The 144179-nt window shown below is 43.7% G+C and overlaps 3 protein-coding genes and 1 pseudogene across 8 annotated transcripts; 2 read left to right on the forward strand and 2 right to left on the reverse strand.

Moving 5' to 3' along the window:
* Nucleotides 1–4283: 4283 nt before the first annotated feature.
* On the reverse strand, nt 4284–38666 carry ZNF605 (zinc finger protein 605). Of its 6 annotated transcripts, none has more exons than XM_030821755.1 (5): nt 38624–38666; nt 28332–28457; nt 27886–28062; nt 16066–16186; nt 4284–9960 (listed from the first exon to the last, which is right to left on the reverse strand). In XM_030821755.1, exons 3-5 carry the CDS (start codon nt 27898–27900, stop codon nt 8171–8173), a joined length of 1926 nt encoding a protein of 641 aa, XP_030677615.1. In that variant the 5' UTR covers nt 27901–28062; nt 28332–28457; nt 38624–38666; the 3' UTR covers nt 4284–8170. The 6 variants fall into 6 exon arrangements, 4 of the variants coding, with proteins under 4 accessions (XP_030677615.1, XP_030677614.1, XP_030677616.1 ...); XM_030821754.1 differs by having other exon boundaries at nt 38615–38652; XM_030821756.1 differs by lacking the exon at nt 38624–38666 and adding an exon at nt 38134–38339.
* A 9751-nt stretch (nt 38667–48417) lies between these two features.
* Nucleotides 48418–62823, reverse strand: LOC100581353 (annotated as a pseudogene).
* Nucleotides 62824–62859: 36 nt separating this feature from the next.
* Nucleotides 62860–87916, forward strand: ZNF26 (zinc finger protein 26). The gene is made up of 4 exons (XM_003281788.3): nt 62860–63360; nt 82365–82491; nt 82755–82850; nt 85485–87916. Exons 1-4 carry the CDS (start codon nt 63328–63330, stop codon nt 86828–86830), a joined length of 1602 nt encoding a protein of 533 aa, XP_003281836.1. The 5' UTR covers nt 62860–63327; the 3' UTR covers nt 86831–87916.
* Nucleotides 87917–112363: 24447 nt separating this feature from the next.
* On the forward strand, nt 112364–136852 carry ZNF84 (zinc finger protein 84). Its single transcript, XM_012510129.2, has 5 exons — nt 112364–112630; nt 116334–116538; nt 122843–122969; nt 123653–123748; nt 130532–136852. The coding sequence occupies exons 2-5, from the start codon at nt 116524–116526 to the stop codon at nt 132508–132510; spliced, it is 2217 nt and encodes a 738-aa protein (XP_012365583.2). The 5' UTR covers nt 112364–112630; nt 116334–116523; the 3' UTR covers nt 132511–136852.
* Nucleotides 136853–144179: the final 7327 nt, after the last annotated feature.

A 144179-nucleotide genomic window follows, 5' to 3' on the forward strand; every position in this document is an offset into this window, starting at 1 on the left:
TTTTTTTTTTTTTTTTTTTCTGAGACAGAGTCTTGCTCTGTCACCAGGCTGGAGTGCAGTGGTGCAATCTTGGCTCATTGCAACCTCTACCTCCCGGGTTCAAGTGATTCTCCTGCCTCAGCCTCCGGAGGAGCTGGGGTTACAGGAGCCCACAACTGCACCCAGCTAATTTTTGTATTTTTAGTAGAGATGGAGTTTCACCATATTGGCCAGGCTGGTCTTGAAATCCTGACCTCGTGATCTGCCGGCCTCGGCCTCCCAAAGTGCTGGGATTACAGGCTTGAGCCACCGGGTCCAGCCTAAAAAAAATTTTTTTTTAGAGATGGGGTCTTGGCTGCGTGTGGTGACTCACACCTGTAATCCCAGCACTTTGGGAGGCTGAGGCAGGTGGATTACCTGAGGTCAGGAGTTTGAGACTAGGCTGGCCAACATGGTGAAACCCTGTCTCTACTAAAAATACAAAAAATTAGTTGGGCGTGGTGGTGCACACCTGTAATCCCAGCAACTTGGGAGGCTGAGGCAGGATAATTCCTTGAACCTGGGAGGCAGAGGTTGTAGTGAGCTGAGATCACACCACTGCACTCTAGCCTGGGTGACAGAGCGAGACTCCATCTCAAAAAAAAAAAAAAAGAGATGGGGTCTTGCTATGTTGCCCACACTGGTCTGGAATTCCTGAGCTCAGTGATCCTTCCGCCTCTGGCACCCTAGTAGTTGGGATTACAGGAATGAGCCACTGCACCGGGCAAGTTGTGTATATTTTGACAAATGCATAATTGTGCCATAGAAAACACTAGTTTTTAATATTATTTGAACCATCTAATTATAGTTACCAGTGCTTTATAAAACAAACCCACATAATTGCCTATAGGATGGACCAAATGACAGCTAATTGTTCATTGTCCTAAAGCAGGAAAGTTAAAGAGGTGGAAAAAAATAACAGAAGTGGGTGGTCCTGCAAGGAAGGGGGTAAGTAGACAGGATCAGGCTGGAGACGTTTCAGCTCACACGCTCACTGAGGATAAAAGGAACAGACAAGAAAATGAAAGGGAACAGCTGCTTCTTTGGGTGTGGGGGTGTATCTGGATGCATATGGATTACAACAAATTGAAAACTGATCATAATTCAGATTTAATTTGGGGATACCTGGTTGGAATGGAAACCAGAGTTTATTTGCAAATTGCTCCCAATGATCACACTCACATATGAATTCATGAAACAGTTTACTCAGTTAACATTTGCGTACAGAGATTTTCTTTTCAAACAGAGCACAGAAGGAAGTGTCAGTAACAGGTCGGACCTCGCACAGCTGCCCATGCAATGATGAGTGGATCAAACGCTACGGCTTATACAAGATGCGCCTCACAGAATGAAAAACAGCTGCTCATTTTCAGTTAGCTATTAGCCTTTTAGCCCCACCCTTGTTTTCTCTTTTTTTGAGATGGAGTCTCACTCTGTTGCTCAGCCTGGAGTGCAGTGGCGGTGCCATCTTGGCTCACAGCAACCTCCACCTCCTGGGTTCATGCGATTTGCCCAACTCAGCCTCCCGAGCAGCTGGGTTTACAGGTGCTCCACCACACCCAGCTGATTTTATTTTTTTGTATGTTTAGTAGAGATAGGGTTTTGCCATGTTGGCCAGGCAGCTCTTGAGCTCCTGAACTCAAGTGATCCACCCACCTTGGCCTCCCAAAGTGCTGGGATGACAGGCGTGAACCATCGCACCTGGCCAGCCTTACCCTTGTAATGAAGCAGTGAAGTACAGCTGGCCCACATCTCAGCCAACATCATCTTCTGACAGAATCTGCTTCATACAAACACATTACACACAACAGCACACAATGCACATGCCTTGTTCATACCCTCAGAGCTGCCTGGCAATTACCATGGTTTGGGGATGAATCTACACTCGACCTGCGTGGCTGCAGTGGTAACACTCCATTGCCTAACTGCTCTTTTCACATGAGCACACTCTAATGAAAATAAGTTAATTCACTTCTCCCACTCTCTATTGTAAGTTTAAGCTTGATTTGTTTTTTCAAGTATTTTTAGTGATAGGAATGCTTACTTGCTTTATTTATTAATTATTTTTGTGGAGAACAAAGTCCCACTATGTTGCCCAGGCTGGCCTCAAACTCTTGGGCTCAAGCTCTCCTCCCAACTGGGCTTCCCAAAGTCCTGGGATTGCAGGTAGGAGCCACCACATCTGGCCAGTAATGCTTTTTTTTTTTTTGAGATGGAGTCTCTGTCACTCAGGCCAGAGTGAGTGCGGTGGCACGATCTCTGCTCACTGCAAGCTCCGCCTCCCGGGTTCATGCCATTCTCCTGCCTCAGCCTCCTGAGTAGCTGGGACTACAGGCACCCGCCACCACGTGTGGCTAATTTTTTGTATTTTTAGTAGAGACAGGGTTTCACCTTGTTAGCCAGGATGGTCTCGATCTCCTGACCTCATGATCCGCCCACCTTGGCCTCCCAAAGTGTTGGGATTACAGGCGTGAGCCACCGTGCCCGGCCCTGGCCAGTAATTCTTTAATGAGAACTTCAAGTTATAAATGTCCCTTCACTTACATTTCTTTTCATCTTAACAGTGAATGCTTCGATAGCTACATTCTTGTTGCTGTGCACATTTCGAGATTTAGGTATCACTAGATAAGTTTGGTGTTCCCCCTTTTTTTTTTTTTTTTGCGATGGAGTCTTGCTCTGTCACCCAGGCTGGAGTGCAGTGGTGTGATCTCAGCTCACCGCAACATCGGCTTCCTGGGTTCAAGCGATTCTCCTGCCTCAGCCTCTGGAGTAGCTGGGACTACATGCGTGCCACCAAGCCTGGCTAATTTTTGCATTTTTAGTAGAGATAGGGTTTCACCATATTGGTCAGGCTGGTCTCGAACTCCTGACCTTGTGATCTGCCTGCCTCAGCCTCCCAAAGTGTTAGGATTATAGGCGTGAGCCACCGCGCCCAGCGCCTGGTTTTTTATTTATTTTTTTGAGACAGAGTCTTGCTCTATCGCCCAGGCTGAAGTGCAGTGGCGCGATCTCAGCTCACTGCAAGCTCCGCCTCCCGGGTTCACGCCAATCTCCTGCCTCAGCCTCCTGAGTAGCTGGGACTACAGGCGCCCACCACCTTGCCCGGCTAATTTTTTGTATTTCTAGTAGAGATGGGGTTTCACTGTGTTAGCCAGGATGGTCTCGATCTCCTGACCTGGTGATCCACCCGCCTCGGCCTCCCAAAGTGCTGGGATTACAGGCTTGAGCCACCGCGCCCGGCCTGGTTTATTTAATGTTAGCATCCTGACAAGATGTTAAATGACCTGGATACAGTGAGTAATAATTGTGTTCTAAGTTGCAAAGATCCCATAAGGGAAATAAAGAATTATTAAATAGCATCACCAACTTCACAGATTTGGTCTCAAAGTAAATCTGCTACATACTAAATAATTTAAATTAATATGGTGATGGAGTGTGTGATGTTGGAAGAAAACTTGAAGAAAGCTTACTTTATTTTTATTCATTTAAGAGGCAAGGTTTCACTCTGTCACCCAGGCTGGAGTGCAGTGGCCCCATCATGGCTCACTGTAGCCTCGAACTCCTGGGCTCAAGTGACCCTTCTGCCTCAGCTTTCCAAGTGGCTGGGATTACAGACATGCACCATCATGGCTAATTTTTTTTTTTTTTTTTGAGATGGAGTTTTGCTCTTGTTGCCCAGACTGGAGTGCAATGGCGCAATCTCGGCTCACTGCAACCTCCTCCTCCCAGGTACAAGTGATTCTCTTGTCTCAGCCTCCCAAGTAGCTCGGATTACAGGCATGTGCCACCATGCCCGGCTAATTTTTTTGTATTTAGTAGAGACGGGGTTTCACCATGTTAGTCAGGCTGGTCACGAACTCCTGAACTCAGGTGATCCACCCACCTTGGCCTCCCAAAGTGCTGGGATTACAGGTGTGTGTCATTGCACCCAGGCCATCATGGCTAATTAAAAATTTTTTTTGTAGAGATGAGTCTTGCTATGTTGTCCAGCTGGTCTCAAACACCTGGGCTCAAGTGAGCCTCCCAATTTGGCCTCCCCAAGCACTGGGATTACAGGTGTGAGACACCACCCCCAGTCGAAAACTTACTTTGGATATAACTGATTTGAATTTTATTCTTGTGAAATAGTGATGAGATTTTATATTGTCTACTTCTAAGCTGCAGACAGTCATCATGAGGCAAATGCAATTTTCTAAGGTAAGGAGAATGAGAATGGCCTTTCCCCTTCAGTCTATGGCAAAATAAAGGGGGGCATGGGAGAATCCTTACAGTGGAAACCGTTTTATTCTCATACACAGGTTATTACAGTACAATTAGGAAGAGACAATCACAACTCACAATGCTATATTCAAATTATGCCAAAGTCCCGACATATTCATTTCATTTGTAAGTTAATTCCTAAAAGACCAGAGCAGAGTGATACACAAGTTTATTAACACAGACTACAATGTCAGTGAAGCCTCCTGGCGTTGTCGAAAACAGAAAACATGTATAAAGATCTTCAAGATGCAGGTTAAAATGCAAATCCAAGCGAAAGGAAAAAGCACTACTGTGAAGCCTAATGGCAATTATTTCCCTTCAAAGGAGGTTTGTGTCCAGCTGGAGAGAATGACTGGTGGACAGAAGACAAAGGAAGGCAAAATTCCTAAGGGAGAAATTCAAAAAATGACGGGCGTGCTGCCCTCTGCTGGGCCTCTTTGGCAGTTGACTTCAACTTAATGTATTAGCGCCATAAGGTTCTAAGAGAAGCAACTCTGGCTTGATCTTAGAAAAGCTGATTTTCTTTTTGGCAGCATATTTCTGGTGAGAACTGATGGGAAAGGTGGTGTGGATTCGTGGACGAAGTCTCTAACGTAATCTTGACTACTGAAGGGTAAAGACTTGCCCACAGGTTACAGATTACATGAATTATACACAATGAATGGTAGCAGATAGGACAGGGATATTTTAATTGTACAGCATAACACTTTAGAGAGCTGGGAAGTACGGGACATCATTCCCATCTTTCTTCACTCAGTAACTGATTATCTTGTTTCTTGTCCATGGATATTTAACCTAAATAACAATGCTTCTTGAAGGTTGTTTGGCTAACCCAGAGGTAGTAAAAGACTTCATAAGTCTTTCTATTACTGAAGAGGGGCTTAGTAATAACTGCAAGTCCATTTATATATGTAGCAGATGGTAACAATCTCCAGAGCCACTGACATATGCAGCAGAAAAGCACAAAGAACTTTGTATTTGTTATAATTTCTACTGCATTGTCCAGATACAGATAGAAAATACTGATATGTAGTGTGGGGAATCTTGAGACATTTCAGCCTAGGCACTATGAGGCACTTGTACTGATAACTGATTATCACAATTTTATTAAATGCTCATCATTTAACAGATGGCACAGAAAATAAATGGCACACTCAAAGTATTAACTCAAGAACAATTAATAAAGGCACTATTTACAAATATATGTTCACAATTAAAGACACCCAACCAGTGGGTTGGGGAAGCACCCAGTAGTAGTTAAGTCTGAAGATCATGGAGAGGGAATGGTGTCAACTGAAACCGAGAGATCTACAGCCATAGATGGGGCTTCCCAAAGGGAGCTGTATCCTTATGGGAACACAGAAGCTACCTAAACCATGGTCCAGGTAGGAGGAAGGGAAAGGTATTAACTTTTTCTCCTCCCACCTGATCTCTTTCTGGTATCTCCCACTGTTCAAACCTATGAAGAAACCCCAGTCTCTAGAAGACAGCCTCGGGGGGGAGCAGACCAGAAAATGGAAAAGGGATCGAAGAAATAGGGAATACTCAGCACACATGGAGATCCACAATACATATAATTTCTGTCATGTGCCTAGTACAAATTCAAGTTACCCCGAGCCCTGAAGGAATAGGCTTCTGACTCAGATGATGCAGTGTTAAAAATTCACACTTAAGTGTTATCGTCGTCACACTTTACTTCTAAATAAACTCCAAATATGTTATCATTACTTTGGCTTTAAGCAGCCAATTCCCTTTTAAAAAGATTTTAAAAAGAGAATATCTTTTATATTTACCCACATATTCACCATTTTCAGAACTTCATTCCTTTGTACAGACCCAAACTTAAGTTTTGTATTATTTTCCTGCTACCCTCAAACTTCCTTTAATGTTTCCCGAAGACAGGTCTACAGGTAATAAAATTATCTTTGATTTAGTTTGTCTGAAACAGTCTTTATTTTGCCTTCATTTTTGAAAACGTTTTTGATGGAAACAGAATTCTAGGTTGCAGGGTTTGTTGTTTATTTCATTCAGGAATTTAGAGATAATACTCCATTGTCTTATAGCTTGCATAGTTCTCACCAGAAATATGCTGCCATTCTTTGTCCATGTGTATGTATTATCGTTTTTTTCTCAAGGTGTTTTAAAATTATTGTTTATCAGTGCTTTTCATGAATGTGACTCTGAGGTGCACTGTTGTGATATAAATTATGTTTACTCTACTTCAGATCATTTGAGCTTCTTGAATATGTGGGGGTATTGTTTTCATCAGATTTGGAAAATCTTTAGCCATTATTTATTCAAATCCTTCTTCATTTCTCTTCATTTTCTCTCCTTCTGGGACTCCAGTTACACATATATTACACCACTGTAGTGGTTTTCCTATTCTCTTTCTCTTAAGTCTTTTTTTCTCTCTCTATCACTTTGGTAGTTTTTATTCTTACTCTTCAAGTTCATTGACCTTTTTTTTTCTTTTTCTGTATCTAATCTCTCCACCCAGGATTTTAACAAAATCAGAAGTTGTTTTCATCCCTAGAAGTTCCATTTTGGCCATTAAAAATATCTCTTATACCTCAGGTTTCATCAACCTTATGTTTTCCTCTACTTTATATTTACAATAGCTCTTTTAATATCCTTGTCTACTAATTCCATCACCTCTGTCTTTTCTGGGTCTCCATTGATTTTTCTCCTGGTTATAAGTCATACTTTATTGCTTCTTTGCATGCCAGATAAATTTTTTTGGATGCTGGACACTATAGGTCCAGAGTAGCTTTTAATCTAGAGCTAACTACTAAAACAAAACCTTTCTGAGAATTCTACCTGATGCTTTGTGTGTTAGAATCTGTTTCCACTCTGGCTGCTGAGAACATAAACTATTCCCAGCCCTGCATGAGTTCCAGGAATTGTTCAGCCTGCTGCTTTCCAGTGCTGCTTTTCCTGGCCTCAGTGCAAGTCAGTACTAAGTCAAAGGAGTCAGAGAACTCCCAGCAGACTTCTTGAGCCCTGTATCTAGGAGGATCCCATCTCTCCAGCACTTTCCCCTGCAAATTCTAGCTGCTGTGGCCTCCCCAACTGCCAATCCTGTCTCTTCAATTCAGCAAGATTTATTGTTTCCCTTCCCTGAACTGCAGCCTAGTAACGGCCATGCGGGTGCAGGCTGAGAAACCGTGGTGCTCACCTCACTCTGTCTGCAGTCTCCCGAGGATCACAAACCTGTGCTTGTCCTATGTCTGAAAACCATTAAATATTATATGTATTGTACAGCTTCTAGTTGTTTAAGGCAGGAGAGGAGATCTGACCCTTGTTATTCCATCACAGCAGAAAGCAGAACTCTTCACATCTAAGTAAACACACCTAACACTTTGACTGCTTTTTGTAATAATAATAATTTATGTATAAAGAACACCACTTCCTTACAGAACTATTTCAATAGCATCATGCTTGTCAAATTCTTTATGTTATTGAGACTACTCTTCAGTATGAACCTCTGTAGGTATTATTCTCAAGTGTATAGTGAGTTGTCCTTTCTTGAAGTCTTCCACTTTGTTGTAACAAACAATAGAATTTTCTTCCTGTTTAGGTCTTCTAAACATGTAATAAACTGACTTTTGACTAAAAGCTTCTGTACTATCACAACACTAATAAGGTTTTCGCCTCAACGAGTCACTTAATATGTAACGAGTAGTGTCTTCTGGGAGATGACTTTTTTTACACTGTTTACTTTTTAAAAACTTCTCTCCTTTCTAAATTCTGCTTAGTGACTCTTGACTCCTCAATTCAAGCTTTTTCAACAGTCACTGCCTCAATAGGGTTTCTCTCCCATATGCATCCTCAAAAGTGTCAGAAAGTATGACATTTGATAGCAACCTTTCTGCATTCGCCAAACTCATGATTTTTATATTATATGATTTCTCTGATGTAGCATAAGCTGCGATTTCCTGTTGAAGGTGGTCCCACACTCATTGCATCCATAGTATTTATCTCCTGTATGAATCCTCTGATGCCTCATAAGGTGTGACTTTCTCGTGAAAGACTTCCCACATTCACCACATTTATATGGTCTCTCTCCTGTATGAATTCTCTGATGTATAATGAGCTGTGCCTTCTCAAAGAAAGCTTTTGCACAATCACTGCATCCATAGGTTTTCTCTCCTGTGTGATTTCTTTGATGCTTAATGAGCTGCACTTTCTGAACAAATGCTTTCCCACATTCACTGCATTCATAGGGTTTCTCCCCTGTATGAATTCTCTGATGCCTAAGAAGCTGTGGCTTCCAGGCAAAAGCTTTCCTACATTCACTACATTCAAAGGGCTTTTCTCCAGTATGGGTTCTCTGATGATGAATGAGACTTGACTTCTCACTGAAGGTTTTCCTGCATTCACTGCATTCATAGGGTTTCTCACCTGTGTGTGTTCTCTGATGTGATATCAGGCTTGACTTCTGGGTGAAGGCCTTCCCACACTCAGTGCATTCATAAGGCTTCTCCCCAGTGTGTGTTCTGTGATGCGTTAGGAGCTGGGACTTCCCAAAGAAGGTTTTCCCACATTGAATGCATCCATATGGTTTCTCTCCTAAGTGAATTTTTTGATGTCTTAATAACTCTGACTTCTTAAAGAAGGCCTCTTCACAATCACTGCATCGATAGTTCTTCTCTCCTGTGTGAGTTACCTGATGTTTAATCAGCTGTGGTTTTCTGATGAAGGCTTCACCACATTCGTTGCATTTGTAGGGCTTCTCTCCTGTATGAATCCTCTGATGCCTAATGAGAAGCGAGTTCCTGCTGAAGGCTTTTTGACACTCACTACATGCATAAGGTTTCTTCCCTGTGTGGGTCCTCTGATGAGTAATAAGCTGCGACTTCCAAAAGAAGGCTTTTCCACAGTGACTACATGTATAGGGTTTCTCTCCTGTGTGCGTTCTCTGATGTGTGATGAGTTTTAATTTCTGGGAGAATGCTTTCCCACACTCACTGCAACTGTAGGGTTTCTCTATTGTGTGAGTTATCTGATGTCTTTTAAGCTGCGACTTCCTACTGAAGGCTTTTCCACATTCACTGCATCCATACGGCTTCTCTCCAGTATGAATTCTCTGATGTAAAATGAGGAGTGACTTCCTACTAAAAGCTTTCTGACATTGGCTGCACCCATATGGTTTTTCTCCTGAGTGAGTCCTTTGATGAACAGTGAGCAGCGACTTCTGTGAAAAGGCTTTTCCACACTCACTGCATTGATAGGGCTTCTCTCCTGTATGAGTTCTCTGGTGTATAATAAGTTGTGACTTCTTGTTAAAAAATCTGCCACATTCCATGCATAAATAGACTCCTGTGTGTGTTACATGATTAGCAGTGAGCCATGGCTCTTTGTTGCTGGGTTTTCTACATGTATTGCAATCACAGTACTTTATTCCACCATGGGTTCTGTCAGGTTTGACACAGAATAATAATTTCTTATTGAGTTCATCAATTTTCTTTCTTTCACAGTTATTTTTTGGAATAAGCAAATCAAAAGGACATTTTAAACTTTTTTCTCCTGTGCCACATTTATGGGATCTCATTCCTACATGAACAATGTTTATGCTTGAATTAAATATTTTTCCAAAAACATCATATTTATGGCCTCTCTCCATACTTTTAAGGTTGTCTTGATTATCTCGGAGCCACATTTTGGGATTATCTAGCCAGACTTCTAAAAAGAGAAAAAATGAACCATACTGTGTAATTCCTTCAATTATTATGCTTATCGCATAAGGCTTCTGAAATGGTGCCATAATCCCAGTTTTTAAAATTCCCTCAAATAATGTGTACTTCTTGGGCATTGACAATTTTGACAGAAATGAAAATGAATTTTTAAATTACAAATGTTTAAATACATGAACTTTTATTTTTACTGTTTATATATATATTTTTAAGATGGAGTCTTGTGCTGTCACCAGGCTGGAGTGCAGTGGCGTGATCTCGGATCACTGCAACCTCTGCCTCCCGGGTTCAAGCAATTCTCCTGCCTCAGCCTCCTGAGTAGCTGGGATTACAGGCATGTGCCACCACACCTGGCTATTTTTTGTACTTTTAGTAGAGATGGGGTTTCACCGTGTTAGCCAGGATGGTCACGATCTCTTGACCTCATGATCCATCCACCTCAGCCTCCCAAAGTGCTGGGATTACAGGTGTGAGCCACTGCGCCTGGCCTTATTTATTTATTTATTTTTTTGAGAGGGAGTCTCGCTCTGTCACTATGCTGGAGTGCAGTGGCGCGATCTTGGCTCACTGCAACCTCCACCTCCCAGGTTCAAGCGATTCTCCTGCCTTAGCCTCCTGAGTAGCTGAGACTACAGGTGTGTGCCATCACACTTGGCTAATTTTTCTATTTTTAGTAGAGATGGGGTTTCACCATGTTGGCCAGGATGGTCTCGATCTCCTGACCTCATGATCCGCCTGCCTCGGCCTCCCAAAGTGCTGGGATTACAGGCGTGAGCCACCACACCTGGCTAAATACATGAACTTTTAAATAAGGAAATATTAAATATACTCAAATAACAGCGATCATGAGATGAAAGAGCCTGGAGCAATTTCCAGTCAAATACGGAGGTGATTAGTTTACTTTTTTGACAATAATCTACGATTATCTACTATGTGTCCAGAACTTAGTATCAGAAGATAAGAGGAGAGGTAATAGAGTTAAGAATGTGAATAATAAAAACATAAAAATGCAACATTAGTATATATTGTTGAATGATATAATAGAAAAAGTAAGGGATATAATGCAGAATAAATGTACAATATCAACTTTACACCTGAAAGATAAGAAACTTTTTTTTGTACTATTATTGCATTTATAAAATATTCTTATTCAGGATCATTACTTAAATCACTGATATCAATAACTTCACCATCATCAGTAAAACCTCCTCTTGGAATTATCCAAGAGTTCTCCAGAGCTCAGTATCAACACCTGTATTTAACTTCTTCACATTCATCCTCCTTTAATTGGATCTATAAAGTATATATTGTATGTATATGTAATGCTATCATTGGAAATTACTCCTAACCACAATAATTTTTTGTATAATAGTAGAACAGATATTTTCATCTAATAAGTACAATTGTTTGTGATTTCTACAAGACCATTTACTGCATATTTTAAAGGTTTATTTACTTGACTTTTTGATGATATTATTTACTAGCAATTGTGGGGTAATATTCTCAGGAAGGACTTTGCGGGATGAAAAGATCTGGCATGGTCTCAAATATAAAACGAGGCTGGGCCTGGTGGCAGCTCACACCAACAATCCCAGCACTTTGGGAGGCTGAGGTGGGAGGACTGCTTGAGCCCAGGAGTTTGAGACTAGCCTGGGCAACATATGGAGAAACTGTCTCTACAAAATTTTTTTTCTAAAATTAGCCATGTGTGGTGGTGCACACGTGAAGTCCCAGCTACTTGTGAGGCAGAGGGGGTGGATCACTAGAGCCTGAGAGGTTGAGGTTGCAGTGAGCCATAACTGCATCACTGCACTCCAGCCTACGAGACAGAGTGAGACACAGGTTCAACAAAAACAAAAAAACCCCAAAAAACTACTCTTTTCTAGGGGGGAAAAAGCCTCATCTAATTCTCAGACATCAGAATTTCAGATGAAGCAGGCTGGCTGCGGTGACTGACGCCTGGAATCCCAGCACTTCAGGGGGCTGAGGTGGGTGGACCGCTTAAGCCCAGGAGTTCAATACCAGCCTGGCCAACAGGTGAAACCCCATCTCTACCCAAATACAAAAATTAGCCGGGTGTGGTGGTGCATGCCTGTAGTCCCAGCTACTTGGGAGGCTGAGGTAGGAGGATCACTTGAGCCCGGGAGGCGGAGGTTGTGTGAACCGAGAGTGAGCCACTGCACGTCAGCCTGGATGACTGAGTGAGACCCCATCTCAAAAAGAAAATAGAATTTCAGAGGAAGCACAACTGCTGATAATGGAAAATTAAAGACTCAGTGTTTCGGGCATAAACAAAGATGATAATACTATTCGTTGAGATGAAAAGGACTATGCAAAGAAGTTTGAAGATCAAAAGCAAGAGTCATATGTAGGCAAGTGTGAAATCTACTTGAAGAGTTTATAGAAAATTGTTTTATAAGATGTGGGAAAAAAGAAAAACAATAATTTTAAATTAAAATCAAATCAAGATGAGATTAAAAATATGTCTATCCAGGCCGGGTATGGCGGCTCACGTCTGTAATCCCAGCACTTTGGGAGGCCGAGGCAGGCGGATCACAAGGTCAGGAGATTGGGACCATCCTGGCGAACACGGTGAAACCTCATCTCTACTAAAAATACAAAAACAAATTAGCCAGGCGTGCTGGCGGGTACCTGTCGTCCCAGCTACTAGGGAGGCTGAGGCAGGAGAATGGCGTGAACCCAAGGGGGGTAGCTTGCAGTGAGTCGAGATCGCGCCACCGCACTCCAGCCTGGGCGACAGAGCGAGACTCTGTCTCAAAAAAAAAAAAAAAAACAGTCTATCCAAATTAATGAATTAAATGATAAACAATAATAAAGTAGTTTATGCACAGGCTTAAAAGTAGTATTTGGTGATTTTTTAGAGACAGGATATCACTGTGTTGCCCAAGGAGTGAAGAGGTAGGGTCATACCTCACTGCAGCTGCAAACTCCCAGGCTCAAGTGATCCTTTTGCCTCAGTCACACAAGTAGTTGAGACTGTACGTGTGTGCCAGCAAAGCTGGCTAATTTTTAATATTCTTTTTGTAGAGATGGGGTCTTGCTATGTTGCCCAGGTGGGCCTGCAACTCCTGGCCTCAAGCAATACTCCTGTCTTGGCCTCCCAAAGCACTGGGATTACAGGCATAAGCCACCATGTCACACCCACCAAAATGTCATTTTGATGGCACACCAACAAATACCCTCTTTATTTCTTTCCTTCATAGTACTTATCAAATAGGTAATCCTCTTACCCGTGTCTCCCCCAGTAGAATGTAAACTGTATGAGCATAGGGAACAGGTTTGTCTTTTTCACTAATGTATCCCCACTGTATAGCACATAACAAGCCCTCAGTAAAGGTAGGATAAATATTATTCACTTGTCATTGAGTTTCTAATGTAGTTCCTTTTGGTATCATTAATCTTGAGAATTAATTTTGCACTTTAACACAAATGCTTCATGTTCAAATACTGCATTGCTGAATATTTTATGGTTTTACATTGTCTTCTAAATTAAAATCCTACAAAATTATTTCATGATTCATTTCAATTCCTCTCATTCCACGTGAGAAGTGGTTCTAAATTAATAGGGGAACATAACATCTATCTTTACAGCTTTTCCAAACTGCACATACTCAGACCTAAACAACAATGGGAATGGTGCCCAGACATCTGTAACCTGAAATATTTCCCTGCTGTGCATTACGGCTCTTCCTGTAATCCCAGCACTTGGGGAGGCCAAGGCGGGAGGATCACTTGAGCCCAGAGTTTGAGACCAGCCTGGGCAACACAGTAAGATCCTGTCTCTCCAAAAAAGCCAATTTTTTAAAAATTAGCTGGGTGTGGTGGTAGTCTCAGCTACTGGGGAGGCTGAAGTGGGAGGAGCTCATGTCCAGACAGGTTGAGGCTGCAATGAGCTGTGACTGCACCACTGTACTCCAACCTAGGTGACAAAGTGAGACCTTGTCTCAAAAAAAATTTTAAATAAATATTTCCCAAGGTAGATGCTTAGATGGAAACTTTTCTACTGAAGAGACATCTGATAAACAAGACCTTTCCTCATCTGGCTCCATAATGACCAATTTTTAAAAATCAAATAAGTACATACCACAAATTCCACAGAAAACACAGACTACGTTACTGGCAATCTCTCTTTATGGGGAAAAAAATCTTAGGACTAGTTGTTTTAGGAATTTCAAATAATGTCTTATCAGGCCTGAGTTACTATACTATAGATGCTACATGGGTAGAGATTTCAGAGAAAACTGTGAGTCAAGGAACATTCACTGGGGTTGAAGAAAAGAGCTCAAAGTGAAGTCGACCTGGGGAAACTGTAGCATAATCAAAGGCACAGATGCAGAGAAAAATTTCAGAAGAGTAGTGAGGAAGAATCTAGCTCAAATGGAGTTAATAATGACTCTTGAGCATAGAAAAATAAATGGAGAGATAAGATGTTCCCATACCAGGAGGTTCTTCAACAAAAACGGAGATTAAATGTCACACAGCAGGTAACGGGGACTGTTTTTTTTTTTTTTTTGAGACGGAGTCTCACTCTGTCGCCCAGGCTGGAGTGCAGTGGCGCAATCTCAGCTCACTGCAAGCTCTGCCTCCCGGGTTCACGCCATTCTCCTGCCTCAGCCTCTCCGAGTAGCTGGGACTACAGGTGCCCGCCACCACGCCCGGCTAATTTTTTTCTATTTTTAGTAGAGACGGGGTTTCACCGTGGTCTTGATCTCCTGACCTCATGATCCGCCCGCCTCGGCCTCCCAAAGTGCTGGGATTACAAGCGTGAGCCACCGCGCCCAGCCAGTAATGGGGACTTAAACCCACCTGACTATGTGATGGGATGAGAGAGAAGCTTTAGAGAAGTTAAACATCAAAAAGTATACCAGAAAGATGCACTGGGAACTGACTTGAAAATCCTTAGTCTGTACAGAGGAAGGTAAGAAGCAAAATCTCCTTACTGTGTTTAAGGTATTAGGGTTTTTTTGTGTGTGTTTTTGTTTTTAGACACAGGGTCTCACTCTGTTGCCTAGCACACCCACGGCTCACTGCAGCTTCCAGCTCCTTGGCTCAAGCAATCCTCCCACCTCAGCCTCCCAAGTAGTTGGCACTAGAGGTGCACACCACCATATTTGGCTGAATTATTATTATTATTTTTAAGTATTATTAGTAGTAGTAGATGTGGGGTCTTGCTTTGTTGCCCAGGTTGGTCTCAAACCCCTGGCCTTAAGTGACTGTCGTGCCTTGCCCTCTCCCCAACCACCAAAGCATGAGGATTACAGTATGAGCTACTGCGCCCAGCCTAGATTTTCATTCTATATCAGTGGGTTCATCTTCTACTCTGTGTGGTTTTAAAATAGAAATATATCAAATCAGAGGAAGAGAAGAAAAATAATAAAAGTTTGAAGTTTAAATAAACTCAAAGGCAATCAGTGTTATCTAAAAGAAGAAAAAAGTTATGAATTCATAAAGAGAGCCTTAACCAAGAAAGTGGGGTTCTAAATGGCCACCAATCTGTGCCACTGAATAAGAGGGACACATTTAATCATAAACTCCATGGAGAAAAGACACATCCCGATGTGGAGACCTGGTTATGGGGCACATCCATTAAAAATCATGAAGAACTCATGTCATCAACCTTGAGTCAACTCTAAAGATTCAGGAACTTTAAACACAGTTTTATAGACAACACTTTAAAAGTGCCCACCTGTCATCAAAAACCTGAGATTAAATGTTCACTGTATCTCATAAACCTGATTATTCCTCACCTGAAAAGTTTTGATTTAGGATTTCTTGATCTATTATCCATGGATCTTGTTGTTCCAGTTTGAAAATTGCATCAGGTTTGAGAATTTGAAAACCTGTCGATTGGAAACACAGAGGACTTGGACCTAACTGCTTGGGCTAAGAGTCTTAAATATGAAGAATGTTTTATTACAAAAGCTGCAAAATAAAGCAAGTGAATGAAAATCTTTCAATTCAGTATAAAAGTCAAATAATCTTTGACATGTAAAACTTACGTCCAAAATCAACAAACACCTCACAGGCCAAATAGTTACTGGCCATACACTAAGTTACATAAGAATGTTCTTACCCAAGAAAACCAGATTGCTATAGTTCTCCAACATCACATCTCTGTACAAGTTCTTCTGAGTAGGATTAAGTAGCTGCCATTCCTCCAATGTGAAATCCACAGCCACATCCTCAAATGATATCTGGAAAAGCATAATCCCTGTTAAACCTGAAGTGGTTCTCATTTGGTCTTTTAAAATACTTTCTTCTGTATTTGTGGTAGGTGGCCTCTAAGATCGCCCCAGTGACCTCTGACTCTGGTATTCATGCTTTTGCATAATCCTCCCCTCTTGACTGTGGGCCGGACTCACTGACTCAATGTCCTGAACAGAATAGGGGAACATGATGAGATGCCACTTCCAAGACTAGGTTAGAAAGAAGTGCAACTTCTATCTGGGGCACTCTCTCAATCTCTGGAGGAGTCTGGCTGCTGTGTTATAAGGCCGCCATGTGGAAGCTCATGTGCCATGGAACTGAGGCTTCCCAACAGCCACTGAGTGAGCCTGGAGGAGCCAGCTCCTTCCTCGCTGCAGCCCTTCTCAACACCTTCATCACTGCATCATGTGAGACCCTCAACCAGAACCAAATGGGCAAGACCTGGCAGATTCCGAAACCCAGAAACTGAGATCAATGTTTGCTGTTTTCAGCCCCTGAGGTTTGGGGTAATTTGTGACACAATAATGAATAACCAATATAATAGAATAAATATAATAATCTTGCATTATGCCTTGAGGAAGGAATGTTTTAAAAATATTTATCATTGTGAATTCATTCATCCACGTACCTATCCACTGAACAAGAAACCAGAATAGGTTGTCTTTAAACAATACAGTGGTTCTCAAAGAAGGTGCCACTAGTATTTGAGAACCATTCTTAGGTAAGGAATACTGTCCCATGCAGTTGAGCCCTTCAGCACGCCTGGCCTCTGTCTGCTAATGACAGTAATATCTCTGTCACTGGCTGGGCACGGTGGCTTACACCTGTAATCCCAGCACTTTGGGAGGCTGAGGTGGGCGGATCACCTGAGGTCAGGAGTTGGAGACAAGCCTGGCCAACATGGCGAAACCCCACCTCTACTAAACACACACACACACACACACACACACACACACACACTAGCTGGGGGTGGTGGCGGGCACCTGCAATCCCAGCTACTAGGGAGGCTGAGGTAGGAGAATCACTTGAACCCGGGAGGTGGAGGTTGCAGTGAGCCAAGATCGTGCACCTGCATGCAGCCTAGGCAACAGAACAAGACTCTTTCTCAAATAAATAAATAAATAAACAACAACAACAAAAACACTCTCTTTCCTCTGGGAGTGGTTCTGCTCCCAAGTAAGAACAACTGGCCAGCTACTTTAGGTATCTTCCAAAACACACATATTGAGCAATTAAGATTCCAGGAATCGTCTGGGTGCGGTGGATCACATCTGAAACCTCAGCACTTTGGGAGGCCGAGGCGGGTGGATCAGCTGAGGTCAGGAGTTGGAGACAAGCCTGGCCAACACTGTAAAACCCCGTCTCTACTAAAAATACAAAAATTAGCCAAGTGTGGTGGTGTGTGCCTGTAATCCCAGCTACTCAAGAGGCTGAGACAGGAGAATAGCTTGAACCCAGAAGGTAGAGGTTGCAGTGAGCTGAGATTGTGCTGCTGCACTCCAGCCTGGTCACAGAACAAGATTCCATCTAAAAAAAAAAAAAGATTCCAGGAATCATAACAGGTAGTAGAAATTTAAAAATGAGTAGAAAAAAAATCACATTCTCAAGTACCTTTCAGGCCAGAGTGAATAAGGTTACAGGGCTATGAAACTAGAATTTACAGAATATAGAGACAAAACAGGGATAAAAACACTGGATTTAACAACACTGGGTTAGGTGCTGTAAAGACAGTAAGGCTTATAAAGGGTCTTTAGAAAGTCCTGGTTACAGAGGGGGATGAGGAAAAGCACACTCTCAAGGCAGCAGCATGAGCAAAGGCATGGAAACAAAGTGTGTTTTCTGAGGGATGAAAGTTCAGGAATGTAAGAGAGGGAGTGGGAGCAGTGGGAATGGTCCTGGCCTCTTTTTTTTTTTTTTTTTGAGACGGAGTCTCGCTCTGTCGCCCAGGCTGGAGTGCAGTGGCGCGATCTCGGCTCACTGCAAGCTCCGCCTCCCGGGTTCACACCATTCTCCTGCCTCAGCCTCTCCGAGTAGCTGGGACTACAGGCGCCTGCCACCACGCCCAGCTAATTTTTTTGTATTTTTAGTAGAGACGGGGTTTCACCGTGGTTTCGATCTCCTGACCTCGTGATCCGCCCGCCTCGGCCTCCCAAAGTGCTGGGATTACAAGCGTGAGCCACCGCGCCCGGCCGGTCCTGGCCTCTTTAAAAGAGAAAGTGGAAAGCTAGACAGGTAAGCAGAGGCCAGCCTTCAGTTGGACTCAGGTAAATTTGAGCATTCCAGTCCCAACAGCTACAAGGGACACAGGAAAAAGGAGGAAAGCTTAGAATAAGCCCAAGCATAGGGGACTAATAGGTTATTTTCCCTCATAAACCTGGAACACAGGGAGTACTCTGTGTGTGGGTCAATGAAAAAAAAAACAAAGAAAATCAATTTCTTGCCTCAAATGTTAGTGTTACACAAAGAGGTCAAAAATTGTCCCTGAGAATTATAACAAGCTAGATTTATATGGGTGTGTGGGCTGAACTCCAGTATAGATGTGTTGTGCAAAAACCTTAAGCACAGAGAGTTCTAAAGTGTCTTTGAGGGGGACATGCGTTCAGGCATCCGGCAGAATCAAATGCCAATTCTATTTAGAGAAAGAGATCCAAATAATTCTCACAAGTAAAGATTCAAGAAAAATGAGTACAGAGTAAAAGAGAAATCAGAATGCACACATAAAAAAAAAATTGTCCAGGCGCAGTGGCTCATGCTTGTAACCCCAGCACTTTGGGAGGCCGAGGTGGGCAGATCACCTGGTCAAGGGTTTCAGACCAGCCCGGCCAACATGGTGAAACCTACCTCTACTAAAAGTACAAAAATTAACCAGGTGTACACCTGTAATCCCAGCACTTTGGGAGGCCGAGGCAGGAGGATCACGAGGTCAGGAGATCAAGGCCATCCTGGCTAACACGGTGAAACCCCTCTCTACTAAAAATGCAAAAAAATTAGCTGGGCGTGTTGGCGGGCGACTGTAGTCCCAGCTACTCGGGAGGCTGAGGCAGGAGAATGGCATGAACCTGGGAGACGGAGGTTGCAATGAGCAGAGATCGTGACACTGGGCTCCAGCCTGGGTGACAGAGCGAGACTCAGTCTCAAAAAAAAAAAAAAAAATTAGCCGGGCGTGGTGGTGGGTGCCTGTAATCCCAGGTACTCCAGAGGCTGAGGCAGGAGAATGGCGTGAACCCAGGAGATGGAGCTTGCAGTGAGCCAAGATGGCGCCACTGCACTCCAGCCTGGGCGACACAGTGAGACTCCGTCTCAAAAAAAAAAAAAAAAATAAAGACAGGAGAGGTATAAAAGACTTAGGATATTTGAACTGTCAGCACAGAATATAAAATAAATATATTTAATATATTCAAAGAAATATAAGAGGTTAATGAAAGTATGAAAAATAATCAAAAGACTATACAAATGAATAAGTAGATTTGGAAAAAAATGAAATATAACTCCTAGAGATAAAATGCATAAGTAAAGTTAAGAAGTCAATGAAAGGGCTTAAGAGTAGATTAGAAAAAGATGAAGAGAGAATAAGTGAATTGGAAGACAGACCAGAAGAAATTCATAATGAAGCAAAAGCTCAGAAATGGAAAATATAAAGCAAACCCAGCTATATGCTGCCTATGAAAGAGGCACATTTATGTTCAAAATAGTTTAAACATAAAAGGACTCACATTACTTGATTTCAGGACTTCCTATACAACCCCAGTAATTAAGGCAGGATGGCATTTGTGAAAGGATAAAAACACAAGTTAATGGAACAGAACACAGAACTCAAAAATAAGCCCCTACAAATATACTCAATTGTTTCACAAAAGTACAAAAAGCAATTCTACAGTCTTTGTGACAAATAATGTCTCAACAGTTTTATACTCATAAGCAAAAGAAGGGATCTCAACACATACCTCACACCTTATATCAAAACTAACTCAAAATGGATCACAGACCTAAACATAAAAAACTATAACACTTTTAGAAGAAAACCAAAGAAAACCTGTGTGACTTTAGGTTTGGCAATGAGTTAGATACAACACCAAAAGCCCGATCAATTTAAGAAAAAAACTTGATAAATTGGACTTTTTCAAAATTAAGAACTTTTGCTCTGTGAAAGACAATGTTGAGAGAAAGAGCAGGCATGGCACAGACTAAGAGAAAATTATTTGCAAATTACATACTTGCTAAAGCACTCATATCCAGGATATAAAGAACTCTTACTAAGAAAATAACCACATTTTAAAAATTAACAAGATATCTTGACATTTCACCAAAGAAAATATATGGAAGGTGGCTGGGCGCAGTGGCTCATGCCTGTAATCCCAGCATTTTGGAAGGCTGAGGCGGGCAGATCACTTGAGGTCAGGAGTTCAAGACCAGCCTGGCCAACATGGTGAAACCCCATTTCTACTAAAAATACAAAAATTAGCCAGGAATGGTGACACATACCTGTAATCCTACCTACTGGGGAGGCTAAGGGAGGAGAATTGCTTGAACCCAGGAGGCAGAGGTTGCAGTGAGCTGAGATCGTGCCATTGCACTCCAGCCTGGGAGACAAGAATGAAACTCTGTCTCAAAAAAAAAAAAAAAAAAAAAAGAAAGAAAATGTATGGATGTAAAGTAAATATATTAAAAGATGTTCAATATACCTGTCAAAAGGTGAATGCAAATTAAAACTATAATGAAAAACTGCTATGTACTTATTAGAAGGCTAAAACTAAACACACATACACACACACACCTGACAAATATCAGTGAGGATTCAGAGCAACAGCAACTCTCATTCATTGTGGTGGGAATGTAAAATGTACAGCAGCTTTTGAAAACGTTTTGGCAGTTTCTTACAAAGTTGAACACAGACTTACCACATAACCCAGCAATTCCACTCCTAGGTGTTTACTCAAGTAGTGAACTGAAAACTTACATTCACCTGAAAATTTATATTCAAACCTATATGCAGATGAATGCTTTATTCAAAACAGCTAAAAAGTGGAAGCAACTAAGATGTCCTTCAATGAGTGAATGGATAGAGACTGTGGCCCATCCATACATGGGATAGTATTCAAGGGAACCACATGCCAAGAAAAAGGAACAAACTATGGATAAGATATGAATGAATCTCAAAGGTATGCTAAGTGAGAAAAGCCACTGTCAAAAGGTCACATATGTGATCCCATTCATTTATTTATTTTTATTTTTTTGAGACAAAGTCTTGCTCTGTCGCCCAGGCTGGAGTGCGGTGGCGCGATCTCGGCTCACGGCAAGCCCCGCCTCCCAGGTTCATGCCATTCTCCTGCCTCAGCCTCCCGAGTAGCTGGGACTACAGGTGCCTGCTACCACGCCTGGCTAATTTTTTGTATTTTTAGTAGAGACGGGGTTTCACTGTGTTAGCCAGGATGGTCTCGATCTTCTGACCTTGTGATCCACCTGCCTCGGCCTCCCAAAGTGCTGGGATCACAGGCATGAGCCACCGCGCCTGGCCGATCCCATTTATTTTTTTATTTTTATTTTTTATTTTTTTGAGACAGAATCTCACTCTGTTGCCCAGGCTGGAGTGAAGTGGCATGATCTCGGCTCACTGCAACCTCTGCCTCCCGGGTTCTAGCGATTCTCCTGCCTCAGCCTCCCAAGTAGCTGGGATTACAGGCGCACGCCACCACACCCTGCTAATTTTTGTATTTTTTAGTAGTGATGGGGTTTCTCCATGTTGATCAGGCTGGTCTCAAACTCCCGACCTCAGGTGATTTGCCCACCTCGGCCTCCCAAAGTGCTGGGATTACAGGTGTGAGCCACCGTGCCCAGCCGACATGATTCCATTTATAGGACATTCTGGAAAAGGCAAAGCTGTAGTGACAGAAAACAGATAGTGGTGGCCAGGGATAAGGGATGCATGGCCACGAAGAGGCCGCACAGAGTTCCTGTGGGGTGATGGAACTGTTCTGTCCTGACTGTGATGTTGATTACATGAACTTGGACATGTTTTAAAACTCCTCTGAGGAAGCTGGCTCCTGGTTAAAAAGCTCTGTGCGAAATTTCAGGCCCAAACATAAACCATCACCAAGGCTTTACCTTGTGGGCCTCATGGAGGAAAACTGCCCTCCCCACAACAGACGTGGTGTACAGCCAACGTACTGTGGATGCTACAGGACTATGATGTGGTCCCCAGTCCTGAATGTATTGTTGATACTGATGTCCCATCTACGTACACCCCTGCTAGCCTTTGCCCCCAGTCCCTGATGGGAACTGCTGCAGTTAGGGCCATTACAGAGCAGCATAGGAAGACTGAATTCACCCGACTCAGGCTATCGCTAGTTCCCTGGCCACTGGATCAGGCCACCGGCAAGCCTCAGACTGGCACGTAAAACAAGGTTCCCGGTGGAGACAAGACTTTTTTAAAAAAAAAAATTTCAACTTTTCCTTTATTTTAGAGTCATGAGTTCATGTGCAGGTTTGTTCTGTGGGTTTACTGCATAATGCCGAGGTTTGGGGTACAACTGATCCCGTCACCCAGGTGGTGAGCACAGAACCCGACAGGCTTCCCTCTTCCCTCCCTCCCCACGTTTGAGGTCCCCCGTGTCTACTGGTCTTATCTTCGTGTCCACGTGTACCCAATGTTTTGCTCCCACTTATAAATAAGAACAGAGAACATTTGGTTTTCTGTTCCTGAGGACAAGACATTTAGATAAAAATCAGTTCTGCTCCTAAGAAGCATTTTGTTACCCATATGGGTGCTCACCAAAAAGACTCCAGTGCTGACCCAGGAAACACAACCACCCAACTGCGCTTGCTAAATGCAGACTAAGATGTCTTCCACTCCAGAGCAAGCAGATATGTGACTGACTGCCTCATGCAGCCATGAGAAACGTCCCACAGACATGCAGACATGGCCTAGACCGAGCCTCCGCGTGTGCTGCTTCTGCTCTCAGAAGATGGTGAACCACGGGAAACAGCTGTCCTGCTTTCCAGACTCTGGTCAGGGCTAACACCGCTCAAGGGCAGATTCCCAGGTCAATGGGCCATGACATTCTCGGCAGGTAGATCAATGTTTCGCTGTTTCATTGTGGTTTGGCCCAGCCAACCCCACACATTCCACTGATTTGGGCCACACTATCCAGGCCCGACATGACCAGATCTGCTTCCCGTTCAGGTTTCCTGAGCGCACTGCATCTGAGAACAGCCCCAACCCAAGCTACACATCAATAGGCCCAATCATGGGGCGTCTGAGGAACCGTATCCCCCACGAGCAACAGGGTAACTGAGTGTTGTGACGGACAGCTTCGGTGGCTGCTGGGAGGGGACAAGATAACCGCAGCCTGGACTACGCAGCTCAGGCAAGTGGCCTCAGGCCTCACGCAGCCGTTCTCCACGGGGCACTTCCCACGGGTACCTCCAGGCTGCCCTCCATCACGCGCCCTTCCTCTCCGGGCTGCCCTCCATCACGCGTCCTTCCTCTCCAGGCTGCCCTCCATCACACATCCTTCCTCTCCGGGCTGCCCTCCATCACGCGTCCTTCCTCTCCAGGCTGCCCTCCATCTTGAACCCTTCTTCTCCAGGCTGCCCTCCATCACGCGCCCTTCCTCTCCGGGCTGCCCTCCATCACGCGTCCTTCCTCTCCAGGCTGCCCTCCATCACACATCCTTCCTCTCCGGGCTGCCCTCCATCACGCGTCCTTCTTCTCCGGGCTGCCCTCCATCACACATCCTTCCTCTCCGGGCTGCCCCCCATCACGCGTCCTTCTTCTCCGGGCTGCCCCCATCACACATCCTTCCTCTCCGGGCTGCCCCCCATCACGCGTCCTTCTTCTCCGGGCTGCCCCCCATCACGCGTCCTTCCTCTCCGGGCTGCCCCCCATCACGCGTCCTTCTTCTCCGGGCTGCCCTCCATCACACATCCTTCCTCTCTGGGCTGCCCCCCATCACGCGTCCTTCCTCTCCGGGCTGCCCCCCATCACGCGTCCTTCTTCTCCGGGCTGCCCCCCATCACGCGTCCTTCTTCTCTGGGCTGCCCTCCATCTTGAACCCTTCTTCTCCGGGCTGCCCCCCATCACGCGTCCTTCTTCTCCAGGCTGCCCCCCATCACGCGTCCTTCCTCTCCGGGCTGCCCCCCATCACGCGTCCTTCCTCTCCGGGCTGCCCCCCATCGCGCGTCCTTCTTCTCCAGGCTGCCCCCATCACACATCCTTCCTCTCCGGGCTGCCCCCCATCACGCGTCCTTCTTCTCCAGGCTGCCCCCCATCACGCGTCCTTCCTCTCCGGGCTGCCCCCCATCACGCGTCCTTCCTCTCCGGGCTGCCCCCCATCACGCGTCCTTCCTCTCCGGGCTGCCCTCCATCTTGAACCCTTCCTCTCCGGGCTGCCCCCCATCACACGTCCTTCTTCTCCGGGCTGCCCTCCATCACGCACTCTTTTTCTCCAGTTACAGACACCTCAGACTCCACGGGGCACGGTGCCAGGCCCTTTCATCCCCTTTCTGAAGACTCAAATAGACGGGAGATTATGTAAACCTATTTTTAAACCTTTTAAAAGTTCAGGGTTTTGTGCTCAACAATTCTTAAATGTGATATATCTTTTTGGTTAAGTTATATAAAAATATTTTGTCCCTCCTGTATACAACCTTTCCAGATAGCACGTATGAATGAAAACGGGGGATATTTTGTTCTTAAGTTTTGATTACTACATGGGACACATAGATAACAGAAAAACAAAACAAAACTGGCATCTGGGGAGGCTCAGGGAAAGGGAAAAAATAATAATGATCTTTATTTTTCAGACCTGCTCCTAAAAGCTTTCTCCTCCTCCTAAAAAAACAAACACGAGAGCTCCTCTTGCTGCCTTTCCATGGACTGTGGCTGCTGTGGACTTGGACTGGCTGCTGAGCCCACACCTCGGCTTCCTCAGGGTGCTGAGGAGGAGAGGCAGAGGACTGCCTCGGCTCCTGGGCTCTGTGCAGAACTCCTCCAGAGACTGTCCACACTCTGATAAGGTGGGACTAACAAACTGATATCATGAATAAACAAAATGGTTTGGAACTCAGTCCCAGGCAGGCCCTCTGAAGTCAAGGCCTAAACCCAATGATCCAGACTGGACAGAGGCCCAACCATGGGAAGCCACCTTGGATCCTTGTTAACCTCACAACCTGAGGCGTGCGTGCCCGGCTGGGGCGCCTGACCTTGTGAATTCTTTGTTTCTAGGGGACCACGTGTGCCCTCTGGGATTGCACTCAGGACGCATCTCAGCCTGGAAGACATTCAGGTCACTTTCAACTTTCTGGCCAGAGTTCTGCTGTGCCTGAATTGATGCCTCAGGCCAGGTAAAGAAGATACACACAGATTCTTCTGTCTCTTCAGTGGGCTGTGAGGCGTCTTTCCTCGCATGGCAACTGCCGAGGTGACTGCCGAGGCCATGTTCAGTCCTCCAGGCCCGACCGTCCTGCTTGGAGTGGCGTCACAGCCGTGGTCTGCTGTTGCCTCAGACAATTTACCTGGTTATTGTTGCGGCCCCTCAAAGTCTGACCTATTGGGGTCCATGATGAGGTAGCCTGTTTGACATGTAGGTCCTAAAAAAATCAAGGAGTGGAGTCAAGGAGCTTAGCCCCTGGTTAAAAACCGGTAGTGCATGTTCAGGTGTAAGCACAGGCAATTACCCGGCTTTACTCGGCAGGCCTCAGGGGAAAACTGCCCTCCCAACAGACTTGGTGCATGGCCAGCGCACTCTGGTGTCTGAGGGGAGCCGCAGTCAGGGGTCGTGATCTCACACGTTTGCCCTTCTTACCCAGGCACCTGCACTCCAGTCTCCTGAGGCCTTTCTCAGGTGCTAATGCAAGACCTCCTCGTCGGGGTGGGGGAGAACCCTGAAGACACTTTTCCCCACTTTGACTCAGTACCTGGTACTTTTCTACTCCCAGCCCCTCCCTCCCTACCCCAGGGTCCAAAAAAACTGCTGGAGCTTTTTGTTCAGGGCTCCCTCGGCTGAGGGCAAAGAGACAATCCCCACATCTGCACTGATGCAACTGGCTCTTTGTCAGAGGCATTAGAACCAAAGCGACTCCGTCTTGAGTGAGGGTGAGGGAAAGTGAGGCTGGAGCTTGGTGGGCAGCATTGCCAGGAGGTGAGGTATTCCTGGCCTCTAGATGTTTACGGTTAAGGGACAGATTAATAATGTTTACTAAACAGACCCATGCCCAGGGATGTCCTGATGTCCCATGTCTTGAGAACAAAAGCATTTCTAATTTTGCTTTAAAGATAGTAACATTGATTCTTATAAAATGTAGTAATTAAGAAAATCAGTCCTTTATCACAAACCCTTGTAGCTGAGCACATCTCCCTGTGGCTGTTGTTGTTGTTGTCCTGCATGTAAACAAGCCTTGTACCTAGGGTGGGCGCCTTCCTCCTCCTGCTTTCGGGAATGCCCTGCTCTGCCTATGGAGTAGCCATCCTTTATTCCTTTACTTTTTTTCTTTTGAGACGGCGTCTTGCTCCGTCGCCCAGGCTGGAGTGCAGTGGTGCCACTCCTGGTGTAGGACTGAACATCAAAAAAAGAAAATATCAGGAAGAAAGGAAAGAAGGTAGGGAAAGGGTGAGAGGGGAGAGGCCAGCTAGGTGGTAAGAATTCCTCTGAAAGGTGAGGGGACACCACAGTCTGTTTCTTGAGTCAACAAAGTATGGAAACAGAGCTGAACGCAGATCCCTGCATGCCAAGCCTTTGCCAACAGGAGCGGCATTTCCATCCAAAACACATCAACATTCCAGTGGAAAGCATACTTATGGGGACCATCTGAAGGTTTTGTAATGATCAATTCTGCCAGATGATTTAAGTTTCTTTCCTAAAACTGGAATCTAGGTAGGATGTGCAACCAAGACCCCATCTCAGTCCTCGAAGAAACTGTTCTGAATTCTTTAGATTCATGCCCTTAGCTGACATTGAGGAGCTCCATGAAATAGTCCTAGGAAACCTGTTTCTTTATTACAAGGCTGCTATTTAGGATCTTACCACTATGTCATCTATATGAATAATTATCAAAACATTTTCTTTATGTGTAATTATTGGAAGTATTTGCTTCTCCAGAGTAATCTGTCTGCTTTTTCCTTTTGACAAGAGGAAACCACGTTAAGTATTTCTACTTCCCTTTCTGTTATGGCTTCTGGAAATAACAGAAAAGCTTGCAGTTCAACTCTGTAACAGGGAAGGATCCCATTTCTTATTGATCTCTTCCAACTTTAAGACTTTTGTATGATTCTTTTTCTCACTCTGTCACCCCGGTTGGAGTGCACTGATGCCATCTCAGCTCACTGCAACCTCCATCTCCTGGGTTCAAGTGATTCTCATGCCTCAGCCTCCCGAGTAGCTGGGAGGCTAATTTTTGTATTTTCAGTAGAGACAGGGTTTTGCCATATTGGCCAGGCTGGTCTCAAACTCCTGGCCTCAAGTGATCTGCCCTCCTCGGCCTCCCAAAGGGCTGGGATTACACCTTGAGCCACCATGCCCAGCTGAGACTTTTTGTATGATTCTATAATCTACTTTGTGCTTCTTTTGACATCTTCTTTCCCAAGTTTATATTTTCTCTTATTTAAATGTATTTAGACGCTTCTGTGTGTTGCAGAGATTTCTGTAAGCCTCATAACATCCACGAAACAGAGGATAAACCGATAACCCACCTGTGACTGGATCATTTTCCACTGCTCTTGGGAAATCTGCTGTTTTGTGACTTCTCTTAGTCCTGACCCCCTGGAGTGGCCTCCGGTCAGTGGTCTGTAAACTGAGAATGCATCCTTGGTCTTACGGGCTCTTCTTTCTTATCTCACATGAATTGTCTTGTTCCAGAGGGCTATTGCCTGTGGATGCAGTGGACATTTTATTTTAGATGATCTAATTAATTTGGGAACCTAAATCTTGGTGTTCTCTTGCTGGGAGCTCAGATTATTTAAAGCCTCAAACTAGATGTTGGGTAGGCTCACATCAGGGCTCGCGGGTGGGAAGCAGGGTGGAATGTGAGCTGCTAGCATGTCTCCATCGGGTCTGACCTGCATCTAGGCCAGGTCTGCAGCACACACGGAACTGAACTCCTGGCTCCACCCATAAATGCCAGATGGAAACCACTCACCTGGCTGGTTCAAGCAGACACCTCCAGAGGAGCACCACTACCCCAAACTGCTCAGTGCAGACATCACGAAGCTCTGGAAATGCCATGAGGGCTTATTCATTCTGCAGCAATATTTCCTGGAGGCACCTAAATCAAATTACTTGTGTTAAGTGCTACAGAGTAAAATGCAACTTATTTCTAGGCAGGGTGGTAAACAGAAAATGGACTTTAGACGGAGATGGTGAATCAGCCTGGGGTTCGGGCTCCCTACTCCCACGTCAGCCCAGAAACAAAAGGAAAACATAGATCAGACGAACTAATACAAGAGTAAAAAAAGAAAAACAGACACCCCTGGGCAGACGCAGGCTGGGGTGACGCTGAGGCGTGGGTTTGAGGCTGAGCAGGGCCTGGCTGCAGCCTACAGCAGATGGGAGCCAGAGGGGGCAGCAAGACACAAGGCAGGGAATGTCTTATGTTGCCTTTTCCCCAGTTCACACCGGAACAGATACCGCCTGCACTTTCCTTCAGAAATCAGCAGTAACAGCCAGCTGCCAGTTTCCAAGGGGTACCTGAGGCAGACCCCAGTCCCTGCGGAACTGAGGAATCATGGAGGGGTAAAGGCTGCAGCTGTTCTTTGGGTATTTTCTGACCTCCTGCCTCCAGCATCCCAGGGCTGGGAGTTGCGGGAGTGGCAACTCACAAGCTGCCCGGAGTGGGGGCAGCTCACAGCCGGAACAGGGGGCACAATTCCCAGGTCTACCCTCGGTCCTGGGCCCCTGAACGCCCCTCTGCTTCAACTCATCAGAAGCTTCAGAGACTAAAGCCTGGCCTTCAGTCCTTCCCTCACATGCATCTCCAGACTGTGTGGGGGAGCAGCTGACACCCCGAGGGGAACGTGTGCTCACAGGCCTGGAAGGGCAAATACAGATTAAAAGGAGGAAAAAAAACCCTAATTTTCCCTCATGCAAAATAGAGAAAGAGATTCACCCCCTTTTTTTTTTTTTTTTTTGAGGCGGAGTTTCACTCTTGTAGCCCAGGCTGGAGTGCAATGGCATGATCTCGGCTCACTGCAACCTCCGCCTCCTGGGTTCAAACGTTCAAGCGATTCTCCTGCCTCAGACTCCCAAGTAGCTGGGATTACAGGTGCCTACCATCACGCCCGGCTAATTTTTTTGTATTTTTAGTAGAGTCGGGGTTTCGCCATATTGGCCAGGCTGGTCTCAAACTCCTGACCTCAGGTGATCCGCCCACCTCGGCCTCCCAAAGTGCTGGGATTACAGGCGTGAGCCACCACGCCCGGCCACATTTTTTTCTTTGAGACAGGGTCTTGCTCTGTCACCCAGGCTGGAGTGCAGTGGCATGACCTTGGCTCACCGCAGCCTCAACCTTCCTGGGCTCAGGTGAATTCTCCCACCACAGCCTCCTGAGTAGCTGGGACTATAGGTGTGTGCCACCATCCTCAGCTAATTTTTGTATTTTTTGTAGAGACAGGGTTTTGCTTTATTGCCCAGGTTGGCCTTGAACTCCTGGGCTCAAGTGATACACTGGCCTTGGCCTCCCAAAGTGCTGGGGCTACAGGTGTGAGCCATTGTGTCTTGCCTCATTTGATTTTTATTCAATAATAAAATTGTTTTTCTTTATTTTCCACTTTTGTGGAGAGGTCTTCTGGGTTCGCAGATTTTAGATTTCCCCAAATAATCAGGCCAAATAATCAGGTAACCAAGTATAACCATTATTTTTAAAACTTTTTCAAAAGTTTTTTTTTTTTGAGGCGGAGTTTTGCTCTTGTTGCCTGGGCTGGAGTGCAATGGCGTGATCTCGGCTCACTGCAACCTCCGCCTCCAAACTTTTGGAGCCCTTAACCCCTCCATGATTCCTCAGTTCCGCAGGGACTGGGGTCTGCCTCAGGTATCCCTTGGAAACCGACAGCCTGGGCTGTTACTGCTGATTTCTGAAGAAAAGTGCAGGCGGTATCTGTTCTAGTTTTAAACACTTTTAAAACTTTTTCAAAGACCACAAACTGCACAAAAGATATCATCTTAGGCAGAAGATGGAAAAGACTGACCAAGATTTAAAATAAGCATAATGAACTCAAAAAGTACCACATCCTGGTGCACATGAATGCTTACACTTTAAATTTCTTCACTGCCCATGGACCAGGCCACTTAGATTAAGCCAGACATGGAATCAGAGCCAAAGAATTGAAGGACACGCAGCTGCACAGGGATGCTCTTTCCTTCATCAGAATGAGTCTGAAAAGAAATGTCCAAAAAAAGCTTCCTGTAAACTTGGAGACGAGGGACAGAAATTCTACCTTACGTAACAATCCTGCCAAGCACATTTGTCCAGCACTTGCCGTCTACACCCGCGGAGCGAGGCCACGTGGCCCAGGAATGGTTGCCAAGCAGCTCTGAAGCTCCCAGGGCTGAAGCAGGTGACTCCCAAGCACACGGCAAGGGCCCCACAGGCAAGGGGCTAACCGGCTAGCCAGGAAGATAACAAGTGGCACAAGGCCAGCGGCACCTTTCCAGAAAGTGAGGTAAACTGAGTGAGAAGACCTACAGCAGGAGCCCTTTTCTCGTCTTTGTCTGTCTTCACTGTCTCACAGAAATAGAGTAAGCAATGACTGAAGTCTCCGCTCCCCTGCCTCAAATGAGGGAGGAAAGTTAGGACTGGATATTAGCAAATGGCCAGGTTTTGCCCCAGGGCAACTGAAAGAAAGAGTAGACCCAGATGCCACTCCTCTGCGCAGTCTGCCACGTACCCCAGAGGCTGAGGGTTGGAGAATTAGACAAGGGTAGTTCCCAGGTGACCCCACGCTCAGGAACCCCACGGTGCACGGCCAGCAGCATCCACACCTGCAGAGCACAGGAGGCGGGGACCAGTGTAGCTCACGCCTGCCTGGTATCTGTTGGGGGAAAGGCTTACGGGGTGCCTGTATTAAGTACCCATAAAAATATGGGACAAGAAGCTGTGGAAAGCCACAAGAGGCCTCTGAGGAGGAAAGCCTTCTTACCACTATGATGTTCCCATGCTCTGAGTGAGAGTTGCTCAGTTACCCATAAACAATGTGTTCAAGGAGAAAGACACTCCTTCGAAGCATTGGGAGCCAGACGTGCAGGCTGCTAGTTAAGCCCGCTCCCACTAGCTACTCTCCGATAAGTTAAAAATATGCTGTTTGAGCACAAAGGAGATTCATTTAAACCGCCACTGCTATAGATTACACGTATGACGCATTGCCTCCCTTTCACCGTTTCGCCCTGAACGTCTGCTTCTTGGATCTAAGTGATTGTACTCAATAAATAGAGTGGAGACCAGAATTCTGGGCCTTTTGTAGCCTCCGTTTTGCAATTGGCCCCCTGGCCTTCACTCTTTATGAACTCTTAACCTGTCTCTTCTCATTCCTTCGTCGCCACCGGACTTTGGGTACCCTACGGGTGGTGTTGAGGCTGGTCCCCAACAGTATCTGCAGGGAGCAGGAGGCGGAGACCAGTGTAGCTCGCGCCTGGCATCGGCTCCTGAGTTCTTAATGTCTCCCTCTCCATCATTAAGAGAATCAAGGTAAGACTCAGGTCATGAGGGGAGACAGGTCCCAGTGTCAACAGGGACAGTTAACAACCACAGTCTTTCTGGAAGCATTGGCTGAACTCTGGATTCTGACCCAAACCGTGGAGAACAGCAGAGCAAGGACACTGAGGTGGGAGGAATTCCTAGAAACGGCGGGAAAGGAGAGGCATGGCGCAGGCTTCGCCCATTCGCAGTTGAAGTAGAGATAAAGGCCAGAGGCTCTAAGAGGACTCTTTCTAGTCCACAGTGTGAAGGGTTTGTGGCTTGAGGCAGATTTCTCGAGAAAAAACATCCTGGAAGAGCCCAGAGATTGGCATCCAAAGACGCAGCTCCTCCTGAGACGCCCGGGAGCTCCTTCAGGCTCGTGGCACAGAGGTCGGGCGGCTCCACCGTCTAGGAGGCCCAGAGAGGAGCCCTGACTACAAAGAGACCCCATAGTTACTGGCATCCAAACCTGGGGTCCCTGAGATCAAGGTCCCCCTGCCCTCCTGGAAGCTTCGAATTAGTTTGGACCCTTTTTGAGTGAATGCAGAGGGGACCTCCTCCAGCTGCGTCTCCAGCAAAGGGAATGTCTTGTCGTCCTGAGTCCAAAAGCAGCCACCCTGGCCTCCCCCTTCAGAATCCTGAGTATTTAATCCCTCTGCTCTCACGTTCACACCGAACCTCTCACCCACACACACTGACATACAAGTACACGCCCACACAGACACGCACACACACTCACAGACGCACACGCATGCACATGTACAGACACGCACACACAGACACGCACACACAGACACACACAGACACGCACACACAGATATGTGCACACGGACATGCACACACAGACGCACATGCACTCAGACACTAATACACATGTACATCACACAGATGCGTGCACACACACTGATGTACACATACACACACACACACAGACAGGCACACACAGACACCCTGAGTACATCGCACATACACTAACAGACAAACACAGACACACAGGTACACACACAGACAGTACACACAAAGACATGCACACACAGAGACACTGATACACACGTACATCACACAGGCATGTACAGACATACTGATAACACACGTACATCACAGACATGTACACACAGATACATCATACACAGACACGTACATGCACTGATACATACATCACGCATACAGTCATGTACAGACACACTGATACACAAGTACATCACACATACACTCAGACGCAGACGCACACACGCACTGATACACATGTAACGTATACAGAGACACGTACACACAGACATGAACACACACAGAGACACACTGATATGTACATCACACATACACTCAGACACGTACACTGACACACGTACATCACACATACACACAGATACACATGTACACACACAGACACGTACACAGACATGCACACACACTGATACGTACATCACAGACAGTACACACATACACATGTACATCACACATACACATACGTACACAGATACGTATATCACACACAGACATGTACACAGATACGTACCTCACACATATACACTCAGACACGCACACACAGATGCATACATACACACAGACATGTACACACACACTGATGTACATGTACATCACACACTCATACATGTACACACACTGATACACTGATGCACACATATATCATACACACAGACATGTACACACAGAAACATGCACACACACAGATACACACTTTCATATCACAGACACGTACACAGATACACTGATGCACACGTACATCCTACATAACATACAGACATGCACACTCACTGATATACACATACATCACACATGCACACACGATACGTACATGACATACACATGTACAACACATCACATATAGACAAGTACACACATTAATACACACATACATCACACATACATCACACACTCATACACATACACCACACATACACGCATACATCACACACATATACTCACACTCATACACACTCATACATCACACACAAACATACGTACATCACACAATACACATTCCCACACACACCTCACGTTTTCACACATGTACATCACATACACACACGTTCACACACATCACACACAGTCATGCATGCATCACACACACACAGTCTCATCTACCCACTAAGAAAGCAGCATTTGCCGAATTCCTGTTACACACCAGGCACTGTTATGAGCACACGGGAAAGACCACTCAACAGGATGTACGGCGTCTCTGCCCTCTAGGGAAACAGCCAAGTAAATAAATGATTTCTGACTGTGAGCACTCAGAAGAAATTTTAACTGTGGGCCGGGCGCGGTGGCTCATGCCTGTAATCCCAGCACTTTGGGAGGCCGAGGCGGTAGGCGGATCGCTTGAGGTCAGGAGTTCGAGACCAGCCTGGCCAACATGGTGAAACCCCGGTCTTTACTAAAAATACAAAAAATTAGCCAGGCATGGTGGCGGGCATCTGCAATCCCAGCTACTGGGGGCGCTGAGGCAGAAGAATCGCTGGAACCCAGGAGATGGAGGTTGCAGTGAGCTGAGATCATGCCACTGCACTCAAGCATGGGTGACTCCGTCTCAAAAAAAAAAAAAAAAAGAAATTTTAACTGTGACCGAGTGATGGATGGGCAGAAGACATTCTCCCAGACGTCAGAGAGGCTTGTGGGAGGAGGTGGCTTTTAGCTGAACCTGAAGCAGGAGGAGCCCGCCACGGAAGGCCAGGCCAACCACACCACTCCAGGCACCTCAGATGCAAAGGTCTTGGGCGGGGGGAGCCAGAGGTCATTGTGAGGGATGCTAGAGGCCCAGGAGGTACAAACAGCAAGGGGGAAATTCTACAAGGGGAAGACCTTAAAGCCAATGGGGTCACTGAGAACTTTTAAAAAAGGAAATAATCACGTAAAAAGAGTGGTCACTGATCAGCAGTCACAAGCTACAAGGAGAGGGTCAAACGGCAAACAGACCTGTCACACACGAGAGGCTTGCCTGAGCCAACCCACGACCCATTCGCATTCAGATCTGCTTCCAGACCCACCAACACGGCCCTCCCAGGCCCCCGGATTACCAAGTCCCAGAGAGGGCCTCCATCACACGCACACCCCAGACACGAACCACCGAACTCCGCAGCTCCAAGCCCATGCCAACCTCCAGCGTCCTAAGTCCCCCAGTTACTCACAGTGATCACCTGAGAATTCTCCAGGTCCATATCCCAAGACGTCCCCAGATCACTGAATCCAACAGGCCTGCTTCACAGACCTCCAGAACACACAACCACCGAACCCCATCAACTCCACTCTCACTCACCCCATGTGCCCCCATCACTCCCACAGGACCACAACGGCTGACTTCACAGGCCACCCAGTCTCTCTCCCCGAGAGGCCACCCCTCCAGGGCGTTCAGTGACACACACTGTGGGTTCCCCAGTGACCGTCCAACAGAGCCCCCAAGCGGTAACTGGTGGCCCCACAACAGCCTCCAGAAACACCTGACCACTGACTCCACAGACTGGCACGGTATAGAACACTAATCACAGATACCCAAAGGCCACTAACTTATTATCTTTTTTAAGATGGAGTCTCACTCTGTCGCCCAGGCTGGAGTGCAGTGGCGAAATCTCTGTTCACTGCAACCTCCGCCTCCCAGGTTCAAGCGATTCTCCTGCCTCAGCCTCCTGAGTAGCTGGGATTACAGGCGCCCACCACCATGCCCAGCTAATTTTTGTATTTTTAGTAGAGACGGGGTTTCACCATGTTGGCCAGGGTGGTCTGGATCTCTTGACCTCATGATCTGCCTGCCTCGGCCTCCCAAAGTGCTGGGATTACAGGTGTGAGCCACGGTGCCCAGCCAAGGCCACTAACTTCTAACTCCACATTCACCGCAAATGGCAAACTATTAGGCTCCCCAGGCTTCCCTCTCACTGGCACCCACAGGGTCCCCAATTTCTCGCCCTCACCCACCCTCACACCAATCACAGACACTTGCACGCATGCTTGTCATTCATCCCAAACATCAAACTCCCAGGCCCTCCGATAATTCCTCCTCACAGACCTCACTGCCCACCCCATCAGTCATTCCGTCATCTCTGGTACCCAGTCACTAATACAAACAAGCTCCTTCTCACCTGGTTCCAACACCCTCAAATAACAAAGCCAATGCCAGGGCACGAGCCAATAAAACTGTCCCCCATTCAACGACGTACACTGGACCCTTTATTCCTAATCCTCCACAGGCCCCCAGACGCTTACCCTGGCATCAACCATTCCTAGGTCACACCATAGACCCCACAGGCCAGGCAGAGTCATCCCTACAGGCCCAACTGATGACTGGACCCCAGTGACTCCCACATGGCTTTTAAATACAGATGCCAGACACCCTAATCACCAGCACCCCCAAAGCCCCACTTAAGAATCACCACAGACTGAAACCCCAAACACTGAGTCCCAAAGGATCCCCACAGAACTCCAACACTCCTGCAGGTGAGGTGGGGAGGGGAGGAGAAGGGTGGGGAGGAGAAGGGTGGGGAGGGGGGAGAAGGGGGGAGGGAGAAGGGTGGGGGGAGAAGGGTGGGGAGGGGGAGAAGAGCGGGGAGGGGAGAAGGGTGGGGGGGAGAAGGGTAGGGAGGGGAGAAGGGTGGGGAGGGTGGGAGAAGGGTGGGGAGGGGGAGAAGGGTAGGGAGGGGAGAAGGGTGGAGAGGGGAGGAGGAGGGTGGGGAGGGGAGGAGGAGGGTGGGGAGGGGAGGAGGAGGGTGGGGAAGGGAGGAGAAGCGTGCGGAGGGGAGGAGAAGCGTGGGGAGGGGAGGAGAAGGGTCGGGATGGGGAAGAAGGGTGGGGAGAGGAGAAGAACGGTGAGGAGGTGAGAAGAACGGTGGGGAGGGGAGGAGAAGGGTGGGGAGGGGAGGAGAAGGGTGGGGAGGGGGGGAGAAGGGTTGGGGGGAGAAGGGTGGGGAGGGGACAAGAAGGGTGGGAAGGGGAGGAGAAGGGTGGGGAGGGGAGAAGGGTGGAGAGGGGAGGAGAAGGGGCTTCTGTCCTGGGACCAACACACTGGTCTCCATTCACTCACTTCATGGGGTGCCCAAGTCACGCGCCCACAGAACCCCTCCCCGGTAACTGACATTCTCAGGCTTGCGCCACAGACCCCCTAAATTAGACCCCAGTCACTTGATGCCCAGGGATCCCTAATCCCTTATCCCCGGGGCCCCCAAGCATTCGCCCCCATGACACCCCATTCTCTAATCCACTCCATGCTGGAGCATTCACTGACATTCCCACATGCCCTCCCAAACACCACCTGGAAAGGGACTGTGGGGCTCTGCACAAATGCCGATCCCGCAGGCCCCTCCAATGACGCCAAGTATGACCCCCGTTGTCCACGCACTCACAACTTGCAACAGGTCCACCATTAACTTACATCCAGACTCCCTTGTCACAAATACACAGCGCCCCATTCCTAATGCTTCCATCATAAGATCCCCAAACAGAAGCACAGAAACGAACCCCAGCTACTCGCCAGCATAGGCCACCCCATACTCGCCTCCGCTATTGGAGACAGGGGTTGAAACAGCAACCACTGTTATTCAGCTGTCAAAAAAAACATACAACTGGACAGAGCAAAGAAAGACGGCTCCAAAGGGTTATTGGAAATGGGGAAGAAAGACGCGGATGAGGGTTGGGAAGGGGAAGCAGAACGGGCTTCTGGGAAGAACCGTGAAGCCATGAGACTCACGTGCAACTCTGCAAGGCAACCTTTGTTTTTCTTTCACAGAGAGGTGTAAACAAGGTTAGCAAAGACCAGGCCTGGCCAAGCGAGGTGGAAGTGCGGGCGACCAGACAGCAGAGCAGAGAAAGCTTGACCCTCAGCCAGCCTGTTCTCAGGCGAGGCTGCGTGTTGGCTCAGGCTGCGGATGGGCCAAAGCTCAAGAAAATGGGGAAAGGAAGGAAGCTTAGCTAAAGTTTGCTGAAGGAGCATTTTGCTCCGACCGCTCAGTGGAGTTCAGCCAGTCACTGATGAGGCAAGCGACGGCAACGTGGCAGGTCTGTGTGAACAAGGGGCATCCTGGAGGCTGACCTAAGTCATATAGGGAAGGGGGGATCTTTGCAGTGAGCCATTTCCTGGAACCCAAAAGGGTGGGAAATTTCTCAACCTTCGCTGTTTTCCAGGAGCACGGGGCTCTGGTGAAATCCAAAACTGTCACAGCCGGCAGGCTTTCCAGTGAATGGAACCCACACAAGCGAGCCCCCAAACCCTCCAAAGCAGGCCCCCGCAGAAGTCTCATCATTCACCTCGCTGGCCTCCAATGCTCACCCAAAGGCATCCAAATCATTGATCAGCAGAGTCCTAATCGCTGCAGAGAAATCCTCCACACGGCCTCCCAGGGGCCCCTCTCCCTTGGGGCCAAGGGCAGCCTCGCGTCCCCTTGTCCCGCCCGTGCTGCACTCCAAGTCTACAGCGACCTCCATAGGCCCCCAGTGAATCGCCCAGCTGACCCCAAATCTCCCCCGACACCCACATTCAGCGCCCCGCCGCCGCCCGCCCTACAGCCCCCACCCCACCGTCTGCCTCCCACCCCCGCGCGCCCCCTGGGCCCCCGCCCGAGGCCCGCCTTCCGCGCATGCGCCCAGACCGGTCCGCAGGCCTTTCTCGCCCCGGCCGGCAGCCAGCTCGTGCGCGCTGGCGTCACCGCAAGCCGGTCCGCAGCGGGGTCACCGCGACCCCCGGCGCAGACACAGAGGCCGCCCCCAGCCCCGCCGCCATGTCGTCCCGCCCCCGCTGCACGCTCCCTTACCCCTCGGACCTCGCAGTGCCGAGGCGGACACGGCCCGATCCGGGAAGTGAACGAGCAGAACTACATTTCCCAGCGTCCCTCTCGCGCTGGAACTACACTTCCCGAGGGGCTCGGCGGTGCATCCGCCGGGGTCGCGGATTGGAGGTTTCCGGTTGGAAAAGCTCCTTGGCGGCTAACTGGGGAGGACTGGAAGAAATCTAGGATGGAGCCAGCACTGCTGGCCCAACGTGTCTGTGAGAGAACCTAAAGGCGCCTACAGGAGGAAGCGTCTGCATCTTTTCCTTGTTTTGTTTTGTTTTTTGGAGGCAGGGTCTCGCTCTGTCACCCAGTGGGGAGTGCAGTGGTGCCATCACCGCTCATTGCAGCCTCAGGCTGGTCTCCGACTCCTGGGTTCAAATGATCCTCCTGCCCCAACCTCCCAAAATGCTGGAATTACAGGCATGAGTCACTGCGTCCGGCTTCTTTTCCGTTTTTCATCATAGCTGTAAGTAATATCGGTAAATGTTAGTGTTACGCGCGTCCGTATAAGAGGCCACCTGAGCAGGCTAAGTGTGAGCAACAAGCCTGTTTATTCACTTGGGTGCAAGGGAGCTGAGTCTGAGAAAGGAGTCAGCGGAGGGTGGTGGGCTTATCATTGGTTCTTATAGGTTTGGGATAGGATAGGCGGTGGAGTCAGCAGCAATTTTTTTTTTTTTTTTTTTGAGACGGTGTCTCGCTCTGTTGCCCAGGCCGGAGTGCAGTGGCGCGATCTCGGCTCACTGCAAGCTCCGCCTCCCGGGTTCACGCCATTCTCCTACCTCAGCCCCCCGAGTAGCTGGGACTACAGGCGCCCCCCACCACGCCCGGCTAATTTTTTTTGTATTTTTAGTAGAGACGGGGTTTCACTGTGTTAGCCAGGATGGTCTCGATCTCCCGACTTTGTGATACTCCCACCTTGGCGTCCCAAAGTGCTGGGATTACAGGCGTGAACCACTGCGCCCGGCCTCAGCAGCAATTTTTTGCGGGCAGGGGAGGATGTTACAAAGTACATTCACAAGGACCAGGAATATTACAAAGTACATTATCACAAGGGTGGGGGAATGTCAGGATGGCTTGACCATGGTGCGGCCAGCTCAGAGGACCTTACATTTAGCACATCCAATCCAGCAGTATTGACAAAAGGAATGAAAATAGATGATAGGGCCGGGTCCAGTGGCTCACGGCTGTAATCCCAGCACTTTGGAAGGCCGAGGTGGGCGGATCACGAGGTCAGGAGATCGAGACCATCCTGGCCAACACGGTGAAACCCCGTCTCTACTAAAAATACAAAACATTAGCTGGGCGTGGTGGTGGGTGCCTGTAATCCCATCTACTCGGGAGGCTGAGGCAGGAGAATCGCTTGAACTCGGGAGGCGGAGGTTGCGGTGAGCCATCATGCCACTGCACTCCAGCCTGGCGACAGAGTGAGATTGTCTCAAAAAAAAAAGGAAAAATAAAAGAGATGAGGACATTACAGGGAAATAAAATATATTTATGGATATATAAAGTGGTGGCTTGTCCCTGTAGTCCCAACTACTGGAGGCTGAAGCAGGAGGATCGCCTGAGCCTGGGAAGTTGAGGCTGCAGTGAGCTATGATGGCAACACTGCACTTCACCCTGGGCCACAGAGAGAGACACCTTCTCTTAAAAATATTTTTTGGCCAGGCCAGGCACAGTGGCTCACACCTGTAATCCCAGCACTTTGGGAGGCTGAGGCGGGCGGATCATCTGAGGTCAGGAGTTCGAGACCAGCCTGACCAACATGGTGAAACCCCATCTGTACTAAAAATATAAAAATTAGCCAGGTGTGGTGGCTCATGCCTGTAATGGCTCATACCTGTAATCCCAGCTACTTGGGAGGTGGGGGCATGAGAATTGCTTGAACCCGGGAGGCAGGGGTTGCAGTGAGCTGAGATCTCACCACTGCACTCCACCCTGGAAGAGAGAGTGAGACTCCGTCTAAAATAAAATAAAATAAAATAAAAGCACATTAGTTTTTTAAAATAAAAATGGGGAGAAACAGGAAACACACACACAATTGGCAATTTAAAAAATTGAAATGGCCATAAAAACCAAATTAAAGTATTTGTGAAATAATATTTTGCTCAATTCTATATTAGTAAATTTGGACCCTGTGAGAGATATAGTTTTGCTCTTGTCACCCAGGCTGGAGTGCAGTGGCGCAATCTCAGCTCACTGCAACCTCTGCCTCCCGCGTTCAAGCGATTCTCCTGCCTCAGCCTCCTGAGTCACTGGGATTACAGGTGCCCACCATCACTCCCAGCTAATTTTTTTTTTTTGAGACAGAGTCTCGTCCAGTCGCCCAGGCTAGAGTGCAGTGGCACAATATCGGCTCACTGCAACCTCCGCCTCCTGAGTTCAAGTGATTCTCCTGCCTCAGCCTCCCGAGTAGCTGGGATTACAGGCGTGCGCCACCACGCCCGGCTAATTTTTGTTTTTTTAGTAGAGACTGGGTTTCACCACATTGGCCAGGCTGGTCTTGATCTCTTAACCTCGTGATCCACCCACCTCGGCCTCCCAAAGTGCTGGGATTACAGGCATGAGCCACTGTGCCCAGCCACTCCCAGCTACTTTTTGTATTTTTAGTAGAGATCAGTTTCACCATGTTGGCAAGGCTGGTCTCAAACTCCTGACCTCAGGTGATCCATGCGTCTCGGACTCCCAAAGTGTTGGGATTACAGATCTGAGCCACCGTACCCAGCCCACATTGCCCCGGTTCTAATTGAGATTCAGACTTTATTTAAGCAAACCAATTCCACGATCAACAGACCTAAAATTAAAATTCTGCTTTAAGGTAGTTTTGTTTTTGTTCTCAGAAAATTTTGCTGTTCACAGATTTATGATTTTCACTTTTCTCTGAGGTTAAGTGTGTTATTTATTAAATGACTCACTAGAATTTATACTCCTTTTTTTTTTTTTGAGACGGAGTCTTGCTCTGTCACCCAGGCTGGAGTGCAGTGGCACGATCTCAGTTCACTGCAACCTCTGCCTCCTGGGTTGAAGCAATTCTCCTGCCTCTGCCTCCCGAGTAGCTGGGATTACAGGCACCCACCATCATGCCTGGCTAATTTTTTGGATTTTTATAGAGACGAGGCTTCACCATGTTGGCCAGGCTGGTGTCGAACTCATGACCTCAGGTGATCCGCCCACCTTGGCCTCCCAAAGTGCTGGGATTACAGGCATGAGCCACTGAGCATGGCCGTGGCCTTTTCTTTCATTCAAATTTTGGTCAGGAAAGAAAACAGTTTCTCTCTCTAAAAAAAATATTCCATGGCTTAAGTAAAACTTATAAATTAAAAAAAAAAGCTGGCTAAACTCTTAAGTTCAGTTCATTTGACACATCTAAAGTCCCATTTTAAATGACCAAAGCCAGCAAAAAAAACTTTCTATAAAGACGGAGATAAGTCTTAAAGATAAGACACTCTTTCTCCCAGCCAAAAGATAACTTAGTGACTTAGGTTTTGTGAAACTATTTAAGCTCATCGTTCATGACCTACGTTGGACCCATAAGCCTCCCCTCAACAAAAAACATACAAAAATCTCCTAGTGCCCTAAGTGCCCAAAATTCCTGGGTTTCACCAAGACATCTAAAAAAGTGACTCATGGGTGACTCTTCAATAAGTAATCCTTACTAAGCAGCATACCAGATCCAACAACTCTTTCTCTTTCGATCTTTGATCATTAAAACAAAAACCCCAAATTATGGACAATCATCCATCTAAAACTGAGTCCCCTTCAAAAGAAATACACCTTTAGCCGGGCGCAGTGGCTCATGCCTGTAATCCCAGAACTTTGGGAGGCCGAGGCAGGTGGGTCACGAGGTCAGGAGATCGAGACCATCCTGGCTAACACGGTGAAACCCCATCTCTACTAAAAATACAAAAAATTAGCCGGGTGCGGTGGCGGGCGCCTGTAGTCCCAGCTACTCGGGAGGCTGAGGCAGGAGAATGGCGTGAACCCGGGAGGCGGTGCTTGCAGTGAGCCAAGATCGTGCCACTGCACTCTGGCCTGGGAGAAAGAGCAAGACTCGTCTCAAAAAAAAAAAAAAAAAAGAAATACACCTTTAATGGCTGGATGCAGTGCCTCACGCCGGTAATCTCAGCACTTTGGGAGGCTGAGCTGGGCGGACCACGAGGTCAGGAGTTCGAGACCAGCCTGACCAACATGGTGAAACCCTGTCTCTACTAAAAATACAAAAATTAGCCAGGCATGGTGGCCAGCGCCTGTAATCCCAGCTACTTGGGAGTCTGAGGCAGGAGAATCGCTTGAAACAGGTGGAGGTTGCAGTGAGCCGAAATTGTGCCACTGCATTCCAGTCTGGGCAAAAGAGCGAAACTCTGTCTCAAAAAAAAAAAAAAAAATACACCTTTAAGTAACTCCAGCTAAATTCATATGTAGTACTTATGACCCGACCTCCTGTCAATATCTTTTAAAATGGTCTTATTTAACCCCTAAAGACCCCAAACTACAAAGCCCAAAATGAAATGACATTAAAAATACCTTAATTAGTTTATTTATGTGCATAATTTTTAAAAACTGAGTCTAAAATTTTAAAAAAATTGAAAGTTACTTTCAATAATACTAAAAAGCATCCAAAAGAGACTCTGAAGATTTCTTTCCCTACAGAAAAAATTAAACTCTTTAGAACTATTGATATATTAAAAAAGGAAACTGCCAAAACTTCTCACCCTTCTGCTTCTGCATCTCTTTATCCCTCCGTCTCTAAACTGCCTTGCCAAGACTTGAGTTTTTTCCTCCTCCCCATCCAATCACTTATCTTTTGTAAATTAATATGTATTAGTGTGAAGTCCTACTTAAGGAAAAAGAGACAGGGTAGTGGGAGCAGGGGAAAGCAAAATAAGAAATAAGAGAAAGCAGATAAGGTGTAAGTCTGCCTTTCTTAATGGTCCAGGACTCAGAGCTGTCATAACTCACAATCTTCCTGTGCCCAGCTATCACCAGATCCTCGGCTGATACAAAAAATGCAAGTCAGCTTCCTGCAACCTTGGTGTTGTCAGAACTGAAAGTAGCACTCTGCAGCCCAAGAACCACCTATTACATCTCCAGGAAGCCTTCGTTTCCTTGCAGTCAGTTCCTCTATTGCTGGCTGCCTGTTACCTTCTTGAAAGTATTTTCCTACTTTCTCTAATCTGCCTGTCTTGGTAAATTCTTTTTTTTTTTTTTTATTTTTTTTTTTTGAGACAGAGTCTTGCTCTGTCACCAGGCTGGAGTGCAGGGGCGCGATCTTGGCTCATTGCAATCTCCACCTCCCAGGTTCAAGCGATTCTCCTGCCTCAGCCTCCCCAGTAGCTGGGATTACAGGCACATGCCACCATGCCCAGCTAATTTTTGTATTTTTAGTAGACATGGGAATTTGCCATGTTGGACAGGCTGGTCTCAAACTCCTGGCCTCAGGTGATCCGCCCTCCTTGGCATCCCAAAGTGCTGGGATTACAGGTGTGAGCCACTGCGCCCGGCCAACTCTGCTTCTTTTAATGTGCAAACACTGTCCCTGATCATCTAGGAACAGAATGGTTATCTTGTGTTGACTCTATTGTGTCTCACACACCCAAATGTTCTCATTGTTCTTCACTGGTCTGTATCCTGTCGTTCATTATTTTTACAGGTGTCTATTTCTCTCATGCACTTTTCCAGGACCTCCTTTCTTTGCCGTCCATGTGAATCTAACCGTAGATTCTCTTCCCGTCCATGTAAATCTAACCGTAGATTCCTAACCGTAGATTCTCTTCCCCTCCATGTAAATCTAACCGTAGATTCCTAACCGTAGATTCTCTTCCCCTCCATGTAAATCTAACCGTAGATTCCTAACCGTGGATTCTCTTCCCTCAAAGTGGCTCTGCATTGTTTTAGGCCAGTTGCAGCTTTACACATAACAAAAGATTCATATAATTATGAATAAGAAGACCTGGGGTAGCAGGAGACCAGGGTTCCTGTCCAATATGGATAGATCTGGGAAGCCTGCATGATTAGGGACTATGCATTTAAACTTACATCAATGATGTAATATCATAATCCAGGTGGAAAGACGGCCTATGGAAGGTCATAAGTGGTGACTAAGTTTGCTTCAGTGAGAGAACTGGGCGTAGAATATGTGTTTGGAATTTGCTAAAAATACAATTTGTTAGGAATGTTATGAGGCTGTACCACTGCCTTATTAGCTCTAGGTTTCGATAGAAAGGGAAGATTAAATCGTGGCAGCGGCGGGCTGTCTGGAGTGGCTGCTGCCATCATGCCGGCTGCAGCAGTGAAGCACGCCTGGGGCTGCATGCTCCATGGAGCTGGGGACAAGTGAGAGCCTCGCCCCTTCCAAGTTGGGGTGGGAGTTCCCCAGGTGCCACTGCAGCTGCCCAAACCACCCAGGCATCCCTGTGCTCTCAGGGTGGGGAGCAGGCTGGAGCCCCACCCTCCTGGGCACAGCAGCAGCTGTCCAAACTGTGGCTGCAGATCTGAGCCTCTGGCTCTATGGAACAGGCAGGAATCCCACCCCGCCCCTCCTTCCCATGCAGCTGCAAACCATGACTGCAGACACAGGCATCTCTGCACTCTGGGGGAACGAGGAAGACCCCCCTGCCCTCGCAGGCTGGGAAATGCCTGCTCCCACTGCCCGGCTTTTCTCTGCTGTCGGCGCCTGCTCCAATCTCAGAGCAAAGCTGAGGCCAAGCCTGGGCACTGTCACAGCCTGGCTGGGTGTGCACACGCTCAAGGCAGTGCTGACACGCCAGTCCCTTGCTGCCTCAGTCCCCTCTGGACATTGGGCACTGATGAGTACAGGAGGGAAGCTGATGGGGGTCTGAGGGCAGCTTGGCGCTGCCCTGTGGGCACCCCTTGGTACCTACAGCCTGGGCACCATGAACAACAGCAGGAGGCAGACAGGCTCCTGGGTGGAAGGGGCATGTCCCTGGTGAGGCCCCACCTTGAGGCCAGGAAGGGCTTGAAGGCTGGGGGTCGGGCTCCCAGTCCCGCAGACCAGAGTGGGAACTTGTGGTGCCTTTTCCAGGCCCACCCACAGCTACCCATGGACCCCCTGGAAGTCTCTCCCTCCTCTGTGAGGCCCATGAAAGCCCCAGGCTCAGCCAGAGCTGAGCAGATGTCAGGATAACCAGCTGCAGAGAAGAGCTACCCAGTCCAGGGCCTCCTGTCTGCTGAGAGCTGCAGAGATGATGGGATGACCTGCTTGTAGAGAGGAGCTTCCCGCTCCAGGGTGTTCTCTCTGCTGTCTCTGCTAGGAGCTGAACACTTGTCAGGACACCCTGGCTGCAGAAAGGAGCTACCCCCCGTGGGTCTCCTCTGAGCTGTTCTATTGCTCAGTAAAGCTCCTCTTCACCTTGCTCACCCTTCACTTGTCCGTGTACCTCGTTTTTCCTGGTTGCAGGACAAGAACTCAGGATCTGTTGAATGGTGGGGCTATAAGAGCTGTAACACAAACGGCTGAAACATGCCTCTTGCTCGCCATGTTGCGAGTGAAGAGGAGAGAAGAGCTGCGGCCCTTCAGGGATCCCAGACTTGGGAGCTCCCTGAGCCAGGGCTGTGACTCCCTCTTAGGGGCCCTGTGGTCCTTGGCATCACCAAGCTTCTGAGTGCCACTGCGTTCCCCAGTGCCAGCTGTTGAAGCTGCTTGTGGTGTGTCTGGTCCAGCCACAGCTTTGCCGAGAGCTGGTGCCTATTCCAGCACCTGGAGCTGCCCACCCCACTGCAGCAGCCGGCATGTCTACTGTGTAGGGCCAGACCCCATGCTCGGTCACACACTCCTCATCACGCCATGCCTGACTCACCCTTTGCAGGCATAGGGTCCAGACAGGTGGCGCGAGCCAAGCACAGGATCCAGGCAGGTGGCGCGAGCCAAGCACAGGATCCAGGCAGGTGGCGCGAGCCAAGCACAGGATCCAGGCAGGTGGCGCGAGCCAAGCACAGGATCCAGGCAGGTGGCGCGAGCCAAGCACAGGATCCAGGCAGGTGGCGCGAGCCAAGCACAGGATCCAGGCAGGTGGCGCGAGCCAAGCACAGGATCCAGGCAGGTGGCGCGAGCCAAGCACAGGATCCAGGCAGGTGGCGCGAGCCAAGCACAACATGCCAGGCTGAGTGGACAGAATGAGTCTAGAGGGCCTGAGCAAAACTCGGGCAAAGGCGCCATAGGCCACAGAGGTTTCTGGCTGGAAAAGCAACACCCCAAGGATCCTGAGACAATTGGGGATAAATGGAATAAAGAAAAGAACTCAGGATTTGGATCCCTAATGATCCAGACTTTATACCATAAGTCCTTCAGTTGCTACCTATGTCCTTGGGTGAATAGCAAATTTTCTATGCTTGTTTCTTCACAATGAGCATGTGTCAGTCCATTCTTGCATTGCTATAAAGAAATACCTGAGACTGGGTAATTTATAAGAAAATAGGTTTATTTGGCTTACAGCTCTGCAGGCTGTACAGGAAACAGTCCTGGCATCTGCTTCTGGGGAAGCCTTTGGAAGCTTCCAGTCATTGTGGAACATGGAGTGGAGCAGGCATCTCATGCGGCAGAAATGGCAGAAAAATGGGGGAGGCACCACACTTTTAAACAACCAGATCTACCTGGGATTACAGGTGCCCGCCACCATGCCCAGCTAATTTTTGTATTTTTAGTAGAGACAGGGTTTTGCCGTGTTGGCCAGGCTGGTCTCTATCTCCTGACCTCAGGTGATCCGCCTGCCTTGGCCTCCCAAAGTGCTGGGATTACAGGCCTGAGCCTCCGCACCCAGCCCATCATTTCTTATTCTTAAAACAATTCTATGAGGATCTTTTTATTATGCTCTGATATAGTTTGAATATATGAAACTAGATATAGTTTGAATGTATGCTCCCACCCAAATCTCATGTTGAAATGTAATCCCCAGTGTTGGAGGTAGAGCCTGGTGAGAGGTGTTTGGGTCATGAGGACAGATCTCTCGTGGTTCGGTGTAATCCAATAATGAGTGAATTCTCACAAGATATGGTTGTTTATTTTTATTTTATTTTTTTGAGACAGTCTCGCTGTGTCGCGCAGGCTGGAGTGCAGTGGCATGATCTTGGCTCACTGCAAGCTCTGCCTCCCGGGTTCATGCCATTCTCCTGCCTCAGCCTCCCGAGTAGCTGAGACCACAGGCCCCCGCTACCACGCCCGGCTAATTTTTTGTATTTTTAGTAGAGATGGGGTTTCACCGTGTTAGCCAGGATGGTCTCGACCTGTTGGCCTCATCATCCACCTGCCTCGGCCTCCCAAAGTGCTGGGATTACAGGCGTGAGGCACCGCGCCCAGCCCAAAGAGTTTTTAAAAAATAGCTGAAAGATAATGAAACATGTCTGGAATCAGATAACTTTGAGGAAGGATGTACAGTGTGTGACCAACACATAGTTTTCCACTGAAACGCGTTTTTTTTTTTTAGTAGTAATTTCCAGTCTAGTTGTCTGTCAAAGATTTAAACCATAATCTTTTCCCCCCAGAGGTTGATACTTTTCTTATTGATTTTTTCTTAAATAAAATCAATTATTGTCCATTATAAAAATGTTAAATCCACAGTAGGGTAAAAATAGAATGTCCAGGAACCACTTTGCACTGCCCTCATTTAGTTCTACTCCACAAAATTAGCGATTGTTAATATTTTCTTGTTTATCCTTTCAGAACTCCATTTATTTGTGAGAATGGTGTCGTATAAAACGTCTTAGCCAGGTATGGGTGGCTCATGCTTGTAATCACAACACTTCTGGAGAGCAAGATAGGAAAATCGCTTGAGGGCAGGAGTTCAAGACCAGCCTTGGCAACTCAGCAAGACCCCCATCTCTTATGTTTTTATTATGCTTTCCCTTGAACATTTCTTTATAATATTTCTTCCCCTTTTTACAAAACCATTGACGTATCTGTTTATGTGTCATGCCAAATTCAAATGAGAGTAATAGACTCTTGTATTGTGGGGCATCTGTTTAATCTAAACTTTTTCCAAAGAGTGTCCATGAGGGATTTGCTGACTAGTCTTTTTTTGGGATATCGTTTTTCATTTTCTTTTTTCCTTTCTTTTTCCTGTTCATCTTCCAGCTCCTTTAACATTTCCTCTTGTTTTTCTCCTTCTCTCTTTCTGCCTGCTTCTCCTCCTCTCCATTTCTGCTTTCCCTTTTATTCATCTTCACTGTAATTTCCATTTGATTGTTCTGAATTTTGATCCCAAGGCATAGCCAGTGGTTTCTGTATAACAGGATCCCAACTCTTCAATTCTGTGAAGTTATCACTACCTTCCAGCCTTTGCTGACTTACATCCATGATTGTTTGCCTCTGAGTCTTCTCTTTTAGAGGCTCTGTTTGATTTTTAGAAATAAAAAAAATTCTCAGCACCGCATGTTTTACCTCAGAAAAGTCTTGAAGTATCAGGAGCTCTCTCCACCTTGAAAACGTTTCTTCTCCCACTTCCTGGATGCCATCCTTTCCCAGATTTCCTTCAAAGTCAATGGCTGCTCTTTCAAAGCTTTCTTTCTTGCTCCTCTTTCCCCTAGCGCTCTCTCTAAACCATAATCTTGAGAATCTACTTTATTCATCCCTATAAACCTGGTAAATAGCAACATCACAGCTATAAAACCTAACAAATTGTAAGTAATATGGAAATAATAAATGACTTTACTGAATGAAGAATGTCTATACAGAAACAAGACCAAAGAGATCAAAGAATTTAGAGGAAACTTAACTAAGTAAAACAGGGCAGTGGAAGACAAAGAGAAGACCCAATTCAAAAGGCAGGAGGGTGAATAATAAGCCAATTATGAAAAGCTATAAGAGAAGATGTCAACCTCTGAAAAAGTGGAGGTTCTAAAATTTGCCTCAAAGTCAAATGTGTCTTTCAGGAGAATGTTGTTGGTAGAATACGTGGAGAATGTTGTTGGTAGGACACAGGGAGCAAAAGCTAGATTCTCGGAATAAAATGGGAGTAGAAGTTGAAGGAATGGGTAAAGACTCCAAATTTCAATAAAGAAGAGGTCAGGAGGAGGCATATGCATATTCAATAACAGAAACATCTGATGTACTTTAATTGGAAGAGTAAATAATGTCAAGTTAATTTGTCTATTCAATATAATTCTGCTCAAGGCCAGGCATGATGGCTCATGCCTGTAATCCCAGCACTTTGGGAGGTGAAGGTGGGAGGATTGCTTGAACTGAGGACTTCAAGACCAGCCTGGGTAACATAGCCAGACTCTGCCTCTACAAAAAAAATTTAAAAATTAACCAGGCCTGGTGGGGCATTGCCTGTCGTCCCAGCTGCTCAGAAGGCTGAGGTGGGAGGACTGCTTGAGTCCAAGAGTTTAAGGCTGCAGGGAGCTATGATCACACCACTGCACTCCAGCCTTGGTGAGAGAGTGGGACCCTGTCTTTAAAAAACCTACTGAAAATTTCATAGAGTTTTTCTAATTTCATGAAACGAAAGTTCAAATGGAAGAAGAAACAGTGAAAAATATCACAGAAACTAGAAAGAATTCATACTCACAAATTCAAAACCTGAAGCATGTCAACAAGAAACACTATGGGTGATAGCACAGTAAATGAAGAAACAGGATAGCCAACCTGGAGAGGAAACTAGATGGGAGAATAAATAAAGACACTTTACAAACCAAACATCTTTTGAACATCTAGGGTGATAAGCTAGGACAGGTTTTGGAGCAGTCAGGAAGATGATAAGAAGCCACAAAAAGGGGAATCCAACAATGCCCCACAAAGCTTGCAGCTAATGGCTGAAAATGTCCCAAGTCTGGGGAAGCATATGAACATTTATGTGCATGAAGCTCAAAAGTCTCTAATCAGGTAAGAAAATATCACCAAGACATATTATAATCAAACCATCAAAAACCAAAGACAGGCCAGGCATCGTGGCTCATGCTTGTATTCTCGGCACTTTGGGAGGCTGAGGCAGAAGGATCACTTGAGCCCAGGAGTTGGAAGCCAGCCTGAGGAACATAGTGAGACCATGTCTCCACACACAAAAATTAGCCAGAGGCGATGGCATGTGCTTGTAGTGCCAGCTAATTGGGAGGCTGAGGTGATAGGATCACTTCATCTCAGGATGTTGAGGCTGCTGTGATTCAGGATCTTGCCACTGCACTTCCATCTGGGTGACAGAGCAGTCCCTGCTTAAAAAAAAATTAAAGGCAAAGACTATCTTGAAAGTAGCAAGAGAAAATCACTAAGGATTATCAGTGGATTTCTCAGCAGAAATTTTGCAGGCTAGGAGAGAGTGGGATGATATTTTCCAAGGGCTGAAAGAAACAAACACTGCTAATCAAGAATACTTTATCCCTAAAGCTGTCTTTCAGAAATGAAAGAGAAAGATTTTCCCAAACAAAAGCTGAGGGAGTACACATCGCCACTAGTCCTGCTTTACTAGAAATGCTAAAGGGTGTTCTTTAAGCTGAAGTGAAGTTGTGAATTAGTAACATGAAAACATATGAAAGTATAAAACTAGTTAAAAGCATACAGTCATATTCAGAATACTCTAATGCTATAATGATGTGTAAATCACTTATATTTCTAGTATAAAGATTAAAAGACAAATTTTTTTTTTTTTTTGAGAGGGAGTTTTGCTCTTGTTGCCCAGGCTGGAGTGCAGTGGCACGATCTCAGCTCACTGCAACCTTTGTCTCCCGGGTTCAAGCAATTCTCCTGCCTCAGCCTCCCGAGTAGCTGGTATTACAGGTGCCCACCACCACGCCCAGCTAATTTTTTGTATTTTTAGTAGAGATGGTGTTTCCCTATGTTGGCCAGGCTGGTCTCAAACTCCTGACCTCAGGCGATCTACACACCTCAGCCTCCCAAAGTGCTGGGATTACAGGTGTGAGCCATCGCGCCCGGCCAACAAAACTACTAAAAATAACTATAGCTACAGCCATTTGTTAGTAGATACACAATGTAAAAAGATGTAAATTATAATATCATAAACAAAATAGAGGAGTAAAGATATAGTTTTTATATGCAAAGTTGTTATAAGCTTAAAATAGACTATTATTAACTATGTTATATGTGAGCCTCATTGGAACTACAAAACAAAAACCTATGGTAGATACATGAAAAATGAAGAGAAATGAACCAAAGCTTATCACCTAGAGAAAATGATCAAATCACAAAGGAAAACAGCAAGGGAGGAGGAAAGGACAAAGGGATCTATGAAACAGTCAGAAAAGCGATTAACATAATGACCATAGTAAGTCCTTACCCATCAATAATTACCTTGAATATAAATGAATTAAATTGTCTAGTCAAAAGACAGACAGTAGCTAAGTGGATTGGAAAAAACCCCAAACAAGGCCCAACCATATGCTACCTATAAGAGACATACTTCAGTTTTAAGGATACACATAGGCTGAAAGTGAAGGAATAGAATAAAATATTCTGTGCAAATAGAAACCACGAATATGTGGAAATTAAACAACATACTCCTGAACAACCAATGGGTCAACCAATGGGAAGAAATCAAAAGGGAAATTTAGAATTATCTTAAGACTTAAAAAAATGGAAACACAGCATATGAAAACTTATGGAATGCAGCAAAAGCAGTTCTAAGAGGGAACATTATACTGCTAAATGCCTATGCTGAAAAAGATTATAAACAAGCTAGCATTACACCTCCAGAAACTAGGAAAAGAACAAATTAAACCCAATGTTAGTAGAAGTAAGGACATAGCAAACATCAGAGCAGAAATAAATGAAATAGAACTGTAAAAATAATAGAAAGATCAACAAAACTAAGTTGGTTTTTGAAAAGATAAATAAAATTGACAATCCTTTAGCTAGACTAAGAAAAAAGGAGAAATGACTCAAAATCAGAAATGAAAGAGGAGACATTATAACTGATACCACAGACATACAAAGGATCATGAGAGAATACTACAAGAAAAGGTACAGCAAAAAAATGTAAATAACCCAGAAAAAATGAATAAATTCCTGGAAACATACAACTTAACAAGACTGAATCATGTAGAATAGAAAATTTGGCTGGGCATGGTGGCTCACAGCTGTAATCTCCACTTTGGGAGGCAAAGGCGGGTGGATTGCTTGAGTCCAGGAGTTGGAGACCAGTCTGGGCAACATGGTGAAACCCCGTCTCTACAAAAAATACCAAAATTAGCCGGACATGTGTGGGCGGCAAGCCGCCCAGGTGCCGAGGCAAGAGACCAAGGGCTCGAGCTGTTCCAGTATAATAAAATACATAAAGTAAGAATAGTTATACTAGATATAGATCATAGATATGATTATATATGAATATTATTAATCGTTAGTTTGTAGCAATTACTCTTCATTCCAATATTATAATAATCCTTGCTCTACAATTATACCTAGGAAAAACCAGGCCATACAGAGATAGGAGCTGAGGGGACACAGTGAGAAGTGACCAGAAGACAAGTGCGAGCCTTCTGTTATGCCCGGACAGGGCCGCCAGAGGGCTCCTGGGTCTAGCGGTAACGCCAGCGCCTGGGAAGACGCCTGTTGCCAGGCGGATCTTGGTCTAGCGGTAGCGTCAGTGCCTAGAAAAGGCACTGGTTACTTAGCAGACCGGGAAAGGGAGTCTCCCTTTCCCCCGGGGAGGTAGAGAAGACCCTGCTCCACCACCTGTTGTGGAGGTCCTGACATCAGTCAAGCCCGCCCGCAGTCATCTGGAGGCCTGACCGTCTCCCTGTGATGCTGTGCTTCAGCGGTCACACTCCTGGTCCACTTTCATGTTCCACCCTGTACACCTGGCTCTGCCTTCTAGATAGCAGTAGCAGAATTAGTGAAAGTACTAAAAGTCTTTGAAATGCAGAAGTAATGGCGTAAGCTGTCTCTTCTCTCTCTCCGCCTCGGCTGCCAAACAGGGAAGGGTCCCCTGTCCAGTGGACACGTGACTCGCGTGACCTTACCTATCATTGGAGATGGCTCACACTCCTTACCCTGCCCCCTTGTCTTGTATCCAATAAATAACAGCACAGCCAGGCATTCGGGGCCACAACCGGTCTCCGCGTCTTGGTGGTAGTGGCCCCCGGGGCCCAGCTGTCTTTTCTTCTATCTCTTTGTCTTGTGTCTTTATTTCTATGATCTCAGGTCTCCGCACACGGGGAGAAAATCCCACAGACCCTGTAGGGCTAGACCCTACAGGCATGGTGGCACATGCCTATAGCCTCAGCTACTTGGGAGGCTGACTTGGGAGAACCCAGGAGTTTGAGGCTGTGGTGAGCCATGTTTGTGCTACTGCACTCCAGCCTGGGTGACAGAGTGAGACACTGTCTCAAAAGAAAAAAAAAAATTTGAGTAGACCATAAAATAATCATTAGACCAAACGATAGCATTATTGTAACTCTGGTTTATAACTCCACATTTTCTTTTTTTTTTAAACATAATTTAAGACATTAATGCATTTAAAAGAAGGACTAATGTATGTTTTGGGGCATGCAATGTATAAGCATGTAATTTTGTGACATCAGCAAACCAAAGGGGTGGGAGCAGAGCTTTAAAGGAGCAGAGTTCTCACATGTTATTGAAGTTAAACTGGTAAAAATTCAAATTAGAGCGTTATCGTTTCCGATGTTAAATGTACTTCTCATGGCAACCACAAAAAAATAGCTATAGAACAGACACAAAAGAACATCAGAAAGGAATTTAAACATTCCACTATAAAAAATCAACTAGGCCGGGCGCAGTGGCTCACGCCTGTAATCCCAGCACTTTGGGAGGCCAAGGTGGGTGGATCACCTGAGGTCAGGAGTTTGAGACCAGCCTGGCTAACATGGTGAAACCCCATTTCTACTAACAATACAAAAAATTAGCTGGGCATGGTGGCGGGTGCCTGTAATCCCAGCTACTTGGGAGGCTGAGGCAGGAGAGTTCTTTGAACCCGGGAGGCAGAGGTTGCAGTGAGTCGAGATCATGCCATTGCATTCCAGCTTGAGCGACAAGAGCAAAACTCCCTCTCAAAAAAAATAGATAAATAAACACAAAAGAAGACAGCAATGCAGGAAATTAGAGATAAAAATGCTTATAAGCCACTTCAAAAACAAAGCAAAATGAGAGAAATAATATCTTCTGGCCAGGCGCGGTGGCTCACGCCTGTAATCCCAGCATTTTGGGAGGCTGAGACAGGTGGATCACCTGAGGTCAGGAGTTCAAGACCAGCCTGACTAATGTGGTGAAACCCCCATCTCTATTAAAAATGCAAACATTAGCTGGGCGTGGTGGCACGCACCTGTAGTCCCAGCTACTCGGGAGGCTGAGGCAGTAGAATCACTTGAACCCGGGAGGCGGAGGTTGCAGTGAGCTGAGATCGCGCCACTGCACTCCAGCCTGGGTGACAGAGCGAGACTCCGTCTCAAAAAAAAAAAAAGCTTCCTCATTAGTAGTTAATTTACATGTAAATGATAAACTTTTCAATCAAAAGACTTACATTTGAAGATTGAATAAAAATACATAATTCAACTATATGCTGTTATAAGAGACTCACTTTACATCCAAAAACACAAATAGTAGAAAGTGAAAGGATTGAAAAAGATATTCCATGTAAATGTCCCAAAGAAAGCAGTGATGGTTGCATCAGACAAAATAGCCTTTAAACCAAAACAGATGACAAGACAAAGAATAATCTTGTAGATTAATAAAATATTCAATATAGGGCATTATAAATACTTATATATCTAATAGCAGACCATAAAAATATATAAAGCAAAAACTGACAGAATTCATGACAGCAATATTCTAGAGTAATAATTGAAGGCTTCAATACCTCACTCTGTTTATGACTTAAGATATTTGCATCACTGTTGACAAGTGAAATCAATTTTTGTTTTCATTTTCTGTGATTCTTTTTTAGGTTTACATATTATTGTTATAATTGCTCCAGAAATTCGGAAGTTTTTTTGTTTGTTTGTTCTTTTTTGAAACGGAGTCTCGTTCTGTTGCCAGGCTGGAGTGCAGTGGTGCGATCTCGGCTCACTGCAACCTCCGATTCCTGGGTTCAAGTGATTCTCCTGCCTCAGCCTCCTGAGTAGCTGGGACTACAGGTGCCCACCACCACGCCCAGCTAATTTTTGTATTTTTAGTAGAGACGGGGTTTCACCATGTTGGCCAGGATGGTCTTGATCTCCTGACGTTGTGATCCGTCTGCCTCAGCCTCCGAAAGTGCTGGGATTACAGGCGTGAGCCATCGCGCCCGGCGGGAAGTATTATTTATTCTGGTGTAATTTATGAGCATTGGGATTATCTTTGAAGTTTGGCAGCATTTTCCTATGAAACCATCCAAATCTGTTACTTTTTTGTGGGGTGGTTCTTCACAAGTTTATTTGATGAAAAGTAGGCTGTTGAGTCTTCTGAGGTAAATCTTGGAAAATTCAATTTTCCTAAGAATTTCATGTAGGTCTTCAAAATGTTTTTGCCTAGAGTTGGGCAAAAACGTCTTTTATGATTTTAAAAAACATCTATCTTTTGTTTCAGTAGTTATTTCTTTTTTTTTTTTTTTTTTTTTTTGAGACGGAGTCTCGCTCTGTCGCCCAGGCTGGAGTGCAGTGGCACAATCTCGGCTCACTGCAAGCTCCGCCTCCCGGGTTCACGCCATTCTCTTGCCTCAGCCTCTCCGAGTAGCTGGGACTACAGGCGCCCGCCACCACGCCCGGCTGTTTTTTTTTGTATTTTTAGTAGAGACGGGGTTTCACCGTGGTCTTGATCTCCTGACCTCATGATCCGCCCGCCTCGGCCTCCCAAAGTGCTGGGATTACAAGCGTGAGCCACCGCGCCCGGCCTCAGTAGTTATTTCTTCTTTGTATTTCTTATTTTGTATATTTGTACTTTTTCTCTTTTTGCTGGATTAGAATACCGAATTGTCTCGATCTCCTGGCCTCGTGATCCACCCGCCTCGGCCTCCCAAAGTGCTGGGATTACAGGCGTGAGCCACCGCACCCGGCCCGAATTGTCTATTTTGTTAATGTTCTTCAAAAACAAGTGTTTTTATTTATTAGTTCTACTGTTGTTCTGCGTTTGACCTCATTTATTTCTGCTTTTATCTCTCTCATTTCTAATAGTCAAACTCAGTGGCCTTAAAAAAGTTTTATTGAAATACAATTCACATTCCACAAAATGTATCGATCGTAAGTATTCAATTCAGTGATATTAGTAAATTCATAGAGTTTTACTACCATCGCCACAATGCAGCCTTAGAACATCTTCATTACCAAAGTTCTTTATGCCCATTTACATTTAACCCCTGTTCCTACTCCTATTCTTAGGCAACTACTGATGTGATTTTTCACTCTATAAATTCGCATTTTCTAGACATTTTATATCCACAAAATCATACATGTGATGACTTTTATGTCTGGCTTCTTGACATCAGCATCATGTTTTTGAGGTTTATTCACATCGCCATGTATCAGCACTTCCCCCCTCTTCTAATTGCTGAACGGTGTTCCATCGTATGGCTATACCATGTTTATCTATCCAGGCATCATTTGATGGGTATTTGAGTTGCTTTCACTTTTGTTTATCCAGTCAGCAGTTGATAGACATTTTGGGTTGTTTCCAGTTTCTGGCTATTATAAATAATATTGCTGGTCGGGTGTGGTGGCTCATGCCTGTAATCCCAGCACTTTGGGAGGCCGAGGCGGGCGGATCACGAGGTCAGAAGATCAAGACCATCTTGGCTAACATGGTGAAACCCCATCTCTAGGCCGGGCGTGGTGGCTCACGCTTGTAATCCCAGCACTTTGGGAGGCTGAGGCGGGCGGATCCCGAGGTCAGAAGATCAAGACCACGGTGAAACCCCGTCTCTACTAAAAATACAAAAAATTAGCCGGGCGTGGTGGCGGGCGCCTGTAGTCCCAGCTACTCAGGAGGCTGAGGCAGGAGAATGGCGTGAACCCGGGAGGCAGAGCTTGCAGTGAGCCGAGATCGCGCCACTGCACTCCAGCCTGGGCGACAGAGAGAGACTCCGTCTCAAAATAATAATAATAATAATAATAATAATAATAATAATAATATTGCTATAAACATTATCATAAATGACTTTATATAGACATAAGTTTTCATTTTTTCTTAGATACCTAGGAGTAGCATTGCAGAGTCATGTGGTAAGTTTATGGTTAACTTTTTAAGTAATGGCCAAACTGTTTTCCAAAGTGACTGCCATTTTACATCTCACTAGCAAAGCATGAAGGCTCGTTTCTCAACATACTTGCCTACACTAGGTATTGTCTGTTTTTCTTATTATAGCCATTCTATTGAGTTTTTACTGGTATCTCATTGCGGTTAACTTTGCTCTTCCCTAATGAATAATGATGTTGAGCATCTTTGTATGTGCTTATTAGCCATTTCTGCAGCTTCTTTGGTGAAATATATATATATTCAGATCTTTTGCTCATTTGCAAAATTGGGTTGCTTGTCTTATTATTGAGTCATAAGTGTTCTGAATACAAGTCTTTTATCAGATAAATGATTTGCAAATATTTTCTTTTAGACTGTGGCTTGTCTTCTCACTTTCTTCATACAGAAAAGTTTGAAACAGTAAAGTTTTTATATATTGACGAAGTTCAATTTATCAATGCTTTTATTTCATGGATCATGTTTTGTTGTTATATCTGGAATCTCTTTACCCAAACCAAATTTACAACAATTTTCTATTGTATTATAGTTTTAGCTCTTACTTTTAGATCTCTGACCCGTCTTCAGCTAATTTTCATGTATGATGTGTAAGGCGAGTCTTCTTCTCCTCCTTTGGCATGTAGGCATCCATTTACCCAGAATCATTTACTAAAGTCTACCTTTTCATCGTTGAATTATTCGGGTAACTGTGTCAAAAATTAATTGGCCATAAATGTTACAATGTATTTCTAGATCCTTAGGTATTTTCCATTGATCTATTTACTTATCCTCGTGGTAATATCACACTGTCTTGATCACTGTGGCTTTATAGCAAATTTAAAATCAAGTAGTGTAAGTCTTCCAACTTTATTCTTTTTCAAAATTGTTTTGCTATTCTATGTTCTTTGCATGTCATTATAAATTTTATGTTCAGCTTGCCAATTTTTACCAAAAAGTCTGGTGGGATTTTGACAGGAATTGCATTGAATTTATAGATCAATGTGAGGAGAATTGCCATATTGATAGTATTCAGCCTTTCAATCCATTAAGATGAAATGTCTTTGTTTATTTAAATATTTGTTAATATCTCTGAGTAATGTTTTGTAGTTGCCAATATATAAATTTGTACTTCCTTTTTTATTTTTTATTTTATTATTTTTTTGAGACAGAGTCACGCTTTGTCGCCAGGCTGCAGTGCAGTGGCGCAAACTTGGCTCACTGCAACCTCCGCCTCCTGGGTTCAAGCGATTCTCCTGCCTCAGCCTCCCAAGTAGCTGGAACTACAGGTGCCCGCCACCACGCCTGGCTAATTTTTGTATTTTTAGTAGAGACGGGGTTTCACTATGTTAGCCAGGATGGTCTCGATCTCCTGACCTCGTGGTCCAACCGCCTCAGCCTCCCAAAGTGCTGGGATTACAGGCGTGAGCCACCGCGCCCGGTCACATTTTTACTTCTTTTATTAAATTTATTACTATTTTATTCTTTTTGATGCTGTGAAAGAAATTGTTTACTTAACTTCATTTTAAGATTATTCACTGCTAGTATATAGAAGTATAGTGTTTATATATTGAACTTGTACCCTTTGACCATGCTAACATGATTTATTAGTTTCAGTAGTTTTATTATTACTATTGATTCCTAGAAATTTTCTATATGCAGGATCATATCATCTGTGAATAAAGGCAATTTTACTTTTTTTTCCAATCTGGCTGTTTCCTTTTCTTTCTTTTCTTTTGCTTGATTGCACCAGCTAGAACATCCAACATTGAACAGAACCAACTAGAACATCCAGTGCAACGTTGAACAGAATTAGCTAGAACATCCAGTACGCCATTGAACAGAACCAACTAGAACATCCAGTACAACATGGAACAGAACCGGCTAGAACATCCAGTACAACGTGGAACAGAACCGGCTAGAACATCCAGTACAACGTGGAACAGAACCGGCTAGAACATCCAGTGCAACGTGGAACAGAACCGGCTAGAACATCCAGTGCAACGTGGAACAGAACCAGCCAGAACATCCAGTGCAACGTTGAACAGAAATGTTGAAAGCAGACACCCTTGCTTGTTTCCTATTATAGGGGAAAAACACTCAGTCTTTTACTGTTCTGTAGGCTGTTAGCTAGGGTTGTTTTAAAATGCCCATTATCAAGTTGAGGAAATTCCCTTTTATTCCTAGATTGTTGAGAGTTTTTGCCATGAATAGATGTTGGTTTTGCTAAATGCCTTTTGCTGCATCTATTGAAATAGTCATATAGTTTTTGTTTTTTATTATACTGATTTTCAGTGTTGAACCAATCTTTCATTCTTGGTATATATTCCATTTGGTCATTTTATAAAATCCTTTTTGTACATTGCCAGATTCAGTTTACTAACATTTTTCTTAAACAGCTTTATTAAATTATAATTGGTATAGAATAAACTGCATGTATTTAAACAATTTGGTAAGTTTTCACATGAGTAAACACCTGCAAAACCAGTTAGAGGAGAAAAAAAGTTTTCTCAAGCCTGTTAAGAATTTTCGTGTCTGTGTCTATGGTACTACACACCATAGGAATATTGGTGTGTAGTTTTGTTTTGTTTTTCCCTTGTGATGTCTTTGTCTAGCTCTGGTATGAGAATAATACTGGCTTCATAGAATAAGTTGGGAAGTATTCCCTCTCATCTATTTTCTGAAAGAATTTCTAAAGAATTATCCTTTCTTCTTTAAGTATTTGATGGAACTCACTAGTGGAGCCATCCATTCCCAGATTTTCTCTGTGGGAAAATTTTTAATTAATTAATTTCTTTTTTTGAGACAGGGTCTCATTCTGTTGCCCAGACTGGAATGCAGTGGTGGGATCATGGCTCACTGCAGACTCAACCTCTCAGGATCAAGCATTTCTCCTGCCTCAGCCTCCCAAGTAGCTGGGATTACAGGTGTATGCCACCACACCTGGCTAATTTTTTTAATTTTTAATTATTATGAGTACATAGTAGGTGTGTACATTTATGGATTACATGAGATATTTTGATATAGAATGCATATTATAATGCAATGATTATTATGCAGTGCATAAAAATCACATCAGGGAAAATGGGGTATCCTCAAGCATTTATCCTTTGTGTTACAAGCAATCCAACTATACTTTTAGTTATTTTAAAATGTACAATTAAATTATTTTTGAGTATATCTTGTTGTGCTAGAAAATACTAGGTCTTATTCTAACTATTTTTTTCTGCCAAATGACCATTTCCATCCCCCACAGTGTCCCACTACCCTCCCAGCTGCTGGTAACCATCTTTCTACTCTCTATCACCATGAGTTCAATTGTTTTAATTTTTGGCTCTCACAAATAAGTGAGAATATGTGAAGTTTGTCTTCTCTGCCTCGCTTATTTCACTTAATATAATGATCTCCAGTTCCATCCATGTTGTTGCAAATGACAGGATCTCATTCTTTTTTATGGCTTCCTACTACTCCATTGTGTATATGTACCACATTTTCTTTATTCATTAACCTGTTGATTGACCCTTCGGTTACTTCCAAATCTTGGCTATTGTGAATAGTGCTGCAATAAACAAGGCAGTGCAGATAGCTCTTGGATATACTGATTTTCTTTCTTTTGGGTATATACCTAGGAGTGGGATAGCTGGATTGTATGGTAGCTCTATTTTTATTTTTTTGAGGAACCTCCTAACTGTTCTCCATAGTGGTTGTACTAATTTACATTCCCACCAAGAATGTACAAGAGTTCCCTTTTCCCCACATCCTCACCAGCATTTATTATTGCTTGTCTTTTGGATAAAAGCCATTTTAACTGGGGTGAGATAATATCTCATTGTAGTTTTGATTTGCATTTCTCTGATGATCAATTATATTGTGCACCTTTTCATATACCTGTTTGCCATTTGTATGTCTTCTTTTGAGAAATGTCTATTCAGATGTTTGGCACTTTTTTTTTTTTTTTTTTTTTGAGACAGGGTTTCACTCCTGTCATCCAGGCTGGAGTGCAATGGTGCAATCTCGGCTCACTGCAATCTCCACCTCACGGGCTCAAGCAATTCTGCTGCCTTAGCCACCCAAGTAGCTGAGACTACAGATGCATGCCACCGCACCCGGCTTACTTTTGATATGTTTTGTAGAGATGAGGTTTCGCCGTGTTGCCCAGGCTAGTCTCCAACTCCTGGGTTCATGCGATCCACCCACCTCAGCCCTCCAAAGTGCTGGGATTACAAACGTGAGCCATCGTGCCTGGCTATTTTGCACATTTTTAAATCTCAAAAGGCCAATCTACAATAGTGGTGTTATCTGTAGGAGTAACTGGGGAAGTTGCATGTCTTGTGACCAATCCATGTCTTAGCGGAATTCAGGCTCCTCTCCTCCCGCTAGCTTGGTGGTCTCTCATAGGTTTTACAAAGGCAGTTGGGTTTTGGAAAAGGGCTATCATTTAAACTATAACCTAAATGTCTTCCAAAGTTAGCTTGGCCTAAGCCCAGCAATAATGAAGGCATCTTGACAGCCAAAGGCGCGCGGGGTCGGGGGTTTGGTTAGATTAGACCTCCCCCACTGCTATAATTTTCTCACTGATACAATTTTTGCAAAGGCAGTTTCATTATTGGTGTGGTTCTATTTATTTGTCTTTAACATCTACTATAGTTTCTCCTTTATGAAGTTGGTTACTCTATTATTTGGTGCACTGATATTCAAAACTGTTATTTAACCCTATGAATTGCAGCGTTTAGCTTTACAAAGGGTCCTTTTTTGCTGTGCCTTCTGGTCTGAACCCTATCTTGTTTGATATCAAAACTTCAGCAGGCCTGCGTCTTTGCTGGGGTCGGACTCTGAGTCAGTTCTACAGGCCCTGGGAAACTGGGCGTCCAGGCTCCGAGGATGGTACTGAACCTGGCGCAGGCGGGGGTGGGTGAACCAGGTGCCGCTGGCGGAGCCCCCTCCCAACCTTCCTTTCCCGTCAGGCTGTGCCCCTCTCTACATCCGCTGCAGCTGGAAGCCAGGCCTGTAACGAGGGAGCCATCTCCGAGGATTGTGGGAGATGTAGTTTTTCCGGCGCCGTCGCGCCCTGGCGCATCGACGCAGGACGCACTTCCGCATGCGCCTCACTCCAGGCCTTAGTCGGGTGCGCGCGTGCAGGGCTGTTTCCGGCTTAGACTCAGTGGACTGGAATCTGGCCAGCTGGGGTACCTGGCTGAGTCTCTGTGGCCGCCGAGGCGCGGAGCTAAGCAGCTCGGATTATCCTGGGCAGACCAGGGACTTGACCAGCTAAACACTTCCGTCGGTCCGGGGCGTGGACGGAGTCAGATGAGCCTCCTGCTCTCCCGAGTCAGGGCCACGGAAAGGCACAAATCCATCCGTGCGACTCCTGGTACCCAGACCGGGAGGTCGTCTAGTCACGCGCGGTCCGTGTTGGGCGACAGCTGAGGAGCCGGCGTCCCTGCCAGCGACTCAGCCCCGGGACGGTCAGGAGCCTGGGGCCCTGGTCCCGCACCTGTCTTCGGGCGGACGCATCCCCCACGGTCTCGCCGCAGCCCGCGGGTCCTGCCGCCGCAGGCAGCGCGCGAACGTGCGCGTGGGGATGGCCACCAGTTTCCGGACAGCTTCGTGCTGGGTAAGTAGAGACTTTCCGTGTTTAAAAGTCGACTGGATACTGAGGGTGGCCACGTTAATCTCTTTAGGGTTACTCCGGGAACTGAACTCACGTTCACCTGTAATTGTGTCCGTAGTTCACTAGACTACCCTCCCCACCAGACCAAAGCTCCTCTGAGGCTCACCCAAGCTCTGGTCCTGCAGAAAGGTGCCTGTGGTATTCTGTGACGGGCAGTTATACTGCACTTCATGGCCAGCTGCGGGCCTTGAAATCTGAGGGTCCTCCATCATTTCATGTTTTCTACACAAAGTTGTCTTATGCTGACCCTTAGAACTTCATTGGAGAAATGATCAGTTCCTCCTTTTTCGTTTGGCCAAATGCTTGTTTATGGAGTGTCTTTTTGTCTGCTGGACTCTAGGGCTGGTGCTGGCAATGCAGAGATAAATTATGTATGTTCCTAATTTTAGAGGAGCTTTGGTTTGGTGGGGAGGGTAGTCTAGTGAACTATGGACACAATTACAGATGAATGAGTAGGGAGAAAAGGCTAGGAGCGGAGCTCGAGAGTCCAAGAGGTAAGGGGCGGGCCAGCGGATCATCGAGACTTTATGAATTATTGATGGCGTGAACCAGAGGGGAGACTTTACAAGTGATTTGATTGCCAAATCCTTTGCCCTCGGTGAGTGGTGGTGACGACGTTGCTGGATGTGGTGCTCTACCACTGAGCTATACAGCCAGAGACTAGGAATGGTATTAGAAGAGGGACCCTGGGAATGACTCGCAGGTGTTGAATATCCAATGCCTGTATTTCAGCCTGTAACTCACATGGGAGGTCTAAACTGGAAATATATAGAGACACCTTATTATATTCGTTGGAGCTCAGAGTGTGACCAACTGGAACCCTCAAGAGGACCGAGGTGAGGACTCAGGTTAATGAAAGGAAAGGACACACGGTGAAGAAAGGCTGTTGTGCTAAAGAATCGAGAGAAAGTTAGGAGTGGATTTTTTCCCCCTGTGAGTTTGTTCCTTTGTCAGAGATCAGTCGACTATATTTATATGGGTCTATTTCTGGGCTCTTTATTGAGTTCTATTGATCTATTTGTTGTTTCACTAATACCACACTGCCACACTGTCTTGATTTTTGTAGCTTTGTAATAAGTCTTTTTTTATATTTTTGAGACGGAGTCTCGCTCTGTCGCCCAGGCTGGAGTGCAGTGGCGCGATCTCGGCCCACTGCAACCTCTGCCTCTCGGGTTGGAGCAATTCTTGAGCCTCAGCCTCCCGAGTAGCTGGGATTACAGGCACATGCCACCACATCAGGGTAATTAAATTTTTTTTTTTTTTGTACAGATAGGGTCTCACTGTGTTGCCCTGGCTGGCCTGCAACTCTTGGCCTCAAGCACTTCTTCCTCCTTGGCCTCCCACAGCGTTGGTGGGATAACAGGTGTGAGCCACCATGCCCAGCCTATAAGTCTTGAAGTCAGGTTCATTCTCCTAACTTTATCCTTCTGCTTCAGTATCCTGTTAGCTAATCTAAGTCTTTTGCCTGTCTGAACTTTATAATCAGTTCGTCAACATCTGCAAAGTAACTTGCTGGGATTTTAACTGACAGTGCATTCAATCTGTAGATCAAGTTGGGAAGAGCTGAAGTCTTGAATATTGAGTCTTCCTATCCATGAACATGTTATATCTCTCTATCTAGTTCTTAGTTTTCATTCAGCGGTGTTTGGTAGTTTTTCTCATATAGATTTCATATAGTATCATTATATATTTTGTTAGACTTACAGCTAAGTATTTAATTTTTGTGGGTGCTACTGTAAATGGTATTGTGTTTTTTATTTCAAATTCAGCTTACCTGTGTACAGGAAAGGGGTTGACTTTTGTATATTAACTTTGTATCCTGCAACCTTGGTATAATCACTTAGTTCCAGAAGTTTTTTGGTGAATTTTTTTTTTTTTTTTTTGAGACAGAGTCTCGCTGTTGGCCAGGCTGGAGTGCAGTGGCACGATCTCGGCTCACTGCAACCTCCACCTCCCAGGTTCAAGCGATTCTCCTGCCTGAGCCTCCCAAGTAGTTGGTACTACAGGCACGTGCCACCACGCCCAGCTAATTTTTTTGTATTTTTGGTAGAAACGGAGTTTCACTGTGTTAGCCAGGATGGTCTCGATCTCCTGACCTCGTGATCCGCCCACCTCGGCCTCCTAAAGTGCTGGGATTACAGCCGTGAGCCACCGTGCCCGGCCTGGTGAATTCTTTTGGTCTTTGCACAATTATGTCATCTGTGAACAAAGTTTTATTCCTTCCTTCACAGTCATTATACGTTTTACAGATGAAGTATCTCTTATTCAAAATGCTTAAGACCAGAATTGTTTTGGATTTTGGATTTTTTCAGATCTTGGACTATTTACATATACATGAGATATCTTGGGGATGGGACCCAAGTGTAAACACAGAATTTGTTTATGTTTCGTATATACCTTATACGTATAGCCTGAAGGTAATTTTATACAGTATTTTAAATAATTTTGTGAGTGAAACAAAGGTTGTATTAAGTTAATGTGTGGGATTTTCCACGTGTCAGGACTCAAAACGTTTTGAATTTTGGAGCATTTAGATTTCAGGTTTTTGGAACAGGGATTCTCATACTGTATTTTCTGTTCTTGTTTTTTTGCCTCAGATAGGACTTCCAGTACAATGTTGAAAAAGAGCGGCGAGAGGGGATTAAAGATACATTTTGCCTTGTTGATCTTAGTGGGAAAGCTTCAAGTTTCTCACAGTTAAGTATGATGTTAGTTGTAGCGTTTTTCTTGGTAGATATTCTCTGTCAAGTTGAGAAAGATCTTTATTCCTAGTTTTGTGAGGGTTTTTGTTGTTGTTAATTGTGAATGCGGTTGGATTTTGTCAGATTTTTTTTCTAGGCCAGATGTGGCTCACACCTGTAATCACTTTGGGAGGCTGAGGCAGGAGGATAGCTTTAGCCCAGGAGTTCAGGACCAGCCTGGGCAACATAGTGAGACCCCATCTCTACAAAAAATTAAAAAACAAAATAGCTGGGCGTGGTGACACATGCCTGTAGTCTCAGCTACTGAGGAGGCTGAAGTGAAAGGATTGCTTGAGCCTGGGAGGTCGAGGCTGCCATGAGCCATGTTTGCACCACTGCACTCCAGCCTGGGTGACAGAGCGAGACCCTGTCCCAAAAAAGAAAAAAAGTTTTTTCTGCATCTATCTGTGCTTTTTCTTCTTTAGTCATTTGATACGATGAAACTGATTCAAGTATTGAACCAGCCTTACATATCAGGAATAAATCCCACTCGGCTGTGGTGTACACTTGTTTTTATACATTGTGGTATTTTATTTTCTAGTATTTTGTTGAGGATTTTTGTATCTATATTTATGAGATAATTTGTCTATAGTTTTCTAGGGTTTCTGTCTGGTTTTGGTATTAGAGCGATGCTGTCTTTATAGGCTGAGTTAGGATTCTCTCTGCCTTTATCTTCTGAAAAATATTGTAGAGGGAAAAAAAGATTGGTGTGATTTTTCCTTAAATGTTTGGTAGACTTCACCAGTGAGTGAACTCATCTTGGCCTGGCGCTTTCTGGTTTGGATGATTCTTAATTTTTGATTCAGTTTAGGCTTATTAGAGTGTCTGTTTCTTTTTGTTCAGTTTTGGCAGATTGTGTCTTTCAGGGATTTGGTCTGTTTCATCTAGGTCATGAAATGTGTGGATATAGAATTGTTCATAGTATGATGTTCCTTTATTGTCCTTTTTTCTTTTTTTTTTTTTTTAATAGAGTCTCGCTCTGTCACCCAGGCTGGAGTGTAGTGGCGTGATCACGGCTCACTGCAACCTCTGCCTCCCAGGTTCAAGCGATTCTCCTGCTTCAGCCTCCTGGGTAGCTGGGAGTACAGGTATGTGCCACTATGCCCGGCTAATTTTTGTGTTTTTAGTGGAGACAGGGTTTCACTATATTGGCCAGGCTGGTCTCGAACTCCTGACCTCAAGTGATCCACCCACCTCAGCCTCCCAAAGTGCTGGGATTAGAGGCGTGAGCCACTGTGCCCAGCCTCTATTACTATTTTGAACAGACTAGGTCAACTAAGAATAAGAAAAATAGCTAGGCATGGCCAGGCGTGGTGGCTCAGGCCTGTAATCCCAACACTTTGGGAGGCCGAGGCGGGTGAATCACGAGGTCAGATGTTCAAGACCAGCCTGACCAACATGGTGAAACCCTGTCGCTATTAAAAACACAAAAGTTAGCGCCGGGCATGGTGGCACACACCTGTAATCCCAGCTGCTCAAGAGGCTGAGGCGGGCGGGTCATTTGAGATCAGGAGTTCGAGACCAGCCTGGCCAACATAGTGAAACCAGGTCTCTACTACAAATACAAAAATTAGTCGGGGATGGTGGTGCGTGCCTGTAGTCCTGGCTACTCGGGAGGCTGAGGTATGAGAATCGCTTGAACCCACGAGGCGGGGGTTGCAGTGAGCCAAGATCACGCCACTGCACTCCAGCCTGGACAACAGAGTAAGACCCTGTCTCAAAAAAAAAAAAAAAGTGTGTCTGTGTTTCTGACCTGTATTTTCCTTTTCTGCCTAGTTAAGGCAAGTTTACTTGTAATAGCAATAAATTATCTTAGTTTTTGTTTGAGAAAGACTTTCTTCACTTTTGAAGGATAATTTTGCAGGGTACAGAATTCTGTTTTGATGATTTTTTTTTTCTCTAAACACCGTAACTGTTTCACTCCATTTTCTTGCTTGTGTGGTTTCTGTAGGTAAGGTATTTTTTTTTTCCCCTCTGGCTTATCTTTGATTTTTTGTGTTTTAAAAATGATATGCCTACGTGCAGGTTTTTTGGCATTTATCTTCTTGGTATTCTCGGATTTTCCTCCATCTGTGATTTGGTGTCTGACATTACTTCAGCGAAATTTTCAGTAATTATTGTTTCATGTATAGATGCTCCTTGACTTAATGATGTGGTTACATCCTGATAAACTCATCATAAACTGAAAATCTCTTTCTCAGAAGTGCATTTTCGACTTACAATATGTTCAACTTATAATAGGTTTATCCAGATGGAGCCTCATCATAAGTTGGGGAACATACTGAATGTGTATTGCTTCTGCGCCGTTGTAAAATTGAAAAATACTAAGTCAAACCACTGTGCATCAGGCACCGGCTGTCTTTCTTCTGTTCTTTTCCTTTCCTTTGGGTATTTCCATTGTGCATATCTACACCTTTTATGGCTGTCCACAGTTCTTGGATATTCTGTTCTTTTTTTTTTTCCCCAGTGTTCTCTTTGCTTGGAGGTTTCTGTTGATACATCCTTAAGTTCAAAGATTTTTTTCCTCAATCTCGTGCAGTCTACATAATACATAAGCCCATCAAAGGCATTTTTCACTTCTGTATTGTGTTTTTGATCACTAGTATTTCTTTTTTTTTTTTTTTTTTTTTTTTTTTTTTTTTTGAGACAGAGTCTCACTTTCTTGCCCAGGCTGGAGTGCAATGGTGCGATCTGGGCTCACTGCAGCCTCCGCTTCCTGGGTTCAAGCCATTCTTGTGCCTCAGCCTCCTGAGTAGCTGGGACTACAGGTGCACGCCACCATGCCTGGCTGATTTTTGTATTTTTAGTAAAGATGGGGTTTCACCATACTGGCCAGGCTGATCTCGAACTCCTGACCTCAGGTGATCCGCCCACCTCGGCCTCCCAAAGTGCTGGGATTACAGGTGTGAGCCACCGCGCGTGGTTGCCCTGTCTGTGTTTTTTTTTGCCTTTTAGTATTGCCTTGTCCCTTTACGTTCATAGCTAGACATGATGTACTGAGTAAAAAGAATCACTTTTAATAGTACTTTACTAATGTGGTGGTGAGATGTCAGGAAAGGGTGAGCATTCTGTAGGCCCCTGATTAGGTCTGTCTGTTTGTGAGCCTGTTCTCCTGGACTCCGAACCTCACAAGTATTTCTGAGGCCATCCCCACCCCATCCCTTAGATGGGACAGGATGGAATCTGGTATATCTCTCTTCCCTCAGGTTAGTTAAGCTCTGACAAAACCTCAGTATATTAGGCTCTGGGAACCTGGTTGAGCTCCTGAAAGTAAAACTCAGAAAAGCTTGGGACCTTGTCTCCCTCCACTCCCACCATGACTGGGTCCCCCTGGACTTTTTAACTTCAGACATGTACACACCTAGCCTCTAGCAACTTGTCAGTTGCAGTTCAGGTATTTCTGTCCTGACACTTTCTCACAGAGATTTGTGCTCTGGTAACTACTGTGTTTTTGCCTGTCTCTAATTTTGGGGACAGTGGTTTGCCTTGTATCTTCACTTCTCTTTCAGATCTAAGAAGAGTTGTTGATTTTTCAGTTTGTTAAACTTTTTACTTGTTAGGACAGAGTGGCTACTTCCAAACTCTTTACATGCAGAACTGGAACTATTAATTTTTGATGATACAGTTGAGTCTCTTAGAACACAATTCAGTCTCTTATAATCACATACCCATCCCAATCCCCTCTCTCTCCTCGGAGGTAAGCAGTTTGATAGATATTCTTCTAGGTCTTTCCCCGTACATTTTTAATGCATATGTTTATATCCTTAAAATGTTTGTGTTGGCTTATTTTTGTGAAGCTGTATGATATTCTGTTGTATGAACATTTCATAATTTGTCTGTTGTAGTCATCTGTTATCGTCAACATCAGTGTTTAGGTTGTTTTCAGTTACTGGCTATTTTAGATGACACGACTGTGAACATTTTTGTACATTTCTTTTGGTAGACATCAACTATCATTTCTGTTAGGCACATACCTGGATTTTTCAACCTCAGCACTATTGACATTTTGGACGGAATAATTCTTTGTTGTGGAGGAACGTCCCGTGCATTGTGGGTTGCTGAGCAGCATTCCTGGCCCCGACCTACGGAGGTGCCAGTAGCACTGCCCCGCTATGACAACCATAAATGGCTCCAGACACTGTCAAATGCCCCTGGGGCGCAAAATCTCCCTCCTACCCATTGAGAACCACTGGGCACATACTTACGAATGATACTGTTGAGTCATTGTATACATATATTTAAATTTAGTACATACTCTCAGTTTTCCAAAGTGGCGAAATGACTTCACATTCCCAGTACCAGGAATTGAGAGCTGCATTTGCTATACATCCCTGTTTATTTTCATGGAAAAGAGGTTTTCCACTTTTCAAAAAACTGCACCACCGTAGTTGATGTGGGTGTGTTGTGTAGGCGTTAGTGGTATTGCCCTCACCATGCGCTCACTGGACAGTAGCACAATCCGACGAGAAGGATGGTTTGCTCCACATCCTTAACAGACTTGTATTGGCCATTGTCCCGTTGATGCTCATTTCAGGGATCAGTTGTTGGTTTCTAAATGTCTCCTTGTTTTTTTTTTTTTTTAATTCCAGTTCTTTTATTCACTGTATACAACTTCTCTGTATTTTAAATATTTATATAGTTATATATTATGATAGTTATTTGTAATATTACTTGTTTGCTAACATCGTCTGGATCATCTGTGCGTCTTTATCAACTATCTGCCTATTCTTTTTGTCAGTCATATTTTCCTGCCTCATGTCTCAAAGTTTTTAATTTTTTGCTGACATTGTTTTAAAAGGAATAACCACAGAGACTGAAGTTTACTGTTGTGGTTTTTTTTTGAGACAGTCTTGCTCTGTCGCCCAGGCTGGAGTGCAGTGGCGCAATGTTGGCTCACTGCAACCTCCACCTCCTGGGTTCAAGCAATTCTTCTGCCTCAGCCTCCCCAGTAGCTGGGATTACAGGTGCCCACCACCATGCCTGGCTGATTTTTGTATATTTAGTAGAGACGGGATTTCACCATGTTGGTCAGGCTGGTCTCAAACTCCTGACCTCAGGTGATCCACCCACCTTGGCCTCCCAAAGTGCTGGGATTACAGGCGTGAGCCACCATGCCTGGCCTTAGTGTTGTTTTATATCAGAGGTTATTTCCCCTTTTCTCTGTCATGCAGTAGGGGAATGGCTGATCACCTCAATCAAAACAGGAATTGAGCTGTTTAGGGGCTGTACTCTGTTACCTGTGGCTTCGGGTTTCTGGATGGTGTATTTATTGCAGGCTCCTCTCTACTGGTACTTTGTTTCTGGAGCACCTTGAGGCTGTGGGAGACTGAGTCTGCCATTCCAGCCCAGCCTGCAGCTTCTTGCACTGACCAGCACTCAACAGATGTCCCATGGGGAAAACTCACTGTCCACTGGAGCACATCAAAACCTTCACTGGTTTCTCTTTTCCCTAGAATAGTCCTCTGTCTGGGCCGAGCCCTTCCTTCACTGTTCTCAAGCTGAGCAAATGGCCCAGCGAGGTAACAGCCAGCAATTTTAGCTCACCCAAGAGGAGCTCTTTTCTCTCTGCAGTTTTAGTTTATTTAGTCCTCCTTGCTTCCACAGGTCTCTGGTGTTTTAAAAAGATAAGAGTATTTAAAATTTTCTAGTTTCAGCAGTAGTAGTCCAAGCATATGATTTTATTTTACATTAATGAGAGTTAGAATTATTAGATGAAATAAAATGAAAAACTTTCTTGGTATTTTCATTGAGAATTTATCAAATTTGTAAATTAATTTGTGGAAAATTAGTATCTTTGCCATGTAAGTCTACTCATCATAAACATGGCATGTTGCTTCAATCTCTTCTGTACTTACATATTTTATCATGTGTATTTTTTGTTAGGTTTTCCTGCGTTTTAAAGCTTTTTATTCCTAAGTACTTTCTAGATTTGTTACTATGATCATATAGGCATTTTCTTACTATATTTTCTGGTTGGTGACTGCTAATGTACCAAAAAGCTATTCCTTATTGATTTGTTTAAAACTGCTACCCTGTTGACTTTTCTTACTGGTTCTCATGGTTTTTTGTTTTGTTTTGTTTTTGTTTTTGTTTTTTTTCCTTAGAAAGAAACATTTAATAGGGACTTAAGAACAGAAGCCATGTCTGTGTCTCAGGCAGTGGCAAGACAAGATGGTGGATCCCTGCACCATTACCCCCAGACCCAGAGCTTCTAGACCATAGGGAAGGGTGGTTCAGAAGGGATGTGTAGGACAGTTGAAGTACAGTTACATCAAGGTTGTTTGACCTAAGGGTAGGATTTATGGTAAGTACCTGGTCTAACACAAGGAACAATAGATGAACTAGAAATCTTAGAGGCCTTCCCAGAACAGGGGCTAATTAGAAGCCCACACGGTAGATGAGCTTCCAAGATGGAGTCCAGAACAGGGGTTAATCAGAAGCCCACATGGCCGATGAGCTTCCAAGATGGAGTCCAGAACAGGTGTTAATCAGAAGCCCACATGGTCGATGAGCTTCCAAGATGGAGTTGCTTTGGCCTTCACACTTCACCTCCCAGTCCAGCTTTTCTATCTTCTGCGCCCTCCTCTGAACCTTAGGGAGGGTGCTTGATATTGCATAGCTTTAGCAGCAGTGCGGTGGAAAACAGATTAGGCCAAGGAGGGTTCCAAATTAAGGAGATTCACAGGGTTGTTGAATCATTTCTAGTCTTCAGAATACTATGACTTTGGTTGTCTCAGATGAAGTAAAACAATGAGAGATACATAACAATAATTTGAATAATAGAAATAGAATGCATGCAAGGATTACAAACTAAAGGGAACTTTTGATTGTGCCAGAACAACAGCAGCAAATAACCTGTTCCGTTAATGGGCCAACTAAAAGTATCATGAAGAAAACGAAAACCTGGTTCCTTTTTAGGGACTTCTTGTAGCCAGGAAATAATTCAGAGTTAGCTCAAATTATAGGTAAATAATAAAAACTCAGAACAGCAATCAGAACCTATAATTTTCTCTCTCCGGTTTCCCTATTTCTACCAAGAATAAATCATAGCAGGACCAATTTATTTGCAAATAAATTTTGATCTCATTATACTTGGCCTGGTTATTTGCATAAAGAATAGCAAGAATAGTGACCAGCCATGTAGGCTTCTTTTAAGTTGACTTTGCTGGAGCTTTTTTTTTTTTTTCTTTTTTCTTTTTGAGACAGAGTCTTGCTCTGTCGCCCAGGCTGGAGTGCAGTGGTGTGATCTTGGCTCACTGCAACCTTCGCCTCCTGGGTTCAAGCGATTATCCTGCCTCAGCCTCCCGAGTAGCTGGGATTACAGGTGTGTGCCAGCACGCCTGGCTAATTTTTGTATTTTTTGTAGACATAGGGTTTCACCATGTTGGTCAGGCTGGTCTCAAACTCCTGACCTCATGATCTGCCCGCCTCGGCCTCCCAAAGTGCTGGGATTACAGGCGTAAGCCACCACTCTCGGCCTTGCTGGAACTTTTTAAAGGAATTTTGGATTCAACTTTTTAAAAGCTTAGAAGGCCAGAAGCCAAGCCAAGGATTTGCTGCTCGACTGTGCTTGTAACACCTGTATGAATTCCTGTCTTCTCGAGATCCCAAAATACCATGAGGTTCCTGAGCCTGTTAGAAAGTGGCATTCTTTACTTGCCACAGATCAGGAATCTTTAAGGTGGACAAGATACCAGGCCAGTCTTTCCAAGGGGCTTTTTATCAGCTCTATAAATCCAACCTAAATTTCTCAAAGCAGCCTGGTTATATGTGAAAATATGCCATTCCATTTGAGGCCTTGATAAAATAACCAATCTCTCCAGTTGTGTCCTTTTTACAAAAGAAAACAGATTCTTGCTGAACTTATGCAAATAACTCTATTGCCATAAAATTAGAATACTCATGAATAGTTTCCAAATTTTGGAGAAATCAGGTAGAGAGGTAAATTTTGCTCACAAAAACATACTTTACCCAATTGCTCTAAGCTATAAATAACTCAGAAAGATTCTTGACCCTTCTTTAATCAGAGCAGCAGTCTTCCAAACAGGATGTCATTTGTTCACCTTGGAACTGCCATCCACAAATCAAGCAGCTGTTTGTCAGTCAGGTGAGAGCTGTTTATGAGGGACTGTTGAATCCAACAGCTGTTTACACAGTTCCAGAGTCAGTGGAACAGAAGCCATGTCTGTGTCTTGGGCAGCTGCAAGACAAGATGGTGGATCTCTACCAGTTCTCATTTTATCTCAGCTGATTCTCTTAGTTTTTTTGTATGTTTGTTTATTTGTTTGAGATGGAGTTTCGCTCTTTGTTGCCCAGGCTGGAGTGCAGTGGCACGATCTTGGCTCACTGCCAACCTCCGCCTCCCGGGTTCAAGTGATTCTCCTGCCTCAGCCTCCTGAGTAGCTGGGATACAGGCACCCACCACCACACCTGGCTGATTTTTTTTGTGTTTTTAGTAGAGATGGGGTTTCACCGTGTTAGTCAGGATGGCCTCTATCTCTTGACTTCATTATTTGCCCGCCTCAGCCTCCCAAAGTGCTGGGATTACAGGCGTGAGCCACCGCGCCCGGCCTCATGTGTTTTTAAAGAAAATGATTTTAGTGGTTTATATAAAATATGATATTTTCTATAGGTTTAGGGAAGAAACACTTTATTGTGTCAAGGAAATTCCTTTTAGTTTGCTTTAAATTCTGAGTTTTGAAAGTGTTGAAATTTTTTTTTTTTTTTTTTTTTGAGGGGGAGTCTCACCCTTGTTGCCCAGGCTGGAGTGCAATTGCGTGATCTCAGCTCACTACAACCTCCACCTCCTGGGTTGAAGTGATTCTCCTGCCTCAGCCTCCCATCACCCTGCCCGGTTAATTTTTTTGTATTTAGTAGAGACAGGGTTTCACCATGTTGGTCAGGCTGGTCTCAAACTCCTGACCTCAAATGATCTGCCTGCCTCAGCCTCTGAAAGTGCTGGGATTCCAGGTGTGAGCCACTGCGCCTGGCCTCCTAGGTTCTCTTTTTGTGTGTCACCAGTATTATGCCTTTACCCCATTTTTCCCATAAATCTTATGGCTTTTTATGGAACATTGCATGGTGGGATTTTTTGCAGCATATATGTCCCATTACAGTAGAACTGTTTATCATAATCTCTTGTGAAATTTTAAATCTCTTAGAGTTTTGGGCTGCTTCTTGGTCATAAAATTTTCTTTTTAAATTTTCTTTTGATCATGCTAGGTCAATTCAAAATTTTAACAGTTATTTTGTATTTTATTTTTATTCTTTTATTTATTTATTTATTTATTTTTGAGTTAGAGTCTTGCTCTGTCGCCCAGGCTGGAGTGTAGTGGCACGATCTCGCTCACTGCAGCCTCCACCTCCTGGGTTCAAGCGATTTTTCTGCCTCAGCCTCTCAAGTAGCGGGGACTACAGGCGTGCGCCGCCATACCTGGCTAGTTTTTTTTTTGAGACGGAGTCTTGCTCTGTCGCCCAGGCTGGAGTGCAGTGGCACGATCTCGGCTCACTGCAAGCTCCACCTCCAGGGTTCATGGCATTCTCCTGCCTCAGCCTCCCGAATACCTGGGACTACAGGCGCCCGCCACCAAACCCAGCTAATTTTTTGTATTTTTAGTAGAGACAGGGTTTCACCATGTTAGCCAGGATGGTCTCCATCTCCTGATCTTGTGATCCGCCCACCTTGGCCTCCCGAAGTGCTAGGATTACAGGTGTGAGCCACTGCGCCCGGCCTAATTTTTGTATATTTAGTAGGACAGGGTTTCACTGTGTTGGCCAGGCTGGTCTTGAACTCCTGACTGCAGGTGATCCACCCACCTCTGCCTCCCAAAGTGCTGGGATTACAGGCGTGAGCCACCATGCCCGGCCTGCTTTTATTCGTATCAAGCTTGAAGAAATAGTAAAAGGCTTTAAACAAAATAGACAACAAGCCTCCTGGTCTACCCCGCTGCTCTTGGTCTACCCGCTGTCTGCTCTGCACCTTCCCTCCTCCATCCTGTGTCCCCAGAAGCAGCCACTTTGGGCTCCGTTTCCTCTTCTGCTATCGACCTCCAGCTTCTAATGTATCCACATCGAAGTGACTTGTTTCATGTTTCTTCTCCCTCAGATTTAAAGTAACCAGCTTGACAAGCGGCCTGAACGTAATAAGGGCACAGTAGTGGCTTCATTTTTCTCATCACAGCCTCAGGCTTCCTCTGTCAGCCCTTTCTTCCCTAGTGGTCGTCGTGAGGAGAGCTGATGATGCTCTGATCACAGCCTTGTTTGTTATTGACTCTCGGTTACTTTCAGGTATGGGAAGGTTCAGTCCACACTCTCACTCCAAGCTCTTGTACCTCGCCTCATTCTAGCCTGCAGAGGGGAGATGGAGGAGGCTTGTCTGTATTTCCACTACATTTACTTGTTGCCCTCCGATGCGGGCCCCTTCTGGGTTGGGATGGGAAAATCAGTGGTTAGAGGAAAAGACACAGAGGCTCCTGTTGTGCGGTGGTCAGTACCCAGAGTTATGACAGGCATCAGTGGGGCTTGGTTGGAGCCTCTGACAGGGCTCTGCCCTGCAGTTCCATGGTGTATGTGATTCTTTCTCTCACTGCTTGCAGACTCACCCAGAAGTCCACTCACTGCCTCTTCCCCTGGGGCCTCCCTCCCTGCAGGTAGTGCTGCTGAGAAGGAGCCTGCTAATGAGCTCAAGTGTCAAGTTCGGGAATCTTCCGGGTGTTCCTTGGGCCCAGGGAAACAGTGCCCTGCCTGAGGTGAGCCGCAGGGGGACGGGGCCCTGCCTGAGGTGAGCCGCAGGGGTGAGCCGCAGGGAAGCGGTGCCCTGTCTGAGGTGAGCTGCAAGGAGACGGGGCGCTGCCTGAGTTGAGCTGCAGGGAGGCGGGGCCCTGCCTGAGGTGAGCTGCTGAGCCCTCACTCCCCAGCTGCCTTTTAAGAGTCCCACGGCAGTCTCTGCCTTCAGAATTTTTCAGAGGAAAGCAGTTATTGGATCCTTGTTTACTTAAATTCTTAAGCACATGTCAGTTCCTTCTGAAAATTCCCCAGATTTAGCCTGGTCAGCTGTTGCAGATGTCCAGGTTGTGTGTGGGGCGCTTGCACAGTCCCCCTTTTCTTGGAGCCCCTCCTGTTTGAGAGGATGGATACCCACTTCCCTTTCTTCTCACATGTTCTTAGCAAGGTCACTTTTCTCCTTCAGTGACTCACTTCTGTGGACTGTTTTCTGGTTGGATCTCCGCCATCTTCAGTCATTCATGGACCAGTTATTCACTGTCTTCTTTCTCCGTTTGTTATCCCCAGGCTTCTCCACCTCCTTAAAGGGAAAGTTCTGTAGTTTGCTTGGCCAGACTGCTTGGTGTCCTCCAGGCCCCCCTTCTGCCTCTCAGCGTGCCATGCTGTCTCTATCAGGTTGTGTTCTGGCTCTGTCCCCACAGGATGCCCAGAATCCAGCCACTGGTTATCATCCCCATCGCTGTCACTTTGGCCCACGCTGCCTTCTTCCACTGGACTAACACAGTTGCCTTCTAACTGGTCTCCCCGGTATCTCCTCTTACACAACACCCTCCCTCTTCCACAGCAGTCAGGATGATCTCAAAATATGAGTCAGAGCGAGAAGCCTTTCAGTGGCTTCTCACTTGCATTTCTGCCTAGGTATCACCTCATCAGAGAGCTGCCCTGATCACCCTGTCTGAAACAGCACCTGTGCCTTCCTCTCTCTCATGACTCTGTCCCTTACCTGCTTGGATTTTTTGTTTGTTTTTTGTTTTTTTGTTTTGAGATGGAGTCTTCTGTGTCGCCCAGGCTGGACTGCAGTGGTGCGATCTCTACTCACTGCAACCTCCGCCTCATGGGTTCAAGCGATTCTCCTGTCTCAGCCTCCCGAGTAGCTGGGGTTGCAGGTGTGCACCAGCACGCCTGGCTAATTTTTGTGTTTTTAGTAGAGGTGGAGTTTCACCATATTGGCCAGGCTGGTCTTGAACTCCTGACCTCAGGTGATCCACCTGCCTTGGCCTCCCAAAGTACTGGGATTACAGGTGTGAGCCACCGCGCCCGGCCTGGATTTTGTTAAGAGTACCTAGCACCACTGGCATGTTAGGTAATCATGTGTTGGCTGAGTAACACCCACCCCCGAGACCCTAGGTGGGTGGGACCTGGGAGCCTAATTCATATACTGCTCTTAGCTGTTTTCAGTTCACACCTCATTCTCGTCATGCAGGATAACTGTTCCCAAAGCTTTTGGGGCTTCTGTGGGAAAGATGGTTTGCTGTGCATCAGCTTACCTCTGGGAGAGCTTCTGCTCACAGAAGTCAGTTACCAGATTTTTGGCTTGCTGTTTATTAAAAATTTATCAAAATGTCATATTGGCTTCTGTTTATGTGTAGTTCCCTTTTCTTTCTTTTTTTTTTTTTTTTTTTTTTTTTTTGAGACGGAGTCTCACTCTTTTGCCCAGGCTGGAGTGTGGTGGGTGGCGCAATCTCGGCGCACTGCAAGCTCTGCCTCCTGGGTTAACGCCATTCTTCTGCCTCAGCCTCCCGAGTAGCTGGGACTACAGGCACCCGCCACTGTGTCTGGCTAATTTTTTGCGTTTTTAGTAGAGATGGGGTTTCACCGTGTTAGCCAGGATAGTCTCGATCTCGTGACGTTGTGATCTGCCGCCTCGGCCTCCCAAAGTGCTGGGATTACAGGCGGGAGCCACCACGCCTGGCCTCCCTTTTCTTCTAGAGGTGTGTTTGTGCGTACTGTATTCCTGTATGTAATTTAAATGGGTCTCAGAGGAGGATACTGATAATCATGTTTAAATCTTCTCTCCATTCTCTCTGTTCCTACTTTCAAATCACGTTTGGTCTCCATCTCAACCTCCCTAACGGGCATAAATCTTACAACTTTGTAGGTGTTTTGATTTGTGAAATTATATATTATAGAAAAGCCATCTAGCATAGAAGTATAATGGCCAAGTATTGATGAGCCAGGAGGGATGGTGAACCACGTGAAGGTGCCTGGGCAAGAGGAGTCTGTTGGCTGTAGTGAGACCTTCATGCTACTTGGGATGCATAAGAAATGCCTTTAGTTTAAGTCCCTTGAGTTAAACTGATGTAAAAATGCAATTATTTATGCTAATTCTGTGAGTATCAGCTTTCATTGATTTAGCATTTACGATATCTTTTTTCATTTCTTTATTTTCTAATTTGTATTTTTTCTTTGGTGTATCTCATAAGTTTCAAACTGTCTTAGTTTTGTTTTCATTGTGTTTCTTCTAATATGGATGTGTTCTTTCTCAGTCGGTTTTTTCTCTACTGTTTTGGAAGCTGTACTTGTCTTCCTCCCTGCTCCCTCCCTACATTTTTAGTGCTTTATTGCCTGTAAGTTGTTCGCAGGCACACTGAACGTTTCCCTTTAAACCAAAGTCTAAACAGTTGCATTTTCTCTTTTCCCAAGTGAAAGATGTTTCTTTATACCTTCATTTTCTATGATTCTCATCTATTTGCATCACACATATGCTTAAATCGTAGGTGATTATAATTTTAGTTCAGATGTGTTTGAATCAATAGATTTATCTTCTGCTGATTTCAGTGCTCACCATTGTATCCAGCTTCCCACCAATTCTTTCCGTGTCTTAATGTTGTCTCTATAGGGTGTAATTTTTTTTTAATTTAAAAAAATTGTTAATTTTTTTTTTTTTTTAGAGACAGAGTCTGGTTCTGTTGCCTGGTGTAAAGTGCAGTGGCACAGTCATGGCCAACTACAGCCTCAAACTCCTGTGCTCAAACCATCCTTCCACCTCAGCCTCCTGAGTAGCTGGGACTACAGGTGTGCACCACTATGCCCACACATTTTTTGTTATTTGTAGAGATGGGGTCTAACTATGTGACCCAGGATAGTCTCAAACTCTTGGCTTCAAGTGATCCTCCCGCCTCAGCCTCCCAAATGCTGGATTTATAGGCATGAGCTACCACATTTGATGGATATAAATTTTCCAGGTGCTTGTATATTTGAAAATGTCTTTTATTTTCCCTTATTTTTGCTTTTTAGTTTGGCTGGTATAAGATTTCAGAATCAGCATTATTTTTTCTCAGTACTTTATTTCTCTCCCACTTTCAAGAAGCATTGTTCTTTCCTTTTAGTTGGTTATCAGGTGTTCTCTTTATACTTTATTTTCAGACGTTTCATTACTATCTGCTTAAATTTGGACCTTTTTTTTTTGTTTGTTAACTTATCTTGTATTTTAATTGGTAGGTTTTTCTCATGTGAACTCCTGTATTTGTCTTCACTCCAAGAGAATTTTCAGGCTGCATTTCTTTGAACATATGCCCTATTATTTCTCTTATTTATATAAACCTACATTGGCAATTCTTCTGTAAACCGGGAAAATCATTCCAGGTTTATTTACTTATTTATTTTTTTGAGACGGAATCTTGCTCTGTCGCTCAGGCTGGAGTGCAGTGATGCGATCTTGGCTCACTGCAACTTCTGCCTCTCTGGTTCCAGCGATTCTCCTGCCTCAGCCTCCCGAGTAGCTAGGATTGCAGGTGCCCGCCCCCACGCCTGGCTAATTTTTGTATTTTTAGTAGAGACTGGGTTTCACCATGTTGGTCAGGCTGATCTTGAACTCCTGACCTTGTGATCTGCTTCCCTCGGCCTCCCAGGGATTATAGGCATGAGCCACCGCACCCGGCCTCCAGGTTTACTTTGTAGTCTAGCTCTTACCTGTTCACCTGTTGTAGCCATCGCTGTGGTTTGAGTGTATCTTCCAAATTTCATGTGTTGGAAATTTAATTCCTAAATTTATTTATTGATGGTATTTGGAGGTGGGACCTTTGGGAGGTATTTAGGATTTGATAAGGTCATCAGGGCAGAGCCCCTATGATGGGATTAGTAGCTTTATAAGGATAGGAAGAGAGACCTGAGCTGGCATGCTGTCTGTCTCTCATCATGTAATGCCTTCCACCAAGTTATGACATAGCAAGAAGGCCCTCACCAGATGCCAGCACCATGCTCATGGACTTCCTGGCCTCCAGAACCTTGAGCTAAATGAACATTTTTCTTTATAAATTACCCAGTTTCTGGTATTCTGTTATAAAAGACAGCAGTCTTTTCTGTGTCTGAAATATTTGCAGTTCATTGAATTGACCAGGCTCTACCATGTGTTCTGTGTGATGCTTGCTCCTGGTACAGGGACTGCAAATTAAGTTCCAATCTATTTTTTTTTCTTTCTTTCATAATAGATTTGCCAGTTTTTCATTTGGGCATATACAGAAACTCCATTTCTGAATTTCCCTGCTGTTCCCTCCCAGCCCCCACTCTTTGCTGTTGCTTAGAATGCAGATGTGATGACTAGAGCCATCTTAGACTGGGTTGCCCTGGAAGTGGAAGCCATGTAAGGTGGAGCAAGAGATGGAAGCCCCAGACCAATTGCCTTCAGACTCCTGCAAGTAGAAGGATAAACTCTTGTTTATCCCCCTGTTCTCAGTTGAACCTCATCCAAACACCTCCTGAATTGCCCTTTCCACCCCAACTTCTTGAACACATCATGAATCTTCTAAGACTACTTGAGTGGCTCTTTTCATTTCTGTACAAAATGTACCCTGGATGTTTTTACCAAGGACTCAGAACACCTTATTTTGTTTGCATGTATAAATGTTCATTCCCATCTACAAGATAGAAAGCTTCTTGAAGACAGAACTGGATTTTATTCATCCTGAAATCTTCAGGACCCAAGAGAGTACCGGCAAATAGAAGCTCCTTGATTGATTCTTTTTTCTTTTTTTCTTTCTTTTTTTTTTCGAGATGGAGTCTCACTCTGTCACCCAGGCTGGAGTGCAGTGGTGCGATCTCGGCTCGCTGCAACCTCTGCCACCTGGGTTCAAGTGATTCTCCTGCCTCAGCCACCTGAGTAGCTAGGATTACAGGTGCGTGCCACTGCACCCAGCTAATTTTTGTATTTTTAGTAGAGACAGGGTTTCACCATCTTGGTCAGGCTGGTCTTGAACTCCCGACCTTGTGATCCACCCGCCTTGGCCTCCGAAAGTGCTGGGATTACAGGTGTGAGCCACCATGCCTGGCACTCCTTGATTGATTTTTTAATTCTCTCACAAAGTAAATGCTGAACCAGCCACAGGAAATGGTAGAGGAACATTTATCCCTTCCCAGTTCCTCTGCATCTTTTCCATGTCAACTAATGTAATTGCATCCAATTGAACAGGGTGTGTGTTATTTCAGGGATTATTGTCGTTCAAGGATATATCTATGGAGTTCACCTGGGATGAATGGCAGCTACTGGATTCTACACAGAAGTACCTATACAGAGATGTGATATTGGAAAACTATCATAACCTGATATCAGTGGGTAAGTACTGCGTCTCAGCGTCACTCAGATAGTATTAAATTGCCATCCCTTTTTTTGTTGTTGATCTACTCTGGGATCTCTGAAGTGCTTAATGATTACGAACTTGAACTTTAGGGGTCAAATTCCTTAGTCCCTATTTGTCCCACACTTCCTAATTGTAATCTTTCCCCAAGTGAGATGAGCAGTTTTGCTCTGTAGCTCTTGATTCCTCAGTCCTGTCCCTAACAGCCTGGTCCCCACCCTTTGTGATTTCCCATCAACAGGGTATCATGGTACCAAGCCTGATTTAATCTTCAAGTTGGAACAAGGAGAAGATCCATGGATAATAAATGCCAAAATTTCCAGGCAGAGCTGTCCAGGTGGGTGAGTGAGAATGAGGAAGGTGGGAGGCATGGGAGTGAGCTGATGAGTACCTGAGGAGTGGGCACTCACAGTGTTGTCTTCAGAAATGCTTCTGGAAGTCCTTGAGCTACTGGAGCTGACTCAGGATAAAGCCAGGAGCTCCTTGGATAAGGACATCGTCGTCACTCTTCATATATTTGGGTTTTTCTTCCCCCTTACTGTTGAGAGGCAGGCATGCCCCTCTTTCCTGAACTCTGCTCCAGGTTTGCTTTTGGGTAAGTTTCCCTCCTCCCCATGGTCATGGGTTTCATTGGGCATCGAGACCTTTAGGGGATTTCTTTTCCCCCTCACTTGATGTGGCTCGTTGCCCTCTATTTCCATTTCTTTTATTTCCTCCTTTGCCTTCCACAGTTAAATCCCCTAGACTTGACTCACAGTCTTAGCCCTGGTGTCTCCTATATCTTTGAGTGACTTTACACACCTTATACTTCCCTTTTGCATTGTCCAGAGGGGTATTTTTTCCCAGTTTGGCTCTCCTCTCTGAATGTTGTAACTGTCGAAAGACTCTTCCATTCCGAAGGTTTACGCTTTGCCCCCAGTGTTGTAACGTCAAAATTGATGTCTTTCTCTTTGGCACTTGAGTCCTGGGTTTTACCTGCCTGTGGGAGCGCTACCCCATGCTTTCCCAGACTTTACTCTCAGTATCAGAAATGGGGATTTCCTTCTAAAATTACCGTTCTTCCTCAAAAGAAATGGCCAGAGTCCTTCATTTTCTTCCACAAGTTTCTTTCTTAGTGTTTCCATCTCTAAGGAGGAGTGCCATCTTGCTGTTCAAGCTGTTGACTCCTCCCCTTCTCTGCTCCCACATCCAGTCCCTTAGCAAACCGTCTTAGTTCTCTCTCCCATATGTTCCAAATTTCCTCAACTCCAGACATGTGTTAGGCCATTCTTTCATTGCTATAAAGAAATACCTGAGACTGGCCGGGCGCGGTGGCTCACGCCTGTAATCCCAGCACTTTGGGAGGCCGAGGCGGGTGGATCACAAGGCCAGGAGATGAGACCATCCTGACTAAAACGGTGAAACTCCATCTCTACTAAAAATACAAAAAATTAGTGGGGCGTGGTGGCGGGCGCCTGTAGTCCCAGCTACTCGGGAGGCTAAGGCAGGAGAATGGTGTGAACCCAGGAGGCAGAGCTTGCAGTGAGCCGAGATCACGCCACTGCACTCCAGCCTGGGCAACAGAGCAAGACTCTGTCTCAAAAAAAAAAAAAAAAAAAAACCAGAAAAGAAATACCTGAGACTAGGTAATTTATAAGAAAAGAGGTTTAATTGGCTCAGAGTTCTGCAGGCTGTTTGGGAAGCATGGCAGCATTTGCTTCTGGGGAGGTCTCACATAGCTCCGGTCATAGTGGAAGGCAAAGGGGGAGCAGGCACGTCACACGGTGAAAGCAGGAGCAAGAAGGGGCGGGGAATGTGCCACGTACTATCAAATGAGCAGATCTCACAAGAACTCACTATCATGAAGACTGCACCAAGCCATGAGGGATCTGCCCCCATAATCCAGATGCAGACACCTCCCACCAGGCCCCACCTCCAGCACTGGAGATTCTCATTCAACATGAGACTTGGGCGGGGACAGATATCCAAAGTATATCAAGAACTGTAGTTCAAATTATTATCTCATTCTGGACTGGACTGCTACAATAGCTTCCTAAAGTATTTCTCTGCCCTTTTCTTACTTTTTACAGAACAGTCAAACTGATCTTTTAAATGCAGAAGACTGAGATTTTCTGTAATTAAAAACCTATAGGCTGGGCACAGTGGCTCACGCCTGTAATCCCAGTACTGTGGGAGGCCAAGGCAGGCGGATCACTTGAGCTCAGGAGTTTGAGACCAGCCTGGCCAACAAGTGAAACCCCATCTCTACTAAAAATACAAAAATTAGCTGGGCATAGTGGCGTGTACCTGTAGTCCCAGCTACTCAGGAATCTGACATGGGAGGGTTACTTGAACCCAGGAGGTCAAGACTGCAGTGAGCCAAGATTGCACCACTGCACTCCAGCCTGGGTGACAGAGCAAGACCCTGTCTCAAAAACAAAACAAAACAAAACAAAAAAATCTGAAAAATATAAACAACTTTTTGCTATGGTTTTGAATAATTTGGTTCTGCTTTCCATTCCATTCACTCAGTGGGTTTTAGCTTTCCTGGCCTTTTTCTATTTCTTAAACACTGTCAGTCGGGCTTCCTCCTCAGGAACTTTGTACTTGGTGCAGTGGTGTGATCTCGGCTCACTGCAACCTCCGCCTCCCAGGTTCAAGTGATTCTCCTGCCTCAGCCTCTGTAGTAGCTGGGATTACAGGTGCCTGCCACCATGCCTGGCTAATCCAAGTGCCAATTTTAAACCTCTATTTTAAAAACTGTTTTTTGATTCCTGGTAATTTGCTACCAGTTTTCACGAGGGGACCTGTTTTGGTTTGTTTTGATTCAGTTCCCTTGCCCCCATGCTTGGCCAATATTTCTTTTGAACCAGTGTCGTAGGCTTGTCACCAAAAGAGAAAGGTTGATTACACTGCAGTCCTAATACTGTTTAATTCCATATCAGGTTTATGTTATGATTCAAAAAGTTATCTTTTGTTTGTTTTTTTGTAGATGGCTGGGAAGAATGGTACCAGAACAATCAAGATGAGCTTGAGAGTATTGAAAGAAGCTATGCTTGTAGTGTGTTGGGAAGACTTAATCTGAGCAAAACCCATGATTCTTCAAGACAGAGACTCTATAACACACATGGAAAAAGTCTGACACAAAACTCAGCTCCAAGCAGAAGTTATTTAAGAAAGAATCCTGATAAGTTTCATGGTTATGAAGAACCGTATTTTCTTAAGCATCAAAGAGCTCATAGTATAGAAAAAAACTGTGTGTGTAGTGAATGTGGGAAAGCTTTTCGTTGTAAGTCACAGCTCATTGTACATCTCAGAATTCATACAGGAGAGAGACCTTATGAATGCAGTAAATGTGAAAGAGCCTTCAGTGCCAAGTCAAACCTTAATGCTCATCAGAGAGTTCATACAGGAGAAAAACCCTACTCATGTAGTGAGTGCGAGAAGGTCTTCTCTTTCAGGTCACAGCTCATTGTCCATCAGGAAATTCACACAGGAGGGAAACCCTATGGCTGCAGTGAATGTGGGAAAGCCTACAGTTGGAAATCACAGCTTCTTTTACACCAGAGAAGTCACACAGGAGTGAAACCGTATGAATGCAGCGAATGTGGGAAAGCCTTTAGTTTGAAGTCTCCATTCGTTGTACACCAGAGAACTCATACAGGAGTGAAACCCCATAAATGCAGTGAATGTGGGAAAGCATTTAGGAGTAAGTCCTATCTCCTTGTTCACATCCGAATGCATACAGGAGAAAAACCCTATCAATGCAGTGATTGTGGGAAAGCCTTCAATATGAAGACACAACTCATTGTACATCAGGGAGTTCACACAGGAAATAATCCTTATCAATGCGGTGAATGTGGGAAAGCCTTTGGTAGGAAGGAACAGCTCACTGCACATCTGAGAGCTCATGCAGGAGAGAAGCCCTACGGATGCAGTGAATGTGGGAAGGCTTTCAGCAGCAAGTCATACCTTGTTATACATAGGAGAACACACACCGGAGAGAGACCCTATGAATGTAGTTTGTGTGAGAGAGCCTTTTGTGGAAAATCACAGCTGATTATACATCAGAGAACGCATTCAACTGAGAAGCCCTATGAATGCAATGAATGTGAAAAAGCCTACCCTAGGAAGGCATCACTTCAGATACACCAGAAAACTCATTCGGGAGAGAAACCTTTTAAATGTAGTGAATGTGGAAAAGCCTTCACTCAGAAATCATCTCTCAGTGAACATCAGAGAGTTCACACCGGAGAGAAACCATGGAAATGCTCTGAATGTGGGAAATCTTTCTGTTGGAATTCAGGGCTTCGTATACATAGGAAGACTCATAAATGAGAAATCAGAATGATGCAATGTGAGAAACTGATGTTCAGGAGACTTCAGATAATATAGACAGGATTTACAAGCAGGAGGCCCTAAAACTACACTCATGTCAAAAATCAGAGAGGAGAGAGACCAACCATATTTGGGATGAGTGTAAAAGCTTTCAGAAATAAGTTACAAATCTTTGTAGATGAAAATAATGGAAGGAATGCGGAGCAATAAATGTATCAAATGTTGTAGTATCATCACGAAGATTCAGAGAATTTACACTAGGAACACCTTATAAGTTGGATAAATTAAGGAAGCATTTTCCCATTGAAAGTGTGTTCCATGGAAAGTCACATTCCAGATTTGAAGCTGTGTTTTTGTAAAATAAAATCTTGTGAACAGTTGACTTCATGGTGGAGTATAAAGTTGTTTTTTAAAAAATATGTAAATAATGTTCAGGAAAACGCAGGGAACGGATTCTTAAAGTTAAGGGATATTTAATGTGACTTCCCTGAGTTAACACTGAATAGTATTTCTAAAATTTTTCGTACTTTATTTTTTAATGTAAGTTGTTCTATCTATCTATATATATATTTGATAGTTTGTGGAATAATATCCCCCAGTATTTTCCATATTAAATGCTAATTGTCTTTTGATTTCTTTTTCATAAGCAGATCTGGCATTTATTACAGGGCTGCCGCTTAAGAGAACTCATTGTAATGAACGTTTATTATATTTTGCAGTTCCATGCCTGTTGTCCATTGATTGACATGAGCATCCTTGTTTTCTCTGGAGAAATACCTCCCCTCTCTGGGGTGCTTCCTGTGGTAGTGTCTTTCAGGTATCCGTTCCACTAGCTGCAGGTGAGCATTTCATCCATTGTTGGATAATGGTAATCTCTTTTTCAGAATTTTGAGTCTGTAATTCATTTGCACATGAACCAGAAAATGTGGGAACTCATTCATTCTTGTCCCAGAATTCTGTTGAGAACATCCATTCATTCTGGCTAATTGATTACAAGAATAACTGTGGATACTATCCCTTTAGAACCTGCTTCTCTGATCTTCTGTGTGTTTCCTCACTTCTCAATAAAAATGTCTTTTGCTTTTTGTTGTTTGGGTTTTTTGTTTTGTTTTTTTTGTTGTTGCTTAATTTAAGAAGAATGACTTTCTATTTCTTTTCTTTTTTTTTGAGACTAAGTTTTGCTCTTGTCCTCCAGGCTGGAATGCAATGGCATGATCTCAGCTCACTGCAACCTCCGCCTCCTGGGTTCAAGCAATTTCCTTGCCTCAGCCTCCCAAGTGGCTAGGATTATAGCCGCCCACCACCACGCCCGGCTAATTTTTGTATTTTTAGTATAGACGGGGTTTCACCATGTTGGCCAGGCTGGTGTTGAACTCCTGACCTGAGGTGATCCACCCACTTCAGCCTCCCAAAGTCACGGGATTACAGGTGTGAGCCACCGAGCCCGGCCAGCTTTCTATTTCTTATAACCTAAGGGTTTTAACTGATAAGTTGTTGCCTTGGTAGCATGTAGTTAACAAAGTGGGGTATATGATTTAGGTTTGTTTGTTTTTCCTGAGACAAGAAAATCGCATTCTTGTTTATATTTGAAGATGGCAACTTTTAGCCATCATGTGAAATAGTGTTATTGTTTCTGTACACTTGGAACGTTGTAGTGCCTGATGCTGAGATTTTGGAAACACTGAAGAACTTCAGCCTTATAAGAATTTTAAATTTATGAGAAAATCTGAGACAGGGGCAGAGATGGCTGATTTTGATCTTGCTAGATCTTAGGCATGAGAATGACAGGCCTGAAGCCCTGAAATCTCACCTCAGGGTGGAGTGTCAGACTTGGCAACTTTGACATTGCTGAAAAAGTTTCTTACAGCTGTAGCAGTGAGGTGGTGGGAATCAAATAGTATATTTGGCTTGACGAATTAAAGTCAGTTCACCTCAAATGTTTACTAAATCCCTTAATGTAAACATGCATTGAAAAAGTTATCCTCACCCTCCCCCCCAAAAAAAAGTTATCGCTTGATAATTTGAATAGGAATATCTGGGAAGAACCTGAGGACTCAGCCTAGCAAACTCTTCTGATAGACTTTGCACTGCAGGTGCTTCATTTAAGGCTGTAGTCTAGATGTTGGCAATATATAAAATTCAAACTTGAGTGTCCATAAATAACTGTTGTTGGAACATGGCTAAATATATTTGTGTATTATTTGACTGCTTTTGCCCAGCAATGGCACAGTTGAGTAGTTGAGGCATAAAAAACCTGCCACCACCTGATACAGATAGAACCCCTTCCCCTTTCTGGGAAAATGTGGAATTTGCCTTGCAGGAGGAAGCTTATTCTGCCAGTTCCCCATGGCTTATTTTTACCAGTTTGGTAACAATAATCTACACTAAACATGCCCTGGGATGGGATTGCTCATTTAGGAAAATATGTAGAATTCATAGAGCATTGCAGGAATGAGTAATATATCAAAACTTCTCAACATGACAAAACCCAGGGCAACGTGACAAAACCCTGTCTACAAAAGTTTTTTAAAAGCTGGGTACAGCGGTGCACACCTGCAATCCCAGCTACTCAGGAGGTTGAGGCAGGAGGATCGCTTGAGCCCAGGAGGTCAAGGATGCAGTGAGCTGCACTGTACTCCATTCTGGACAACAGTGAGACCCTGTCTCAAAAAAGAAAAGTTGGGGGAGGGGGTAAATACTTGTGAAATCCTTTGACGGTGTTCAGTGAAGGGCAATTACTTACAGCGTATACTTGGTGCACTGACACCCAGCAGCGATGATGGTTTTGCTTTTTGTCTTTTAGTTTTTTTTTTTTTTTTTTTTTTGAGACGGAATCTTGTTCTGTCGCCCAGGCTGGAGTGAATGGCATGATCTCGGCTCATTGCAACCTCCGCCTCCTGGGTTCAAGCGATTCTCCTGCCTCACTCTCCCTAGTAGCTGGGAATACAGGTGTGTGCCACCACACCCGGCTAATTTTTGTATTTTTAGTAGAGACGGCGTTTCACCATGTTGGCCAGGCTGGTCTTGAATTCCTGACCTCAGGTAATCCACCTGCCTCGGCCTCCCGAAGTGCTGGGATTACAGGCGTGAGCCACCATGCCCGACCATGATGATGGTTTTAAAAGTTAGCTGCAGCAGCTAAGGCAAGACCAGATCCAACACTGGCTTATGGCAAGGGGAAGAACAAAAGTCAGGAACTTTGCCATAATCTAGAAGAAAGAATGATAATGCTTTGTGACATGCTGGATTGGATCCATTATGTGTTCCTAAGACCGTAAGTCCTCTCCCTCCACCAAGACCCAATAAAAATGTGTTATTGAAAGTAGTAGCTACTGGCCAGGCGTGGTGGCTCACGCCTGTAATTCCAGCACTTTGGGAGGCCAAGGTAGATGGATCACAAGGTCGGGAGTTCGAGACCAGCCTGGCCAATATGGTGAAATCCCGTCTCAACTAAAAATACAAAAATTAGTCGGGCATGGTGGCGGGCACCTGTAATCCCAGCTACTGGGGAGGCTGAGGCAGGAGAATCGCTGGAACCCGGGAGGCGGAGGTGGCAGTGAGCAGAGATTGTGCCACTGCACTCCAGCATGGGCTACAGAGTGAGACTCTGTTGCAAAAAAAAAAAAAAAGAAACGAAAATGACAAACACATGTACTGTGTATATGACACAATCCTAACTGTGGCATGTATCTATATCTTCACTTGCATCGGCCTCAATTATCAACTTGTGGCAAAAGAATAAGAAAGAAGAACTAAAAAAAAAAAAAAAAAAAGGATGCTTGCCTATAGTCCCAGCTACTTGGGAGGCTGAGGCAGGAGGGTCGCTTCAGCCCAGGAGGTTGAGGATGCAGTGAGCCATGATTGTATTCCAGCCTGGATGACAGGGCAAGACCTCATATCTGTAAGAAGTAAAAATAAATACATAAACAAACTATATAATAATAATACAGAAGACAAATGTCAATGTTGCTGAAAAGGCAAAAGAAGCCAAGAGGACAGTCTTCTGAGTAGAGGGCATAGGAGTTCCCAAAGAGGAAAGTCCAGTCTGAGATCAGGCTGGAGGCCAGAAGGAACTCTTGACCTGAGGCAGTTGGAAATATTACTTCTACTGGCAAATAAAAGTGCTTCAAGCAGATGTTTATTTAGAAATTCATGCTAGATGTTTATTGATGGAATGTTTGTGTGACTCTTTAATAGAAGTCTGAACTAAGTATGCCATATATTTCCATATATCTTCATATGTCTTGGGGGTAAGTGTTGAGAGAAGGAAGTGGCTTTTGGTTTTGTGAGTGTCTTGAAGATTTAAGGTTTATTGTGAAAAAGTGTAGGGGTAATTTTTTGAGACGTAGTCTCACTGTGTCACCCATGCTGGAGTGCAGGGGCGTGATCTCGGCTCACTGCAACCTCTGCCTCTGCGGTTCAGGCGATTCTCCTGCCTCAGCCTCCTGAGTAGCTGGGATTACAGGCACCTGCCACCACGCCCGGCTAATTTTTGTATTTTTAGTAGAGATGGGGTTTCACCATTTTGGCCAGGCTGGTCTCAAACTCCTGACCTCAGGTGATCCACCCGCCTTGGCCTCCCAAAGTGCTGGGATTACAGGCATGAGCCATCGTACCTGGCCAGAGCAACCTTAATTTTTAAAAACAATTTAGCTTTTTTTTTTTTTTTTTTACTATTTTAAGAGCATCACAGTAAAAGGAAAATAACAGCTCACTTTGGGGCCAAAGTCTAAAATTTAAAATCAGCCCTACTCTGGCTGGGTGCAGTGGCTTATGCCTATAATCCCAATACTTTGGGAGGCAGGAGGATCACTTGAGCTCAGGAATTTGAGGCCAGTCTGGACAACAAAGCAAAACCCCATCTTTAAAAAAAAAAAGTACCCCGGCATGGTGGCTTATGGCTGTGGTCCCAGCTACTCTGGAGGCTGAGGCAGGAGGATTGCTTGAGCCCAGGAGTTTGAGGCTGCAGTAAGCCATATTTGTACCACTGTACTCCAGCCTGGGTGACAGAGCAAGACCTTGTCTCAAAAAAAAAAAAAGTCTACTCTCTTGGTATTTGTAATATGTTATGAGATATCATCATTGGAGGTTGCAAGGATGGGAATATTAGTTGAAAGTCTGATATTTTATCATTTTCCAATTTTACATGCTTAGGTTGACTTCTCAATAGCAACAGTAAAAACCAGAAGACAGTAAAAGAATGTCTTCAATGTGCTGAAAGAAAATATCTACCTAGAATAGAAGGGTTATTCACAAACCAGGGTAAAATAATGTCATTTTAAACAAAATATTTAATACTAAGAAAGTTGGAAACATAAAAAAATAAAAAGTCATGCTTGGCCAGATCTAAACAGACTTAAAAATTATAAGATGTAATTTGATGGTATAAAAATATGGAAATAAGCCCCAGAAAATAATAGTATGTGACATTGGAAGAAGTCTATTTAATAATTTTTAGGAGAGTAGAGATGCTGATTATCCCACATGACAGGGCATTAGACAAGGAGACCCACTTTACCACAGATAAGGTGCAGTGGTGGTCCCATGACCAAGGGATCTATTGGTCCCACCTTATGCTTACCCCACCACCTAGAAGCGGCTGGTGTGACAGAGCATTGGATGACCTGCTGAAGGTGGTTTGAAGTACCAGCTTAGTGGCAGTACTTGACAAGCACAGGGCACTGTCCTCCAAGATGCAGTCCTGGAATCACAGACTTTTATCTGGTAGTGATTCCTTAATAGGGAGTATACACAGGTCCAAGAGCCAAGGAGTGGGAATGGGATCGGCCCCCCTTAACATCATTTCCAGTGATCAGTTTGGAGATTGAAGAGCAACAGTCTGAGGAATGACCCCAGGCAGTAATTTGTTTCCACAGAAAAAAGAAAGAGCACCAGTAAAGGGTAATTATGTAATAATAAAAGATAGTGCAAGTGTAGATTTCTTGTTTTATTAATAACTGATTAATAATTATAGGCCAGGCGTGGTGGCTCATGCCTGTAATCCCAGCACTTTGGGAGGCTGAGGTGGGCAGATCACAAGGTCTGGAGATCAAGACCATCCTCACTAACATGGTGAAACCCCATCTTTATTAAAAATACAAAAAATTAGTGGGGCATGGTGGCGGGCACCTGTAGTCCAAGCTACTCGAGAGGCTGAGGCAGGAGAATGGCTTGAACCTGGGAGGTGGAGGTTGCAGTGAGCCGAGATCGCGCCACTGCACTCCAGCCTGGGCAACAGAGCGAGACTCTGTCTCAACAACTGCAACAAAAAAAGCAATTATATAAAACAATATGCAATACTGTTTGGACTATGACGTAGAGTAGTGTAATATGTCTACCAATAACACCACAAAGGAGGAGGGTGGGAGAAAAGTCATGTTGGAGTAAGGAAATGGCTCTAGATGGCAACTTAAAGCCACAAGAATAAGCTGAGAGAACCAGAAATAGGAAATAAATAGGCTACTGTAACAAAAGCTGTTAATGTATACTTTCTGTTCATTCTTCTCTCAGCTTCTTTTAATGATAAAATATATAAAGCAATATTTATAGCAATGTGTTGCTGCATTTGTAACACAGATATATATAACAATACCAGCACAAAAGTGGGGGTGGGGGCTAGAACTATATAGGAATAATGGGTTTATAAAAATCTTATTGGAATTAAGGCAGTATAAATCTGAAGTAGACTCTGATAAGTTAATGTGTATTTAACACTTCCTAGAACAAACACTAAAATAATTGTAAAAATATTGTAAGGAATCATTAAAGAAATAAAATATTACATTATAAAATATGCACTTAAGACAAAAGTGAAGGAGAAATAGATGAACAAAAGATACATGAGACGTAAAATACAAAAGGGAAAGCAGCATATGTAAATTTAACTATCTTACATTCTTTTTTTTTTTTTTTTTTTTTTTTTTTTTTTGAGACGGAGTCTCGCTCTGTCACCCAGGCTGGAGTGCAGTGGCGCGATCTCGGCTCACTGCAAGCTCCGCCTCCCAGGTTCACGCCATTCTCCTGCCTCAGCCTCTCCGAGTAGCTGGGACTACAGGCGCCCGCCACCACGCCCGGCTAATTTTTTTGTATTTTTAGTAGAGACGGAGTTTCACCGTGGTCTCGATATCCTGACCTCGTGATCCGCCCGCCTCGGCCTCCCAAAGTGCTGGGATTACAAGCGTGAGCCACCGCGCCCGGCCTAAATTTAACTATCAATAATAACTTTTTTTTAAGAGGGTCTTGCTCTGTTGCCCAGGCTGGAGTGCAGTTGCATGATTGTAGCTCACTGCAGCCTTGAACTCTTGGCTTCAAGCAATTCTCTCACCTCAGCCTCCATAGTAGGTGGGACTACAGGTGCACACCACCATGCCTGGCCATTTTATTTTATTTTATTTTATTTTATTTTATTTATAGAGATGGAGGTATCAAACTCCAGGGCTCAAGCAATCCTCCCATTCTGGCCTCTCGAAGCATCAAGATTATAGGCATGAGCCAGTGCACCTGGCCAATAATAACATTAAATGTGAATAGATTAAAATATCAAAAGACACAGATTGTCAAAGTGATGATAAAAATCCAACCATGTATAGGAGACATACATACATACTCAAAGATACAATTGGATTAGAGGTAAAGGATGGAAAAAGATATAAAATGCAAACAGCAACCATAATAAATCTCCAGTGGCTTTCTAATATCAGACACAATAGAGTTTAAAACAAAAGTTTTACTACAGATAAAGAGAAGTATTTTATAAAGATAAGTCATCAAGAAGATGTAACAATTATAAATAGACAATTGGGATTACATCAAGCTAGGAAGCTTCCATACTGCTGAGGTAACAACAAAATGAAGAGACAACCCACAGATTGGGAGAAAATATTTGCTATTTGAAAATATTTGATATGTCAAACTATTTGATATGTCAAACTATCCGTTTGACAAGGGGTTAATTACCAGAATATACAGGGAGCTCAAACAACTCTATAGCAAAAACAAAGAAAAATAACAGCAACAACAAAAAAAGCCCAAACTCCAAATATTCCAATTATAAAGTAGGCAAAAGATCTGAACAGACATTTCTCAGAGAAGACATGCAAATGTCTAACAGGTATATGAAAAAATGCTCAATATCACTAATTATCAGAGAAATGCAAATTAAAACCACAATCAGATATCATCCCTCTTCAGTTAAAATGGCTTGTATCAGAAAGACAGGAAAGAACAGATGCTGGTGAGGATATGGAGGAAGGGCAGCCCTCGTACACTGTTGGTGGGAGTGGAAATTAGTACAACCACTATGGAGAACAGTATGGAGGCTCCTCAAAGAAACTGAAAATAGAACCATCATATGATCCAGCAACCCCACTACTGGGTGAATATCCAAAAGAAAGGAAATCAGTACATCAAAGAGACACCTGCACTCCCACGTTTCCTGCAGCACTATCCACAAGAGCCAAAAAATGAAATCAGGACGGGCACGGTGGCTCACGCCTGTAATCCCAGCACTTTGGGAGGCTGAGGTGGGTGGATCACTTGAGGTCAGGAGTTCAAGACCAGCTTGGCCAGCCTGGTGAAACCCCATCTCTACTAAAAATACAAAAGTTAGCGGGGTGTGGTGGCACACACCTGTAGTCCCAGCTACTTGGGAGGCTGAGGCAGGAGAATCACTTGAACCCGGGACGCGGAGGTTGCAGTGAGTTGAGATTGAACCACTGCACTCCAGCCTGGGCGACAGAGTAAAGCTCCATCTCAAAAAAAAAAAAAAAAAAAAAATCAGAGCCCATCAACAGATGGATAAAGAAAATGTGATATATGTAAATACAGTCAATATGTCTATTTAGTCATAAAAAAGAATAAAATCCTGTCATTTGCAGCAACTGGGATGGAACTGAAAGCCATTATATTAAGTGAAATAAGCCAAGCACAGAAAGACAAATACTGCATGTTCTCACTCATATTTGAAAGCTAAAAAAGTAGACCTCATGAAGATAGAGTTGATTGGTGGTTACCAGAAGCTGGGAAGAGGGGGAAGGATGAAGGGGAAAAATATGAATGTATTTATTATTGCTGAACTGTACATTTAAAAATGGTAATGATGATAATATTTATATATTATATATTTACATTTTATTTATATATTTGTATTTTGCCTCAATAAAAAAGGCAAAAAAGAAGATATAGCAATTATAAACATGTGTACCTAATAACAGCACCAAAATACATGAAGCAAAATCTGACAGAGATGAAGAGAGACAACAATACTAGTTGGAGACTTAATATCCCACTTTCAATATTAGAACAATTGTGTAAGTTGTCTAGGACTGTCGTAACAAAGAACCACAAACTGGATGGCTTAAACGACACAGATATATTGTCTTACTGTTCTGGAGGCTCCATGTTTGAAATCAAGGCATTGACAGGTTTGGTTCCTTCTGAGGGCTCCGAGGGAAGGATCTGTTCCAGGCCTCTCTCCTTGGCTTGTAGATGGCTGTCTTCTCGCTATGTCTCATCACATAATCTCCTATATGCACATATCTCTGTGCAAACTTCCCCTTTTTATAGGGACATCAGTCATATTGACTCCTAAGTCCTCATTTTAACATTCTTACCTCTGTAAAGACCCTCTCTCCAAATAAGGCCTCACTCTGAGGTATGGAAATTAGGACCCCAACATACCTCTTTGAGTTGGGGGGGACACTATTCAACACTGAAGTGTTTAGGGATGTCGAGAAATTATGCCTCCAACCTATGCTCATACATTTCTTTTTTCTTTTTCTTTTTTTTTTTTGAGACGGAATCTCACTCTGTCACCAAGGTTGAAGTGCAGTGGCACTGTGTCGGCTCACTGCAACCTCTGCCTCCCGGGTTCATGTGATTCTCCAGTCTCAGCCTCCTGAGTAGCTGGGATTACAGGCACCTACCACCACGCCCAGCTAGTTTTTATATTTTTAATAGAGATGGGTTTTCACCATGTTGGCCAGGCTGGTCTTGAACTCCTGACCTCAGGTGATCCACCCACTTCGGCCTCCCAAAGTGCTGGGATTATGGGCGTGAGCCACCATGCCCTGCCAATGCTCATACATTTCAAGAAAAACATTTATTTGGCCGGGCATGGTGGCTCATATCTGTAATCCCAGCATTTTGGGAGGCCGAGGTGGGCAGATCACCTGAGGTTGGGAGTTTGAGACCAACGTGGCCAACATGGTGAAACCCCCGTCTCTACTAAAAATACAAAAATTACCCGGGCTTGGTGGCGGGCACCTGTAATCCCAGTTACTTGGGAGGCTGAGGCAGAATTGCTTGAACCCGGGAGGCAGAGGTTGCAGTGAGCCGAGATCACACCACTGCACTCCAGCCTGGGTGACAGAGTGAAACTGTCTAAAAAAAAAAAAGAAAGAAAAACGTTTATTTCTAGAGAAAGCTAACATGGTAAAAATTCGAGGAATATTGGTAAAGAATATTTACAAATTCATTATCATTGTGTAAATTCTATATTACTTTTTAAACTTTCATGTTGTGTGGAGTCATTTCTAAATCAAATCATTAAAAAGAGGCCAGGTGTGGTGACTCACGCCTGTAATCCCAGCACTTTGGGAGGCCAAGGTGGGCGGATCACTTGAGGTCAGGAGTTTGAGACCAGTCTCGCCAACATGGTGGTACCCCATCTTTACCAAAAATGCAAAAATTAGCCAGGGTGGTGACGTGCACCTGTAATCCCAGCTACTCGGGAGGCTGAGTCGGGAGTATTACTTGAACTTGAAAGGCGGAGGTTGCAGTGAGCCGAGATCACATCACTGCACTCCAGCCTGGGTGACAGAGTGAGACCCTGTCACACACAAAAAAATTAAAGTCATTAAAAAGAAAAAATGAATTTTGCAAAATTATTGGATGTCAGTATATTCAAATCAATTTTACTTCTATATATCAGAAAATAATATAAAATGGGATTTAACAAATTGAATCAATTTTCAATGGCATCAAAATACAAAATAGATACAAACCTTATGGTGTTGGGACTGTTCAGCATCTTGAAGGTGGTTGTTGATACATGAACCTACACTGGTGATAACATTGAACAGAACTTAATATACACACATACATACAAAGTATAAGTAAAACTGGGGAAATCTTAAGTATTGTGTGTCAGTATTCTGGCTGTGATATACTATGGTGTTGCAAAATGTTAGCATTGGGGGAAACTGGGAAAACTGTATAAGGGATGGCTGCATTATTTTGTATACTCTAGGTGAAACTATCTCAATACAAGTTTAATTAAAACAAATCTGATAAAGATGTAAAAGAATGAAGAAACTATTATCCAGTTGATAAAATATGCAACTATGAAATAAACTACAATTGAATCATCAATATGTTCAAGTCCTAGACATTTAATAGTGATAAATGTTATTCCCCAAATACTGTATGTAGTATAACATCTTTGTTAAAGGCCAAGATAAAGCAAAATGGAGTTATATATTGTTTAGACATGTGTTTATGTGACAAAACAACGGGGAAAAAAGCTAGAAAATGATAAAATCTTTAGGATAGTGTCTACCCCTGTGGAGGAAGCAGTGAGTTGGAAAAAGGGAACAGTAAGTAGAGGCTTCAAGTTATTTTTAATTTTCTGTTCGGGTGAAAGATTCAAGAGCATTCGTGAGAATGCACTTGTAACTAATATTTGATGAACAGGGGCTATACAACAGTTTAGATTTTTAAAAATTATGGGAGAATACTAAGGATAACCATACGCCAGTCACATAAAAACAGATAACACATTTTTCAGTTTTCTAGAATATTGCACCTTATCAAAACTGACCAAGCAGAAAAAGCAAGACTGAATAAAATCAGCAATAAATAAGAAAGTTGAATTGGAGTATCAAAAGCTTCCCTCAGTGAAATATAGCAAAGCCCAGATGGATGTCCAATAAAATTTTAGCAAACATTAAGGACTTGATTATCATGTAAGCAGTATTAGAAAATTTTTAAAATATAGATTACTTCCAAATTCACCTAGAAATTCTTTTATAACCTTTACCCCAAATCAGGATAGAGACAGTAAAAGAAAAAATAAATACAGGTCAATCTAATATATGAAAATTTTCTGAGTAAATGAAATCCAGGTCTCTTTCGCCATACGTTTGTATATAAGGTTGAACCATAGGAAATTACAATAATCAACCATGTTTTACATATGTGGCAGATTTTATTTTCTGAAGCGGGCTATGACAGTAGCTTCCATCTCATCTCTTCTACAGTGTGATCTTGCCACTCCTCCCACTGATAGTCTTGCCCCATCCTTTGAGTTTTGTTGGCTTGTGACTCACTTGTAGCCAAAAGAATATGGAGGAAGTGATCATGTAAGACTTTGCAGGATATAAAAAGCCATGCGGCTTCTGCCTTGATTGCAGAGATCCTTCGTTTGCCATGTAAGCAGTCCTTGAAGCTGCAGTACTAGGAGGAAATCTCAAATAGTCCATATAGAGAAACCACATAGAGAGGCTCTGAGATGACATAAAGAGATGCTTGTTCAGCTCCATATGCTCCCGTTCCATGCCTTTCCGGCTCCATGAGAAATCCTGACCCAGAACGGCTTGGTCAAACCTCTCCTGAATCCCTAACAAACAGGAACCATCAGAGATAGTAATGTCTTTGTTGCTATTTGTGCTATAATGTTTTGAGGTGATATGTTAGACCACAGTAGTGATTGGAATAGAAATTTAGTGTTGGAAGTGGGGTGCTACTTACGTGGATCACTGGCCTTGGCACTGGATGATGAGCAGAATCTGAAAGGCCCTTGAGTAAAATACCAGTAAAACCCAATGGGCTTTGGGGGTGGTATTAGCAGACTAAAAGTCATCAAGGAGGTTGCTGGTGAGAGCTTGAAGGAACGAACACAAGGAAAGCATTATTGAAACATGGAAAAAATGAGACTTTTGTATGTAGTGACAGGTTTATCAACACTGTCATCTAATGTAAATGGAAAATAGAAGATGTACCTCATGACCTCAGTGATAGAGCTAAGTGTTCTCTAGACCCAGCGGTCAGGATGCTACCCGGCTTCTCATTGCTTATAATAAAATGAGAGGAAAGAGAACTAAAAAATGAACCATTCCATGGAGGAAATGGTAAACAGTCTTTTCAGCTTGTAAAGCATTCTCAGAGTAAGAAAGCTCCTCAGGGAAAAGACGTAATCCAAGGCTGACTATAGTACCCTTATTTAAGATTCCAGAAAGATCTGAAGTGGTGCCTCCTGACCCCCTTCAATGAATAAACAAAAAGGACTTCTAAGGACTTGAGAGAATGCTTCTGTGAGCCCTCTCTCATAAGCAACAGAACTGCTAAGAATTTTAAGGGTGAGGTCCCACAAAAGGCCCACAGAGAGCCCATGGTAGAGAAAGTCTTATTAAGAGATTTTTGGGGTGTGGCTTTTGTCTAATGGAATGGGTTGTACACAGATAGCTAAAAATCCCACACGTTCTTAAAAACAGTGATGCTAACTACAGATAAGGACAAACTGTACAAAAAAAGGTATTTGAACTCTCAACCTTTTTGCTCAGGAAGGAGGTTGAGAAGGATACTCAATTGCAAACATGGTCACATTTTATGAAAAACCATGGATGACTCAGCAGAACTAAGATCCAGAGGGTAGAGCAAAGAGCCATGGAGGAGAAGTCCAAGAAAGCAGAACCAAACCCTAATCACCGAACTGGTAATGGGTACCCAGTAGGATTTAAGGATTTCTATGGAACAGTGACTACTGTGTGCCTCCTCTTGTCCCCACTTTGGAATAGGAGTATTGGTAACAGTTTTTCTGTGTCTGCCCCACTGTTACGTTCTGGGTGTGTAAGATGAAAATAACTTGTCTCATATTTCACAGGCATTCAGATTGGGAGAAATAGCACCTCAGGAACTGCATCCTCAAGAGTCCCATCTGCACCTGTAGCAGAGTTTGATGATGAGATCCTGGTCTTCAATCTGATATTATAATGGGATAAGACATTGGGATCTTGGGGGAGGAGATGGCTATACTTTGCATGGGGGGGATGTGAATTGTTACAGCCAGAGGGCAGACCGTGGTACTTCCAAACATGGCAAAAACAGTATCTCCTATCACACATTCTCTTCTACAGTGTGCCTGCTATTTCTTCCATGAGAGTTGAGGTCGACACCAGCTCCTTGAACCAGGGTGGACTTGTAATTTGCCCGTAGCCAACAGAATGCAGCAGAAATAGGCCAGGTGCAGTGGCTCACACCTGTAATCCCAGAGCTTCAGGAGGCCAAGGCAGGAAAATTGCTTGAGCCCAGAAGTTTGAGACCAGCCTGGGAAACACAGTGAGACCCTGTTTCTATTTAAGAAAGAAAAAAAAGAATGCAGCAGAGATGAAGCTGTGTAACTTCCAAAGCTAGGTCATAAAAGGTGATGCAGCTTCCATCTTGTCACTGGAATTCACACTCTTGCACCGTTCAGCAGCCATATAAACAGTCCAATGGCCCTGAGCTGCCCTGCGGTAAGAAAGCCCAAACTAGCTCACACACAGAGACTACATCAAGAGTGAGAGATGCCTAAAGCACCCCCACGCATTCCAGCCCCTTCTGTTCTAGATCTAGCCTTACAAAAAGCTGCCTAGCTGAGCCTGTCTTGAATTTCTGATCCAGGAAACTATTAGATATAATAAGTCACTTTATTTTTTTTGAGTTGCATTCTCACCCTGTTTCCCAGGCTGGAGTGCAGTGGCACGATCCTGGCTCACTGCAGCCTCCTCCTACCAGGTTCAAGCAATTCTCTGCCTCAGCCTCCCAAGTAGCTGGGATTACAGGTGTCCGCCACCAAACTTGGCTACTTTTTGTATTTTTAGTAGAGGCGGGGTTTCACCATCTTGGGCAGGCCGGTCTTGAACTCCTGACCTCATGATCCACCTGCCTCGGGCTCCCAAAGTGCTGGGATTACAGGCGTGAGCCACCGCACCTGGCCAGTAAGTCTCTTAGGTAATCAAGTTAAAATAATAAGTCACTAAATTTTGAGGTGTTCTGTTATGTAGAAGAGTGACTGGACCAACCCACAAAAAGGACAACTTCATATAGTTCAATTTTTTTTTTTTTGATAGAGTCTCGTTCTGTCACCCAGGCTGGAGTGCAGTGGCATAATTTCAGCTCGTGGCAACCTCTGCCTCCAAGGTTCAAGTGATTATCGTGCCTCAGCCTCCCAAGTAGCTGAGATTACAGGCACCTGCCACCACGCCTGGCTAATGTTTGTATTTTTAGTAGAGGCGGGGTTTCACCATGTTGACCAGGCTGGTCTCAAACTCCTGACCTCAGGTGATCCGCCCGCCTTGGCCTCCCAAAGTGCTGGGATTACAGGCGTGAGCCACTGCATCTGGCCTAGTTCAACTTTATAAATAAATTATATGTCAAAGATAATATTAAAGTTTATGTATGTATCATTTTAACCAGATAATGTAGAAATAGAGTGATATGAAACAAATGCCTATATAGGTTAAGAAAAATATTCAATAAATTGGAACAATTCTTTGTTATAAAATTCTTAAGAAACTCAGAATAAAATGCAACACCTTTTTACAATGATAAACCCATCAGCAAACATACTTCAAGCAGAACCTTACAAACAGTATAATTAAAATGAGGAACCGCTGAGATCACTGCTCTCTTTCTCATTGTTTCTCCCCGGCATTGAGCTGGAGTCCTAACAAATGTGGTAAGACAAGGAATGAAGATTAAGAGGTATATGGGCTGGAAAGAAAGAGGAATATTTGTGGTTATTTGCAAGCAAGATCTTGTGATGATTAATGTTAGGTGTCAGCTTGACTGGATTAAAGGATACCCAGATAGCTGGCAAAGTATTATTTCTGGGTATGCCTGTGGGGGTTTTTCCAGAGGAGACTGGCATTTGAATCAGTAGAGTAAGGAAGATCCACCCTCACCCAATGTGAGTGGGCACTGTCCAATCTGTTGAGGGCCCAGACAGAAGAAAAAGGCTGATGAGAGGTGAATTCACTCTCTCTCCTGGAGCTGAGACATCATCTTCTGCCCTTCAACATCAGAACCCAAGGTCCCTGGGCCTTCAGCCTCCAACTGAGAGTTATGCCACAGGCTTCTCTGGTTTTGAGGCCTTGGTACTTGGACTGAGCCACTCTACCAGCTTCCCACCCGGAGTGGGAACTTATGGTTCCTTTTCCTGGCCGTCCATAGCCGCCCATGAACCAATCGGCAAGCACTTCCTCCTCTCTGAGACCCGTACAAACCCCAGTCTCAGCCGAGGTGACCAGACGGGGGACCATCTGCCTGCAGAGAGGAGCCATTCACTCTACGGCCTCCTCTCCGCTGAGAGCTGAGCCCTTGTCAGGACAACCAGCTGCAGAGAGGAGGTACCCTCTGTGCTAGGAGCTAAACACTGAGGGACACGCTAGCTGCAGATAGGAGCTGCCACCTGCGGTCTCTTCTGAGCTATTCTATCACTCAGTAAAGCTCCCCTTCATCTTGCTCACCCTCACTTGTCTGCCTACCTCCTTCTTTCTGGTCGCAGGACAAGAACTCAGGACCTGCTGAATGGCAAGGCTGAAAGAGCTGTAGCACACACAGCTGAAACATGCCCCTTGCTTGCCACATTGTGGGTGAAGAGAAAAAGAGAAGAGCTTCAGCGCTTCGAGGAGCCCAGACCTGGGAGATCTTTGAGCCAGGGCTGTGACTCCCTCTTTGGGGCCCTGTGGTTTTTGGGGTCTCCAAGCCTTTGGGCAACACCGCATTCTCTAGTGCCAGCCATGGAAGCTGCTTGTGGTGTGCCTAGTCCAGCCACAGCCTCACAGAGAGCTGGCACCCCTGCCGGCACCTGGAGCTGCCTGCCCCACAGCAGCAGCCAGCGTGTCGGTGCAGTGGCTGAATCCCATGCTTGCTCACACACCCCTTGCTGCTCCACACCTGACTCACAGTCTCCCTTAGAGGTGTGGGATCCGGGCTGGTAGTGTGAGCTGAGCACAGCATGCTAGGCCAAGGGGGCAGAATGAGCCCAGCGGGCCTGAGCAAAATTCGAGCAAAGGTGCCACCGGCCACAGAGGTTCCTGACAAGAAAAATGACACCTCCAAGATCCCATAACATTTTTTTTTTTAGGAGTTTCACTCTTGTCGCCCAGGCTGGAGTGTAATGGCACAATTGCCTCACTGCAACCTCTGCCTCCCGGGTTCAAGCAATTCTTCTGCCTCAGCCTCCCGAGTAGCTGGGATTACAGGCGTCCACCACCACGCCTGGCTAATTTTTGTATTTTTAGTAGACATGGGGTTTCACCATGTTGGCCAGGCTGGTCTCGAACTCCTGACCTCAGGTGATCCGCCTGCCTCGGCCTCCCAAAGTGCTGGGATTACAGGCGTGAGCCACCACTCCTGGCTTCTCATGACCTTATTTAGCCTTAATTATTTTCTTAGACATTCCACTTCCCAGTACAGCAACACTGGGGATTAGGGCTTCAATATATGACTTAAGGGGCACATTCAGTCCGTGATTCCACCAACTTCCAATAAGAAAATATACTATAGGCAGGGTGTGGCGGCTCACGCCTGTAATTCCAGCACTTTGGGAGGCCAAGGCAGGTGGATCACCTGAGGTCAGGAGTTCAAGACAAGCCTGGCCAACATGGTGAAACCCCATCTTTACAGAAGTACCACAAAAATTAGCCAGGCTTGGTGGTGAGCGCCTGTAATCCCAGCTACTTGGGAGGTTGAGATGGAAGAATCACTTGAACCCTGGAGGTGGAGGTTGCAGTGAGCCGAGATCGTGCCATTGCACTGCAGCCTGGGTGACAGAGTGAGACTCCATCTCAAAAACAAACAACAACAACAACAACAACAAAAAATACTATAAAAAACCCTCATATTCATTATAGCAATAGAAATAAGCTACTTAGAAATATATCTTATAAAATGTTAAATTTAAAATGAGAACTGTCTGGGAATAAATCTTCCAAAAACCACATATAAACTGAAAAATTATGAATACAATAATGTTTTAAAGTTTGTAAAAGAAAAACTAAAAAATGGGCCGGGCACGGTGGCTCACACCTGTAATCCCAGCACTTTGGGAGGCCGAAGCGGGTGGATCATGAGGTCAGGAGATCAAGACCATCCTGGCTAACATGGTGAAACCCCGTCTCTACTAAAAATACAAAAAATTAGCTGGGCGTGGTGGCGGGCGCCTATAGTCCCAGCTACTTGGGAGGCCGAGGCAGGAGAATGGCGTGAACTCGGGAGGCGGAGCTTGCAGTAAGCTGAGATCACGCCACTGTACTCCAGCCTGGGTGACAGAGTGAGACACCGTCTCAAAAAAAAAAAAAAAAACTAAAAAATGGAAAGATATATTTGTTACTGAGCAATAGGCTTACTTTACAACATGCACAGAAGCCAACATTATGGTTCCCTCTTTTGGGGAAGAAAAAAAAAAAGCTTTATACCAAGTCAACTGGCAAGGAGACAAGAGGCAATGCTCAGATCTGTCTCTGTGATTGGGGTGGGTCAAGTTTTTATGGCATTTCCAGCTAGACCCAGATGATGCCAATGCAGGCCTGCCAGGCTGGTGATGATAACAATTAGAAATTAAAGCTTTTTGCATTGCATGTGCCAAGGCAATTTTGGTTCTGTGTGTGCCTGCAACAACTTAAGAAATGGTTAATTTGTTTGAGCTGGTCCCACAGTTACAGGTACCCCCCTTTTTGTGCACTCCTCAGTCTTGAGGGAAGTGGGGAGACGACCATTCTAGCTACTTCATGCTTTCAAGGCACGCAGGTCTGACTGAGTACAAAGAATGCATGAGTGGGGCTACTGACATACAAGATAGCTCTGCTCCATCTGTACCTTGACAAGAATGAAAAGGAATCCCAACATACATAAAATTATAGTTCCTAACTTAATTAGACCCTCAAAAATAGATCTTATCCATGATGGCATGAACAGAGGCCTGGTTGGCATTTTGAGTGAGCTGTTTCCTTCAGCTGCCATCTGCTTCTGGCCTTCTGGTTTGATAAGCAGAGGCTGGTTTTAGACTCTAAGAGGAATGAAAATATGGATAAATGGCTTTTCATTTATCTGGAGATCCAAGAGCCCTTTCAGTCTTTTGTTTTTTTCTGAAAAGTAAGTGAAGATCAGTTAGGGGCTCACAAGTGTATTCCTGGGTGATCAGCTAGTGGCTTACAAGTGTATTCCTGGGTGATTAGTTAGGGGCTCACAGGTGTATTCCTGGGTGATCAGTTAGAGGCTCACAAGTGTATTCGTGGGTGGAGAAGTTAGTTGTGGGCTTCTACAGCCATTTGGGGTTTGGATGCCTTGGCCCTACTGCTTCCTGTTGTCTGTGGTAAGTGTAAGCTGTGTAATGAGGGGTTGCGGAGAGTTTTAAATATGATCACATACTACTTTTTTATTGGAGATGGGGTCTTGCTCTGTCACCCAGGCTGGAGTGCAGTGGACAGGTACAATCTTTACTGGTGATTGATGAACCCAGGGCTTGACTCCTTTTAACTTTATGAATGAATGAGTTACCAGGAGAACTTCAAAAGGGTCCATTCCATTTGGGCTGTATTTGGTGCTCAGTGTTGTGATTTTTCCAGATTTGAAGGTACTTGTTCTCCTGGGCTAAGGCATTGTAGAAGAACATCTATAGGAACAAAGAATATCTGTAAGAACAAAGAACATCTATAGGAACAAAGTTGCACCCAGAGACTGTGTGTGTGTGTGTGTGTATATATTTATTTATTTTGGATGGATAAAATAATAGATGGATAAGATCATTTTAAATATATATTAATATATATAAATAATACATATTTATATATTTTAGATATTTTTGTATATATATTATATTTTAGATGGAGTCTCACACTGTCGGCTGGGTTGGAGTGCAATGGTGTGATCTCTGTTCACTGCAACCTCCGCCTCCCAGGTTCACGTAATTTTCCTGCCTCAGCCTCCCGAGTAGCTGGGATTACAGGTGCACACCACCACACCTGGCTAATTTTTTGTATTTTTAGTAGAGACAGGGTTTCACTATGTTGGCCAGACTGGTCTTGAACTCCTAACCTCATGACCCACCCGCCTTGGCCTCCCCAAGTGCTGGGATTACAGGCCTGAGCCACTGTGCCTGGCCAGACTGTGCATATTTTTTGGTATCTAGTTCTTTTACAATATGACTGTTTTATGAATTTTAACAAAATTTAGTTTTAAGGAAGGGTCGCTCATAAAGCATTTCATAGGGGCCTAATTGGAGCTTGCTTCTAGGGTGACTCTTACTCTAAGCAGGGCAATAGGCAAGACCTTATCCCAGGCTAAGTTGTTTTCTTGTTTTGGAATTCAAAATTTTTTTTTGTAGAGATGGGGAGTCTCACCATGTTGCCCAGGCTGGTCTTGAATTCCCAGCCTCAAGCGATGTTCCTGCCTCAGCCTCTCAAAGTGCTGGGATTACAGGTGTGAGCCACTGCACTTAGCCACAGGTAATAAGTTGGTTTCTTAATTTCCTTTTTCCCGGAAGTCAGTAAACCTCTGCCTCTTTTATGCCTCCCATGCATAAAAAAAAATGGACAACTTAAGAAACAACCCCCCAATGGTATAGAAATGTGTGTACGTCGGCAGTAACCACTGAAACTCACTATCTGCAGTTTCTGCATTTCTAATATTAGTCCAGTTTTTAAAAATCCTGATCCAAGTCAGTATCCATATCTTGCTCCTAACTCCTCCTAATGTTCTACCATTAAGAAGCACACTGGCTTTACGGTTAAAATCCTATGTGTTTTTTTTTTTTTTTTTAATCATGTTAAGGTAGCAAACAAATTTGCTATTTTTATAAAATCTAAAATATATTGTAAAGTTAATTTTTTCATGTAATTGAAGTGATTTTATTTTCCCCTTAACTTACTGCGATGGTAATATTAGTAGGTTTTCTGATCAACTTTGTGTTTCTAGAATAGAATCCATTTGCTTAGAGTATATTTTAGCAATGCACTGCCAGCTTCTCTCTGTTAATAACTTCTCAATATTTATGCTTGCATAATCTTAACTTTCATCTGAGGTTTCTTTTCAAATCATACATTCATCAATTTTGGTATCTTTATGCTATTTAATAAATAGAAAATTTTCCTTCTTTTAATTCCTCTGGAATTGTTTTTTCAACTAAAGGTATATCTGACAATTTAAAACTGTGTCTAGGGAGTGGCTAGAGTGGCAGCTGGGCAGCAAGACTAACTCTGGATCCACCAGGCCACGTATCGTGTACAGAGGCTGGGGCAGCCATCCCCAACTCCAATGCCCAGTCCCCAGCATACCAGCACTTTTTGGTGATGTTGCACATTTATGGTGATTCTGAGTGTGGGAGCAGACTTCTGCCAGGCTTAGCACAGCATTTTCACCGACAAAGGAGCTTTGAGGTTCTATGTGCTATCACTAACACTGCCTTGAAAACTCTAGACACCAAGACTGGCCTCAGAAATAGATACCTTTTTTAAAAAATTGCAAGTATATTTCTTTTAACGATTCCAGTAAAATTAAGCATCAAGTAAACAAAAGTGGAAAGTGACCTACACTTTTAACTTGTTGAACTAAATGTAATAAAGGCTGCTTAAGTTTTGTGTGTCCTTGGATTTTTTGGAGTCCAGAGGTGTACATCTGCAGAAATTGAGGCCCAAGTTGAATTTGGATTCCAGTGGATTCTGAACAATTCTGCTTATCTTGAAGACAGAAGCTTCATAAGGAATAGACAAGTTAAATAGAAAAAACACTGATCAATAGGCAGTTTAGTGATCTAAAAATAAAACATTAAAAAGTTTTCTGCTGTGAAACATTTCAAGATGTATTGATTTTTTTTCACTTTCCCCATTACTCACACACATGCTCACTTTTTCTTTGCCATAATGGACTGCTCGGCCCTTGTGGAGATTTACAGGAACATGCATTTTCTCATAACCCACAAGTCTACCAGCGCCGCTGCAACAAGTTCACAGAGACGTGTGGAGTGACACCTTTGGTTTGAGTTTGTGATGCTACATTTGGTAAAGTTCCAGTTGAAACACAAGGAATCCACATTTTAGATTAGTCTTTTGACGACGAAGCTCCACCACCTAATCAGATAGCAGATGATTGGCTAAACTTGTTAAACAACAAAGGGCGTGAAAAGCCAGGTTGCTGCGTTGCAGTGCATGGTGCTGTGGGATTGGGAAGGGCACCTGTGCTGGCAGCGCTTGCTTTGAATATGGAATTAAGTATGAAGATGCAGTTCAGTTTATAAGACAAAAAAGAAGGAGAGGATTCAATTCCAAACAGCTGCTTTACTTGGAGAAATGCCGACCTGAGATGCAATTACACTTCAGAGATACCAGTGGGCATTGCTGTGTTCAGCAGAAATGTAAATGAAGACCGGCTGGATTGTGGCATTTCAGAGGAACTCTTAGTACTTGGAAATGTGAATCTGGAGTCTTACCTGTATCATCCAAGTAGTGATAGACTCAGTACTCAGCCACTCTCCCAACGGCTGGAAAAATGCAAACAAAAAAAGAAATCCCTCTATAAAATCAATAAAATGTTTAAGAAAAGAAAAAAATTAAATAAAATTGTATCTATTCAAGGTGACAACGGGATCTTTTGATATATATATCATTGTGAAGTGACTGACACAATCAAGCTAGTGAATGTATCCATCACCTCACATAGTTACCTTTTGGATATGTGTGATGGGGGTATTTCAGACTTACTCTAAGTGAATTTCAAGCGTACAACACATTATTAACTGTCGTCACCATGCTGTCCATTAGGTCTCCAGAACTTATTCATGTTATAACTGCCAAGTGTGTTCTCTTTTTAAAACATCTGACCAACATCTCCTCATTTCCCACCCTTGCCACCTGACCTCTGGTAACCACTCTTCACTGTTCCTATGAGTTCAACTTTTTAAGATTCCACATCTACATGAGATTGTGTAGTATCTTCTTTCTGTATCCGTGTATTCCTATTTGTATTTCACTTTGCATAATGTCCTCCAGGCTCATCCACGTTGTAGTAAATCACAGAATTTTCTTCTTTTTTGAGGCCAAGTAATATTCTATTGTGTCCATATACCACATTTTCTTTATCTTTTGATAGATGCTTAGGTTGTTTCTACATCTTCACTATTGTGAATAATGCAATGAACAGGGGAGTGCAGATATCACTGAGATACCTTTTTATTTTATTTATTTTGGATATATACTGCTATGATTTGAATGTCTATCCCCTCTGAAACTTACGTTGCAACTAACCCCCATTGTAACAGTGTTAGGAGAGTGGGAAAGCTGCCTATGGCAATTGAGAGGTGGGACCTTTGGGAGGTAACTAGGATTAGATGAGCTCATGAGGGTGGGCATTAGCGGCTTTATAGGAAGAGAAAGAGGGAAATGGGCTCGGCTGCTTGATCCCCCTTCACAGTGTGCACCCTGGGCTGACTTGGGGCTCTGCAGATAGTCCTGCTAGCAAGGAAGTCCTTACCAGAAGTGTCCCTCAACCTTGGACTTCCCAGTCTCCAGAACTGTAAGAAATAAATTCATTTTCTTTATAAATTATTCAGTGTCAGGTATTCAGTTACAGCAACAGAAAATAAACTAAGACAGAAAATTGGTATTTAGGAGTGGGGCTGTTGCTAACCATAAATCCTGAAAATGTGGAAGTGGCTTTGGAAGTGGGTAATGGGCGGACTTTGGAAGAGTTTGGAGGAGCAGGTTAGAAAAAGCCTAGATTCTGGTGAGGGATTGTCTCAAAAAAAAAAAAAAAAAAAAGTTGTGAAACCACGCCCCCAAAGAGTTAAAGAAACCAGTGACTAACGAATGTTTTTTTTTTGAGATGGAGTCTCGCTCTTGTTGCCCAGGCTGGAGTGCAGTGGCGTGATCTCGGCTCGCTGCAACCTCCACCTCCCAGGTTCAAGCGATTCTCCTGCCTCAGCCTCCGGAGTAGCTGGGATTACAGACGTGAGCCACCACGTCCGGCTAACAGAAATTCTTGAGCTTACAGGATGGCAGATAAGAAACAGTTTGCTGAAACTCCGTTTGTAAGATAATACAACTGACTGAAATCATAACCAACCGGAGTCCATACAGAATGAGCTTGCTGATGTCGCAGCCTGAATTTCCACTGCACCTTTCACACTAACTCTACCTTAATTTGCACATGGGACCCAAGAAGAGGCTTGAAGAAACAACTTCACATGGTCGGGGACTTTCCAGACCTTCTCTTTCCTTCACCATTCACCTGTGAATCCCAGAATCCACCCTCTAAACCTTTTTTCACAGAAGTGCTGCCTTAAGGGTAGCACAGAGAGACAGATTTGAACTAAACTCCTGTGACTTTGTTGGTCAACTCGCAATTAAGCTTTTCTTTTCTCAAACGCCTGGTGCCATAGTATTGGCTTCTGTGCACATCGGGCAATGAGACATTTTGCGTAACAGTATTTGGATATCCGGTTTCCTCACACTATTTATTGAAGCAACTGTCCTTTCCCCATCGTGTATTCTTGACAGAAGATTAGTTGACTTGCCGAAGATCAGTTGACTGTATATGCATGGGGTTATTTCTGGTCTTTCTACGCTGTTCCATATTGGTCCATGTGCCTGTTTTTATGCCACTACTTCACTGGTGAGTTCTACCTCTGGGAATAAATATAAGAATTCTCTAATCACTGGATGTTTGAAGCAATTCACTAAGCAACTCATTATGATGGTTTCTGGCAAAGGATCTCAGAATTTGTCTTCAAATTGTGGATAAAATTGGGTCAAATTTGGCCCATCTTGTCCTGGAGAATCATTTGTGTCACAAATAATCAAATTTATTAGTATAGAGCGGATTTTCTTTCAATTTCCTATGTGTCTGTGGTTATTTCTCTTTTTTCATCTCTCTCCTCCCTCTCCTCCATCTCCCTGGCCCCATCTCGCTGTCATAAGCATCATGACTTACCTATAATTCTCCCTACGACTCGAGTTATGGATCAACTTTTTTCTGTTAATTCTTACCTTCTTTCCATAAATACATTTAAATTTTTCCTGGTTTCCTCAACTGAAGTCAAACCAATTGAGTATTGGTGGGCCGGGCGAGGTGGCTCACGCCTGTAATCCTAGCACTTTGGGAGGCCGAGGCGGGCGGACTGCCTGAGCTCAGGAGTTCGAGACCAGCCTGGGCAACACGGTGACTCCCCGTCTCTACTAAAATACAAAAAATTAGCCGGGAGTGGCGGCGGGCGCCTGTAGTCCCACCTACTCAGGAGGCTGAGGCAGGAGAATGGCGTCAACCCGGGAGGCGGAGCTTGCAGTGAGCCGAGATCACGCCACTGCACTCCAGGCTGGGCGACAGAGCGATACTCCATCTCAAAAAAAGAAAAAAATATTGGTGGATTCGGTTTCCCTTTATGTTTCTCAGAAAACCGTGTGAGCCCGTTTGGCGTCACTACGTCTCCAGGCGACAGGCACTTCCGGACGCGGGGCACTGTGGGAAGTTGAGTTCGCCGGGCTCCGTCCTTCGCGCATGAGCACATGCACTTGTGGCAAAGCTTGCAGGTGGCCCTTTCTTCCTCTTTGTCCTTCGCTGCCACGTGAGAGGGGAGTGTACGCGTGTGCGCGCGTGCGAGTGTGCGCGTGTGCAGTCTCCGACTCGTCCCGGCCCGTTCGGAGCCGCCCGGGAGCGCACAAAAGCCGACGGCTCTCGGGCGCGTGCGCGGGACACGGGGACGAGTGGTGTCACATGATCGCGGGGCCACGGGCGCGCGGGCGCGGGCGCGACTCGGCGGCGGCGTCTTTTGTGAGTTCAGTGCGTTTATTGCGGGCCCGGCGCTCGGGGCTCCGGGGATGGTGGGGGAGGCGCGCGGGAGTGGCCGCGGGGAGCTTCGGCTTCAAGGCCCTGGACGTCCGCGCGCGGATGCGGGGCTGGGGCGGGTTGGGGCTGGGCCGGGTCGTGAAGATGCCGTGGGCCGCGGAGCCGCGCGGATTCTGGGCTGTGAGGCGGGCACGGCCTTTACGGAGGCGCCGCTCCTGGGCGTCCTTTCAGGCGGGCGTGGAGGCGCCGGCCTCGGGCGCGTTTGGCCTCGACCGCGGGCCAGCCCGGTTGCTGTGCCGTGGCCCTAAGGAGCGGCTGCCCTGCTGGACCGCATCCACCCGCAGCCTGGCTCTGCTGCTGTCGAAGGAGGCTTTTAAAGCGCTGGGGTTACAGGTGTGAGCCACCATGCCTGGCCCTGTATTTTTCAATGGTTACGTTTATTGACTTTTAAATTTTTTAAATGACTTTTGTTTTTTCTATCGTGTAGCGAAATCGCCCCTCAAATTATACATATATTCATTCACCTGTGGTTTTTTTTTTAAGACGTTCTTAGGGTTTCCATCATTTTAAAATTTAGCCCACTGGAAGTAGTTGTATAAAATAGCTACCTTTATTTTCTTTCAAATATTCTCATATTCATTAAATAATTTAGTTTTGCTGATGGCTTTGAAATGCTACATTTATTACATGCTGACTCTTGCATATTTAGACAGTTCTGCTTTTTTTCATCTGTATAACCTCTCTGGAGCCAGTGTCAAATGTTATAATGATTATAATTTATATTTATTACAGTGGACCTGTTCACACTCATTGTTTTGTATTTCCAAAAGCATCCAGGCCCGGTGGGCATGCCTGTAGCCCCAGCTACTCTGTAAGTTGAGTTGGGAGGATCACTTGAGCCCAGGAGTTGAGGGTTGCAGTGAGCTATGGTTATGCCATTGCACTTCAGCCTGGACAACACAGTAAGACCCTGTCAAAAAAAAAAAAGTGTCCGAATTGTTCTTGAACCTTTTTTCTTACACATAAACTTTAGAATTTTGAGATTCTGATTGGAGTTGAATGAGTTATATAAATCATTTGAGGTCAAATTATCTTCACAATATGAAGTCTTCCTATCCCAGAATAAAATAGAATTATAAATTTCTTTAATTCTATTTTTATAGTTCTCATTGGTGTTTTTAGTATGCTTCATATGGGTCTTGATATTCCTACATATTTTATGTATTTTTTCAATTATGAGTAGGATTTTATTTTTTCGTTATTTTATGTAAGTTGTTGATATCTTACAGAAATAAGGTTATTGACCTGGAAAGATGTTCTTCACATAATGGGAAAAAAACAAAAAACAGTTTTAAAATATGACCATATGCTTCCATTGTATGAAAAATATCACAATAGTTTCCATCATCTCAAGAATGGTTACCTGTGGTGAGATCATAGATAATAGTTCTTATTTAGCTTGTGTATTTTTTTATATTTTGCCATTATATTTTACTTTTATAATAATTATAGTTAGTATATGTTTCGTATGGCTGTGTGCCAGCTTTTGTTCTAAGATTTATGTATTATCACAATTTAAGGTATAAAGTAGTCATTTCTTGTATAACTGGGAGAAACTGCTGTGTGTTTCTGAGTTGGCACTGAAGTTTGAACCACAAAAAGGCATGAAAAAGAAGTTAAAGTGTTGCTTGTTAGTGTGATACAGGGTTGAGGCAGGCCGTCCTTCATTTGTATTTTTGTGGGAATTAGTGACTGAATGCGTGCATGGGAATAGGAGCTGACTCCAGGATTTATGTTGTGTGTGTTTGTGCATGTAGATTTGCACAAATGACAATATGACTTTAGTATTCATGCTTTGAACGTAGCGGGATAGAGAATTAACATTTGAATTTTGCTACTTACTAAATGTGCAATCACAGGCACATTTTACTATCACTCATTGTCCCAGTTTTCTCTCTGTAAAATGGAGATTATGTTAAATGCCTTATAGGGTTGTGCATAAGAGTTAAATTTAAAATGCTTAGTATATTGTCTCACATACAGAAAGCACTGGAACGTTAGCTGTAACTGTTATTACAAGGCCCCAGTCGCTTTCCTTTTAACACCTCATTTGTTTCTTAGACTCCCATTGGGAGGTCTACTTTATCTTCACCGTTTTAGCAAATACAGAAATTGAGGCTTTGAAGGCAAGAAAGGAGGGGGAAAAAAACAGTAACCACAGTAAACATTAAATCAATCTGTCAGTTAAAAGACACACTGTTGGTTTGGATTTTTTTTTTTTTTTTTTGAGATGCAGTTTCCCTTTTGTTGCCCCAGGCTGGAGTACAATGGCAGGGCTCGCTGCAACATCCACCTCCCAGGTTCAAGCAACTCTCCTGCCTCAGCCTCCCAAGTAGCTGAGCTTACAGGCACCTGCCACCACACCTGGTTTATTTTTGTAGTTTTAGTAGAGATGGGGTTTCATCATGTTGGTCAGACTGGTTTTGAACTCCTGACCTCAGGTGATCCATCTGCCTTGGCCTCCCAAAGTGCTGGGATTACAGGCATAAGCCACCGCTCCTGGCTAATTTGGATTTTTTTTTTTTTTTAAAACACCAATAAATTTGAGCTCTGAGCTGCTTATAGGGGACAAAGATAATGATGCTGAGATTTTTAGTGTAGTTGAACAGATGATAACATACCAGGTAAATACCAAAAGAATGCTGAAGCCAGGTGTGGTGTTGTATGCCTATAATCCCAGCACTTTGGGAGGCTGAGGTGGGAGGATCGCTTGAGCCCAGGAGTTTGAGACTATCCTGGGCAGCATAGTGAGATCTTGTCTCTACAAAGAAAAAAAATACAAAAACAGCTGGGCATGGAGGCACACAAACCTGTAGTTCCAGCTACTTGGGAGGCTGAGGCAGGAGGATCCCTTGAGCCTGGAGTTCAAAGTTGCAGTGAGCTATGATTGTGCCACTGCATGCCGGCCTGGGTTAGGGAGCAAGACCCTACCAAAGGAAAAAAAAAAAAAGAATGCTGATGTTGCAGACTTCATCTAAGATAAAATAGATTTTAAGGCAAAAAGCATTATTTGGGGTATGAAGCGTCGTTACACAATGATTTTTAAAAACCCCTATTTAACCTTGACACATCAAACAACATAGCCGTAAGCATATAATCCAAACATCAGCAGAATTATAAGGAAAAACTGACCAATCTCTAGTCATATTGTGAGATTTTAACCCATTTCCTTCTGAAATGGATAGAATTGGCAGACAAAAGGATATATTAATAGAAGATTTTAATAGGAAACTAGGCTCAGAATGGTGAAATTTGTTTGTTTTTGCCAAAAGTCATCTAGCTGGTAAAGGAAAAAAGTTGATTGAAACTTAGTCTGTTTTAATACAAATCATATAAACTGTGTTTTTCCTAACAGCACCTGTTAAACTGATTTGCATTTCAGCGTTCACAATGAATATTGAGTGAATCTCACAATTACTTTATTTCTGATATTTCTTTATCTGTTTGCAGAGACCTAGGCTTCCACTGTTCCATTTTACTATATTCTGTTTCCCTGAGAGCGCTGTTTCAGTTATATAGCAAGTGTACCTCTGGCCTTAGATGATCATGAATTCCAAGTTCCTAGCAAGAGGGAAAGAGATTTCATGTGCAATGTGAATATACCAGTTGAAGTACATTTCTCCCGAAGTCCACAGATCCTGGTCCCTACAAATAAGCCTGCTCATGTGAGATAAGAAAGGAGTTCCTGGAACCAGGAATTCATTCTCAGTGTAGAAGACCTAGCTGAGATCTCACTCCACAGTTTTGGGGCAGAAGCAGAAGAGACGCACAGTAGAACCGATCTCAGCCTTGCTGATCATCTCGTACAGCAGCAGAAAATGACCATGTTACAGGTGAGTTGATTGTGGAGTTCTTATTTTTTCCCAGGGAATTAGAAGAGATGTATAAGCCTTCCAGTGAAAAAGAAAAGTTTAAATAGTTAAGAAATCAAAGGAAAATAGCCTCAGAATAGATGATCAGGATTGGAACAAAATTAGCACAGTGATATATTAACTACTGGACCATGACAGGTTCTTAGGGTTGAGTATTTATAGCATATTTAAAGCCATAACATCTTACATAATTACTGCATTTGAGCTGCAAACTTTGTTTTCAAATTTTTGGTAGTAATAGAGAAATGTGAGCTTTTATATGCTTTGCATAGTTTAAAAGTAAAAGCAAACCGATTGTCCATAGGAAGTAAATATTTCTTGGTTATCGGGTGTCCATTTCTTTTTCCTTGATGAAGTCCTATGAATGAGAGATATGCAGTGGTTCCTCCTTATCTGCAGTTTTGCTTTTTGCAGTTTCAATTTTCCAATTTCCCATGGTTTGAAAATATTAAATAGAAAATTTCAGAAATAAGCAATTGGTAAGTTTTACATTGCTTCCTGTTCTGAGTAGCATGATGAACTCCTCCACCGTCCCACCCAGGACCTGCCTCATCCCTTGGTCCAGCAGATCCATGCTGTATATGCTGCTTACCTGTCAGTCACTTAGTAGCCATCTGAGCTGTCAGATCAGCTCATGGTATTGCAGTGTTTGTATTTTAGTAGCCCTTATTTTACTTAATAATGGCTCCCAGACATAAAAGCAGTGATGCTAGTAATTCGGATATACCAAAGAGAAGCTTTAAGTGAGAAGGTGAAAGTTCTCAACATAACGAAAAATATAGGCTGAGGTTGCTAAGATCTACAGTAAGAACAAATCTGTTCATGAAGTTGCGAAGAAGGAAAAGTAAATACATGCTAATTCTGCCGTCACACCTCAAACTGTAAAAGTTATAGTCTCAGTGTGTGGTAACTTTTATTATACTATGTTGTCATAATTGTTCTATTTTATTATTATTGTTGTTTATTTTTTACTGTACCTAATTAATAACCTGAACTTCACCATAGGTATGTATGTGTAGGAAAAAAGCGCAGGCTTTATAGGGTTTGGTTCTGTCTGGTTTCAGGCATCCACCGGAGTCTTGGAACATCTCCTTTGTGGATAGGTGGGGGCTACTGTGGTGGGTAATGTTCTCAAGAGAAACGCTAATAAACGCATGAACCTTACGGCATTTTTCATAGCATTCTTCAGAGTATGTCCCAAGGGTAGAATGCCAGAGCAGGACTTCGTGACCATAATTATTTACTTTTTACCTTTTTAAACTGTAAGGCCTAATTTACATGCAGAAAAGTACATTTTAAAAAATACAGTTTGATGAATTGTTATCAGTGGAATATGCATGAAACCACCACTCAGGTCAGGAAATAGAATATTCTTAGCCCAGATGAGTCCCTTCATGTGCCCTCTCCCAATCGTCACAACCTCTTCCTCCTGACAGAGGTAACCAGGTTCCTTTTCTGGTCACCATTCCCTGACTTTATAGTTCTGCTCCTATCTGTGCGTCCTTAAACACTATATTTGATTTTGTCTGCTGCAGTGTATGCTCACTTCTGTCTTCTTTCACTTCGCATTTTGTGGCATTCACTGCACTTGCAACTGCAGTCCTTCCCCCAATTGAGGTGGCTTCTTTATTTTTTATTTTTTTTGAGATGGAGTCTCACTCTGTCACCTAGGCTGGAGTGCAATGGCACAAATCGGCTCACTGCAACCTCCACCTCTCGGGTTCAAGCGATTCTCCTGAGTAGCTGGGACTACAGGCACACGCTCCCACGCCTGGCTAATTTTTTGTATTTTAGCAGAGACATGGTTTCACTGTGTTGCCCAGGCTGGTCGTGAACTCCTGAGCTCAGGCAATCCGCCTGCCTTAGCCTCCCAAAGTGCTGGGATTACAGGTGTGAGCCACTACGCCTGGCCAACATTTTTTAAATGATCATTGCATAGATGGATTATTTCACTGGGAGTTGCAAAATGGTGACATGTTACTTTGATCATTTCTTCTTGATCAGCTAGAACACTGCTTTCCAGCGTGACAGACTCTATCAAGGCACAGGTTTAATCTTTTTGTCCCAGACCTGCCATTAGCCATTTGTACAGTAAATGGTATCTGAAATTTTGTTATTTGAAAGAATTTTCTTGCCAAAACATGGAAATACGCTATATTTTAGCATATTGACTTTGTATACGTTTTTATTTTTTTTGAGGCAGAGTCTCACTCTTTTGCCCAGGCTGGAGTGCAGTGGCACAATGTTGGCTCACTGCAACCTCTGCCTCCCGGGTTCAAGCGATTCTCCTGCCTCAGCCTCCTAAGTAGCTGGGACTACAGGTGTGCCACCACACCCAACTAATTTTTTTTTTTTTTTTTTTTTTTTTTTTTTTTTTTTTTTTTTTTTTTTTAGCAGAGATGGGGTTTCACCATATTGGTCAGGCTGGTCTCGAACTCCTGACCTCGTGATCCACCTGCCTCGGCCTCCCAATTAAAGGTGCGAGCCACCACGCCTGGCCAGGAACTTCTTAAGCTCACTTATTAGTTCTAATGATTTTTCTTTAGATTTGATTAGATTTTTCATATTAACAAAAACATCAGCAATAATTTTTTTTTCTTTTTGTTTTAAGAGACATGGTCTCACTCTGTCACCCAGGCTAGAGTGCAGTGGCACAATCATAGCTCACTGCAGCCTTGAACTCCTGGAATCAAACATGTCTCCCACGTAGATGGGACTATAGGCACATATTACTAAGTACAGCTAGTTTAAATTTTTTATTTTTTATTTTATTTATTTTTTTGGTAGTGACAGGTTCTCACTATATTGCCCAGGCTAGTCTGGAACTCCTGGCCTCAAACAATTCTCCTGCCTCACCCTATCAAATAGTTGAAATTATAGGCATGAGCCAGCACACCTGGCCAGATCATTTTAAGTAAATGTTTGGAAGAATCACCACTAAAACTACATAGATCTTGCATTTTTTTTGAGGGAAAGTTTTAAATTGTGGAATCAGTTTCTTTAGAGTTACAGGATTAATTCAGATTTTGTTTCTTCTTGTTACTTTGGGTTCATTGTTTTTCAAAGAATATAGCTATTTGGCCGGGTGCAGTGGCTCACACCTGTAATCCCAGCACTTTGGGAGGCCAAGTAGGGTGGATCACGAGGTCAAGAGATTGAGACCAGCCTGGCCAACATAGTGAAAGCCCATCTCTACTAATAATACAAAAAATTAGCCAGGCGTGGTGGTGGGCGCCTATTATCCTAGCTACTTGGGAGGCTGAGGCAGGAGAATTGCTTGAACCTGGGAGGCAGAGGTTGCAGAGAGCCGAGATTGCGCCACTGCACTCCAGTCTGGGCAACAGAGCAAGACTCCATCTCAAAAAAAAAAAAAAAAAAAAAAAAAGAATGTAGCTATTTTGTCTAAGTTGTCAAGTATGTTGGCACAAGTTTGTAATATCTTTTTAACAGCTTTCTTGAAGTATGACCTCCATAAGATCCACCATTTTAATGTATAATTCAGTGATTTTTAAGTAAACTTATGCTGTATAACCATCATCACAGTCTGGTTTTAGAAGATTTTCCCCACCCCAAAACAATCTTTGTGACATTTTTGGCCAATCCCTCTTCCCACCCCAGCCTAAGACAGTCATTAATTTGCTTACTCTCAGCTGAGCACAGCGGCTCACACCTGTAATCCCAGCACTTTGGGAGGCCAAGGTGGGTGGATCACCTGACGTCAGGAGTTCAAGAGCAGCCTGGCCAACATGGTGAAACCCCATCTCTACTAAAAATACAAAAATTAGCTGGGCGTAGTGGCAGGTGCCTGTAATCCCAGCTACTCAGGAGGCTGAGGCGGGAGAATTGCTTGAACCTGAGAGGCAGAGGTTGCAGTGAGCCGAGATCTGTCACTCCAGCCTGGGTGACAGAACAAGACTGTATCTCAAAAACAAACAAATAAAAATTAACTGGGTGTGGTGGCATGCCCCTGTAGTCCCCATTTCTCAGAAAGCTGAGGTGGGAGGATCACCTGAGCCCAGGAGGCAGAGGTTACAGCGAGGTATAATTGTGCCACTGCACTCCAGCCTGGGTGACAGAGCAAAACTCTGTCTCAAAAAAGAAAGAAAGAAATTTGCAGTTATCTGAATTGCTGTTCCCTTTGAGGGATGTGATTTTTTTTCTTTCTGGCCATTTATGATGTGTCTGGGTATGGATTTCCTTATGTTTATTGTCTGGCATTCACTGAACTTCTTGAATTTTTTGGTTTATATCTTTTGCCAGTTTTACAGAATATTCAGCTATCATTTCTTGAGACTTTATTTTCGCCATGCTCTTTCTTTTCTCTTTCTGGGACTCCTATGACACTCACATTAGAGTCTTTGGTATTATTTGATAGTGTCGTGAGCTCTGTTCATTTTTAAGTCATTTTCTGTCTGTTCAAAACTGACAGTTTCTGTTGATCTGTCTTCAAATTCTCTGACTCCTCTTAAAGTGTATCGTGTGCTGTGAGGGTCAAATTTATTTTTTGATTTTCCAGTGACATTCTAGATTTTTAAAAGATGTGTGCTTTTGTTTTCTTTTTATCTTAGGAGACCTTGAGACAGAAATTCATCTTGATCCAAAATCTAGTCACCTTTCTAAAATCTGTTTGGTTCTATCATTCCCTTTCTTGTAAGGTCTTTCATGGCTAACTTGGCAACAAGAAAGTGTCCTAGCTAAGCTAACCACATCCTGCCCCAGCCCCCACTGGTGGCCTTTAATCTCATCACTATCCCATTCCCTATTATCCTGTCAGACTGATGTTTTTGTATCTCCTCAGTCCTCACAGTTTTTTTTTTTTTTTTTTTTAAATCAGAGCTGCTGCCTCCCAGAATGTCTTTGCATCCTCTTTTTTTTTTTGTGGAAAACAACTAATTTTCTAAAACCCATTTTAATTTTACCTTTTCCATAGAACCTAACTCTACACTCAAATAGAGTGAAGTGCTGCCTGCTTTTTATCCACACTGTGCTCTCCTTTATTTCTTAGTTATTGTAAGTTTATTTTATTTGTAAGTGCATATTTGCAGCCCTCTGTAAGACAATGCGACTTTTGAGAGTATTATTTTATTATTTTCCTTCTTGGTATTTTAGTGTATTGGTTTGTTTTTGAGATGGGGTCTCACTCTGTCACCCAGGCTGCAGTGCAGTGGTGCAATCACAGCTCACTGATGGCTCGACCTCCCAGGGTCAAGCAGTCTTCCCATCTCAGCCTCCCAAGTAACTGGGACTACTGGCATGTGTCACCATAGCTAGCTAATATTTATATATTTTTTTGTAGAGGCAAGGTCTCACTATATTACTTAGTTTGGTCTCAGACTTTTGGGCACAAGTGATCCTCCCACATTGGCCTCCAAAGTGCTGGGATTATAGGTGTGAGCCACCTTGCCTATCCTATTTTCTTTCTTTTGCTACTACCTCTTCCAGTGCCAAATTTGAGGTTCAGTGAAGATTTTATTGGTGGTTCAGGGGGTTTAAAGTCACCTATTCCAGTTTGCATGTCTTCTGTGAAAGTTGTCAGAATCAAAATAGAGTCACTAGTGTTAATTTTTTTTAACCCCTACAGGTAGAGCTTGGGAAGCCTGTGAAACAAGTGTTCTCACACTTGCATGCCTGATAAAAATTATCACAAAAGACTGCAAAAGCCACAGCCTTGTACAAAGGCCATTGAAGCCTTACACAAAAAATACTTTTATTGGGACATCTGCCCAGCAGCTGCCTGTCCAGCTTTGGACTGGTGTCACCCTTGTTATTGATCTTTGTAGCCAAGGATAACTGTTTCAAAACAATTATGTGATGCACCTCATTTTTTTCCTTTAAAAACTTTTGTCTTTCTTCCCATCCAAGTACTAACCAGGCCTGACCCTGCTTAGCTTCCGAGACCAGACGAGACCGGGCACCTTGAAGGTGGTATGACCGTAATGGCTGTAGACACCTTCGTCTTTCTTTACCTCCCTGGATACACATGTAGTTTACTGTGGCACGTGTCTTCTCATGGCAGTACTCTGTTCCTAAACAAACATCATTTTCTTCTGGAGAGGCTCTCTTTAATCTTTAGGTTAACAGTTGTATAAATGGAAGGATGGAAGAATGCACAATGACATTTTATCACACAAAATATGCAAAGGTAGGGACATAGTAGGCATTTTGTATAACTTGTTATGAGAATGAAGTGCTCAAGCTCCAATATTTTTTTCTCACATCATACAGTGTTAACTGCTTCAGATTTACCAGGATTGTGCTCTTACAGGAGTCATTCTCATTTGACGATTTATCTGTGGACTTCACCCAAAAGGAGTGGCAGCTACTGGATCCCTCTCAGAAGAATTTATACAAGGATGTGATGTTGGAGAACTATAGCAGCCTAGTGTCACTGGGTAATAAAAGCTTTCTTGAGGACCTTGGACTATGCCCAATGCATTGCCTTTTATTTTTAGTTGCTGGGAAGTTTCAGAAGCCTATAGCTAGGCTTCTGAAATTTTTAATGATTTTAGACCTGAAACTTAGATCACAGTTGCTTGGACTATGACACCAAGGAAGTATTTGGTTCTCACCTTTCAATAATGAAGTCGTAAGTTTGTTATGCAGCCTCTGAAACTTAAGTAGTAATAGTTTGAGTAGTAGTTTGAGCAGTAGTGGTAGCACCTAATGCATATAACTTACTGTATGCCACATCTTATACCAAATGCTTTACGTATATCAACTCATTTAGTCATCAGAGCAATCCTATGTGGCAAGTACAGTTATTATCCATTTTTCCTGATGAGAAGATCGAGGCCAAGAGAGGTTAAGTAACTTTCCTAAGGACTAACAGCTAGTAAATTAAAGAGCCTGGATGTAAACCCAGGTTTACTGGCTCCGGAGCCTCTGAAGTGTTCAGTGGCTTTGTACTAGACCCTGTTAGCCACCAAGGGAGACCGTTACTGTAACTTTGAGAGTTGCTTACTTTGTTGAGGTACAACTTCATCAGACCAACTTTGATGTGAAACCTTGCTCATCTTTAGAGGCCCTAAACCCCAAGCGGTTGGGCCCAAGGCCTTTGTGATTTTTCCCTTAACAGGGTATGAAGTTATGAAACCAGATGTCATCTTCAAATTGGAGCAAGGAGAAGAGCCATGGGTAGGAGATGGAGAAATACCAAGTTCAGATTCTCCAGGTGAGTGTATGAGAACCAGGCAGATGGGAGAGAGCAGAAGCCCCGTGTCATCTGGTCAGTGATGGGTGGGCTGATCAGTGACGGGTAGGCTGGTTACTGATGGTTTGGCTGGTCATTGATGGGTTGGCTGGTCAGTGATGGGTTGGCATCTCTGAAATGTGCTTTAGGGATCTCTTTTCAAAATCTCTAAACCTTTGGTGGTGTCTCAGAACAATTGACATTAGCTACTCAAGTAAGTCACATTTAGACGTAGCTTCTTTGTAGCTTAAAATGAAATGTGTCCTGCTTATCTTGGCCATGACGTTATTCTCTGTAACATCTAGGACCTTGACTTCTTGTTTGGTATTCTGTCCTCTCATATGTTTGATCCCATTCAGTCCCTCCTTCCCCTGTGGTCAAAGACACCTCCATTTATACATTGAAGCATCTTGATTTTGTCTTCAATTTGGGTTCTCTGATGCCCAAAAGCCCCGATCTGTTCAGTCTCATTATATTAGAAAATGGAGCCGTCATTTCTCCCAATTTATCCTTATCCTCCCTTTTAAATTAGGTTCGTTTGTGTTTTTTTCTATAGATTAGACACCATGAAGTATATGAATAATCCCTTTCTTGTGGGTTTTTTTTTTTTTTTTTTGAGATGGAGTCTTGTTTTGTCACCCAGACTGGAGTGCAGTGGTGCGATCTTGGCTCACTACTCCACCTCTTGGGTTCAAGAGATTCTCCTGCCTCAGCTTTCTGAGCAGCTGGGACTACAGGCGCATGCCACCATGCCTGGCTAATTTTTTTATGTATTTTTAGTGGAGACAGGGTTTCACCATGTTGGCCAGGCTGGTCTCAAACTCCTGACCTCGTGATTCCCACTTTGGCCTCCCAAAGTGCTGGGATTACAGGTGTGAACCACTGCACATGGCTGAATAACCCCTTTCTACCATCCTTTCATGTTGTTTAAAAATTTTTTTTCTATTGGGAAAGTATCTTTTTAAAGCCTTCCTCCCTCAACTTCCACTTAAAACTAGGTCCATGATGTCTCATTTCTGAAGTTGTCAAATTGCTGGATAGATCCAGATTCTAATATTTTACAGGCTATCTTGATGCCACCATATTTTATCTCCTAAAGCATTCCACACTACTCTGATCAGTTGAACCTCTTTACTCATTATCTACTTTCTGACATTGACTTACTTCAGGTTACCTCAAAAGCAGACGCTCAGATACTTACGTGAGTATAAGAACTTACTGGGGACATGGTCCCCACAAATGTAGTGAGAGAATGGGCAAGTCAGACCATGGAAGTGCTGGGGGCATTAATGCCAGTGAAGGATGGGCTGATGCTCCGACTACTGCTGTGGGTGGTGGATGCTCAGTTCTCCTGAGTGCCTCTGAGGTACTGTGAGAATATTCCTCAGTCTTGACACTCTGAGGTACCAGGAAGCCCAGGTATTTATGTACTAACTCCCATCTCTCAGTCTTGAGGTTTGCTCTGCCATAGTAAGTATCCAGAATGTCCGGGGTCCCTGCATACAGACCAATCTTGTGCTTTCGGCTCAAGAAAGTTCTTGGGTAGAGAGTTGTGAGTACCTCGGGTAGGAATCATGTCAGAGTATGGGCGAGGCAGTGGTAGCATCTGCTACATACTTGTAATCTCTGCTTTCAGGGACCTCCATAGTATGACTCTATTGCTGCCTATTCAGTCATTTCTTCCTTCCTCCCATTCATGGTCCGTTCCATTTAAACATTTCTCAAGTGTTTTCAGATATGTAACATCTTGAACTTCTGATGGTATTATACTAGTTACCTAGAAATTCTTAATCCTTTCCATAGGAACTTGATTTTCACTGCATTCATATTTATGAAATGTTTCTTTACTACCCCAGCCTAAGTTTTTCTCAGCTTTTTCTGAAGTCCCATCTGTGACCTGATCATAGTATATATAATATTTTTTAGAAGGTTGGTCCCTGAGCTTTGTTTGTACACATAGATGCAGGGGCTTATAATTAAATGTCTTCACTTTAGTTATAGAACATGTGATATTCGATAAATTTCTTTCCAAAAGCCTTGTCTTTGTTTTTATAGACAGGGTCTTGGTCTGTTGCCCACGTTGCAGTGCATTGGCGTGATCATAGGTCACTGCAGCCTCAAATTCCTGGGCTAAAGTGATCCTCTTGCTTCAGCCTCCTGAGTAGATGGGACTGCAGGTGTGTGCCACCATGCCTGTGTTTTGTTTGTTTTGTTTTGTTTTTTGTTTTTTTTTTTTGTTTTATGTGGTAAGACTGGGATTTGTAATTTGAGAAACTTCTTGTTTTTAGTTGAGATCCATTCACCTAGTGGGTTTAATCCTTTACTGAAAAGGATTACAAAGTAAGACCAGAAAATAAGTTGCAGAAGCATAACACTTAGTTAAGAAAATGAGATACTTGTGTTCTTTTTTAAAAAAATTGAGCACTTAAAACACTGAGCATATGTTTTATTGCAAGGCAGTGGAGAGCTAATTATCAAGATTACACAAATGGAGGCTGTGTGTCAGAGTCCCCAAGATCCCCCTATGTTCAGAGTCACTAGAAGGACTCACGGGACTCAGCATATTTGTACTTATGACTGAGATTTATTACAGTGACACTGTAAGGACACAGCTGGATCACAAATGAAAAAGGCACAGGCAGAGTCTCGAAGAACCCGTGTGCGGGCTTCCTAAGCTCCCTCCCTCCCGTAAGGGTCAAAGTTTACTATCCCTCTGCAGCAAAAATATAGTAACGCATATGTTTGATGTTTCTGCCCAGGAAAGACATTAGAGATAAGTGCCCAAGGTCTTTACTGGGAGCTGGTCATGTAGGTATTCTCTGCCTAACATGTGCTGATCATATTGTTTGTATACAGTCTCGGCATAGTAATTATCAGTTAGGAAATAGTAGGGACATTCCTGAAACCCATGTTCTCAGATGCCAGCCAAGGGCCAGTCTTGCAAGCAGGGCTTTCTGTGGATGGTAGTTTTGGTCCTGATGCTCTTTTCTATCCAGACTGCTTCAGATAAAATAGAATATTTATTGACTTCTTTTATTTTTAAGTTACAGTGCTAGGTACTATGGGTATATTAGAGCATTAGAGATATATATTTCCTGCCAACATAGTGTTTACTTGGTAGAGGACAAAAAAAGAACAGGGTACTAAGTAAGCAGGAAAAAATTCAGATCCTGCTAAGTGTTATTACAGAAATAAATTAGATAAGAGAATGGGTTAGTCTGCTCAGTCTGCTATAACAAAATACCATATTCTGGGGAGCTTAAGCAACAGAAATGTATTTCTCAGTTTTGGAGATGGAAAGTCCCAAGATCAAGGTACCACCATGATCTTTTTCTGGGGAGGGCTGTCTTCCTGCCTTGTGGACAGCCACCCTCTCATTATGTGTTCACATGGCCTTTCCCCAGTGTGTACATAGAGAGAGAGAGAGAGAGTGAGTAATCTCTGTGGGGAGGGCTCTCTTCCTGCCTTGTGGACAGCCACCCTCTCACTGTGTCTTCACATGGCCTTTCCTTGTTGTGTTCATGGAAAGAGAGAGAGAGATCTCTTGTGGGGTTTCTTTTTTCTTTTTCTTTTTTTGAGACAGGGTCTCACTCACCCAGCCTGGAGTGCAATGGCACAATCATGGGTCACTGCAGCCTTGACCTCCTGGACTCAAGTGATCCTCCCAAGCAGCTGGGACCACAGGTGTGTACCGCCACACCTGGCTAATTAAAAACAGGTTCTTTTTTGTACAGACACAGTTTCACTGTGTGGCCCAGGCTGCTCTGAAACTCCAGGGTTCAAGTAATCTGCCTGCCTCAGCCTCCCAAAGTGCTGAGATTACAGATGTGGGCCAGTGTGCCTGGCCTCATATCTGTTTTTGTAAAGACAATAACACTATTTGATCGATCAGGGTCCTACCCTTATGACTTCATTTAACCTTACTTCTTTAGAGGTCCTATCTCCAAATACAGCCATTCTGAGAGTTAAGCTTCAATATACAAATTTTGAGGAGACACATTTAGTCCATAACAGAGAATGACATGGGAAAACTAATTGTAGACATGAAAGATGTGAAATGAGCATGGGGAAAAGTGTCTCCAAAAGGAATGATAAATAAGAATATGTTAAGTCAGAAAATGGTTTAGTTACTTTTAGAAACGGAATGGAAGCCCATGTGGCTGAGGTCAGTGTGCCTGAGAGATACAGATAAGTTGGAGAGAGCATGGGAACTAGATCATACTCAACTTGTAGGCAATACAAAGGACTTATAATTGAGTCAAGAAAATTTGAAAAGTAAAATCTGATTTAGAATTATCAAAGTTTAGTCTGACTGCCAAGTAGAAAATGTAATTGGAAGCAAGGAAACCAAGTAGAAGGGTATTTCATTGAGGTAATGTGATAGTTTAGAATATAGCAGAGAAAGTGATGGAGAGAGTGGGACTATTTGGGATACACCACAAATGACCAAATATAAGGCAATTCCATTTTTCTAATAGGAAAAAAATAAAGATGGGGGAAGGCAGATGTAAATTTAAAACACATACTTAAGTGTTAATAGTTCAATAATTTGATAACATTTAAAATAACATGAATGTAAGTTTAATTTATAGATGTTTCATTTTCTGCACCCATATTTTCTGATACCATTTTATTGAAACTTCACATACATCTCAAAATTAATATATTAGGCCTAACAATGTCAATTGTGGGGGCTTGCACCTGTAATCCCAGCAATTTGGGAAGCTGAAGTGGAAGGACTACTTGAGCCTAGGAGTTTGAAACCAGCCTGAGCAACATGGTGAGACCCATCTCTACCAAAAAATTCTAAAAATTATCTTGAGCATGGTGGCATGCACATGTAGTCCCAGCTACTCAGGAGGCTGAGTTGGATCACTTGAGCCCAGGAGTTCAAGGCTGCAGTGAGCTATGATTGCACCACTAAACTCCAGCCTGAGTGACAGTGCAAGACCCTGTCTCAAAAAACAAAATTTATATCTTTATAGTGGAGTCTTGATTTTAACCCTCATATTTCTCCCTCAGTCTTCCTCAATTCATAAACACTATAATCTACCAAATTGTTCAAACTCCAAACCTAAGGGTAATTCTTGATTCTCTTTTTCCCTTTATTTTCTCCGTACCAAATACATCAGCGAATCTTGTTGATTCTACCTCCACCATATAATCCTACAAATATATCACCTTCAGTTGACATTTAAATTTGTAGAATGTTTTCACATTACTGATTATCTTTCTTACCTCTAGGTACAACCTCACAAAAAATTTGAAATGTAGATTTTTATTGAAAAATGGGCCCAGCATGTTGGCTCATGCCTGAAACCCCAAGACTCTGGGAGAGACCAAGTCTTACTGGTTTGGGAGGCTAAAGTGGGAGAATTGGTTGAGCCCAGGAGTTCAAGAGCAGCCTGGATAACATAGGGAGACCCTATCTCTACAAGAACAACAACGAAATTAGCCAGCCATGTGGTTGCACCCCTGTGTATTCTGGTTGCTTGGGAGGCTTATGTAGGAGGATCTCTTGAGCCTGGGAGCCTGGGAGGTTGAGGCTGCGTCACAACACTACACTTCAATATGGGCGACAGAGCAAGACCCTATCTCAAAAAATACATATTTTGAAGTTCACTTACAATAGTATAAATGGTTATATCATGAGGATAATGGAAATAGAGCTATATAACAAATGACTGTCAAACTTTCAGATTATTTTTAGAATGGGAACTTGGGTCTTGGGATAGTTTTAGTGAAAGTACACATGGATTTTAAAGTTCTGTGCCTGAATAGTTTAGATGAAAGATGATATGGTTTTGAAAATGTGTTGCATTAAGTGGCTTTCTTAATAGTAATGTGAAGATGCATATGGCAAGTTTAACACTTTAGAAATGAGAAACAATATGCAAAATATTTCTCATTGTTTAAGCTTGAAATGACTATTCTTTCAAATATTTTCATTTTCTTCTTAGTATTTACTACAGTATGTAGTTTGTTGTTTTAAAAATATTATTTATCTTTTCCATTACAGTGTAAATTTTATAATGACAGGAACTTATTTTTTTATTTTTTATTTTTATTTTTTTGAGATGGAGTCTTGCTCTGTCACCCAGGCTGGAGTGCAGTGGCGTGATCTCGGCTCACTGCAAGCTCCGCCTCCCGGGTTCACGCCATTCTCCTGCCTCAGCCTCCTGAGTAGCTAGGACTACAGGTGCCAACCACCATGCCGGCTAATTTTTTGTATTTTTAGTAGAGATGGGGTTTCACCATGTTAGCCAGGATGGTCTCGATCTCCCGACCTCATGATCTGCCCACCTCGGCCTCCCAAAGTGCTGGGATTACAGGTGTGAGCCACTGCTCCCGGCCTACAGGAACTTATTTTTTCTCTTGTGTCTCTAGTACCTCACACACTACCTGGGCATAGTATATACTCAGAAAGTATTGAGTGAATTAATTACTCAAAACATTGGGTCAAAGCTTCTTCCAACCTTTTTTCTTTGCTTCTCATTGCTTTTCATGTGTTTTTCACATTCTCCATTTAATAAACATATTTGTCAACAACCAAAGGTGACTTAATCTCCAGTCAGTTTCCTGTTTCTGTTTTTAGCATTTCCTTGCAATACCTAGAAGATAGTTATTATGCTTGGGACTTATTTCAGACTTGGAAACTAAGCCTTAAAAGCAGCCAACCCCTCAGCATAGCATTTCTAGTTTTGTTTTGTTTTGTTTTGTTTTTAGAAAGCACAACCAAACAGATTTTTTTTGTTTCCTTTATAGAAGTCTGGAAAGTAGATGGTAACATGATGTGGCACCAGGATAACCAAGACAAGCTTAAAATTATAAAAAGAGGTCATGAATGTGATGCATTTGGAAAAAATTTCAATCTGAACATGAACTTTGTTCCTTTAAGGAAATCAAACAATGAAGGTGACTTAGATGGATTGATTTTAAAACATCATTTAGATTTGCTTATTCCAAAAGGAGATTATGGAAAAGCAGAATCAGATGACTTTAATGTGTTTGATAATTTTTTTCTCCATTCCAAGCCTGAGGATACTGAAACCTGGTTAAAATACTATGACTGTGATAAATATAAAGAGAGCTATAAAAAGTCACAGATTATCATATATCATAGAAATCGTTTAGGGGAGAAACTCTATGAATGCAGTGAATGTAGGAAGCGCTTCAGTAAGAAACCAAGTCTCATTAAACATCAGAGCAGACATATAAGAGACATAGCCTTTGGCTGTGGTAATTGTGGCAAAACCTTTCCCCAAAAGTCTCAGTTTATTACACATCACAGAACTCATACAGGAGAAAAACCTTATAATTGTAGCCAGTGTGGGAAAGCCTTCTCCCAAAAGTCACAGCTCACATCCCATCAGCGGACACATACAGGAGAGAAACCATATGAGTGTGGCGAATGTGGGAAAGCCTTTTCCCGGAAGTCACATCTCATATCACATTGGAGAACACACACAGGAGAGAAACCCTATGTATGCAATGAATGTGGGAGGGCCTTTAGTGAAAAGTCCAATCTCATTAACCATCAGAGAATTCATACCGGTGAGAAGCCTTTTGAATGCAGGGAATGTGGGAAAGCCTTCAGCAGGAAGTCACAACTCGTTACACATCACAGAACTCACACAGGAACAAAACCCTTTGGATGTAGTGATTGTAGAAAAGCCTTCTTTGAGAAGTCAGAGCTTATTAGACATCAGACAATTCATACTGGAGAGAAACCCTATGAATGCAGCGAGTGTAGGAAAGCATTTAGAGAGAGGTCAAGTCTCATTAATCATCAGAGAACACATACAGGAGAGAAACCTCATGGATGCATTCAGTGTGGGAAGGCCTTCTCCCAGAAGTCACATCTCATATCACATCAGATGACACACACAGGAGAAAAACCCTTTATATGCAGTAAATGTGGGAAAGCCTTCAGCAGAAAATCACAGCTCGTTAGACATCAGAGAACTCATACGGGAGAAAAACCGTATGAATGCAATGAGTGCGGGAAAGCTTTCAGTGAAAAGTTAAGTCTCACTAATCATCAGAGAATTCATACAGGAGAAAAACCATATGTATGCAGTGAATGTGGGAAAGCCTTTTGTCAGAAGTCACATCTCATATCACATCAGAGGACACATACAGGGGAGAAACCCTATGAATGCAGTGAATGTGGGAAGGCCTTTGGTGAGAAGTCAAGTCTTGCAACTCATCAGAGAACTCATACTGGAGAAAAACCGTATGAATGCAGGGACTGTGAGAAAGCTTTCTCCCAGAAATCACAGCTAAATACCCATCAGAGAATTCACACTGGAGAGAAACCCTATGAATGCAGTCTTTGTAGGAAAGCTTTTTTTGAGAAGTCAGAGCTAATTAGGCATCTGAGAACTCATACAGGAGAAAAACCTTATGAATGCAATGAATGTAGAAAAGCCTTCAGGGAGAAGTCAAGTCTCATCAATCATCAGAGAATACATACAGGAGAGAAACCTTTTGAATGCAGTGAGTGTGGCAAAGCTTTCTCTCGGAAGTCACACCTTATACCACATCAAAGGACACATACGGGTGAGAAACCCTATGGATGCAGTGAATGTAGGAAGGCCTTCTCTCAGAAGTCACAGCTGGTTAATCATCAGAGAATTCATACAGGAGAGAAGCCTTATCAATGCATTGAATGTGGGAAAGCTTTCTCACAGAAGTCACAACTCATCAATCATCAGAGAACTCATACAGTAAAAAAATCCTAGGAATACAGTTAATAGTCTTTGACAGATTATCTTGGACTTCAGGAAATGCAATTATGATAACGTTTTTAGACAGTCACATCGTGTTGGGTGTCTGTACTCCATGAGGATGAGAACTCTAAATGAGGTGGTATATGGAAAGCTGACCATAATTCATAGAGTAGAGTGAACCTATGCAGTGGATCTCAAAAAACTTTTAAAACCATAGTCAAGCCTTATGGAGTAGAACATTCACAGCAAAGAAGAATCCTGTGAATATCCAAAAGCCTTCCAGAAGTCAACTCTCTTAAGCTATTAGAAATATTCCCACTGGGGATGAGGGAAAACCCCATGAATGCAGGAAATGAGGCAATATTTTGAAGAAATGACAGTTCATTGTACATAAGAAAATGCCCTTAGGAATGAAGTTCTATGAAAGTACTAAATATGGGACAGTGCAACAAGTAACCAGACTATTTTGTATTTTGGAGAATTCATATTATGGAGAACCTAACAATTTAAAGACACTGGGAACACTTGCCCCTCAATATAGTACTGTCAAGGGAAGCCATACACTTTTTGTAGACATGGGTACCAAAAATACCCAATTCTAAGTGGTTGACAGATGTTCACTTTGAAGTGTGAAGTTTTAAAAATACGTGAATAAATTGGTCATTGAAACATCTAAGACATTTGTTAGTGGTATTTGTGGCTTATCTTCTAGTGTCACATGTTTTGTGTTTTGGACTTACATATAATTTAATGTAATTGGGAGTATGAAATGCATACGCCTTTTAGTGCCTCTGATGTCTGTGAAGACAACACTACACACCACTGGTTTTTGTTTTTTACCAGTAATATAAAAAATGGAAACTCATGTAACATGGCTACATGAATAAGTACCTTAAGTGATAACCCATTTCTTTTTCCTTATAGACATACATAAGGGGTCTTTTGTTTTTACGGACCTTTCTATTCAGTAACTGATGCCAACATTATGTAAGTCTTATGCATCCTCAGAGTCTGAGTAACAGTTTATATAAAATAAATATGCAAAGGCAGGAACCACAGAATAACCATAGTAATAGATAACTGAATGAGCAAAATAAAGATGTGTGAACTACATTACAACACCCAAACTAAATGAAATAAAGTAGTGCTGTATCAAATCTTTTTCTCATTTAGTAAGGTGCCTCCGTATAGTATATATATATGTATCTTGAGTGATATGTAACCCAAATGCCACTATTTTAATTTACTGTGATAAAGTATCATGGATATTTTGTGCTGCTATTATGCTTTTTGTGTTGCATAAAATATCTTGTAAAAATTAGATGGATAAATGAATTATTAATCACATTTCTGAAGATGTAAAGTATTAGGGAATTTTGTGCTGGAAAAACATTTTTGACATTGAAGGACGCCTATTTTATCTTCTAGCAAATTTCTGTGGTCCCTGGAAAAGTACAGATGATCCTGGACTTACAGTGGGGTTACATCCCAATAAACCCATTGTAAGTTGAAAACATTGTAAGTAAAAAATGCATTTAATACACCCAACTTACCAAACATCGTAGCTTAGCCTAGCCTACCGTAAACATTCTCAGAACACATTCTAAGGCATCGTCTATTTTATAAAAAGGTGTTGGATATCTGATGTAATTGAATACTGAAAGTGAAAAATAATAGTTGTATGGATACCATTGTAATGTTGAGAAACTGTAAGTCACATCCTCTTAAGTCAGGAACTATCTGTATAAGGAAACAAAATTTCCATTTTATCATTTGAAATGTATTTGACTTTGTTTCACTAGTTGCATTATCCCCATGGAAAACTTCACATTGAGAACTTACTATATATTTCCATAAAAATGCATGAACCATCCCTTAGCTAAGTAAGGATTTTGTAATATTCTCTCAATAATGTTGCTTGGCAAAGTTAATATTTTTTGTATGCTGATGAAATTTAGAAAAGTCCAATATTGAGCTTCATTGCAAACTTAGAAAAACTCAAGACTTCTCCTCTTATGTTCAAATTGTTGTGTCAGTATGGTATTTTGCACCTTTACCTTAAACAGTATTTTCTCCTTTAATTATTGATTTTGCAACATTTTGGGAAAGTTGGAATTTTAAGTAAATGAGAATAATTTTCTAAACCAGCATACCGGTTCAACAGCCAAATAATTCTGTCTTTCCATGCTGTAATTTTAAAGCATCTAATTTTCCAACTTTTCATACTGAAGCGTATGAACTTCCTGGCTGGGCACGGTGGCTCACGCCTGTAATCCCAGCACTTTGGGAGGCTGAGGAGGGTGGATCACTTGAGGTCAGGAGTTCAAGACCAACATGTTCATGGCCAACATGGCAAAACCCTGTCTTTACTCAAAAAAAATTTGCCAGGCATGGTGGCATGTGCCTGTAATCCCAGTTACTTGGGAAGCTGAGGCAGGAGAATCACTTGAACCTGAGAGGCAGAGGTTGCAGTGAGCCAAGATCGCGCCATTGCACTCCAGCCTGGGGGACAGTGAGCCTCTGTCTCAAAAAAAGAAAAAGAACTTCTTACTTTTTAATATCTCAAATTCAATTTACTAGACGTGGAAGACCAACTAATGCAAATGAACAGTTACAGGGTGATGTTGTACTTTGTGATTTTTGCCCTATTTTTTCTTTCCATCTGTCATCATTCTCTTTCCAATCCCAGAGATTGATTCATTAGGTCTTGGAAATTCTAGATTATTCCATTAACTATTAAGCAGTTAAACCTGATACTTCCTACACTAGATAATGGAACTTCAACATTAGCCTATTGATTGCCCAAGAACAAACATTTTTTTCTAAACGTCAGGTGTTATGGGGAGGATTGATGCTGACAGCAGAGGTCTAGTTAAGAACTGATGCAGAGGTTCAAATACATTGTGCAGTAATCATTGGAACTCACCATCTAAAGTGTCATGAGAGCTCCGATTCTGAAATTAGAGATTTTTTAGTGTGTTTTTGAAATTACCTTGTAAACCACAAGTCTATGTCTCTGCATTGCCCCTTATTGGTTCCTACCACAAATTCTACATCAAGAAGAAAGTTTTAGAGTGGATTTATTTTTGATTTTATGGAGCACAATAAGGTACATTGAGATAGCATACTAAAGGAGGCCAAATACAGGAAGCATCACCTTTTCTTGTTCTCTTACTGCCTGGATTTTCCCACTGGCCTGGAATTGTGCACAGTTCTACCAAGGACAATTTACGTTGTTTTCCTCTTACTAAGTAGTGGGTTTTCCTTAAGGTCCAGACTGAATTTTGAGACCTGTACCAGGATTGCCTTCTGTGTGGCTTTTTCTTGCAGGATCTGACATCATTATCTATGGGTCCATATATTTGTGATACTTTAGTTTCAGGAACATCACTTTTAGAATGTTGACATAAAATGCACCCACAGAATGCCATATTTATCAAAAGTAACTTTCTAGCAAAATCTACAGCAGTAGGCATTTGGAATCTGCATTTGAGACCTTTGCAGTCATTTGGTCATTCCAGCAATCTATGTCCAGGTTGTCAATTTCAGAGGTCTTACTAGTCTATACAGGTACCAATAAGCTTTCAGATGTTCAACACCTACCCCTGGCCTAACTGCTGATAAATTTAACCAACCATAACCCTTGCAGATGCATGCACGTTTTCTGCACCTTGCTATCATTTTTCAGTCCATTTTTCACATGTATACATAGTGATTATTTTTAAATACAACCCTGATTACACATGCCTCGTTGAAATATCGTGTGGCTTATTGTGTAACATAAAGTGTAACATTCTGCTTATGGTATGCAAAGACTTTTGTACAAACCAATGCCTATCTGTCATTTCTGAAAACTTTTTCCTCCTATGCAATATTTTCTGGCCTCTGTGAACAACTTGTAGTTCCTTGAGATATCTATTATCACTTACGTTTTTGCAAATCTGCAATTGAAATGCCCTTGTTCCTTGTTAATGCCTATCGAATCTATATGAACCTGTACGTGTGTTTCGCACTGTGATAATATAATCATTGCATGTTTTATCTTTCCCACTAGAAAGCTTCTAGAAAGCTAGGACTATCTCTTTTGTCTATGTAATTTTAGCATCACAAGCTATATTTAAATATGGGTGCAGTGAGTGGCTGTTTTCTGCCACATGGAGAAACATGGTCTGCAGTGAGAGAGAAGAATGAAGCCATCATGAAAGCAAAATCAAGAAAGAGTCCCGATTGTGTTCCAGTACCTGGTTCTTTTGGTCTTCATGTCCAGGTCCACCTCTGCCCTTTTCATATCTTGATTGTTGAATTCTTCTGTGAGATACTCCAAATATCCTAATAAATTCTCATGTTTGCTTCATCTGGCTCAGGTTGTGTTTGTTACAACCCAAATGTTTCTAACAGAGGAAATCAGGCTATGTCGTAACTTGTTCTCTGGAAGTGGTTACTGAGAAGTTTGGGTGCAAGATGTCTATTGAGGATCAACAGCTGTGAAATGATTGAAGAAGAAGTAAGAAAACATTGAGCTGAGGAAGAAGTCAATTTGCACTGCATTGGAGCCAGCAGGGAACTCTGGAACATGTACTGCCCATTGGAGTGCCTCGTATTGAACCAAGACGGCCAGGCCCTTAAAACCCTGCATTGCTCACCCCATCACCCAGACTCAGGCTGCCTTGGGAAGGAAGCAACCTTAGGTGAAGCAGCTATTTTCTTCAGTGATGCTGCTGATTTCTTAGGTGAAGCAGCTCATTTCAGCTGAGGCCAGCTTTACAAGTGGAGGCTGTCTGCTGATGACTCTCCCTGCCCTGGGCAAGTCTCTCCTTGAGGAGAGATCTGAGTCATAATGCATGTTTGTGATCACACAGTCCATCCTTCCCACCGCTTAGATCCCCTTGTCTGTGTTACATTTGGGAAGCTGCTGCTCTAGGATTCTGGTGGGGCTCTCTCTGAAGAGAGACTAAGAAAAGGAAGATTCGTAGGACAAACCACAGCCCCTAATGTTGCGGTTGCTTTCTGTATTATTCAGTGTAGATTCTCAACACACTCCGTTAGCACCTTTGTGGACGTAAGTGGCTTATGTGGTAGCTTGTCCCAGACCTTTATTCCTGAGGGGGTCAGAGCCCTGGGCACCATGTCCTTTTCAGATCCAAGTTGCTGTATTTGTCCACTTACATCACAATGGGGCAAGGAAGTTCAAAGAGGCACCTAGGTGGGCCACCTGAGTTCCACTCCTTTTTTCTCCTGCCCTGTTGTGTAACAGCAGCCATACCTGCTGATGATCCATGTCAGTGCCCCAGCAAAGAGTGGCTTTTCTGGCATGCTGGTCCTTGGACACAAGGGTGCAAAGTTCCATGCTGTATCTGTAGTTTATAATTTAGAACACTGTGTCCTCTGGTGGAAAGTGCCCCCTTTGGGGCTAATCCTTGATATTTGACCTTTATACGGTGCTGTGTTTTCAAAGAGAAAGAACACATGGGTTTGGGTACCCCAGTGTGGAAGCAGGAAGATTACAGATGATCTTCTGGGGGGACCTTGTGCTTCCCATAACCACAGCTCTGAAGTTGAGAGAGTTAATATTGCCCTGGGAGCAAAACTGTAGTTATATTATTGTCCATTTCATGTACATTGTTTTTCATTTTTGTTTTTGAGACACAGTCTCACTCTGTCGCCCTGGCTGGAGTGTGGTGGCACGATCTCGGCTCACTGCAAGCTCCACCTCCCAGGTTCACGCCGCTCTCCTGCCTCAGCCTCCCGAGTAGCTGGGACTACAGGCACCTGCCACCATGCTCGGCTAATTTTTTGTATTTTTAGTAGAGATGGGGTTTCACCATGTTAGCCAGGATGGTCTCGATCTCCTGACCTTGTGATCCACCCACCTCGGCCTCCCAAAGTGCTGGGATTACAGGCATGAGCCACTGCGCCCGGCTGTGTATGTTCATTTCATTTCCCACATCATTTCCCTTGATATGAATGCAAACATTTATGCTTTTTTTCTGAATTGGGATATTAAAATGCATTTATTGGATCAGTAGCCATATACCATGTATCTGAGGCTGTATTAATCTCTTCTAGTGGAAATATCACATCTGGCCTAATGGTGGTGATCAGGACTACTACTTAGTTGATCTTGAAGTTGAACTGCAGTTATGAGTATTTACTAGATACATGATGGGAACCATCACTCCTAAATCTTTTATATCCTGAAGGGTGACTCTAATCTCTACTATCCCCCCAGAGATTGTTCTTATTTACTATCTTGGGTGGATTATAGTTTGAGGCTTCCACATGGCCTTTCCTCACGCAATAGTTTTTTTTCCTGCAAGCCAAGGACCTAATACCACTTGTGATACAGCGGATGTGAACTGCTTTTCGTGCAGCCAAAGGCCCTCTAACTTTCACAGCTGCAATCGATTGTTTATTACTTGTCCTCAACTGTTTGTTATCTTTAGGTAGAGCATCAGTGGCTTTTAGCAGTAGCCACTGTATTAGTCCGTTCTCATACTGCTATAAAGAAATGCCACTGGGTAATTTATAAAGAAAAAGAGGTTTAATGAACTCACAGTTTCACATGGCTGGGAAGTCCTCACATTGAAGGAGGAGCAAAGACACGTCTTACATGGTGACAGGCAGGAGAGTGTGTACAGAGGAACCATCAGACCTCATGAGATTTATTCACTACCACAAGAACAGCATGGGAAAAACCTACCTCCATGATGGGATCAATTACCTTACCCCAGGTCCCTCACACGACACGGGGGCATGATGGGAGCTACAACTCAAGATGAGGTTTGGGTGGGGACACAGCCAAAACATATCAGCCACCCAAACCTGTTATTTAATAATAATTTATCTCCTAAGTTCAAACATCTGTTACATAACACAGGTGCTGCCTCTTAATTTACTATTGGTGAACTATTTAATGATTGAACCACCTCCTTATGCCGGGGCCTCTTTGTGCTCCACCTGCCACAGTGGTGGGGTTTGTATGTCAGCTGGATAATGAGTAATCCAGTGCCAAAACTTTGGCCCATCCTTTGCTATTTTGGAGCACCTCAATAATGGTACAAGCTGCAATCTGGTGGGTTTTCTGAAAGTCAACTCTGAGATATACTTTGGAGGCATTCACTGTAGATCAGTATCTGAAAGGAAAGAGAAGGAAGTAGGATTAAGCAAAAGAAAAGTTTAAACTGCAATGCAGATCCTACAAAACTGCTCCCAACTCAGAATGGATCTCTAGTGAGTGTTGCCTGACAGGGCTCATGTGTCAGACAAGCATGGTCTAGTCTATGTTCACACCTCTTTCAGTCACTGAATACAGCCTGATCTGGGAAGGGAGGTGACTTTGGACGAAGCTCTTCTGCAGCAAAGGCTGACCATGAAGGGCTTGACAGGTGAGGGCTGTCTGCTAACTGAACTCCCCACACTTGTACTACAAGCCTTTCCTTGAAGGGAGATCAAAACAGCACATCCCCATGCCTGCTAAGGCACACAGCCCCAAATCTGATGCTCTCAAATAAAACCTCCCCTTACACTGGAAAATCTTATTTCATTGACTAAGCCAACAGTTTTAAAAATAAAGGCTAACCTCTAAATTCTCTCTAGAGGTAATTCAGGTGAAAAGATCACTGAACTAAGGACTCCTACAATAACCGTCCAGTGTAGGATAGGTCTGTGTGAAAGGAGTGGCCACATTATTGGAATAAGGGCAAAATTACATGGCATAAAATTGTATGTTTTTTTAAGAATATAAAGGGATTCTCTGAAGTTACTGATGTGACTTGCATGCAGGAGGATATTTCAAATGATGATGTATAAAACTTTGGGATCAACTGAACTTCACAAACCAGAATGGCTGCATTTGGTGTCTGAGATGGTTTATAAGGCTCCTCAATGTGATGAGAAACACTTAAGCTGCAATATCCTTTTGTATAGCCCAGTTTATATCCTTTGGCTCCAGAGTTGCCAGGGACACTGTCCTAATACACAAGTAGCTGAACATTCAGTTCTGCTGTTTGGGTTTTTCTGAATCTCTATACTAACTAGTAGGCTGAATGGCTCCCTCAAGATGTTGGCATATGAATTCCTGGAACCTATAAATATGTTACCTTACATAGTAAAAGGGACTTTGCAGATGTGATTAAGTTAATAATTATTGAGAGAGTATCCTAGATAATCTGGGTGGACTAGAGGTAATCACCAGTGTCTTTATAAGAGGAAGGCAAAGGAATATTTGGCTACAGAGGTGTCAGAGTGATTCAGCATGAGAAAGACTTGGCCAGTCATTGCTGGTTTTGAAGATGGAGGAAGAAACCACAAGCTAACCAATGAAGGTGGCCTGTAGAAGCTGGAAAAGGCAAGGAAACAGATTGTCCCCTACAGCCTACAGAAGGAATGCACCCATGCTTACACCCTGGTTTTGGCCTAGTGAAACTGATGTCAAAATTCCAACCTTCAGAACGGTAAGATAACAGATTTGGGTGGTTTTCAGCTATGTGTTGTAACTTGTCATAACACTGATAAACTAATGCACTGATATGAAGCTTAATGAGCTTATTCCTTTAGTGAGTCCTTTTGTCACTTTAAACTGTGTTCTTTCCCTACATTACATTGGCTACAAAGAAAGAACACCCAATTGGAGAGGCAATCAAGTTTTTTTTTTTTGAGACAGAGTCTCGCTCTGTTGCCCAGGCTGGAGTGCAGTGGCACAATCTCGGCCCACTGCAAGCTCCGCCTCCTGGATTCACGCCATTCTCCTGCCTCAGCCTCCCGAGTAGCTGGGACTACAGGCACCTGCCACCATGCCTGGCTAATTTTTTGTATTTTTAATGGAGACGGGGTTTCACCGTGTTAGCCAGGATGGTCTCCAACTCCTGACCTCGTAATCTGCCCGCTGCGGCCTCCCAAAGTGCTGGGATTACAGGCGTGAGCCACCGCGCCCGGCCGATAATCAAGTTTTATTCAGTGGCCAAAGAATGGAGAATGGGAGCTCACACTCTAAAGGCACCTTCTCCCTGGGCAGTGGGAGGTGTGGGAGTTGTTTTTTCTCTTTGAAACAGGGTCTTACTCTGTCACCCAGGTTGGAGTTCAGTGGCATGATCTTGGCTCACTGCAGCCTTGACCTTTCAGGCTCAGGCATGAGAGCTGAGTACCTTGGACCACAGGCATGTGCCACCATGCCCAGCTAATTTTTGTATGTTTTGCAGAGATGGGGTTTCACCATGTTGCCCAGGCTGGTCTCAAATTCCTGGGCTCAAGTGATCTTCCCACCTTGGCCTCCCAAGCTGCTGGGATGACAGGCGTGAGCCACCGTACCTGGCCACTGAGAGTTTTAACAGTTAGGTGCAGGGCAGGAGAGGTATTTAGGCACGTATGAGGACCAGTTCTGATGTGCAGGCATAGTTCATGAACATGCTTCTTCACGCATCACATGTACATAAAGTGGCAGCAATCTTCTCTTACAGGGGGTTTTTAGTACTATAATGATATGTTAATGACTTAAAAGGAACGGTCACCTGTTCTGGTCTGCACCAGTTTTGCATGGATCTGGACTCCTGATATCCAACAGGGGGTCAGGAGGTTACCTGTGACATCCAGACCATCTGGTTTCCTCAAGCAGCTGTGTCTATAGATAAAGAGACTAAAGAGAAACTGAAAAGTGGAGCCACCCTGGTGATACTTTCATCGGGAACAATCTTTTTTTTTTTTTTTTTTTTTTTTGAGGTGGAGTCTCGCTCTGTCGCCCAGGCTGGAGTGCAGTGGCGCAATCTCGGCTCACTGCAAGCTCCGCCTCCCGGGTTCACGGCATTCTCCTGCCTCAGCCTCCCGAGTAGCTGGGACTATAGGCGCCCGCCACCACGCCCGGATAATTTTTTGTATTTTTAGTAGAGATGGGGTTTCACCGTGTTAGCCAGGATGGTCTCCATCTCCTGACCTCGTGATCCGCCCGCCTTGGCCTCCCAAAGTGCTGGGATTACAGGCATGAGCCACCACGCCCGGCCCATCGGGAACAATCTTTTACGTTGTCTGTGGCCAGCTTTTTCCAGTTGTATGCTCACCCACACTTTCTCAGAAATCTCTTAATCTCTAACACATTATGATCCAGGGGCACCAAAAACCCAAATTTAAAATCACCTAATTATGCAGCTTCTGTACAGCTAATTTTCTCACAAGGTTAGGAAAAGCATGCATTCACTTTGGATTTTGATCATCCTTAGAGGAGCAGTCTAATTATAACTCCAGGATACTAAGAGCATAAATTTCAACAAAAAAAAAGGAGAAAAAGAAAATGGCACACAGCATATTAAGAAGTTACCGTAGGAAAGGAAAACAATTTTCTCTCTATCCTCCATAATTCTTAGCTGGGACTCTGTAACAGAAGTCAAACAAGAGAAAAACAGAAGTTTAATAACATATATACCTCCTGTATACATGAGCAATAATACAGAGAAATGAGTAGATCTCTAGAGTAGATCTCAAAGAGTTGTCTTAGACTTCAGGCTTAACCACTATACTTCTCTGAAACAAATAAAGTAGGCTGTGGGTCAGGGCCCTGATAACCATGAAACAAGGGTCAGGATTTGTATGCAGACCTAAGTGGACACTCTCCCCCATTGACTAAATCTCTAGTGATTTAGAGTCATCCCCTTTCCATCTGTTGCAGAGAGGGAAACAGTTATAAATGGAGATTTACCTTCCTGATGATATCTTACAATAAAATTTTTAAAAAATAAATGGGCTGGGCATGGTGGCTCACGCCTGTAATCCCAGCACTTTGGGAGGCCGAGGTGGGCAGATGACGAGGTCAGGAGATCAAGACCATCCCACTTTCACTACTATTATTCCTCATCTCTAGTCTGCTGTGATAATCTGTTAACAGAAGCATTTGAGTGTAATAATTAAGACCACATATTCTGGGGCAAGACAACCTGGGTTTGAATCTTGGTACTGCCTTTTACTACCTTCAAAAAATTGGGAAAGTTATGTCTGTGTTTGCTCATGTGAAAACTGAATAATAACAGTATCTACCTGTTAAGATTGTTGTCAGGATGAAAGGAATGAATACTTAGACTGCCAAGCACACGGGACATGCTGTTCTGAGTAATAACTAGTGTTAGAATGTTAGTAGCATGTATTGATTGATACTATGTTTAGCAAAGTTTTGGGAAGAAATTTTTGGGAAAGAAAGGAAATAGTAAGAGCCCATAATTCAGAGGATTGTTGTTTGGAAGAAACAACTGCTTCTCAACTTCAAGCAGTGAAAGTTGGAGTTTTGAAAGATACTTCGTGCAACTTGGGCCACTAGAAAAATCAGGCTTGTCACATCCATTATTAAAACTCTGGAAGAGTTAGTATGACACCCAGAAAAGTCATTTAAATTTGGAAAATCAAAGGAAAAGAAATTAAAATTGTGGCATTAATGCAATTTAGCAATAACTGACCAATGTCATTGTCTTTCTCTATATTACTAACCCCTTCCTTCCATACTATATATTTATTTACTTATTTATTTATTTTTGAGATGGATTCTCGCTCTGTTGCCCAGGCTGGAGTGCAGTGGCACGATCTCAGCTCACTGCAACTTCTGCCTCCGGGGTTCAAGCGATTCTCTTGCCTCAGCCTCCTGGGTAGCTGGGACTACAGGTGCCCGCCACCACGCCCAGCTAAATTTTTTTTGTATTTTTGGTAAA

This window comes from Nomascus leucogenys, chromosome 10 (assembly GCF_006542625.1).
Source record: "Nomascus leucogenys isolate Asia chromosome 10, Asia_NLE_v1, whole genome shotgun sequence".
Lineage (NCBI taxonomy): Eukaryota > Metazoa > Chordata > Mammalia > Primates > Hylobatidae > Nomascus > Nomascus leucogenys.

Bases quoted from the DNA above. Each gene is read 5' to 3' on its own strand.
- ZNF605 (XM_030821757.1), bottom strand. The intron at 15,833-16,065 runs GTAAGAACATTC...TCCAATCGACAG, and splicing joins TAGCAATCTGGTTTTCTTGG to GTTTTCAAATTCTCAAACCT. The intron at 9,961-15,739 runs GTGAGGAATAAT...TTCTCTTTTTAG, and splicing joins CCTAAATCAAAACTTTTCAG to AAGTCTGGCTAGATAATCCC.
- ZNF26 (XM_003281788.3), top strand. From the start codon at position 63,328: ATGGCCACCAGTTTCCGGACAGCTTCGTGCTGG. The intron at 63,361-82,364 runs GTAAGTAGAGAC...GTGTTATTTCAG, and splicing joins TCCGGACAGCTTCGTGCTGG to GGATTATTGTCGTTCAAGGA. The intron at 82,492-82,754 runs GTAAGTACTGCG...TCCCATCAACAG, and splicing joins TCATAACCTGATATCAGTGG to GGTATCATGGTACCAAGCCT.
- ZNF84 (XM_012510129.2), top strand. The intron at 122,970-123,652 runs GTAATAAAAGCT...TTCCCTTAACAG, and splicing joins TAGCAGCCTAGTGTCACTGG to GGTATGAAGTTATGAAACCA. The intron at 123,749-130,531 runs GTGAGTGTATGA...TTTCCTTTATAG, and splicing joins ACCAAGTTCAGATTCTCCAG to AAGTCTGGAAAGTAGATGGT.